Source organism: Cajanus cajan, chromosome 3 (assembly GCF_000230855.2).
Source record: "Cajanus cajan strain Asha chromosome 3, NIPB_CcT2T_4, whole genome shotgun sequence".
In the NCBI taxonomy this organism is placed as follows: Eukaryota; Viridiplantae; Streptophyta; class Magnoliopsida; order Fabales; family Fabaceae; genus Cajanus; species Cajanus cajan.
In genome coordinates, this window is record NC_138519.1 from 77,530,262 (window position 1) to 77,674,440 (window position 144,179).

Sequence of the window (144,179 nt, forward strand, 5' to 3'; positions counted from 1 at the left end):
CGATGCCAAATCTCCATCAACTTAGCCTGATCCGTTGCGCTGAGCGAGCTGAGATATGGACTCAGCGCGGGTCTACTGAAAATGCCAGCTAGCTTCACTGGAGTTCAATCGAGCTTCTTCTCTTTGACATGACTTCTTCCCACATGATTACCTATCCAAAAAATCACAAAAAATGAGGATTAAATATGTATAACCCTGTATGTGTAACCAAAGTGTCTTTACTTACAAAAGAGAAGTTAAATTGAGGATTACATAAGTCAAAAGTTAGAAAAGAGTTGAATGTGTTAACAAATTTGGTACTAGAATGTAAGTAAAAATTAACATTATCAAACATGCAACTCCATTACAATTCAATTCTCAACAACCTACAATTTTAAGAAACTTAATTGTTAAAATACATCATCCTAGATCAATATTTAATGAACTAGAATCATACAACAACGTACAACATGTGAGTAACTCTACCTACCATTTACTTGTTTGACACTTGGCCAAATAAATAATCAACCATTTTTCATTTAGTAACTCACACCTGATGTCATTCTTCCAACACCTGACATCATTGAGGTAGAGAGTCTCTTGCTGTCCACATCCAACGCTAATCCACCCATGCCTAATGTGAATGAGGTAGAGCCACTGTGTTAATCATACCTAGCTTGGCTAAACCCTTATCGACCTCATTCAAGTAGAGAGTCTTTGCTTAACTCATACTTAATGTCACAATAATAGCTCCCAACATCGTCTAGCGAGAGAGCTACTTCCTTATTATAATTTCTTTTATTTTGCAAAATTGATGGTATCTAATAGTAAAATAGTTAATGGTCAGATCTCCATCTCTTGAAACACTTAAAGTAGATATGGTTTTTTCGGTGCCTATCTTAGCATGGGTTGGTGAGATGATTAATCCCTAAGATCTCATTGTTGAAGGAGCACTAAAATAAAATAAAAAAATTTATTTAGTTTATTATATATATATATATATATATACTTAATTAAATTATATTGAAAATAAATTAAGTATGAACAATTAATCAATAATTGATTTTTTTCACTAGTCAACAAAAATCTATCCCATAATCTTAAGAAGATAAACCAATAATATTAAATATAAAGAGAAAAATATAATATATTATTAATTTATTTCCTTTTTTTTCCTCTTAGAGTTTGTGGGTAAACTTTTATAAGTATTAATGTAAAATAATAAATAAGGGTTTAACCTTCTCATTTTTCTTTATTTCTAATTTCTTTAATTTTCTTTCTATTTTTTTAAATCGTAACTTATCTTACTCTATTGACATCTCAAGATCAAATTATGAATCTCTACTTCTGACCTTTATGATGTGTCATTACTATTGATTTATTTTTTCCATTATATAGTGATATCTAAGAATAATTGATAGTCTCGTATGAATGCATGTTTAATATTATTTTTAATAATTACATGTTTATTTGTTTATGCGTTTACACCTTTAACACTTTTTAATTTAAAAATTAAGATTATAAATAATATTTAAATAATTATGAGCCATTATTATTATTTTTTTATTTCACCCACGGTATAAAAAACTCAAGGGCAACCTATGGTTCTATGATATTTTCCCTCAGAAAAATTGTTTTTGCAAAGGGACAAGTATACACCAAATTTAGTGAAATTCCATGTATGTAGATTCTTTTTCTTTCAAAATCAGCCAAACTCTTTAGTTGAAAATGTTAAAAAGAAAAAAAAAAGCTTAAGTTAATGTTCTCAGAAATATTTTTTTAAAAATAAAATTAATCCATAGGAATAGAGCTTGGTACCTATTAACAATATAGAAGCAAAATTGATGAAAGGAGAAGAGATAATACTTTGTTATATTTCAATGAATTAAAATGCATCTCATATATATAGATATGAGAAATAAGAGGCTATAGAAAAACAGAAAAGAATGTACAGCTCAGCAAAATGAAGACTTAGTATAATCTAATACCCCCCTCAAGTTGGAAAATATATATTGATAGATGCCAACTTGTTGTTGAACTTTTTGAATAAAGGTAAAGGAAGAGGTTTGGTAAATAAATCTGCTAACTGGTCTTCAGCTTTCAGATGTATCAATTTGATGCGGCCATCTTCAACTAACTCCCTAATGTAATGATGATCTACATCAATGTGTTTAGACCTGTCATGTAGACCAAGATTAGTAGCTAAAGCCACATCAGATTTATTAGCACAAAGTAACATGGCTGTAGGTATATGAATTTCAAAATGTTGTAAGAGTCTTTGCAGCCAGACTAATTCACTAGAAGCAGCTGAGATGGAATGATATTCAGCTTCTGTTGATGATTTTGAAACTGTGTTTTGTCTTTTAGATCTCCATGATAATAAAGATTTTCCTAAAAAAATGACAAAACCAGTGGTTGATCTACGGGTACTTAAGCATCCTGCCCAATCTGCATCACAATAAACAGTTAATTGTAATGTAGAGTTAGCTGGAAATAGAATTCCTTGACCTGGTGTGCCTTTTAGATATTGCAGCAAATGATGAACAACTTTGAGATGAATGTGTGTTGGACTTTGCATGAATTGACTTAGCTTATGAACAGCATATGTAATATCAGGTCTGGAAATAGTTAGGTATAAAATCCTTCCAACAAGCCTTCTGTATAAAGAAGGATCAGGCAATAAGTCACCAATTTCAGCATTAAGATTGTTGTTTGGATCCATGGGAAGACTAGTGGGCTTGGAGGCTAAAAATCCAGTATCACGAAGTAATTGAAGAACATATTTTCGCTGACATAAATTGATCCCTTTACTACTTCTAGCAATCTCTAATCCGAGGAAATATTTGAGATCTCCGAGAACCTTGAGCTTGAAAATTTTCTGCAAAGTGGTTTGAACTTGATGGATTCTAGTAGCATTTGGTCCAGCAACAATGATGTCATCTACATAAACAAGCAAGGTAACAAGATTAGTATCATTACCACAAGTAAACAAGGAGTAATCATTCCTGGATTGAGTGAACCCGTGGGCTTTAAGAGTGGAAGAAAACTTATTGAACCATTGCATGCTTGCCTGTCGCAAGCCATATAAAGACTTGTTCAGTTTACAAACAAGGTTTTAATCCTTTGAAGGATGTCCTGGTGGTAAGGACATGTAAAGATCCTCATAGAGGTCTCCATTTAAGAATGCATTACTGATATCAAGCTGTTGGAGATGCCATCCCTTAACAGCAGCAACAGCAAGAAGAGTTCTCACTGTGGTTAACTTTGCCACAGGAGAGAAAGTATCTGTAAAATCAATTCCAGGTTGTTGAGTATATCCTTTTGCATCTAATCTGGCCTTGAGCCTATCTACTGTTCCATCAGGTAAGTATTTAACTCTATAAACCCATTTACACCCTATGCATCTTTTTCCTTTAGGTAACTTTGCAAGGGTCCATGTGTCATTTGCCTCAAGAGCTTGAAGTTCTTCACTCATAGCTTGCCTCCATTCCAGGTAATTTACAGCCTGATGATAAAAGATAGGTTCATAAGTATTGGATACTTGGCCAATGAAGTGTTTAAACTCTGCGGATAAATTGTTATAGGTGATGTAATCGTGTATAGGATAAAGGATTGCATTACTACAATCATAAGCATCCAAGTATCCTGGTTTATGAGTTTGTCTGCTGGATTTTCGTGTTCCAGGCAAGTAAGGAACATGTGAACTTTGTGGGTCAAAGTGTTGTGGTGAAACTTCTGACGATGTTGTGGAAGAGGGATATAAATTTTCTTGTGTTTCAGAAGTATGAATAGTGTCAGAATTTGTAGTAGATTGGGCTGGTGGTGAGGGATTATTATGAAGATCAGAAATACCAGCAGTGGTGGATTGTAAAACATCAGAGGGAGAAATAGGCAAGGGTATAACAACATCATGAAACAAATCAGGTGGTTGATGATTAATGATAGAATGAAATGGAAAAGTGGATTCATGAAACATAACATCTCTGGAAAGGAAGATCTTTTTAGTTTGTAGATCATAGAGTTTATAACCCTTTACACCAAGAGGATAGCCAATAAAAACACAAGTTGTACTTCGAGGTGAGAATTTGACTCGTTGTGAAGACAGAGTGGCTGCAAAACATAAACAACCAAAACTCTTTAGTAAACTAAAATCAGGTTCCTTGCCATATAAAAGATAATAAGGAGAATTGTTATTAGTATTTGGTGAAGGCATCTTGTTTATTAAGAAAGCAGCTATAGTAACACAATCACCCCAAAAGATAAGAGGAATTTTAGATTGATAATAAAGAGCTCTAGCAACACTCAAAAGATGTTGATGCTTTCTTTCAACAACGGCATTCTGTTGAGGCCTTTCAACACAAGAGAATTGGTGAATCGTGCCTTTATCCTTGAGAAAATCAACTAAAGCTAGCTCTTTAGCATTATCACTCCTTAATTGTTTAATAGTAACTCCAAATTGAGTATGAATCAGATTAAAAAAAGATTTTATAGCAGAAGTAGCTTCAGCTTTAGTCCGTAGTAAATGAATCCATGTAAATCTGGAATGATCATCTACCAAAGTCAAAAAATATCTCATAGAGTTATAGGTGGAAAGCCTATATGGGCCCCAAACATCACAATGAACCAAGTCAAAAGGGGTACTGCAAAAGTTATTATGGCTGACAAAAGGTAGTTTTCGAAATTTAGAAATAGGACAAATATGACAAGAAGATGAAGAATAAGATGTCGGCATGGAAAAAGGAATTTTATTACTAAGAATCTTTAATACAGTATCATTTACATGTCCAAACCTACTATGCCATATGGCAGCATCTTTAGTACATGTAGAATTCACAGATGCAGAATTACTATTGACATTTAGACTATTATCAGAAAAACAAACACTATTATTATTGACACTAGCAAGAGATGCTGGATTGACAAGCTGGTTCAAGAGATATACGCCTTGAACAGCTTCACCCGTGCCAATCATCTTGTTGTGGAGAATGTCCTGCAAAATAAACTTGTTAGAGATAAATAACAATGAGAGGGAATTGTGTTTAAGAAGACAATTGATGGAAAGCAGATTATACTGAAATTGTGGCACATAAATAACATCTTTGAGAACAATGTCTTGATCAAGATATACAGTGCCAATGCCACAAACAGGTATATGACTTTGATTAGGCAAAGTCACATGGCGATTTTTGATAATTTTATAAGTTTTAAAAAGAGATAAAGAGCAAGCTACATGAGTAGAAGCTCCTGAGTCCAAAATCCATTTAGTACTAGGAATTGAATTAAAAGAAGGTCTAATTGAAAGGAGCAAACCATTGACAATTGGATTGGATTCAATACAATTGCTTGAAGGCTGGTTCTGTAATAAAGAGAGAATTTGGTGATATTGATCAGTAGTAAACTGGAATGCCTTAGCTGATTTGTCTGAAACCTGATTGACATTAGTATTTGAATTTCCTTGCTTCAAATGAGTAGGATAGCCATGGAGTTTGAAACATTTGTCCTTGATGTGACCAAGCTTCCCACAGTGCTCACATTTCGGTCTTTCTTTAGTGGGATTATTAGTTCTTGATTTTGCATCATTTCCAGATTTGTAAGCAAAAGCAGTTGGTGTGTCATTGGAATTTGTAGGAATTCCAAGTTCTTGCTGCTTTTCTTCCTGTAAAACCAATGAAAAACCCTTTTCTATTGGTGGGATGGGATCCATCAGCAAAATTTGTCCACGAATATGAGAGTATCCCTCATTTAAACCCATCAAAAACAGCATTGCATACTCAGATTGATGATGATCAATCCAAGGTTTGATGCCACCACAAGTGCATGCGTGTGAAGGTTGATATTCTGCCAATTCTTCCCATAAGGCTTTGATCTTGGTAAAATAATGAGTGATATTAAGTGAACCTTGCTTTAGAGTCACCAAATCTCTTCGTAATTGAAACACACGAGGCCCATTGTGTTGCTGAAATCGAATTCGAAGATCGTTCCAGATGGCAGTGGCTGAAGAAGAATATATGACACTTGCCTGAAGATCTTTCGAGATGAAATTTAACAGCCAAGAAGCAACAATATTATTGTTTCTTTGCCAAGAATGATACGATTTGTCTGTCGGCAACGGTTTAGGGATTGTGCCATCAACGAAACCAATTTTATTCTTTTCGCCAAGCGCCATCAAGATTGCTCTACTCCAAGAATTATAGTTGTCGCCATTCAGGGGTTGGGAAACAATAAAAGCTCCTGGATTGTCCGATGGATGAAGAAAGTAAGGATTTGCATAATCATCAGTAGGTAGGGATGAAGAATTGTTTGTAGAAGCCATCACGAATGGAAGTGGAGGAGGAAAGGAACATGAAAAGAATCGTAGTCGGAAGCGAAAGCAAAAGGGGAAGGAAAAGCCCTATTCTCCTGATACCATATTAACAATATAGAAGCAAAATTGATGAAAGGAGAAGAGATAATACTTTGTTATATTTCAATGAATTAAAATACATCTCATATATATAGATATGAGAAATAAGAGGCTATAGAAAAACAGAAAAGAATGTACAGCTCAACAAAATGAAGACTTAGTATAATCTAATCGTACCAAATAATTTATAATAATTAATGTATATAGTTCAAGCAATTGAATTAAACCATTTTAAAATTAAATTTAAGTAAAATCTTGAAAGCATTAGTTTTTTGTAATTAAATTAGTCTCTTAAATATTTAAAACAATTAATAAGCATGAATTTGTGTGTTATTAATTTAATTTTCCATAAAATTTAAATGTGAAGATATTTTATTTATTTTTAACGCTTTTTTACAAAACTGATGGTATCCAATATTTTTTTTTTTTGAAGGGATGGTATCCAATATTAATCGGTAAGATATCCTCCCCTAAAAACACGTGATTTTTTTTCCTTAAAAAAATGTTTTCATAGAAGGACAAATATACACTAAATTTACTCACATACTGACGTTCCATATATCCATGACTTATATTTTTTTTCTTCTAAAATTAGCCAATTTCTTAATCTGTAAATTAAAAAAAAAAGGAATTTTAAATTAATGTTCTCAATATCATTTTTATTTTATTTTTAATTCATAAGAGTCAAATTTAGTATCCTCAGTATCTTCGATATCAGAAAGTTTACAACAAATCATATTCTATTCAATTAAAATTCATATACACTACTCAATTAAAATTGAGTTGCATCCGCTTGAACATTAACCTTTAATTTGAACTTTTAAAATATTTCTTTGTCATTAAATTTGCCTCTTAAGTATATAAAATAGATACTAATCATGACTTTTTTTTATTATTAATTTGCTCTTCTATAAAAATTAAATGCGAAGATGTTTTAGTTTTTTTTTATAACTATTATAGATTTTTTTTAAAAGGAAATACGATAATATTTTAAAATTTTCAAGAACTATATCTATAATAATCTGTCATGATCCTTACACTTAATGAATTACAACTAGTAATAAAAAATAACTAATAACTTAAAGTTATATGTCTACGAGTATCGGAATATATACTATATATCATTCATATGAAAGTAAAACAATTGTATAACCATAAATGATATAAATACAATAATTCAATAAAAGTAAAATATATAACTTAAGTTGTCAGTCAAATAATTTATATTATCAATTAGCTACTCCAAAGTAGCTCAAAATATCAGCATTACTAATCTCAATGTGGCCTCCAAAGCAACTCCCACATAAGTTTTACCCCTCTTTACTCTTATACCAAGTATGATAATCGTAGTTCATTAACATGAAAACATGCAAGGGTAAGCTAAAGTTTAAAGAGACAATATACATACAACACAAAGTATCCATAACATTAAAATATCATCACATCTTCCCTGCATCTTTAACACTATCAACATACAACATTACAACACAACTAACATATATCAGCATGAACAACTCAATCTACTACAACACAATATCAACTTGAACATCATTACATCAACAACTCATATTATTCATCACAACAACACAATATATACAACATAATAATTACATTCATCGTCACACATTTTAACTAGGATATCTCGTATAATACAGAGTGAACAATTTAAGTGGTTTGACCCTATTGAACCAACAACATAGGGTGATCTTTTTGGCTTGTTGGATTAACAATAAATTGGATATCAATCCACAACACAACAACTTGGTTTCTCGAATGTCGGAGTCTAGTACCATTATCAGGATAGGACAACTAGGCATGAGTCTATCATGACATTAGCTAGCTTAACCAAGCCTCCTATTGGATTAGCCTATCGACTACCCTTCAAATACTACACCTTTTTGATATTCAATAAGGAACTAAGTTTTGAACTTCGTACTTTACTCAATTGATCACTTTATACACACATGCCTCAACCTTACTCACGCACAGTACCAACTATGGTCCTAGAGGAAACTCAATTATCCTCTTCAAGGTCAACTTCTCAAGAAGTTTTTCAACAAATTGGACCTTTGGAGCTCCACAACATAATATCCACACAATGAGATATATAACTTTTAAATAATTTCTCCTTTAGTTTTAGATTGATCAATACAACTCAACAACAACATGCCTAAATGCTTAAAGCATTCTCAGTATTCATCATCTCAACAACACAACAACATCTTGCATATGACATATTCAACACTACTACACAACCCCACGACCTGCAACTCAACTCAATTTTCAACTAGCAACTTATGACATAATCATCAACATACAACATATCAACTTTCAACATATAGATTTCATTATCATACAACATCATCCATACAACGTATTCATCATCACTTAGTCGTAAAACAACTCAAACAACCAGTATTCTTCATACAACTCATTCACCATGTAAGCAACCAACTCAATTAGAAAAGAAAACTATTTTACTAAGTTCCCATGTTAAACGTGAAATCTCATGCTTAACCTTAGCCTTCCAAAGGCACAACCAAGTCCCCATGCTAAGCATGAAACTCAGGCTTTGCCTTAGCCTTCTAGAGGCACACCCAAGTTCTCATGCTAAGCGTGAAACTCATACTTAGCCTCACAAACCCAAAAACTCCTGCATAGTTGAAGAACAAACCAACATCTATGAACACCACCCATTCTCCAAAATCCTCTCAACTTATGCAAGAATACATGCATGCAACCTCATAATGTTTCAATTATAACATTGAACTCAGAAATTGAAGAAAAAAAGACATGCAACAACAACACACCAACAGATTGTCAAATTCTTAATCTTTCATCAAGAACACCAAAAACCCCAACTCCCATTTGTAATCCACTCCGATCTGATCAACACAATCATGAATCTCCAAGGAATTCATACAACATATAACTCATACATCACTACACAACTCAACTACTTAGTCGAAATAAAAAATTTAGTTTTTCTTACCTTGAAACTAAAGAGAATCGAGAAAGAGAAGAGAAATTATGAATGAACCACGAAATGATTTTTGGACCACCCTTACACTCTTGATTTTCATCTTTTCCAACTTGAATCAACACCAATACAACACATATGAGCTAAAAGGAAGAATTGGAGAAAATTTTGAGGGAAATAAGCTTACAAACCAGAGTCCTTCTCTCTAGAATTCCTCTCTCTAAGTTTCTAAAAATTTAAACTTATGAAACTCATTTATGAAGAAAGACCTTAAATGTCTTTCTCCCACATGTTTAAGTTGACCTCTACTCAGATATACTCCTAAACAACCAAAAAAATTCATAAAAAAATCTCATAATTCTAGAGTTCCTTAGTACCTGTTTCGGTATGCCTAAAAGTCTCACATCGCTTAGAAGTCGAGGCTAAGGGTAATTTATAAATATCCTCCCTCCTTAACCTACTGAGATGCCTTTTAAAGGACAAAATTGTGATGGCCCATCGAGTGCCAAAGCGAACAATATCTCGGATGTAGTGACCCTAACGATGACAACGAACTTGCGATAGGAACAATACCCAACAATAACTCAATACAATACATAATAAATATAACAACTACAACATTTTACGACTTACTGTGTCATAAAATCAACAATAAAAATTATTAAAAGAATATATAACACAATTATAATTTTCATCAAATTAATGAGTCAAAATCTATAAAATAATTTTATTTCTGCATTTAATTTTAATGCATCACAAATCACAACCCTAACTTATTAAAATCTAAAATATAAAGTTTCTTGCATTTATTTTTTTACAATTAGAAATTTAAACACAAATTGAAATTTAAGTAAAGACCATAAATGAGTGAAACGATCCAACACGAAGATCAGACGAAAGCATAGGGTCGGTAGAGTCAAGTGGTGGATCCCACAAGACTGGACACGGACACACTAAACAATTGTGGACCCAACTCGACTCACGCGTTCTATTTGTGTCAACTCGGCACGTCGACACAGCACCGAATAAAAATATCTTTTTATCATCTTTTTATATATTATTATAATAAAATGTTAAAACACTCAAGTCAAAGATATATAAATTATATATGGATCAACTACTTTCCTATAGGTTTGGATCGAAGCTGTCAAAATGTTTTCAACTTCATATGTTTTTGACGGGCCTAATTCACCCATTTAATATTAACGGGTTATGTTTAATCAACATGACCCGTTAATTATATTAAGAGCTATTTATAATAACCCGTTAATTGTATTAAGACTTATTTATAATTCACCTAAATAAATTAAATTCACTTGCCCTCTAACACATATAATTTAATCAACATAACCCGTTAATTGTATTAAGAATTATTTATGATAACCCATTAATTGTATGAAGAGTTATTTATGATTATATTATATACTTGTTTTATTGTTATTGATTATTTTACTTGTGATTGTATATTAAATTTATTTTAATATTATTAATAACTTCATTTTATTATTATTGATACATTTATTAAGTATATATCCCCAATTTAGTATTTGAATTATTTGACTCCTTATTAGTTTTGTACTATTTTCTTTCTCATTTATAACATCCAATTTGCAATAACTGTTTACTCTTTGGTAGTAACATATAATCCATACTATTTTATGTATTAATTATTTTTAATTAAAATATATTCTTTTAATTTAGTGGAATATATTAATTATAAATTATTTAAAAAATGTAGTTAAGAAAAAGAAGAATATTAATTAAGAAAAAAAATATAAAGATAATTTAAAAAATTATAAAAATAAGATAAATTTATTATTATGAAATTATATTAACTTTTATTAAATTTTTTTTTACATATATTGGCTATTTTTCTTAATTAGATAAAATAGGTATTTGGGTTGGATTGATTTAAAAAAAATGGCGATTAATGTGAAACTGTAATTATTAGGATTGGTTCCGAGAACTGTTACTATGAATCAAACAGACAAAAATGATGCAGAGTTGAACAAAATTTTTCAGCTTTAGATCTTCTGACCTCAAAGTCAAAATAACAGCAATGTATTTATTATATAATAATTATTTTATTTTGAGATAAGACCGAAACTATACGGCAGAGTGTGATGTGATGATTTTGAATAAGCTTGGTGGGGGAAACATAAGAAATTGGTTCTTAATATTTACCCTTTCTCATTTTGGGTCTAAAAAAGGACAAAAGGATGTGTGATTGGCTGGTTCTTGTTAGTTATTAATGTATAAAAGGAGGGTGGTGGTGTTTATTTCTGCAATCACGTTCACGTCGGCTAAGGCTTGTTTGGAAGGAGCAGCATCGTAACCTGACGCTGCTCTAAAGCAAAGAAAATAAAAACAAGAAAAACAAAAGCTTCCGATAATGGGGATTGGAGACATGGAACTTGAATCAAACAAGGACCATGACGACGTTGGCGCCCCAGATACCGCTCATCAGATTAGCAGCGGTTTGTTATCTTATTGCTTTTCACTTTTCTCATACATTAATTTTTCCTAAATTCCTATGTTTATGGAACCAGGTTCAGAAGCTCAATCTAGCTACAACTAGACAAACACAATCATTTTTTTTGGTATAGACTAGGAGGAAGAGGAAAGAGATTAAACTAACACATGTTTTTTTTAACCAAAAACAGGGCACGGGGAAATCGTTGAATTTTCAAACTACCCTTTTATTTTTCCCCATGAGTCAACGTTTCGACTTGTGTGTTACATTTACGTCTGAATTTTGATTTTCCTCAACCGCCTCTTACCTACCTACATACAGTTTGTCTTATTTTCTCGTTTTTCTCTTGAATGTGATAGAATTGTGCTTATGCTACAATAGCACAGTTATATTTTTTTTTTATTGAATAGCACAGTTGTATTATGAAACATACGATTTGCAATAGAATATCATTTTTTTAATTTTTTGTTTTTTTTGTGTGTACAGATTCATGGTTGCAAGTGGCTTTTGTCCTCACGACCGGAATCAACAGTGCCTATGTGCTTGGATATTCCGGGACCGTCATGGTTCCCTTGGGTTGGATTGGGGGTGTGGTTGGTCTAGTGGTTGCTACCATGATATCACTTTATGCAAATGCTCTAATTGCTTATCTCCATGAATATGGAGGGCAAAGGCATATTAGGTATAGAGATCTTGCTGGATTTATATACGGTAAGCGGAAAAGTGGAAAACAAATGGCTAAATTCATCTCTTTTCTCTGCCACGTTATTTCCCTTGTGTTCATTTCATTCTCATTATTGCAGGGAAAAAAGTCTACTCTCTCACATGGGCTCTGCAGTATATCAATCTTTTCATGATAAATACTGGCTTCATCATCTTGGCCGGTTCAGCCTTGAAAGTAAGAGAGATTTAGCGGAAAAATATATATTTTCTACCATTAACATTAGATTCTTCTCCTTATTGGCTTGTTCAAATAAATGTCTGTTCAACTTTTTTCTTTCTAAACCAATTTTCTGTTCATTGTGATGCAGGCTGCGTATGTTCTATTTAGGGATGATGGTATGTTGAAACTTCCATATTGTATCATCATAGCTGGAATTATGTGTGCAATTTTTGCCATATCCATTCCTCATCTCTCAGCTCTTGGAATTTGGCTAGCAATTTCGACAGTCTTCAGCCTAGTATATATTATTGTTGCATTTGCACTATCGGTTAAAGACGGTAATAACTCGTCCTATGGAGAAAATATAACATGGTCTAGGATTACTTCGTGTTCATAGTCACGAGTCTCTCGATTAATATAACCCGATTTTATTAACTTTGTCTTATAAATTGAAATTTTCAATTATGTGTAACTAACCAAGAGAACGTTATCAGGATTACAACTACCACCTCGAGATTACAACATTCCAGGAGAGGGTATGGGCAAAGTATTTACAACAATTGGGGCATCTGCGAACCTCGTGTTTGCATATAATACTGGCATGCTTCCTGAGATACAGGTAAGACAGAAGCTTGTAAATCTTCACATATTATGTTTTTGGTTGACGCTCGATTCTCTTTGGTTTGAATTGGTTGTATAACTTGTAGGCAACGATTAGGCAGCCAGTTGTGAAGAACATGATGAAGGCCCTGTACTTTCAGTTTACTGTTGGAGTTCTACCAATGTACCTTGTTACCTTTACAGGATACTGGGCTTATGGATCTTCCACAGAAGTGTATTTGTTGAATAGTGTGCATGGTCCAGTATGGGTGAAGGCCTTGGCCAATATCTCAGCTTTTCTTCAATCGGTCATTTCATTGCATGTACAAATTTTTAAACTAGAATTCTTGCTACTCTTGAATGTATTAGTTGACTTGTTTCCCTAGCTTAATACTGATAAATCATTTTCTGATTCTACTAGATTTTCGCAAGTCCAATGTACGAGTATTTGGATACTAGATTTGGGGTCAAAGGAAGCGCATTGAATGTTAAAAACTTGTCATCTAGAATCGGGCTAAGAGGTGGCTACCTGACCATCAACACATTTGTGGCGGCTTTCCTGCCATTCCTTGGAGATTTCATGAGCCTCACGGGAGCGATTAGCACATTTCCCCTAACATTTATTCTTGCAAACCATATGTACCTTGTGGCAAAGAAAGAGAAACTATCAGGCTCACAAAAGTGTTGGCACTGGCTCAACATTTGTTTCTTTTCCCTTCTGTCTCTTGCAGCAACAATTTCAGCCATACGACTCATTGCAGTGGACTCCAAAGAATACCATCTTTTTGCTGATTTATGACAAAATTCGTTGTATTTTTTCAGCAATTGTAGTGCCAGAGATTTTAGTGTTTCAGATGCCATCATTTTTATAATAAAAAATTAGCTATGATTTCCTTGCACAAGATTCCGAATATATTTTATTGGGAAGACCTTGTACTTTGCACATTATTGATGACTCACATTAGTATACATGCATATTTGGCACTATTATGAAATTGATCATATCCCTGTTGGGAGTAACACTATCAGCGTCAATTCGGTCAAACAAAGAAAGCTAGAATCAATTAAAAATAAAAAGAGAAATGATAATGAATACTTAATAAATTGAATACAGCACTGAATTTAAAACCACAATGTTCTTTCTTTCAGTATAAGTATGTTACTATTGTAAAGAACACTATTTTGTGGTAATAAAAAATATCACAAAAAACAGGAGAAATACTTCAATTGATATTTCTACAATAGAATTTGGCAAACCTGCTATCTAAAAGATCTTCGTGAAATCATCTGACAGAAACTCGAGAACGTTCAATTTTTAAGAACTAGACATCTGTATCAATAAATAAATAAATAATAAATAAACATATAATTCAAGAAACAAATGTAATGTAAATGGCCATGCTATTGTCAATTCCTCTCCCTAAATAATCATATAAGTTACGTGCTCCCCAAAGTCCAAATTTCGTAAGAGAAACGTAAAGAAGAGAAATAGGTAAGTGCTAAGGATTTCTGACTATTCAATGAATTACATCCTTAGTTTCATATTATCAAGGCGGGCTGATACAAATTCAGAACTTTAGATATCATGATCCAAAACCAAACCAAATTCAGCTCTTATTTCATATTGTTGTACAACTATCAGAATGGACGAGAGCTTTAAACTGCCAATCACTAAAATCATGAACTAACTTCAGCTCGTGTACAAATTCGTATAAAATCATTAAATAGCATGTGATGGTGCAGTTCAATACCAGATAAATTTCACCAAACGGCCAAGACATCACTCTCAAGGTAAATGCAGATTTTATCTTAAAAAAAAAAAACAGCGAAGTCTATTTTCATGTATTTTCCTTCCCTATTGAAACATACGAAGAGCTCAAGGTTCTCCAATAACAACATATGTTTGATTGATTTATTTTTTGAAAAAATAAAAGATGTAATGAAAAACCACTTATAAAATAAATAAAATGCTTAAAATAGACATCTAACCTTGTGAGGCATCATCCAGACACCAACTTCACAATAATGCAGATGGAATTGAGAAGTATGAGAGGAACTCTGAGGTACTGAGTTGCATAAATGAGACCTATAAGCTGGCCTTTGAATGACTTAGTCCTTCCACCTGAGAAATCTGAGAAACCCCATCCTCTAGGTGCAAGAAAGCGGTCCTCATTTAATATTGCAAGCGCATTTGCAAGCAGCAGAAACCCCTCAAGTAAAGTCCACAGACCCATCTCCCTGCATTGCAAAGAAAACTATCACCACATAACTGATCCAGTAGAAAACTATCATCATAGACATTGACAGTAACTAGGAAGAAGAGTAAGCTTCCATTTTCAGGGAGCTCAAAAGAGACTTATTACCAAAGGGGTTCATCATTTCACTGAACTGGAAGTTGGTGGTAGAAAACAAAATCTCACTCACAAGTGACAATTTTACAATCAGTTGGAGGCTTGGAGCACCTCAAATTAATTCATATACCGTAATTAAATTACTGTTTTCAACTAAACTTCAAGAAATATGATTGCGTTGCATTTACTAAAAATCCATAAACCAAATTAAAATTAAAATAAATCTTAGTTAATAGAATCTACGAATAATTTCACACGTTGGGGAAACAATTTAACAGAGACAGGCGCAAAAATTTTAAGTGCATGTTTGATTTCACATTGAATTTTCCAGAATCAAGTTAAATGTTAGTTCACGTAATTTTAGGTAAATAATTAATTCTAAGTTGGAACAATTTAGGTAACTTTTTCCTTAGATAAAAACATTTGTATTGAATTTTATTACTACTAACACGCTGCTTTTATAATAAAAACATTCAAACATAAATCAATTCACTTCAAAATCAATTTTAACCAAAATAATTTTATAGAATCAATTTCATTCAAAAATCAATTTTATTAACGCTAATCCAAAAACACATCAAATCATGACGGGACAACAAAAAAATTGAATCACGTCTAAATAACAAAATAAAATAAAAAATCCAGTTAAATGAAAATAACGAGAAAAGAGAATTGATGTTTTTTTTTCCTTTTTCAATAAAGGGGAACAAAGTTAAGATACGAATCAGTTGGTTTGAAAAGAAGAATTGAGAAAACCTGATAACGGAACGGTGGAGATGAAATTCAATCAGATCATGCTGACGCTGAATCTCTGAACAATGTGTGACGAAGGAGAACCCAACCTATTGAAACGCACCGTTTTTCTGTTTCTTCAAGGAACCTTAGTCACATGGGCCTAGGAGTATAAGGATTGTATATTTTTGTTGGATCCCTAAGCCCAATAATGAAGAAACAAAACCCAAAACAAGGAGACCGTGTTGGGATTTCGGTTTTTCATCCAACTGATTTTTTTTCTTTCTTTTCCATTTTTTGTGTTTTGGTTTTGGAGTAGAAATTGTACATATGATATTTAATTGTTTTAATTTAATTAAAATATATAAGAAAGTTATGAATCAAACGTTCTTGATTTGGGAATTTTCTTTTCTCATTGTTTATAGAAACCATAATCAACGACGCTTACATCCACAATGACAAGCCCCTTCCCAACATAATCCGCAAAATAAAAGTTTGCATTAAAGGAATATGAAAATTATTGAGATAAATTTTAAATTTTGATTAAAAAAACAACACATAATTTGTCCTTTTTTTTATTTATAAGGATTGAATCGGATATTATGTAATCTGATGATAACTTACTTACACTGTTCAACTGCTCCTCCAAGCTCCAGCGTATTCTGTCCTTTTGTTTTTAAAGCTCAAATTTTTAACATATCATTAACTTTTAGAAAAAAAAAAAGAAAAAAAAAGTGACGAAAGGGGTAAACGGTAAATGAACATAGACACAAAAGAGCAGTGGTACTAAATAAAATACTAATGCTTTACTAGATTCGAATATCCATTTGCGAATATGGCCCACTTGACTTGACTTGAGGGACGTAAATAATGTCACCTATACTCTTTTTTCTTTCCAATAATTTCACACTTCAATCTTCATTCACCACTACTCTCCTGCCACGTGGACTCCGGGGAGAAAAAATATCCTCAAAATTGTACACATAACCAATTGACCCCACACACTCGAATACATCTATTACCTAATTTTATATTTGTTTTTTTAATAATTAATGTGAAATTAACAATGTAATGTAGTTATTCACTATGTCTAATAGCGGAAGAAGAATACATATTTTTTAGATTTAAGATTATTAAAGTAATTATTTTTCTTCTATAAAGCCTTTTTGGCAAGTATGGTAGAAAATAAAATACTTTTCAGTTGTAATTGATCCATATGTTTTTTGAGCGAGGAAAACATCGTTGTCAGAGACGAATGGGTAGCCAATAAGAGCTCGGATTCATTTTTCTATCTATGTTCCAACTCCAACTTAATTACCCTGTCCATGTTCTCTCCCTCTTTACCAGCTTGCTAGATTCGTGGACTTGGAAATTCCTTCTTCAATGGCTCAAATTGCGCTAATTGCTCCAGCCAGCGTTATAGCTATTGCTGGCATGTACTTTCTACTTCACCAAATTCACCAAGCACCACTCCTTTTCCTGTGTTTTCATTTGAAAGTGTAATTTGATTTCAGGAAGGGGGAAACAATTAGTTTCATACAGAAGAAAGAAAGTGGGTTTGGCATCGGTGGTTGGGTGCTGTAGGATGGGCGGAGACAGAAAGACGAGGGTGGTGGTTAAGGCATCGGAAGGAGGAGCCATATCTCTCCCACGTGCTTGGTCACCACACAAGGTTAGTTCACTCACCACTTACCACACTTTACTTTTCTCTCCTAAATCAAATGTGCAAATCTTTTTTATAACACTCGTTAACTAAATTACTATCATCCAACAAATTAATTATTTTAGTTTATCATAATAAATTCCTTCTAATTTAAACATATTTTAAATTATTCATGACTCCTACTTTTCTTTTTTAGTGATTTTTTATTTTGTAATTTTTTTGTCATTAACATTTTTATTACTTAATTTCCATTGTGCACGTGAGGAAATAAGGTTTTTAAAATATTTTTCACGCAAGACAAAGTAAGACTCTTAAAAACATAAAGCATTAATGCATTTCGCTTATTATTTATTCGGCTTAAAAAATGACTCGTAATTAAAAATATTTTTTTTTTTTGTGAAAGGCGTTCTAGATTGATTTTTATAGAAACAATTAAGCAAAGTTTATAATTTAGTTCTTATAAAAAAGATGGGAGAAAATATTTTAATATTATTAATCATTCATAACAAGTAATTTTAGAGCAAATAATGTATGTATTTGCAATGTAACTTTTACATAACTATCTAATTAGAAATTATTACGTGTTATAAGTTTGTTTATTTTTATAAAATTTATCTTCAATGTCATACTTATTATTGATTGATTAATAATGCAAATCTTTTACACAAATGATACATATATATAAATTAAACTCATTTTTATTTTCATCAATGTATGTTTTAATAAATAAGTCATTGCACTGTCAAAAAACTTATTGTAACTAATAAAAAAAATTAAATTATTGATATAGTACCTAAAAGAATTTCTCAATAGCAACTTTCTTATTTAAAAAATAGAATATCTAATAAATTCCTTAAATGATATTAAAATAATCATTATTAAATATTATAAAAATTGTGAATTATTTTATTTTTTAAGCATTTAAGTGATTTATTATTACAAATATTTAAGAGAATAAACAAATCCTACTTATCTTTTCTAAGGATAAATGAGTAAATATTTATCGTTTACATCATTTTTATTTAGTGTAAAATAATGGTGATTAGAATCCAACTTAAACTCTCACGTATTTATTACAACTTCTTGATTAAGTCCAATAATTTTGTTTACATTAATTTTATTTAATTATTTTATATTATGATTTATATAAAATAAATATTTACTCATGTAAATTTTTATGTACAAAATAATAGATTTTAAATAAACTATGATTATTTTTAAATTTCATTTTTGTTAATAAATATGAAGAAATTCTATTAGCAAATTCTTATTAACAATTATGTTCTGAAATTCATAAATTTTAATTTTAACTTAATTAAGTATAGTATAAGAGTAGAGGTAACAAACTTTTGACTAAGGCTTTGATTGGATTTGAGGATGGAAAAGGGAGAGTGGAAAAGGAGGAATTTGAAGAGAAAGTGAGTGGAAAGTGAGGTTGATTGGATTAAGGGAAAGTGAGTGAAAAGTGTAGAGAAAGTTTGTGAATGAATTGATTGATGTGATAGATAAAAATAGATTTTTTAATTAATAGTTGTGAAAGATTACTATTTTGCCCTTAGGTTAAATTTTTTTTTATAATTATTATAATTAAAAGATAAATATATAAATTTTAACTAAAAAAATTATAAAAAATTAATTTAAAAATAAATTAATTTAAATATTTGCTTTAAATTTAATGATAGATAAAAAATAAAAATTTAAGAGATGAATATATAATTTACACTTTTACCCTTGGATTAAAAATGAGTATAATATTATTTATTGTAATTAATAATAATTACAATAAAATTATATTAATAGGGTTTATTTACTAAAAAATAATAAATAATGATAAGAATAATAATAAATATTAGAAAAATAATAAGAATCATAATAAATAATAATGATACTAATTATAATAAATAATAATATTAATATTAATAAAAATAAAAAAAATAATATTTATAATAATAAATAATAATAACAAAATATATTATGATAATTATATTTTGTAACATTATTTTATTAATGTTTATGAAAGTGTTATTATTATAATTTTATAAACATGTTTTACTTTTTTTTTTTATATTTCAACTTTTTGATGTTAATATTTAATATATAATACCTTAAATTAAATATAATTATTTAATATTAATATTTAATATATATATATATATATAAATTAAATATTAATATTAAATAATTATATTTAATTTAAGGTATTATATATTAAATATTAATATTATATATATATATACACGTATTAAAAACAAATTAATGTGCCCAGAACGTCCCGTTCCGAAAGTGGAATGACCGTTCTGGGGTTATAAAGTACTACGCAAAGGCCAAAAGTGGAACGGTCCATTCCAAAAGTGGAACGGTCCGTTCCAAAATTAGAACGGCCCGTTCTGCTTTCTTATTTTTCTCATAACATGCATTTTTGGAACGGGTCGTTCCGGGGCCGTTCCAATTTCCACTGGCAGCGAAAATACCCTGCATAATCGATTATGGTTGCCACATAATCGATTATGACCTTGCATAATCGATTATGCCTCACCCATAATCGATTATGCAAGGCCATAATCGATTATGTGGCCAATCGATTATGCTCCTTCGTTGAACGTGAATCCTCTGCTGCATGGCACATGCATGGGAGGGGCATTTTTGGATTTTCACAAATCCTACGTGTCTTTCACCTCTTTTCTTCCCTCTCGTGCGAGGAGAGCAACAGTACTTCTCCTCGCTTTTCTTCGCCTTTCCATCGTCGCAAATCGGTAGAAACAAACACCAACTTTCCTCGTCTTTCGTTGCTCGTAAACAGTAAATCACCCAAAACAAGCACTACGTAAATGTTATTTTAGATGGGATTGACTTGACTTATATTATTTTTGGACTGTCATTTTTTTTGTTCTAATCTTATCAATGTCAAGCCGTCAAATCAAATTGATTTAATTAAAAAATATAATTAATTAATATTATATATTATCATAAAATACTTAATTATTTTTGTGCACTCATGATATTCTTTGTCACGGCAAGTTAATTACAAAAGCTATTATAGTAGTATTTTGCATATAAATTATGCAAATTTTGTTTTTGTCATTTTTTTTCTTCTTGATGTTGAAAGACCAACCTAGTTATTTTTTAAAAATCATATCGCATTGTTCACAATTTAATGCTCAAATAAGGATATAATAAATAATAATAAAAGGTTGCAGAGTAAATGTAAAACTATCACACAAATAATAAATTTCATACTTTCACACATTAAAAATAATAAATCATCAAAGATACAATAAGAGTGACAAAACCCTCCTAGCAACTAATCTTGATTTTAAATTTGTAATCACAATTGTGTAAGTAAACATAAAAGAGTAAAAATTGTTACTATTATTATATTTTATTATATCATTTTATAATAAATTATAAATTTATAGATTCACAATAATTTAAATTATTTCATTTTAATGAATCGTTCTATAAGTTTACAGCTACTCCAACCTGGACCTATTTAACTTATCAAATATAGTGGGTCAAGCAAAAATAAATTGATTCTATTCTTTTAGGTTCATGATATATACACCTCTTTTTTTTTTTTTTTTTCTATAAGTACACCTCCTTTCAAAAAAAATAATTAAAATTTTAAAATATTCTTAATTTTTTGTTTTAAATTTTTTAATTTTACATCCACAACATTTAATTTAGTACTTTTTTTCACACCTCTTTTTTCCTTTTTTCAATTTTTACATGCACCCCCTTATTTTTCCTTCACTTTACCTATTTTGGTAACATGTAAAAATTAAAAGAGAAAAAAAAGTGTGTGAATAAGAAGAAGAAAGTAACAAATTGAAAGTTGAAAGTAAAATTAAATTCTTTTAAAAAAATTATAATATTTTATAATTTTTTTAAAAAAAAAGAGATGTACTTATAAATAAAAAAAAAAAGATATATATATCATGAGCCATTCTTTTAAGGTGTGACCTAACCTTATTTGCAGCAGTAAGCCGGACTCACATTGACAACTCAATTCCTGAGTTGTTACAAGTCCCCGGTTACATTACCACAGTCCACAAATCCAAAAAATAATAATAATAATAATAATAATCTCACCACATAGAAGAGAAAAAGTTAAAAGAAAAGGGAATAATTGGGCCCAAGGCCCGCATCAAAGTATAATCCACGAAGACTATCTTGCGAACCCAAAGGTAAAAAGGGCTCAATCGTCTATTTTTCTGACTTCTGCTATTTACACTACCTCATTTTTCTTCTTTTCATTTATTAGTTCCACCGTACGCCCTCATATATGGTTTCACACTTTCAGAGTTTCATCACACTCTCTCCTTGTTTCTCTTCTCATGTAATGAAAATTCCCCGACTCTCCTCTCCTATTTTTCTACCGCAACATAAAAAATAGTTAGTCAAATAAGATTATTTACTTGCCAAAAAAAAAATGATTTTACATAAAAGAAGTGTGTTTAACAAATGCAGAGAGTGTAAATAGTAAAAGCCCATTTTGTGTCCATAAAAGAATGAGATGCAGTAGAAGAGTCAAAATTTATGTTGCATTCCAGTCTTGACATTTTTGATCCATTTATTTACGCAATGGGTCCCCACTCTGCACCTCATCAATCCTAGACGCGGTCTCTGGTCAGGTCACATTCAAATCTAGCAAGGACACGGTTCATCTCTTTTTTACCTCCACAAAGACATTTTCAGCAATCATACCCTACACGTGCCATTTTGTTTAAAATTGGAAAAATGATTTTCAAACAAGTAGACACTATCAAGTATCAAGACTCTACAAAAGCACTATTAGTATTTGTTGCTTCACCAAATCACGGTGAACTCAACTCACGTGTTACCAAGTCTTGTAATGTAGCTTCTCCCACAGCATAATTGGTCATACCCCAAACATTGTCTTTTTTCTTTCCTACATGACCCTAATTTTGTGCAGGGAAATATTCACAAATCACATGCTACACCCTTTGAGAAATGTTGCTTGTTTTCGGAAAAGAGTGTAGAGAACGTAGAAAACAAACAAGGCGGCGTTTGGACGGCCTTTCCTGGCACCTCCATATGCCTAACCCTTTTATTTTGGTCAACTTCCTGTGCCTAACACGAACCACGTAGCATCGTAAAAGCGCGTTGCGTTCAGCTATAATAATTATATACTAGTCCAATTTTTGCGCCTAAGTTGGACTCATTCTTTATCTATTGCTATTAAACATTTTTTTCATTCCACTCGTAACGCACCAGTTGTACAAAATCGTGGCTGCATCATGGATCTCAACCTCCCAAACACGATTCCCTTACTGATTTGTTTCCTACGAAATTATTCTCCTCTTTTTCCAGAATATATTTTTGTCTGATTCCAGCATCTTTTTATTCCGTAACACATACCCTATTATTGCACTCTCTACACTTTTTTATTATTTCATATATATACAAACAATATAGAGAACCTTTCAAAAAAATTCATCCAGCCGTTGACTGCACAACAAGTGCCAATTATTATTTCCCCATTTTATAACAAGAAGCGATAAGAAGGAAATAAAACCCCAAATAAAATAGATTCATTTATTTTTTCCACCACCGCACGAAGCAAATTAAAAAAAAAGAAAAAGTTACATTACTATCAACATTAATCAAACCTATTCCTAAGTTTTAACTCTTTCTTTATACTTTTCTTGCAACGTACACCATACCATAATTACAAACGAAACGAGTAAATGGTGCAAATCAGCCTAAACTAAATTCCCATTTACGTTTTTACGATAATAATAACAATAATCATTCCTATAACTGAAATTATAATTTTTTTAATATATATTTTTACCTGCATTTATTCGGTCAAAAACTATCCTAAATATACAATTATGAGTTTGTAAAATATTACAAAATTTATTGATAATTAATTATGGTCAAAAAACTTACTAATTATTTTCTTAAAGTAAAATCTTCCGTTTCGATCAAATTTTTCATTTATAAGATTCTAATTATGATATTGATTACTAAGTTTATTGATAATTTATTTTTGTCAAAAAAAACTTGCTATTTTTTTTTCCAGTAAAATCTGTCGTTTTAATCATGTTGTTTATTTGCCTTTTAATTTACAAGATTCGGAAGTTATTTTTAAAAGCACCAAATCTAGTTTCACTTTTACTAAAAATAATTTTTTGAAGGTATTTGTAAAAATTTGTAATAAAAGTCAGCGTAGAAAAACTCTTTATACTGTTAATACTATTTCCTAATAATAATAAATGTTAGTTCTGTACATGCTGTGCTGTGCAGCTTTAAATGCAGAGTTTCTTTCTATCTTTCCTCTTTACTTGTCTCCGTAGTTTGGGTCTGTTAGCGTTTGGGAGGTTGAAACACACAAGGCGCACACACACATTTTCATCTTCTTCTGCTTCGTCATCCTCAAAAAACACGACCTTTCTCCTCAATCCGACGCAGACCCACCACCACTGTCCTCAATTTCTCCGACCCCAAGCCATGGATTCCGACCAGATCCATGGCTTGTCCTCGTAAAGTCAAACACTCAAAGTTGACGCCTTTTCTAGTGCCCAGATCCCATTAACCCGTGTCCGTAACCGCAGGGTTCCGAAGATCAAACCGGAGGCACCAAAATGAAGGGTTCGAACCGGTTGTTCACGGTGGGGTTGGTGGCCGCGTGGTACTCCTCCAACATTGGCGTGCTTCTGTTGAACAAGTACTTGCTCAGCAACTACGGCTTCAAGTACCCAATTTTCCTCACCATGTGCCACATGACCGCGTGTTCCTTGCTCAGTTACGTGGCCATAGCGTGGATGAAGGTGGTGCCGTTGCAGACAATTCGATCCAGGGTGCAGTTCTTCAAGATCTCTGCTTTGAGCCTCGTTTTCTGCGTCTCCGTTGTGTTTGGGAACATTTCTCTTCGCTACCTTCCTGTTTCGTTCAACCAGGCTATTGGCGCCACCACGCCCTTCTTCACCGCCGTTTTTGCTTACCTTATGACGTTCAAGAGGGAGGCTTGGCTCACGTATCTCACCCTCGTTCCTGTCGTCACTGGGGTCATCATTGCCAGCGGGGTATGTATCAAACTTTCCATAACATGTTTCCTTCTAATGCTTTTCATATTTTCTTTGTTTTTTAGGTTTGTTGTTTCAGATGTGGTTTCTGATTGGTTAGACATGGAAATAATAAAGGACAAAACTTGCATATATTACTATTAATGTTGTTTTCCGATAAGAATTGGAGTTTTTTTTTATTGGTAATTTGCTTAATAAAGGATTTCATTTCATTTCATTGAATGTTATCGCGTATTACTGGGGAAATTCTGATTCTGATTGGAGAACAGTACCAGCAGAAGAAGCTGTTGTCCAAGTTTTATCCAAATATTTATTCTGGCTTCTGATATGTGTGTCTTATCTTGTTCCTATGTTTGGCCTTAGGGTGAACCGAGTTTCCATCTATTTGGATTTATCATATGTGTGGCGGCTACGGGTGCAAGGGCTCTAAAATCAGTGCTACAAGGGATTTTGCTTTCTTCTGAAGGGTAAGTCAGGATTAAGAAACTCCAGATTAATTAGCATAAGGACTAAAACTTAATGAAGATAACTATGGTTGTTTTTCTCTGTATTTTCCTTTGGTTTTCAAGTTATATGTTCAAATGGGTACTGACGGACTTTTTGTGTGTCAGAGAGAAGCTGAATTCTATGAACCTTCTCCTTTACATGGCACCAATGGCTGTGGTTTTCCTTCTTCCTGCAACGCTTATAATGGAAGAGAATGTGGTTGGGATCACGTTGGCTCTTGCCAGAGATGATTCCAAGATCATTTGGTATCTGCTGTTTAATTCGTCTCTTGCATATTTTGTCAACCTGACCAACTTTTTGGTCACGAAACATACCAGTGCTTTGACCCTTCAGGTAAGTTCCGATTATTCAAATTGGCTCCCAGTCCTCTTTGTTTTTCTAAATGTACTTTTCACTCCAACAAACTGTCTGTTGCCTCATCTGTGGGTGGTTGGGACATCAGATTTTGGTGGTTGTCAAATGTGTTTGTTATCAAATCACTAGATATGTATCACATTATCAGCATCCTCTTGGTCACTTTTGTCTTTTGTTAGTTTTTTTGCAAGGTTATCGGTGGTTGTAAATTATGTTGTTCTGTCATTTTGTCCCCTTTTTTTCTATCTGAGAATGAAGTTCTTGGAAAACAAATTACCTCAAGTCATGTAAATTTTTACATTGGCTAGCATTTTGCATTTGCATTCTAGTTTCTAAAAATTCTTACTTAGACATGTCTCCCAGTTTGTACTAAAGGGGAGAATTTGAATTATGTGATTATTAGATATTTTGTAAGTAGTTCATGCGAACTTAATTCAGGGGATTCCGCCAAAAACTTTCTGCAAGATCTCTAAAGCTAGTGCTAGGCCAGTATTTTCAAATATTGCTGTCGATAGTTCACAAGCATCTAAGCCTATGTGGTTGAATAGTTTAGTGAAATTCTGTCCAAGGTTCAATTATTCAAGTTTTGTGCTTCCAGTGTTCAAGTTAGTTGATAGCCGTATTTGTTACCAATTGTTCAAGATGACTTGTAATCAGAACTTGCTGATGAGTACATTCTTTCCTACTTGGGGTGGGATGACTTATAAGTTATAACTGTGTTAACCTAATTTGCTGGTTTCCCATTTACCTATGATCCTATTTGATACCTTCTGCCATATAAATCCCTGATCAAGTTAGCAATGAATTTGGGATAATTAATTGATGTGTAAATTTGCAAAAAAATTATACAATTTAGTGTATAGGTTATTTTTCATGGACACATGCATTCAAAAATGAGATCTATACCTGTTTCAAATTTCTCTTTTATTTTGTTTTTTGTATATCACTTGATGCTTTTGGATTAATGAAAGCTGTGTGATTCAAATGAGGATATAAATAAACAAATTGGTGGCAAAATGTACATTTTATGAGTCTGATTTTGATCTTTTCTCAAGTTATTGTTTTTCTGTTTAATTTCTGGTCATTATTCTTAGATGATTTCAATTTCATAATCTAAGAGTTGGCTGATACAGGTACTTGGAAATGCTAAAGGTGCTGTAGCAGTAGTGGTTTCAATTCTAATATTCAGGAACCCTGTGTCAGTCACTGGAATGATGGGTTACTCACTCACAGTCTTTGGAGTTATACTCTACAGTGAAGCCAAAAAGCGAAGCAAGTGATACTAATGCATCATTCTTATCAACTCAGCATTGAACTTACAATATAGTTTCTGTTACTGCACACACAAGCTCACGATTCCAGGAGGCAAATTTGTTTAGCATGCTAGTGATCAGAATCCAGAGTTTTCTTACACTCTAATATACAATTTTTTTCCCCACACATTCGGCCTCATTGAACGTGTTCCTCATTGTAATAGCGACGGTGCAGAAGTAGCCCACAGTACAGAAGTTGCAATAAGTGACTTTGATGTTTCTCTAGTTTACCTGTGTCGGGATAATTGAGTACTTTTTGTCATTTATTCTTGGAGGAAAAAGAGTTGTAAAATTGGATATCGATACATCTATTGTTCAAACACTATTTACATTCGTTTATTAATGATAGAATTCATATTTTTGCCCATCCTCGAGTTTCTTTTGTATCATTTCTGAGATATTTTAAACTAGAGTATAGAGAATAGTAACAAATGAATTCGAAGAACATTAAACAAACTCAAGCTTTACATATTTCTAATTCACGCTCCAAGATTTTTAATTTTTAATTACATGTACTTGCATGAACTTAACTTTGGTACACTGAAATTGACTACGTAATACGTATTAATGTTTTGATATTTTAGTAAAGATGATAATGACACAAGTGAATTGAAATCAAGTGCTAACACAAGTTAATCATAGAGGGATACCCTCACCCTGTTTCTCGAGCACTTCAATGCCACATTTGTTAGAAGTAAAATTTCACTGTAATTTTTAACTTGCAACATATGGTGAGTTCCTTATCCACGTCAGTCTCAAAATTATAAGTACATTTTACAACCTACATAATAAAAACATATCAAAGAGTTAAACTGGATTTGCTCTTTTTTTTTCCTTTTCTTTTTACCAATTACTAAAAGGAAGGAAAAAAAATAGAACATATATTCATCTATGTCAAAAACCATATAAACAGAACGGAAAGCCAATGTCGAAACCTCTTCCAAGTTAAAACCATATATTAATGTCAACTGCGTGAGCGTGACAACGTGAAAAAGGATAAACCAAATGGAATCTACGAGGGAGAACGAGGGTGTAGTTGGTGGCTAAGTATTTTATGCAAATGGAAAAAGTATACGAAAGCTGCAAGTGCTATTCCCACTCCCAGAATGGGGTGTGGTTTGGCAGATGAGCTCAAACTGAATGGTTTTAGGATATCTTGGATCATAGGCAGGTCGATTGTGAGGTACCTGTGGTGATTCTGATTTTGATTTATTTAATATTGATGATGGTGACTTCAAACTGACCTTCTTTACTGCACAGACAACCTCCCGATTCCAGGAGGCAATTTTGTTTAGCGTGCTTGGGATCAGAATCCGGAGTTTTCAGACTAAATCTTTTCCCCATACGTCAGACCTAAATGAATGGGCTCCTCATTGTATTAGCAACAATGCAGAAATTGCCCATGCTCACAGTACAAAAGTTGCAATAAGTGACTTTACTTATGTTAGGATAATTGAGCACTTTTTGTCATTTATTCTTAGAGGAAAGAGTTGTAAAACTGGATATCAACACTAATTACATTCATTTATTAATGATGAAATTCATACTTTTGCCCATCGTCAAATTTCTTTAATACCATTTGAGAATTTTGAAGTAGAGAATAGCTACAAATGAATTCAAATATAAAACAAAATCAAACTTTGCATAATTGTTATTCACGCTACAAGATTTCTAGTTTTTAATTACATGTACCCATATGAACTCAACCTGTGGTACACTGAAATAATCAGAAATGCTATCAACTTATCATTGAACCGGTACTGAACCCTGCTGACGACAATCCTCTGAAGGCATGGTATCGAGGTTGGTATTAGTTCTTCTACTTAATGACAAATCAAGAGTGGTCAAATCTGGATCAGATCGATGCTTGTCCCAAGCCGCTTTAAAATGTAGGCCTTTGCTTCTGGGTACAAAGAAGAGACATCGACTAAATGAGGGAATGAATATATCACTTGAAGGAATTAATCCAAAAAGTAAAACCTTACTCTTGAAGTAGGATCAGTATATGACGTATATTTGCTCTAATCTCTTCCCGAGCTGTTCTTAATGCTGCCTCCTTATGCATAAGAGCAAGTTCATCTACCAATCTGAAGTCAAATCATGTGGTCCGAATGAATTATATCAACAAGACAACGATAGGATAAGAAATTAATATGTTTATATCCACAAAGGCAGGATTCCATCACTTAAGTGGAAACAAAGATTAATTTCTGTAACTTCAGAATTCTCCAAAAAACAAATTTTGAAGAAAAGGAATGCAGAAAGAGTTGAACTAGATGTAGTCTAGGTCTCTAGTATGTCAATGGAATTAACCTCCTATGCATCACTTCTCTAGAGTTGGATACCAAGAGGATTACTGTTGAAAAATATGAGAACAAATAGCATTCCTTGATGAAATAAATATCAAACAGGAACATCAGTAACTCATGGTCCCATCTTATGCCCATTCTCTTTCTTGACCCTCTGTTTTTGTAAACATATTAAAAATGAAAAGAAACTTCATATCATAGCATAGGGAGAAAAAAAAATAATCATGAGATCAAGTCAACACAATATTTACATCAGATGATTACATAGTAATCATTAATAATAAGAATAATAATGGGGCGAATGACGACCATACAAACAAGTAAAGGAAATGCTTAAGTGCCACCAAAAGTTAATCAAAGAGGGATACCCTATTTCTCAAGAACATCAATGCCACATATATTTGAAATAAGAATTCCATAGGGCAATTTTTTAGCTCACCTTGCAACAAATGGTGAGTTCCTAATCCATGTCAGTCTCAAAATTCTATGAGTACATTTTAGAACCTGCAGAATAAAAACATATCAAAGAGTTAATCAGAATTTACTTTTTTTCTTTTTACTAAATACTAAAAGAACAAAGTGGCATATATGTTTATCAATGTCATGACCATATAAAGAGAAAAGAAAGCCAATGTTGAAACATCATCCAAGTTAAAACAATAGCAACTATTTTGAAATTACATCTATTTCAATAGTTGCAGGTTACAGCCAATAATTTTGGTTCAGTAAGATAAACTTTACAAAGTGTTGTCCAAAGCTTCAATACATATAAAGGTACTCACCAAAATAATAGTCTCATCGTCATCAGCATGCATCCACTGAAAAAATAATGGAAAAATGCGCCTGAAGTGAGCTAAAAGCATAAGACCAACTCCCTTAAATAGTGAATCGACAGATTTCAGCCATGCAATGCGACGCTCTTTGTTTCTGGGCTGGCGCTCCAAGTGACTTAACATCTCATTTAGCATCCTTTCAAACCTACTCAAGATAATGATAGAGTCAACTCAAGATGGAAGATATGTGCAAAGGGCGAAGGGTTTAATACACAAGGATAGCCTATTATTCCAGAAACTGAGATATCCGAGGAACATTTTCTCACTTACATGAGTATGGCTTATGGGGAAGTTATATAACTTTTTTCCAAACTAAATAACACCCTCTCAAGTGGTAAATAAATTTTTTTTGCTTGTGACATGTAACAGTCAAAATCTCCCCCCATAGCATCATATCTATTCACTCTCAACTTGATGAATTCAAATCACTTAATCAAACATAGCTTGTAAAAATAACTTTAAAAAAGTTTATGCTCCCTTGATCCTTTACAAGTCAAATTTCCTTTGCTATAAAAACAGAGCTGTGTAATTTATTACTCCTTTATAATTAAATGAAAAGAATCAAGACTAACGAACTATAATCAATTGGATACTACAATATGCCATATTTCTGAAAAGTGAAAACTACTTGTAAGTTTCAGTCGTTACAACAGTCAGGAACCAAATGCATTTTCTGACTGCATAAACACACAAATTCATGGTTAAATGATATTCAAGTTCCTGCTCATTCAGTTAGCTAATCATTCCAGTGCAGAATTCCATACCGTATTCAACACGTGAAACTCTTTAAAAAAATCTGGTGAAGCTATAGCATCTAAGATTGAAGGAAAATAGAATGGAAATGGATGAATATACCATGGACTGCGAGGATTACTACTCTGAGTAAGAGTCACAAGGACTACAGATGCCTCAACCACATGGTGCCATATCTCATCATCAGAAGCCGTGTTCTGGCAGCAGGCATCCAGGATCACATCCGCATACCCACCAACCTCAGCAGCATCCACGTTTCTTCCGACATGTGTAAGGCTAATCATGCCCTGTCCCTAAAATCACACGAGAAAAAAGCTCAACATGATTCCACTCCCTTCTATTCCATACAGTTGTAATGATTTCCAAGTTTCAAATACAATCACAAATCAAACAAACAATAGATTCCTTTCAATATTCAAATTTTAGATGCAATTATGGCAAATACCTTCACTGCCGGGGACCAATGATCAACAGCAGTCAGTGCACAAGGCATCACCAATCCACACAACTTGCCCAAATGAGGATAATCAACCTAAGACAAATACAATTATTATCTCAATATCTCAGCATTGACAAATAACTGAACCAAACATTTTGTTATGATACAAATAGTGTATCTGCTGTCATCTAATCACAAATCTTCATGTAAAGTAAATTAAATTTGTTGACATTTACAATAATTACTTTAAAATTCATACTATCAAGTGTAAATTAAACATTAAATTATTATTTCATTTTAATTTTCCTAAAAAACAATGAAAGTACCCAAAACCCTAGCAGACGAGTATCTAACATAACCTGCGTAACAAACCACCTAAACTGAAAAGCAGCGAGAATGGCGAAACCAACGGGAGCTCTCGCTGATGCTGCAGAGAACACGTCGCTCTCATCAGAGTTATCAATGGAACTCTCCTTAATCCTCTCCTTCAGCAACGGCAAAACCTCTGGCATCAACTCTAGCACCAACCTCTTCTCCGGAGGAACAGCGAGGTCGCGGTTTTGGTCGCCGAACTCGACGAGGTAAGCGTGGGAGAGCTCGGAGAAGGACGAGGTTGCGAGAGCGGAGAGGTGGCCGGGAATCCACGAGAGGATGCCGGAGGAATCGAAGGTGGAAGAGGAAATGAGAGCGCACGCGAGAGCAAAGTCTTTGACGGTGGTGCTGGTTCCGAGGAGGGGTTCCAGAAAGGCTTTGACGGAGACGTTGGAGCTTCGGTGCGGAGTGTAGGGGACGGTGGCCAGAGACTCCGCGATTCCGGTCGATAAACGGGGCAGAAGGTCTCGGAGCGGTGAAGGTGACGGTGCTGCTTCCGACATTTGGTACTGACTAGGGCTCCCCTCCGCCGTTAACGGCAGTCCCGACTGTACTTTAAAAACGACGCCGTAATGAGCTTGACGACATTGCGCTGAACCAATTAAAAAATTATCCAAAAACTATTGCTTTTTCGATTTAGAAAGTAACACAAACATTATAAATAAAATAAGAGAGTATACTTGTTTTGTTACGTTGATTTTTATATCAATAAAAATAAGGTTAAAATTTTAATTTAGTCTTTTATAATATTAAAAAAAATTAATTTAGTCTTATTTTAATTTTAAATTTTAATTTAATCTCAATTTATTTAAAATACTTTAATATAGAGCTTCCGTCCAAATTTTACAAACACTGTTAAAGATTTGTGAGAATCACGCATGTAATTTCAAATCACAACTATGATTTTCACGCGTGGTGTTAAATCTCGTTCTTCATTTTCTGATCACCACCAACGTCGAAAACTGCCAGCACGTTCAAACCTTGTCGTACACCTCCCTCCGCCTAGTTATCATCGACCTTCATCGGTGAAACCGCCGCCTCTTCCTCTCCCCACCGCATCTTCAATCTGCACCGACGTACATGAGAATCTTGGCAGAAAACCCTAAACACCGGGACGTACTGCGAGGTGGAGAGGCGTCTCCCTTCCTGGAATGTCGCGACGGTCGATGAGTGCGGATACCTGATCGATTTTGAGCTTCGTCGCGAGCGATTCAGCCTCGGTGTTGACCTCGTCGGCCCTGGCGAGGCGAGGGATGGTGGAAACGAGGTGGCGCAATGCGGCGTGGTCGTGCTTGGCCACTATGACGTGTGATTTAACACTAGGCGTGAGAATCACGGTCGTGACTTGGAATCACGGGCATGATTCTCACAGACCTTTAACACCGTTTGTGAAATTTGGACGAAAGTCCCACATTGAGGTATTTTAAATAAAATTGGGACCAAATTGAAACCTAAAATTAAAGTGAGATCAAATTAAAACTTTTTAATATTATAAGGGACCAAATTAGGTTTTTAGCCTAAAAATAAAAATATAAGTTGTTATCAGTTATATTCAAATAACTTCTATTTATTTTAATTTAGTCTTTTACCTAATTATTTTTTTTTGTACTATCATAATATATGGTCGATCTCTTTGCATCTTATGGTACAAGGCTTAGGAGTTGCTAATCATTATAATAAGTAATCTTCAAGTCATAGAGCTTAAGATTGAAAGATAATGTAATATTATGATAAATGATGAACCAATTTCTTTATTCTAAGTCTTTTCGCACTTAAGTCAGAATATTCTAAGTTTTAGATGTTTTAATTTAATTATATTAAATATTGTGTTATTATGGATGTTGGTTTAAAAACTCTGGATTTAAGAGTTAGGATGTTTCCAAGAAAAGTTTTAGGGATAATCAAGTAGGTTTAGAACAAGAAAAATATATAAGTTTTTTTCAAGATATAAATCTCATAAATCTGTTTTAAAGAATTATAGAGAAAAGTTAGAGAGAAGTTCTCTAAGCCTAAACTCTCTTCCCCATCTTCTAAAACTGAAAATCCTCCTTTTTCTAGCTTCCTATGGTCGAATCTATTGTATTAAGCTAGGAGATGCAAGCTTGAGGAGTTGAAGATCTCGAATTGGAACTGTTTGAAGAGTTTATTTTCTTTCTTTTCTTTCCTCTTTGAAGTAGTTAGAGGTAAGGGAAGCTTGATGATTTGTGTTATTAGTGATGATTTTCTAGTTGTTGGTTGGCTTGAATTCATTCTTGTATGATGAAATAAATGGAAATGATGAATTGAATCTGTTGTGAAGGAATAATCTTGAATGGTGTTCTTGGGTTGCTTGGTTGAGTTTAGATGTTGGGATGGTTGCATGTGTTGTTTAAGGATGTTTTGGTGTTGTCTATGTGGTGTGTATCATATATTTTAGATTGCATGTTGGGTTCTTGCTGCATTTCAAGTAGATTGGACAAAATTAGTTTCTACATAAGTGCAAAAATCGATATCATGTCAAGCTTGCCTTCATGGCATCGAGCGTGGTTCAAAGTCAACGGTTCTCATTTTCCTTACATTGAGTGCATGATTGTTGGGGTCAAGTGTGAGGAGAGAGAGAATCGTCTCTGACTTGGTCATACCAAAAGTGAGTTTGAATGACGTCAGACGTTAGAAGAGAAAATCATCTCGAGTTAAACTCCCTCCAGGCACCAAAAGAAGTGGTGTCAAGCATGGATCAAGTTGAAGTTGTTTGCCTAATTAAGGTCAGATGTAGATTTTGCCACGCTAGGAATGAAAAGTAGGAGACTCTTTGCCTTAACCATGTTGAATGCAAGTAGTTTGGCGTTGGGTGTAGGCAAGACAAAAAGTCCTCTACCTCAATGATGTTAGGCATCCAGGGGATGGCATTAGGAGCAAGTTGTATGATTTAGATGTGTTATTTAAGTTATTTTATGACTAAAAGATGATGATTGAGTTGTATGATGAAGATGATATGATGATAGCTCTTATGCTTCAAGTTGACATATTATATGATGATGTTTGTGTTGTTATAAATTGATAGATGTTTAAGTTGTGGAGTTATATAATGCTATAGTTGATTAAGATGTAAAGTTGTTAAACATGTAGTGTTGATACATGTCTTTGTTAAGATACATAAAAATTAGAGGAGAATAAAATATCTTTTAGAAATTAAAATATTTCATTGTGTGGATATAAGTTGTAGTGTTCTAAGAGCCCAGTTGAAAACTCTTCAATAAGTAAGATAGCTTATGAATGGGTAGTTGTTTTAAGTTGTCTTCTTTAGGTTTTATGTGGTATCCGTATGTGGATAAGGTTGAGACACACGTGTATAAAATGACCAACCGAATAAGATACAATGTCAAAAACTTAGTTTCTTAACTGAGTACTAGAAGGACATAATATTTGGAGGGTAGCCGGTGAGCTATTTTTATAGGAAGCTTAGTTTTGCAAGTTAATATCGTAATAAACTCATACACGAGCTATTTTATCATGCTAGTAATAGACTTCAAAATTTAAGTGACGAAACTTGAAAAATCAAATAAGTTGTAAACATGTAATCTCTGGCTAATGCTAAGTCAATCAACTAACTGTGTCTAATTTATTGGTTGCTGCTTGAAGTTATAGAGGAAAGATGAGAACAAAGATAATAATGCTTAGATTTATATGATTGCCCTCCTAAAATTCAAAATGTCAAAATACTTAGATACAAATATATATAGTTTTTTTTTTTTTTTTTAAAGATGAGTAGGTAACATTTCTAATGTTATGAACTTGGACAAATGGTTGAATTATCTAGAAATAGTCTTTCTTATCGAAATATTTTTTAATTTAAAATTTTAACTATTTTAATTGAAAATCTGATTATTGTTTTAAAAATGTTTTCATCCTTTAGAAGTTTAATTTCCTTTTCCTTTCTCCACCATGCAAACACTCTTGTTCTTGCATGCATAGTTTTTTCTTAAAATTCAAATGTTTGATTATACTCTATATTATTCAAATTCAAATATTGCTTTTCTTATTGAACTATACACCTAATTATTACCAAATTACAATTATTTTAATTTTACTGCAACATCTATTTTTGGTTTATATTAACGAGGGCCAAAGGCCCCAAGCAATGCAGAAAAGAGCGGGTACATACAACCTCATTATTGTCAATAGGATTTAACTTCTAAATAATTAAGTGCTATAAAATCATGTACCTGTTTGGCTTTATGCCTTTTCTACATTATTAAAAAGAACTACTTGATAGTACTATATTTGTAACCTATAATGATGATAAAAGTGATATGTAAATTTGGTTTACACATTTTTTACGATTTTTTTTTTAACCTTTCTTAACTCAAACTCATCAACCATTCCATTACTCTCATGAATATCAGATACTTTGGTTGTGTTTGGATTTACCGTAAATGGTGGAATGGAATATAAATGAAATAATATACATATTGGATGAGATCAATTGACACCGAGTCTTTTACACGTATGCCACTTAATAACTTCTTGTAAACTATGAAATTAAACGATCAAACTATTAAATCGTTTGATATCATCTTTTATTACCACATATATCAAAACTCATACAATTCAAACATTCATTTATATATTATCTAATAATAACGAATACTTATTTATATTTTAAATTATTTGTCAAAGTAAAATAGAACACTGAAATATCAACAAAAAAAATGTAGGACATTCTATAAAATTAATGTACTATATAAGAAAATTTAATTTAACAGTTGAATTTGTCAATTTCATATTTTATATAAAAAAATTATTAAGTAGTATAAATGTTAAAAACATTGATATGACAGATTTATTTTTTCTTAACAGATTATTTTCTTTAAACTGTTTAAAGTAAGATCCTCGGGCACTATGTTACCTATTCTAATTGTTTTCCTCTTTACTTCAAATTTAATGTCTAAATAATCCAAGTCTCGATCATAAAATCAAGATACCCAACCCAATGACTCCAATAATATTTCTTCTAAAGTTGCATATAAACATAAATACTTATAAGATAGCATTCGGCAGAAAATGCAATGTCATAAACTTGGATAGATATATCTTGCAAATCACGCTCTCATTAGTCATTACTGAATGTCCACTGTATAAATAAAGCACAACACAAGATTTGCACGCCACGCATGTGTAAGTAAAAATCAGAATCAGAAGTGATCAAATTCAAGAGAGAACAATCAAAACAAAAAGGGCCACACATACAAACACTTGCTTGATAGAACAAAATGTATTAGAAAAAGAAAAGGCAACAACAGAAGGAACCCCAACATTCAAGATTCTGGAACAGATGCTGCTGCTGCCCGTTTGATTGATGCAGACTTGATAAGATGGTTATAGCTCCCTTTCTCCTTAAAAAGCTGGGAGAAATGGTGCTTGCAATACAAAATTCCCTCAAGGGCTGCATAATTTGATGGGGTTATGGGACAACCACCATGTGAACACTTGAAACATGATTTGTGATAGGCCTGCCCTTCCACTGTTACCTACACTCAAAGAAGAGATATACATTTCTATAAATAGTATCAAGAAAACCAAGATACTCTGATTCAGATTTTTGGTAAATTAGATTTACATTTATTCATTCATGAAATTGTTGAGAAATAAATTTACTTGAAAAAGTGGTAATAAATGGTCAACGAGCCTTATTTCTATCCACAGAAATCGAATTAGATACCAAAGAATTTATTATAACTCACGTTCTGCTCAACTATGTTAGACTCCTTGATCAATGAGACACCTGTTTTCTCTGTTTCTTTAGAGAGCTACCCCAGTTCGAATTTGAATGGGAGATAAAGGGTAAGTTTCATTCCTTTCTTGGTTTTAAAAAGTGTTTTCTAAAATAATTTTACACTACTCAACAATCAATTTCCCATCCAAAATCTATAAAGTTCTGAAAATTGTTTCCAAAACAATTGTCAGTATCATCTCCCGTCTTATTGACAAAACATTAGAAGAAATTGATACAAGAACTTGATATTATCACAAACACAAGTTGCCAGGTATATGTCACTATAAGCATGGATTTCATTTTGTGGAATTTTCATTATAATTATCTGTGGATGGAGGAAGAAGTTCCAGAATTATTATAAGCAAATGCAATTTTGCTTTCTTGGCTTGTGAGAATTTAAAACTAAATAAAAAACCGAAGTTCAAACTCCTATTATTTTGCATATTTTAGGAGGCAGCAACTCATATTGCTTAATTTCACAGAACCATGAGTACCAACCAAAGGCAAAAGGTCATACTAATGCATATGCTTTCATGCTGTTAATTTAACCCATAAAGAATCAGAATTCCCTGAAGAGGACATAAAGAAGCACTTCATGACACCCTTATTTATGCTCCACTTATCCCCTTTCAACTTCAGAATCAGAAAGGCATATTTGGTTACTCACATATACACAGCTAGAGAAGGATACTCTAGTAATCTACTAGATCTAGAAAAGCATAATAAATTAATAATGAAGTTTCTTCTTGAGGTCTAAACATCCGTATACTCAATTTGTAACAGACAATTTGTAACCTTATAACGAATATCATCAACTAATTTGTTTCAAAGATTTTGGAATCCTACCTTCTCCAATGGATAAGCAGTTTTGCCACATGTAGCACACTTATCTTGTGTACCAGAAAACATGCTTGCAGCTTTACTAGGGGACCTTGTCTGAAATAAACAGAAGATACCAACAATTATTCAATAATACTTAATGCCATAAGCCTATTAATCGCAAGAATGTTTGAAAATTGCAAAATTAAACAAATTTACCAGCTCAGGGGTTGTCTTATCTGCTAACTTTGCAGCTGTTCAAAATGAAAATATGGCCAATTAAAGAGGCATCTGATTCAAAAACCACACAAACACAGCTTCATCCTCAAAGAAGAAAAAGAAGAACACATACGTGACTGGAAATTCTTGCTGAAAGTGCCAGTCTCCTTGAAGAGCTGCTCATAGTGTGGCTTGCAGTAAAGAACACCCTCCATTGAGGAATAGTTGCTTAGCTGAAACATATGCAAAAATCATCAACAATAATCCATGTAAAGTTTACATTCAGATACACAAATACTAGCCCAATTAGTGTCCAACATTATTAAAACGAGCCGATCTGTGTCATTAATTACAATAATCAATTGAAAAATTCCCACTCTAAAAACTCTCAGTATTATCACACATTCACACTCTAAAGAAAAATGGGGTAGTCCCCATTTTTTTTCTTGATCAAATCATGAACTGATACCATTTTCCTATCAACTAACTAAAATTCTCATGGATGCAAGGCAGCGTGAAACTAAAGCAAGGATCTTTAGCAGAATTTTTTTTTAAAAAGAACAACATTAATATACAATTAAATAAATAATGCAGCTAAGAAAACATGTAAATAGATTAAAAAGAATCACCTTCAATGTTCCTTTGCAGTGAGAGCATCTGAAACAAGCTTTGTGATAAGCAGTGCCATCAGCAGAAAGCTGATCAACGGGGTAGACCGTTTTCTCACAAGCCTTGCACTTTTGCTGGGTACCGATAAAAGACATTGTTGTGGCTTTTAGATCTAAATTCACCAGCAATTCCAAATTCACAAGGCACTGGATCGGCTTCAGAGACTGCATACATGAACCAAAAACACGAACAACAACAACAACAAAAAAAAGGGTTAATTTTGAAAGCTTAAAAAACATCCTCGTATGAATCTGCTTGGTTTGGTTCAGAGAAATACTGAAAAGTTGACATGGTCAAAGTGGGTGTTTGAGCATACCTTGTGAAGAGAAAGTGGTGAATGGTGGATCGGTTGTGTTGTGTCGTGATCTAAAGCTTTGAACTGAAAAGGTGAAGATAGAGAGAGAATGAGAAATTGTGAGGGTGAGAGAGAATAAGTTTGAGCAAGTTGAGACACAATGACTCAGGTTGGGACTCTTGAGACTATGAATGTCATTGAATATATATGGAGAACAGATCATGTCTTGGTCACCTTAATGAAAATCCAATAAATAGAGAAAATGAAGAGATTTTTATTACAAATGTGGGAAATAAAATAAGACGCAAATATCCTTGCTGTCTCCGTTAACACTTTTTTATTCGTTTGGTAGAAACCACTAACGCTATTTTATTTTTTATTTTTTTTAATCTATCATTGGCAACAACTCCCTCAATCACGAACACGAAAATTAGCGGGCATTATTATTATTATTAACAATTAATTTTTTTGCTTAAACGATACTGTTATTAATTATAACAAGATCAATTTTCCGTGTGAAAACTTATTAATATAACATGAATAATATTAATATATTTTAATCTTTTTATAAAGAGCAATGCAACATACTCATTTCCCACTATTTTGTTTGATATTTTATTAATTTTTATTTATTTTAATTTAATTATTGTTTTACAATATTAATAAAGTATTAAATATATTTTTTCTATTATGTTTTTAACTATTATTATTGTATTATTGTTTAATTATTTAATTATTAGTGAGAATTTAAAAAATTTAAAGATATCTTATTGAGAAATTACATGATTTATTTTATCAAATTAAATATATCCATTATATTTCTTAAGTTCTATCCAAAACCTTAAAAATCAAATAATATGGATTGAGGAAGTGATATCAAAATATATTTGCACAAAACAAATAAATTTTAAAGTAATCAATAAAAAGTGGGTATTAATATTTGGTGAAAGAGAAAATAAATGTTTAATTGTTGATTTCTTTAATTTATATTATTTTAAAATATACATATATATATATATATATATATATCATTTTAATCATTATAATTTTATAAATTTTAGTTTTTAGTTCTTATAATTAAAGTTTTATCTTAGTCCTTCCTTCCCCTTCACACATCAAAATGAAATTAAGAGACTAAAAAGATAATTAAACAAAAAATATATAAGAAAAAAGACTATCTTAGTTTTCATTCAATCACAAATCACTATGTAATTGTATGATAAATTTGTTGAGTTCTATTATAATTACTTTAAAAGTTATATTAGTAATGATTTCTAATTAGTTAACATTTTAAAATTTTTTACAATAATAGTGCATAACTATTAAAGTCAATAAATATTGTCATTTAATAAAATAATGACATAAAATGTAAAGACCAATTAGGTTATCACACTTTATAGTTTAACTATTTGCAGCAAAAAAACATAAATATAACTACATAGGGTTAACATACAAACAATTTATGGATATACATGCAATAATATATGTACAAGAATATAAATCAACATCCAATTTAGATAAAAATCCACAATAACATGGTTTATTGAATTTATTCACTTAAACTAGGAAAATCTAATATCCTTGTCAAGATATATATAACAACTTGGGTGTGGGTCTACCATGATGTTAACATACATAACTAGCCTCTAATAAGATTAGCCCATTGACTATCCTTCAATTACTATGTCCCTTCCAATACTTAATTAGGGATTTTAACCTCCAACCTTGTACCTTACTCAATTTAGTCACTTGTACACATATGACTCGACCTAACCCCTATACAAATCAACATTTGGCCACTTTTAATCAGTATAACTTGACATAACCCCTATACTATGGTCACTTTATAGACAATATGACTAAACCTTACCCCCATATCGCATTAACTAAGGTTTTGGAGGAGACTAAATTATCCACTTTAAGAGTCAACTTCTCAATAATGATTTTTCAACAATTGGGCTTGTAGAACACCAAAATAATATCCTCCAATGGGACATCCAACTTTTAAAACAATTTATCATCTAACCCTAAGTCAATCAATACAACACAACTCAATGCCTTAAGCATTTTTAACACCATCGCCTCAACGTTAAATCATCAATATACATTATCCTATATCAATTATATAGAACTATCAACATATACCAACATATAACTCTCAATAGTTAAATCATCAATATACATTATTTCAAATCAATGTATGAAAAACTAGCACCATATGTCATCATACAACATGTAATAAATTCAACTAACTTATACATGTTCAACACTTAAACAATAAAAATAAACACATTCTCGTCAAACAATCCATGTTTGATGCCATTTTCCCCAAGCCCGACATGAAACAAGTCATAGAGCCTTTGACTTGTCTATGGCCGACACCAATCTACTCATGCCTAACGTGGACTAGACAAAGAGCCTGTGTTGCACTCATGTCTAATGAGGTCAAAATTTACACCCAACCACATTTCAGGCAGAAAATCTTTGTCTGACTCACGTTTGATGTTGTCTAGACAAAGAGCTTCTATTATAATCATGCTAGGCATTTCTCAATTTAGGATTTGACATCACCAAGTGAAAGAGCTCTCCTCTTACTCATGTCCAATGCTATTGATTTCGCGCTTGGGGTCAATGAGACAAAGAGCCTCTAACTCGTGGCATGCCCAACACCTTGTATCTATGCCAAACTTAGTGATGAATTATGAACTTGGAAGATTCACAAATTTTCCCAAACCATTTGAAGCTCAAAAGAATCCAAGCATGAAATACAACAAAACACATTTACACTTCACAAGCAGCTCAATTCCAACCAAAAGAACAACATGCAACTGACAAAATACTTTGATTCATCAATTTCTATTAACATGACAAGAAAACACCAAAAACCACCAATACATATAATTCACCTTCCAATTCATCAATCCAACCACCAATTTAGCGAAATCAACCACAAACAACTCCACAAAATTCATTAAGATACAAAATTCTAATCTCCCTTACCTTGAGTCAATCAACTGAGAAGAAATGATGAAAAAAATGTGATTCCACACATTTTCGACTAAAAATTCCTAACTCTAGGAGCTTGAATCTCTAAATAAGTTACCTCATATCAAGTGTAGGTAAGGAGTAGAAAAAGGATTTAATAAGGAAAGATGAAGAAGAAATCTTTGGTTTCTAGAGACCTTTTCTTTAGCTTCTTTATAGTTTTTTTTTAAAACATAAACTTATGATGTTTATGTCTTAAGAAAAATCTTATATACCCTTTCTTAAGTTAAATCAACCTAACTCAATTTGAGACTATCTTAGAGATAATTTAATTCTCTCGTGAGCCCCTTGACCCCTAGAATCCTGAAACAACAATGATAACAGCAAATCAACGATTTAACATATAATTAAATAAAATACCTAAAACATTAGTAACTTCTTATTTAGTTCAAATTTTCATTTATTATATCTATTTATGAATTAAATTTTATTATTTTAAAATAAAATATAAATAATAAAAAATAATATTATAAATAAAATTTATTATAAATTTTAATTTATACCTATTATAAAGAAGATATATTTTGGTAACCACTGTTTTGGTCTCCACTTTTTAGTAAACTATTATACCCCTTAAATTTTTATACGTAACTATTAGAGACACGAACCTTTCTAATTACATATAATACATATTTAACTTGTAAAATGTACAAATTAAAATATTAGTAATTATTAGCGCAATATGGATCACTACCAAACAAATAAAGAAACAATTTTAGATATCACAAATAATTATTTTAAATTTTTTTACTAATATTTAGAAATGTTACGTGAATATAAAATATATAGATAATTGTAAATATTATTTGAAATAATTATATAATTTTTTTTTCGTGAAGGTCATGTACTCTATTAATAAATATATTAATAATTAAAAAAATGTCACATGCTAGTAAAAAATTAAAAACTAAAATAATAATTTAAAGTTATAAAGATGAAAAAACAAAGAATTGTTTTTTCTAAAATAAAATCAAAACATGCACATATTTAAGTCAACAATATATTTTAATTAATTAATTTTTTATTGTTAAGGAGTTTTCAATGCAAAAATACTCTAAAAAATTTTAAATCTTGAATACATAGCCTAACAAAAATGAAAGGGTACCCAAATCTCCGCTAACCTAAGAAACAGAAGCAGGAAGAGGATGATCGGCGTCGGAAAGATTAAGCAGTACGGTAACGTCCTCGACAAGCCCCTCACCAAGGGCAAGCAAGAGGTCCTTTATATTCCCAAACACTTACTCGATCATATCGATTTTTCTTCTCTGATTCTCTTTCAACCACTCGATCAATAACGCAGATCTCGCCTTATTCACAACTTTGATTACGCGTTTCAAATTCTACGGCTAATTTGATGTGTTTCTGCAGGTTAGTTTGAGTGCATTCGCGTTCTTGTTCTCGGAGCTTGTTCAGTACAACCAAACGCAGGTCGACAACATTGGCGAGCTCGAACGAAGGTCGTTGTTTTCCTCTTTCATCGGTTGCAAGAGAAACTCTAATTTGGTTTTGTTTCAGTTTCCCCATAAGTTTTATTGAGGATGATTTGTTTCCCTGGATCCGTGACAGTAAACACTTGATCTAACCTTTTAATTATAACTCAATGGTGCCTTCTTACTTTGTTTGAAACTTACGAAGCTTGAAGAGATGAAAACACTAGGCAATGTGAAGTAAAGACTGGTTTGGCTTGAAAACGCCATTTTCTGATGCTTTGTTATTGTAATGTATGTATTCAAATTGACGGCAATTGGATTAGTATTTAACAATGTAAATCTACCAGACTGGAGGATGCTGGATACGCAGTTGGGGCGCGGGTTCTTGAGCTGCTTTGCCACAGAGATAAGGTATGGTTGCTATCACAAGTTTTTGTAAACGTTTTCTTTGTTTTTCATAACAGAATTTAAATATCAAGAAAATCAAATTTAGTAATTCTGGACCCTGATAAGAGGAGATACTGGACTATAGTTTAGTTTACTGGACTAAAGCGCGAGGTTGGAGCCTTGATGGGGAAGAAAACACGTGGGTTTATATCATCCCTCATGATATCCGAGCCTGGGGCAATTTCCTAACTATTTATACACTTTATATGCTATTTGATTATGATTATTTGGTATTGAAAATTTGTTACTAACAAAAAGTCTTATCAGTGTTTGTGCAACCCAGCCATCCATTATTATAATCAACAATTCTTAATTTACCGACTAATAGAGGTCATTTTTACATTATTTCTGTCTTAAACAGACTCATCCACTCTTCTGGCATGCTAACATTCTATCTCTGAAGTGAGAGAATCCATGCAAATCATATGTTCTGTCAATAGTGTTTTGTCCATTTAATATCATGGTTCAAAGATGAGCTTGTAAATTCATTGGGCCAGCAAGTTAATTGTTTGCGTATATTGAAAAATGAAAATTGACACTTGCTGATTTGAGTTTGGCCATGTGGGTGGAATATCTTGTGTTTTTGCATGAGGTTAGTGTGATTGATATAGATTTGTTCTGAAACTACAGGGAAACAGAAGGGAGACACGGCTGTTGGGTATTCTTTCTTTTGTACACAGTACAGTGTGGAAAGTATTATTTGGAAAGGTGAGCTCCTTTATCAAAATTTGCTTATGTTCCCTCATTACCCCAATTTTATCAATTTGAAAAGGTGAATTAAATTTAAATGTCGTGTTACAAAATGACAAGAAACATCCTTGCTTACAGACATGAGATTTTTTAGTTTTTGATCATTTGTCATTCTGTTATGGTGTGGCATTTCTAGACTGGCAAAAAGGTTTTGCGAAGTTCTGTGAGAAGAAATACTCACATTACTATCTTGAAAATGAGATTATCTTTGTGAGGCATGCATAAAAGGACAAGATAGATTATTTTATAAAAAAAAAAAAAAAAAACTGTTGTGATTGTTCATTCTTGGAAGTTATGATGGTTGGATTCAGCAAGCTCGTGGGGTTTTTTTTTGCAGTAATTTAACCAGTGATCCTTAAGGTTTACCTTGATATGGTCCTTGGGATTTGAAGTACTATATATCACTTCCAAGACAAAGGCCCATTAAATGTTGAACATATAAGTATATAGTGGTTTTATTTTACATTCTATTGGTCAGAGTGTTATATTCCGCTACTCATGGATTGAACAGACCACGGCTTTGGTGCTGGAGGGCATATTGGGTTGGATTGATCATCATCATGTTTGCTTATTTAATATTTATACAACGAATTATTAATACATTTGATACAATCTTGGTTCTTGATCAACCAGTATATTATATTACAATCTTGGTTCTTGATCAATCATATATTTTGGCATGTGCGTTATATATCATGATATCCCTGTGTCTTTTAAAAGTTTATATGTATGGTTCACTATGCAGATCTAGTGTCAGAGAGCTGAAACACGTAAATAATGTATTAGCTGTGAAAATTATTCAATACCTGGGCATATGTTTTGTAGTTATAAACTTATAATCATAATCATAATCAATGGTGCAAGAGATGTGACTTGTGCCAAATGGAGCATTATTACCAATTTTTTTGTAACAATCAAGTACTATTTCTTCTGTTGTGGCTGCTTCATATACTTGTTTTCCTTGGAATGTAAAGTTCGCAACTATATTAATTTTTTAGCAGCTCCCTGAGTTTCAATGTGTTGTTTTTTATTTGTCTTATATCAGGTAGCCGATTCACTGGAGAAAGGAACTGAACATGAAGATGAATACATGATTAGTGAAAAGGAGCTCCTAGTAAACAAGTAATTTCAGTCTCAATATTTTATTTGACTGTTACACATACTGGATTTTTGTTCATCAATTAGTAATAAGCATTTTGATCTCTGATTTATAGATTCATTTCTATCCCAAAGGACATGGGAACGTTTAACTGTGGAGCATTTGTTGCTGGAATAGTACGGGTAAGTGCTTCTTTGCTTTGTTCAGTTACTGTCAACTAGTTATCTGATTCTTGTAGAAAGGTTCAATCAGTGGTTTTCTTTTGTTTCATTCATCAATGAAGGGCGTTTTGGATGGTGCTGGGTTTCCTGCTGTTGTAACAGCTCATTTTGTGCCCATGGAAGGTCAACAACGACCACGGACAACAATTTTGATAAAATTTGCTGAAGAGGTACATTGTCATTGATTTTTTTTTTCTTTTTATTTTTTTAAAGTGTACAATATTGGCAATAAGGTTTGAACCTAGGTCTTGTGCTTGCTACTCAAACTCCCTTAAATTTTGTCTTTTGTTAATCTCATGTCATTGGTTTTGCTTGTCATGTGTACGCATACATTCACAACTGATGGTTTCCTTTTTGGGTTTCTATCTTCCAGGTGTTACGAAGAGAAGCAAGATTAGGCTGATGTTTATACCAAGAATTTTCAATTAAGATATTTGTAATGCTGTACACCAATATAGAAAGATGTGGAACTTACACCTCTGCATGTGAAAAAGTAACTTAGGATTTTCACCAGCCTACCCTATTGATTTGTCCTTTGAACTCGGGCTTTTAATTCTAATGTATGTTATGCTTTGGAGTCGGGGAATTATCCTTACTGAATTACGTTGTACAAAAAATCTCGTGTTGTTGCTATTAATTTCAATTTCTCCACATCCTTAATATAATTGATGGAATAAAAATCTCCTATGGAATCTACGGTATCTCCAAAGTTCAAATTTTGGTATGTTTTTGAAAAATAAAATTGAACACAAAATGAAATTAAAAAGGTCAATTTAAAAGTTAAAAAGTTATTGAAAAATGAAAGTTTATTAGTTGATTAAATTAGAAGTATTTGGTAGATTTAATTTTACATCTATATAAGAAACAAATTGATTTTTGTCCTAATTAAAAAAAAATAAAAACTCACTTTTAGATGTATTAATTATTATAATAATTAAAGGAAACAAAATGTTCATCAATGTGTCCTTTTTGTTTTTTGGTAGAACATCAATGTGTCCTTTAATTATGTGTTATATTACTATTCAAACCATTTAATTATAAAAGTATTTTAGATTAAAATTAAAATTTATTATATATTTAAATGAAACTAACTATCTTAACTAATATTTTTAGCGGTTTCGGTAAATTAATTTTTTTTCCTTATATAAAGAATTGGAAGGAATACAAATTATACATAATTCATTTACAGGTTCATCTTGTTAAATTAGCCATTTTTATCGATAGTGATCAGACTATTCTCTTCACCTAGTGTGACTTAGATTAGATTATCAAATTTTGTCATGATAAATAATACGTAAATTTAACCATAAATCCTAATTGAGGCGTGTGAAGCAGGATATCTTCCCCTAATCCAAACTTTGTTTTTTGGTAGAAATAATAAAAAAATAAATTAGCGGGTTCTTGGGATTAGTCCAGTCAATTTTCCGAATCACGGATGTTAGAATACGAGTATCAAATGACAAAATCTAAATTCAAAATTAAAAATTTAATAAACAAGAGGTAGGAGGAGCAATGAGAATTGGGGTGGAGTAAAACCCAAAATCATGGCGCATCTCTTTCGCGCATTGCAATTTAGAAGATGCTGCACTTCTTTTCCCTCTTCCCACCGAAAGAAATGCAGGAATCCTTGACCATTCATGTGAACATCCCTATCACGTGATATATACTACCCTTCTTCTCATTGGCTTTGTGCCATTACAAAATTCATTAAAAATGTTCTCATGCAAACCTTCCTTCACCTTTGCTATGACTTGCTACTCTCTCGTGCCCTTCAACTTGGCTCCTCATGTGACTCTAGTTTTGAGCCCGTGACTTCGTTGCTACAGACAAATTACACTTTCTTATTCTTTTCCACGCCTCAAATTTTGGCACCCCATATACCTAACTTAACAAATTTAAGAATTTCCTGCCGTAAGTTATGCCAATAGTAACCCACAGTAACATCTATATTCTAACAAAACGTGCATTTAGAGTATCTATTGCCGAAAACCATAAGCTAATCCCTACAAAAATCTATTGAAGTGACTAACTTCTTCCAACGGATATTCTTTTGTACACAAGAACCCAGAGTCGTGAAGACATGTTTAAAGAACATAGTTATTTGCCTACATGTTGATTATGGACAAAATTTAGATACAGTATTATAAACTTTACTTCCTTAATGCGTCTAAATGTTTAATATAATCCTTTATTATGCATATTACTAAAGTGAAAATTTTCAGTTATGGTAAGAGAATAATATCAAAATCACCTATAATCTTGTATGTAAGTTTCATCCTAAGTCTTTTTGTTGATCTATATTCTTGTGAAAATGGCCTTTTTAGCTCAAGGATCCAATAATATGGATAAAGCAGTCACATATTTGGACTTTCTGCTAGCCCGATTTGTCGCAGTTGATCATGTGACTGTGACCAGTGAGCATTAACGTCAAGTTAACAAATTAACCTCCCAATTTTCTACTTCTCCTGCTTTATAAATACTATCATCCATTTCCACGTTCTAAACAAACCATCACTCCATTCTGTAATAATTCTGCCACTTAATATGCCAAAAGGGATGGCTTCAGTCACCACCACATTTTCACTAATGTTGCAGTTTCTGTTCCTAACATTATGTTGGTTTGGTCAGCCAAGCTTAGCTTTCACACGGCAAGAGTATCACGAGGCTCTTGAGAAATCCATTCTCTTCTTTGAGGGACAAAGATCAGGAAAATTGCCTTCCAACCAGCGACTAACATGGAGGGGAGATTCTGCATTGTCTGATGGCTCTTCTTATCATGTATATATATGTAAAATTTAGTTTAAATTAAATTAAAACTGGCTATTTTTGCTCATACAGTTTAACCACGATTAATCTTGTTCAGGTGGACCTAGTAGGAGGCTATTATGATGCTGGAGATAACGTCAAGTTTGGGTTGCCAATGGCCTTTACCACTACATTGTTAGCATGGAGTGTGATTGAATTTGGAAGCTCAATGCAGGAGCAGATTGAAAACGCTAGAGCTGCTATCAGGTGGAGCACGGATTACCTACTGAAGGCAGCCACCACCACCCCTGACACATTATATGTCCAAGTGAGCAAACTTTAATTGCTAACAAACTTGTATGATTAAAATGAAGTATATAAGTGGAGAATAATATTTATCTTAGAGATCAATTTTGTAAGATTGAGTTAGGCTCAAACTTATCTTTTTAAAATAGTATTATGCTTAATTTGAACTTAATTAAATCTTGCAAGACCAACATGTAAATAAGTCCATAAAATTTTCAGCTGTTTTATCTAAATCTTTAAAGTTGGTTACTTATTGTCATTTTAGTCTCTAAATATATGTTAATTACTTTATTCATGTTGCATGTAATTATCTATAAATTGTACTTTTATGGATTTTTTTCTTAATTTTTATTTTCAAGGGTTAATACGAGACTAAAATAGTCTTTTACCTGAAAAACTTGTACGAAAATATAAAACTAGTGCATTAGAGAAAGCCAAACATGTAGAATCTCAAAAGATATTGTCCGTTGTCCACAACAACTGCCAACTTGAACGGATAATGCTTACAGGTAGGAGACCCTAACATGGATCACAAATGTTGGGAAAGGCCTGAAGATATGGACACACCCCGCAACGTGTACAAGGTATCAGCTCAAAACCCAGGATCAGATGTAGCAGCAGAGACAGCAGCTGCATTGGCAGCTTCTTCAATAGTATTCAAAGATTCAGATCCCACCTATTCCTCCAAGTTGCTTCAAGCAGCCATCAAAGTATATATATATATAATAAATAATCTGTTCCCCCATTTTCATTTCGTGCTAAGTGTACAATTTACTAATTATTTTGTCAATGTTACTTTGCAGGTATTCAATTTTGCAGATCGTTACAGGGGTTCTTATAGTGACTCTCTTAGTTCGGTTGTGTGTCCATTTTATTGCTCTTACTCTGGATACCATGTAAGTTGTAACACAATTCTACTTAATTGCGTTTTATTTAAATTTGAAATATATCAATCACATGTATGTATGGCTTATGTTTTGAACATGTGGTTGCAATTAGGATGAGCTTCTGTGGGGTGCATCATGGATTTATAAAGCCTCGGGAATTAGCTCATACATACAATATATACGATCCAATGGCCACATATTAGGTGCAGATGATGATGATTACTCCTTCAGTTGGGATGACAAGCGACCTGGGACCAAAGTCCTGCTATCCAAGGTACCCTTTTTGCTTGGCTCTCATTACTTTTATTAACTTCATTTTCTTAGGCCCTAAATGACATCACACACATGAATATGACTTAAAAGGTTTGTTTTGCACGGACACGGTGACAGGAATTCCTGGAGAAAAATTCTGAAGAGTTCCAATTATATAAGGCACATGCAGACAATTACATATGTTCTCTAATGTCGGGTACACCAGGTTTCCAAGCTCAGTACACAAGAGGTAGCAATCCGGATTATTTAATATTTATCCTCATGGTTCAGTTAGTAAAAAACTATATACTTTTAAAAAAAAAAATCTCATCTTTAGTAATTTTGTGAATTTTATAAAATAACTTTTAAAATTACAAGTTTTATCATCTAATTTTTAAAATTTTAAACATTTTATTTTATTATTTCGTTAATTGACTAACATGACATATTATATTATATTACATTAGTAATCCATGTCAACAATTAACATATTACACAGACAAACAATATTTTACATTAATAATCAATGTGTTACATGAGTGTCAACTATTAACATCATATACTCAATTAACAAAATAATTAAATGTGCAAAATTTCATTAGAATGTTACAGTGGACATGATGAAAGTTAGAGTGTGATACTTTCCAATAATTATTTTTTCCATGTTTGATTTCTTGATTAGTGCCAGCCACCAATTCATTATTTAGAACTTTCTTACCTGAGTGAAAACAGATTTGCTTTTGGTACAAGATAAATCTGAAAAAAAAGGACTTCAAACAAATTTTGTTACAATTGAAGAAAGAAAAAAAAAATTGCATGTGAGCATGAATGTTTTTTTTTTATTTGCAGGGGGGCTTCTATACAAAGGGAGTGAGAGCAATTTGCAATACGTGACATCGACGAGCTTCCTTGTCCTGACATACGCCAAGTACCTGAACTCAAACGGTGGTGGTGTCTCATGTGGGAGTTCAAGAGTGACGGGGCAAAACCTCGTAACACTGGCTAAGACACAAGTGGATTACATTCTAGGCAACAATCCCAGGAAGATGTCTTATATGGTGGGTTTTGGGAGTAGGTATCCAATGCATATCCACCACAGGGGTTCCTCTCTGCCTTCCCTGCACGCCCACTCCCAGCATGTTTCCTGCAACGATGGCTTTCAATACCTCTATTCTAGTTCGCCCAATCCTAATGTCCTGGTTGGAGCCATAGTTGGTGGTCCCGATAGCAGTGACAATTTCTCTGATGATAGAAATAACTATCAACAGTCAGAGCCAGCAACCTACATCAATGCACCCTTTGTAGGTGCTCTTGCCTATTTCTCTTTCCAAACCCCAAGCAATTAGGTTTAGAATCATTAAAAAAAAAACAAAAAACACTACTGTAGGTTATCCAACTACTTCCTACACAGTTGATAGACACATGAATCTTTGTTAAGTGAGTTGCTTTGATCTCATGAATGGAAAACACTTTGTTAATGATCATATGTATCAAAGGAGACTTTATTCAAAAACTAGCTTATTTTACTAATTTTTGTATTTTGAAAAGTAGTAGTGTGGATTAAATATACTAATAATAAAAAAGTTGTCTCAAAATAATTGATGCTTATATTTATTTGACTTTATTACTCTTTTTTATTTATGTTTTATAGTTTTATCTATTTTTTTACTTTATTTTGAAACCATATTTTCTACCACCTGACATTTTTAATTTTACATGTTTTTTTTATTATGTTGATCGGTTGTTTTATATCATTAATTTGACCGTAAATATAACACATTAATTAACACAAATATATTTATATGATAAATATAAATTGTTATTTATGTTGGGTGGGAGTGTTGTTAGGAGTTTTTATTTGACAAGCAGATTTAAAATAATATTTTTATTAAAATATAAATTATTTATCACAAATCTAAAATATAATTTATATGTTTAAAATATATTTATACAAGTTTTAAATATTTTATATATTCAAAATTAACATTTATATATATAATTTATTATAAATTTTAATTATATATTATAAATATGTATATACATTGCATAAATTATATATATATATATATATATATATATATTAATTAAACGTAAACTTTTATTTTACGCTATAGTATTTTAATTTTTTTTTAACTTTTTATATAATTTAATTTTTATTTCTCATATTTATTTAGAAATTAAATTTTAATATTTTAAAAATAAATTTGACTAGAGAAATATTTTAAATAATATAATTTGTTTTTTCTGTCTATCATGTTTATATATTAACAAATTTTAATAATTTTTAAATAAATTATCAATAATTAAAAATAATTTTTTTGTCATTTCATAATTTATTTATTATAAATTTAAAATATAATTTATACGTTTGAAAATATTTATTTATATAAATTTAAAATAATTTATATATTTAAATATAATATTTATTATAAACATAATTTATTATAATTTTTAATTAGATATAATAAAATTTAACAATTTTATATTATTAGGCATCTTTATATTTCGTCATGTAAAATCTAAGGTTACTAAAGTCTTTTTAATAACATAAGTTCTTTTGTATTTTTTTTTAAATTTTAAAAATAAATTTTGTTTGAAATCCTAACTGAAATTATAATAAAAAAGAATATTTTATTTTATAACTAAATTCTAAATTCTAAACCTTCATCATCATTCTCTAATCTTTATAGATATTTCATTTTTCTTTCTCCACATTTTCACATAAAGGATTTCTTTAATTAATTTCTTCTCGATACAATTTATTTTTATTTTTTAATTTTCTTTTTTACTTATTCTCTTAATTTTCATTATTATAAAAGTTTCTATTCATTTAATTTATTTTCGTGTGCTACTTCATATTTATCTTATATGCTTTTTTTTTCATGTACTTTTTCTTCTATGCAACACAAAATCACACAAATAGGTTTGCATAATTTTTTTATCGATACAATCCTTTTTTCCTTCTTACTTATTCTCTCGTTTTTTTTATTTTCAAATTTTCTATCAATTTTATTTTTTGATTTTGTGACATCCTTTATTCTGCATACTATAATATATAAATAATAAGCTAGCTAGCATAGGCAAATTCTCCTATCTCTCTCTTTATCTTAGGCCACCAAAACATTTTTTTAAGGTCTTAGTACATCCAGGTCTTAGTACATCCTAGTGGCTCTTGGATGGATACCAAGGCTACTCTTATGAAATTCCTCAAGCATCATCTTTTTAAGCTCAGGTACACAAGGAATACATAACATATCCTTAAGCCTCAACACTCCATCTACACCAACTCTAAACTCACTCTTTTTCTCTTGGTTCAACTTCTCTACCTGACTTAGCAAGAAAGGATCAATGTTCTAACCCTTTCTAATCTCATGTATTAGGCTATTGGTCATTCTCAAGATTTCCAATCTAATACTTCTAGGTGTGAACTCAAAAGCCAAACTAAAGTCTTTAAACTCTTCTAACAAACTAAGCTCTCTAACCATTAAAGTAAACACCTAAAAGGATTTCCTATTCAAAGCATCAACCACTACATTGACCTTACCAAGGTGATAACTAAGCTCAAAGTCATAGTCCTTAAGAAAATATGACTATCTTCTTTGTCTTATGTTAAGATTTTTTTAGTCAAATAGATACTAAAAGCTATTATGGTCACTAAATATCTCAAATCTAGATCCAAACAAGTAATGTCTCTACAACTTTAATACAAAAAACTATGACAACTAACTTTAGGTCACTAGTAGGATAATTTTGTTCATGGATTTTTAACTGCCTAAATGTATAAGCTATTACCTTCCCCTTCTGCATAAGCACACCCCTTAAACTCATCTTAGATACATCATAACATATTACAAAGGTCTCACTAGGGTTAGATAAAACTAAAACAGGTGCACTGGTGTTAATCTCCTCTTAAGCTCTTGAAAGTTTTCCTCACACTTAAAGTCCACACAAAAGGTTGGTTCTTCTTAGTCAAGTTGGTCAAAAGCAAGGCTAACTTAGAAAAACCCTCTATAAAACCTCATATAATATCCAACTAATCCTAGAAAACTCCTAATCTCAAAAATTGATTTAGGTGTCTTTCACTCAAGTACAACTTCTACCTCAGAAGAATCTATGACTATTCTTCCCTAAAAAATTACATGAACTAAGAAGCTAACACTACTTAGCCAAAACTCACACTTAAACAACTTAACATATAGTTGTTTATCCTTAAGGGTTTGTAACACTATCATAAGATGGTTGGTATGTTCTTCCCTAGACTTGGAGTATATAAGGATGTCATCTATGAAAACCACTACAAACCTATCAAGGTATGGGGTGAAAGATTCTGCTCATGTAGTCCATGAATACTCTAGGTGCATTAGTCACATCAAAATGCATAACTAAATACTTATATTACCTATAATGGATCTTAAAAGTAGTCTTTGGAATATCCTTATACTTCATTCAAATTTGGTGGTAACTTGATCTCAAATCTATCTTACTCAACACACAAGCCCCAACTAATTGGCCCACAAGGTCATCTATCCTAGACAAATGATATATCTTCTTAATTGTAACTTTGTTAAATTGACAATAGTTTACACACAACCTCATACTCCCATCCTTTTTCTTCACTAACAACACAAATGCTCCCTAAGGTGATACATTTGGCTTAGTGAAATTCTTTTCCTGAAGCTCTTCTATTTGTTTCTTAAGTTCAGTTAACTCCTTAGGGGACATCCTATAGGGTGTTGTAGATATGGTGCGATACTAGGTATCAAGTATATGGAAAACTCAGTCTGTCTCTAAGGTGATAAGCTAGACATGTCCTTAGGAAAAACCTCAAGAAACTCACCCATTAAAGGGATCTTACTAAGCTCGTTATCCTTCACAAATTTTAAACAAGCAAGGATCATGTATACACTATTATTTTCTTTTAAACAAGTTTTTATCTTATTAGTACTATTAAAAATTCCTTACTTTTACTCTCACCAAAAGATATGAATTTTTCAAAGTAGTTGAATAGGACGTGATTGGAAGATAATCATTTCATTTTGAGAATGATATTTAGTTGACTAAGAGACAAACAGATAAGGTTAACTAGAATTTCAAGAAGAACTTACAAAGGACATTATAAAAGGCAATAAGAATATAAACAAGACTACAAGTTGAAGTTGTATGAAGATGATAGCTTAGGAAAATGTAACTTACATAACGTGTTCCATATATCATAATTGAGGAAGTATATCCATGACTCGAGTCATGTGGTGGAGCACAATGTTGTTCAGGTGAATGATAATTTGACTTATGAAAAAAACCAGTAGTAGTTGTGGATCGTAAGGAGAAACAGTTGAGGGGCAAAACCATTCATCTTGTCAAAGTTGTTTAGGATGTGGCCACAAGTGAGACTATATGGGGGTTGAAAGACAAGATAAAGATTCAATATCCATTTCTCTTCCCAAGTAAATTGATTTTTGGGGACAAAAATTTTTGTTGGGGAAAATTTTAATATTATCATCTCATAACCCCGTTGTTTGATTTGACAGTTGTTGTTGAAAGTTATAGGACTAGGAGACCTTGAGGATACATTGATCTTTGGAGGGTTGCCGTAGAGATAAATGGAGCCGACTCAAGAAAGGTATAAAAAGAAATTTTTTAAAAAGGAAGCTCATAACTTACGTTTTTCAAGAACTCTATAGAGAAGCTAAAAAGAAGTTTTCTCCTTCTTCCCTTTTTCTTCTTCCTTCTTACTAGCCTTTCCTACCATTTTCTCAGCTAATCCTAGTAGTTATGGGCTAGAATCCAAGCTTATGGAAGCAGAATATTCAATTCATAGTTGCATGAGGTTCCTTCTCTTCTCCTCTTGTGGATTTAAGTCTCCAAAAGGTAAGGAAAGCTGTGATTTTGAATTCAGGTGTGCATTCTATGGTTGTGATAAATGGAATTAATTAATTAAAGGTGTTAAGTGATTGAATGATGAAATTGAGAGGGTTTTGTGGGTTTTTTTTTTTGTTTAAAGGGTGTTCATGGAGGTTCATGCTTGATTCTTGATTGAATTATAGTTGCATGTTGATATGATGATGAAATCTTATTGTATAGGCTATATAAATGTTGTTTATTGTGTTACATGTTATTGGAATTTGTTGATTTTTAGGAGATTAAGCGAAATCAAATTCTATTCAAATGCAAAATCTGATATTGTGTCGAGCGTGCCTTCAAGGCATTAGGCAAGACTTTAAAGAAAAATCTTTGTCTCAATCACGTTGGGCACAAGATCGATAATGTTAGACATGAGGAGAGAGACTCATCTCAGGTTGGAATCTCATTGGACTTGGGTTGAATGATGTTGAGTATGAGGAGAGAGACTTGTCTTTGCTTGGGTTCATGTTAGATGCTAGTGTGTGGTGCCGAACGTGAGTCAGGCGGATAGCCCTTTGCCTGATCGGGGCTAGGTATGGGTGTTTCCACACCAAGCACAAAAGTCTGGGGTACTCTTTGTCTCAATCATGCTAGGCGCAAGTGGTGTGATGTCGGGCATGGGTGAGATAGGGTGCTCCTTGTCTTAATGGTGTCGGGCACCTGACGAGTGGTGTTAAGTGCAAATTGTATTATGAAAAGTTGGTTGTTAAAGATGTTTTACAATTGATGAATGATGAATAAGTTGTATAAGTGACATTGTAAGATGTTATATGTGTTGATATGTAGTAAGTTGAACATGTTGCAAAGTTGTAAGTTATTTTAGTTGCTTAAGCTGATTTATGATGTTGTTCAATCAAAGTTGTGAATGTTGCAAGGATCTATGATATTGTTTAAGTTAATATGTTGTAATTTTCAAAGTGTTGTGTGTTGTTAAAGTTGATAGATTGAATCTTGAAAAATGATAAAGCTATTATGTTGATAAGCTATAAATAAGTGGATTAGATATATGTCTTAGCTACAATATATAGAAACTAGAGATGAGTTAAAGATGTTTTTGAACTTAATATCTCATTGTGTGAATATACATTGCAGTGCTTTGAGGGCTCGATTGAAACTCTTTAGTGCATAAGTTGGCCTCTGAACGGGTAAGTTATTTTTTAGTTGTCTCTTCTAGGTTCTATGTGGTATTTGTGTGTGGGTAAGATCAAAACAAACATGTATAAAGCAACGAATCGAGTAAAGTACTAGGTCAAGGACTTTGTCTCTAACCTAGTAGTAAAAGGTTATGGTATTTGGAAGGTAATCAGTGTGTTAATCCCATAAGTGGCTTAGTGTTGCAAACTAATGTCGTGGTAGGCTCATACCAAAACTATTCTATCTTGACATAATATCATACTTCCTTATTTCAGTGGAAAAACTTGATAAATCAATCTAGCTTATTCTAGTCGTTGTTTTAACCTTGTGTTAGCCGTTGTTTCTAGCCTCAGTGTTAACCGTTATTTGTGATATTATACTAACTGTTGTGATTCAATAGTGTCACACCACATAAACTACTCACCATAAGATGTAGGAAATCTTTGTTGTTGACATGCATGATAACGCATTAAATGTGATGTATACGTTGAAATGTTGAATACACTAATGTTAATTAAGTTGTTATGCTGAAATTGCTATTATGATGTGATTTATTGCATGTTGATACAAGGGTGATGTTGATTTCATGTTGATTATGTGATAGTAGTTAAAATATGTTTAATGTTGATTATATGTTGAATATGCTATGAGAATGTTGTTTATAAGTTGTTATGTTAAATTCTTTTCATAAGCTTATCCTATGTTTTCCTTGTAATTGAAACTACGATGATTCTACTTGGTATGAGAACATGAAAGGATTAGCAGGAAGACTTATAAAGTTTGGAGGATAGGCACATTGGAGGTGTCTAGTTTTGTTGATAGATACTTTTGTGTAGTTAGATTTTATATAGATGTTGACCAACACCTAAGTTTATTTTGCACCTAGTACTATATTTTGTATTGGCATATATATATAATTGATACTAGTCACTAGTTGTATTATAACGGTTAGTGTTGATATATGTTATTTAGTCTTCCGTGTAATGTTTGTTTAGTAGTAGTATACTAACATATTGAATCGTTATAACTAATAATCATAAATTAGTATTATTATTTTTCATTTCAATTTTTTTTATTATATATTTATACATCTCCTGTCATACCTATTAACAATTAAACTTCTATACAAACTTTTATCCAACTAATATGTTTTTTAGTTTCAGAATAGAACTAAACAAACTTTTATTGGAGGCATTTTTCCTAAATAAATTGACCAAAGATTAAATGAATGTGTCATTTGTATATAAAACATATTTGAGTTCAATAATAAAAATGTGTTATTCAATAGCAAATTTTTAATATTTATATCTTTTAACAATTTTTTATTTTAATTATTTTAGTTTATTTTTCCCTTTAACATGTAGATATAAGAAAAACGAAATTCACGCTTCTATTAATGTGTTCTTTGATAATAAAAAATCAATATATGTTCTAATGATATCTACAATTTTTTTTTAATAATTTATAACAAAAATTAGTATATATTTATCTTTTAATATTGTTTTTAACTTATTTTTAATATTATTAAACTTTATATATATATATATATATTATCGTTAATTTTTAATTATAACTAATTAAATATAAAATCACTCATCTTATAAAATAAACTGTAAATAACACGAGAATTGAATATAGTATATATAACATTTATGGTTCTCATAGAAAATATATATTTTTTGTCAGTTGAAAATTAGAAAAGACCTTGGGCTCTCTCAACTTGGGTCGTGAACAAAACTAACTTCAGGTCCATTACTAAATAGGCTTCATTTGCAATCGAATGATCATAATAATAATAATAAGAAAACAATGCGTGGGAGAAAGTTTTAGAAGCTAATCGCAGGGGAAAAAGAACAAAACAAACGTATCTCGAGTTTCCGAAGCGCTTACGACCATCAAATTCACGTCCGAATGCAGCATTGTCCTTGAAGTTCAGGTGTAACACTTCGCCTTTTTCCTCTCACTCCCTCTAATCCATTTTTCCCCAAATATTTTTTTGACTCGTATACCTAGTCGCGCATGCATACATAGTACCAATTCAACGTTTTTAATTAATCTTTTCTCTCCCTCTCTCTCTCTCTCTCTCTCTCTCTCTTTTTTTTTTTTTTCCTCTTTCAATTTTAGTCCCATTATCACTGAATTCCTTTTCCCCCCCATACTTTGATCCCTATTATCATCAGAGCAAGCACGTGCATGTAAGTGAATCATATCCATTTGAGGTTGCAAATATCTGTTTTTTTTTTTTTTTAATTACTATTCTTTTTGTGTCAAATTTACATTCTTATTCATCTTAGGAAAAAGGGTTTCTACCCACTCAAGAGTTATTCTAGTTTTAATAGTTATTGCTGCATATACTAATTATGCAATATGTTCTTATTCTTTGGGGGTGTGATTGGTAGAGATACAAATGAGAGAATTGAAAATAAGGATTGGAGCTTGTTGTATTTTGTCAAATTGGAGTTGGTTGGTTTGATTGTTAGTTTCTTACTAGTAAATTGCATGCGAAAATAGGAGAACGTTTTCATGATACAAGGATGTCCAGTCCAGCTTCAAAAGCCAGTTGGACACCTGGATTCCATAGAATATTTGTTGATTTATGCCTTGGAGAAATGCTGAAGAATGAGCCCGGGTCGACGCGAATTACCAAGGCGGGTTGGAGGAACATTGTTGGATCCTTTTATGCAAAGACTGGTGTGAGATATGACAAAAAGCAATTTAAGAATCACTATGATTCTACCAGAAAGCTATGGAAAGTCTGGGTCAAGTTGACTGATGATAGTAGCATGAAGTGGGATCCAGAAACACGAACGTTCGGTGCGTCCGAGGAAGACTGGCAAAATTATGTAAAGGTATGGATAGTGATTATTTATGTTCAGCCAAGATTGTAAGATATCTTCATGATTTCAGATTAATAGTATTGAAACCATCTTGTAGCAGGTGATACCAGAAGCGGCACAGTTTCAGTCTAAGGAAATCCAGTTTAAGGACAAACTGGATATCATCTTTGATGGAGAAAATCATATCGAGGAAATGAAAAGGCTTGCAAGTCTCAAGCGGCAACATGATGCTTCAGCTACATCTACTTTGCGCGGAAAAGAGCGGGAGAAGAAACGCAAGAATGTTAGTAGGGATTATGAATCTGATAGTACCATTATGGTTGACTATGTGCCAACACCAAAAGCGTCTTGGACACCTACATACCATAAAATATTTGTTGACTTGTGCATTGAAGAAACATTGAAAGGGAACAAGTCTGGAACACATTTTACCAAGGAGAGCTGGAGGAATATTGTTGGATCCTTTACTACAAAGACTGGGATGAGATATGACAAAAAACAAATTAAGAATCACTATGATTCAACCAGAAAACTATGGAAAATCTGGGATAAGTTGATTGGTGATGATAACATGAAATGGGACCCACAAACCAATAAGTTTGGTGCTTCTGAGGAAAACTGGCACAATTTTATAAAGGTATTCAGGGTATTAAGTAATATTCATTTAATATAGTAAGAGAACTTCATTGTTTTGTACTAATAGTAATGAAGTCATTTTGTCACAGGCATTCCCAGAAGCTGCACAATTTCGGTTTAAGGAACTTCAGTTTTCTGACAAATTAAACATCATCTTTGATGGAGCTATGCCAACTGAGGAAATGATAACGAGGCTTAAAAGGCAGAATGATGCTTCAGCTACATCACGTGGAAAAGAGCGAGAGAAGAAGCGTAGGAATGTTTTTCGGGATTGTGAATTAAAGAGTGCCATTATGGTTAATGCTATCCCAATCAGTACAGTTCCAAGTGAGCAGAGCATGTCTAGTTCATCACATCCCAAGGTCAAAGCTGCATGGACACCGTCAGTGCATAAGATCTTTGTTGATCTATGTCTCCAAGAGACATTAAAGGGGAATAAGCCTGGGACACATTTCACGAAGGAAGGTTGGAAGAACATTATGGATTCATTTTATGCAATAACTGGTTTGAATTATGGTAGATTACAACTTAAGAATCACTGGGATTCTACCAAGGAACAATGGAAAATTTGGTGTAAGCTTATTGGCACCAGTTACATGAAATGGGATCCATCTAACAAGAAATTTGAGGCTAGTGAAGAAGGCTGGATTAACTATTTACAGGTATGTTAAATTACTAACTGCATGTAGTTTGTATGCCTTGCGAGTTTCCAAATCTTACGGAAGTTCATGATTTCCACTTTATTAATTTCACATTTGTGATTTTGGTATAGGAAAACCCAGAAGCTGCGCAATTCCGCTTTAAGGAACTACAATTCACTGACATATTGGAAACCATCTTTAATGGAACTACTGTTACTGGGGAGACTGAACCTGCTGCTTTGCAACAAAGGAAAAGTGATGATAGCGTTATTACTTTCCCCTTGCACTCAAAAGAACTCGACACAGCCAACTTAGACGTGAAAATTGAATGTCGTTGTGATGCTGTTGCATCAAGAAATGGTGTCAGTATTCAAAAGAATGCTAGCGCAGTTTCATCCACTGAAAGCAAACGTAATTATAGTATCGGTGAATGCATTGAATGCCTTGATAAAATGGAAGAAATAGAGCAAGGAAGTGATCTTTACATGTTTGCTTTAGATGTATTTCTTAAGCAGGAATATAGGGAAATTTTTCTGCAATTGAAGAAGTCTAATTTGAGGATATCGTGGTTGCAGCGGCTTCAGTCTGGTGGTCCACCTTCTCTCTAGGTTTTTGTCATACTTTAATATTTTCTTGTTACAGTACTTTGTAGAAGGTGGACTTTAGGCAGTGGTCTGTTCCTAGCAATACGGTGATGGTAGAAATTTTCAGGGGTACTACAAATGTGAGTTACTTGGAAGCTTAAAAGTGTATATCGATAACTCATTGATGTAATAATACAATAGCTCATAAATGATAGTGGAGTTTCTTTTCCGCCCGTTTTCAAACCTCTAGATATTATTTGGTGCTTGTTTGTTCGGTATCAAGTTGATTTGGATCTGGGTCAACTTGAAGCAACACAGGCCTGCTACTGCTTTATTTGTTTTCTTTTGACGTGAATTTGCAGGCTTAACGCGATATACAAACATATCAAACGCGCACTTAGTGCATGTTTGCTTGCATGTCTTTGATGTACGCTCAAAATTAAATTCAAAGCTTTGATGAAAAAGTTATCTAAAGTAGCCTCATTTTGGACGTGGAAAACCACGTCAAGAATGCATGACCAAACATGCGCGATCATTAAGCATTCCAAAGGAACGTGGAACAAGCATTTCAATAATTTATTGAATACAATAACTGTTATGGATATTTTGCACGTTGCATTCGGTATATCTCACTTTGGATGCGTAAAACACCTCGCATGCCCATGCTTGGAATACTAGAAATAGAATCATAATAGTTAAATATTATGAAATCTGAAATATTTCAATATGTGATATTTTATGTATAATTTTAGGATTTTTTTAATATTTTTTATCAAGCATTAAGATTTCTATATAAGAAAAGTTACAGCTTAAAAAAAATGATAATATTGTATCTAACACATCGGTGTGCAAGGATCTACGACTAAATAACAAACACGTCTCTAGGTTGGAGAGCCGTTCTATGCCTCGAGTTAATATTAGATTATGTAGTATTGATGTTTAATGTGTACCAAGAACAAGCCTGAATTCAGAGAATAAGAACCTTTTTAACTGAAAGCAACTCTGTTCCTGAAGGATGAATAATGAAACTAACGTTCAGTATCTATGCACTATCTACTTCTCAAACTTGTCACATAGAGTGTTTGGAAGCAAAAAATTTCGCACTCCGGTCTCTGGAATGGTAATGGCATCCATATGGCTGCTTATGATACATTTTATTCGGAAGCCCTTCTTCCTTATCACATTCCTTTGCATAGAAAAGTACTCATACCCTTTGGTAGGATCTGAATCTTCTGCTCTGCAAAAATGCAAATCATTGGCAGTATAAGATTCAGTTCTTATATTACTTTTGGTAAAGCAAACTAAGTTTGCAAATATGCATCTCTAAAATGCTTTTGAAAAAGGTAACTTAAGTTGTAGCCTGGTAGATAATCATATCTAATATTAATGTTACATTCTGAAATGTTACAGCATCTCTACAATATGAAATTTTAAGCATAACCGATTGAGAACCCATAAGGCAACAAGGCTAGATATTGGATATACAAAATGAACATTTTATCATTATACCTCATCATCAAGGCAGACCAACTTCTTAATCCCGCAGAGTCAAGATGATTAATGGTTACATTTCGGCGTGTTCCAGGCTCTCTTGATAACAGAATTATAGACCATCCACCGGTTTGAAGGTACATGTATAATCTAGAAACAAACATGAGTTTTACATTTTTTGCCTCTTCAATACAGTTGCTAGTGCTGCCATTGTAAAACCTAAACCAAAAGAAACTTCTTGTCAAGTTACATGCGATGCAATAACAGATAATGAATGTCAGCATCCAGTTGGAAGAACTACATAAAGAGTCTAAATTAATAATCAACAGAGCTTTGAATAGCAAGAGATATAAATTGGTAAGTCGATACAAGTTGGTCTAACAACCCACAAATAAAAAAATTAGACAACACGATGCCAATTGTATCTGATGTCATCTTTTTCTCTTTTTCCCTATATTTTATGTCATCCTATGTTAGGAAACATTAATTGCAAGAAATCACCTGAGAAACGAATTGGAAGAATAAGAATTCCGAGGAAAAATGTCATCTATGTCCATCAAAACTACATCCAAACCATCCTCTGAAGGTCTTACACTCTTGAAGTAATCATCAACCACAGACATAGTCAAATCCAACTCTCTAGCATATTGACCTCCTTTGATATAGTGTACATCCAGGTCTCTGCAGATTTTAGGAAGATTATATCCTTCTAAGTTATTGATCTCAGCATGCAGAGAATACACTCTGCAATAACTGTAATAGTCATTTATATTCAGAAGCTCGATAACTCCGGTGGTTTTACTTTGACAGGATTGCAGCATAATCACCAAGGAAATCACCAAAGTAATCAGTAGAACTCCAAGGGTGACAAGTGAAGCAACAAAGATTGTTGCGGTAAAAGATTTCATGTAGAATCCTGATTCTAGCTCATAATGGCTTCCCGTATCTGTGAAAACACAAAAGAAAAATATACAATTAGATGATGGTAAAAAGGATAAGATAGCCTAGAACAAGCTCTGTATTATTATCAAGTCATGACATTCCTTAGGTAAACTAGTTCAACTTGAATCAAATCAATTGATGAGTCCAATCTCTGCCCCACTCCCTCCTTTTTTATTTTTATTTTTTTTAATCTTGGTGGGGAGGACAAAGTTGGGCCAAGCTCGGACAAAGGAGGAGGGTTGTGTTAGGTCCTCAACAGTAAACATAAAACTCGTTAATATACATAACATGGATCACTTAGCTTTAACCAAGTCGATCAACATATGTGATTCAAGTAGTCATCCTCACCCTGTGGAATAACGATTTGTTTGGATAAATTTCTTTAGAAGTATTTTTAGAAAAAAAAATAAAAATAAAAATAAACTTCTTTTTAAAATTAGTTTATGTTTAAATTTAAAGTAAGATTTAAAAAATAAGACAGCTTCTACAAATTAACTAATAAGACAGCTTCTACAAATTAACTATCTTATATATTCGATAATTTTAGTTACTCTTCTCATTTTTCTCTCCTAGAGTGTTTCTCCGATAAGTTTACCTAAACATGACTATTACTTCTGTTGTTGGTTGGGGAGGACAAAGTTGTGATCCCAAAAAAACACTACTTTTTACAAGTTAATCCTTTGATGACTACGATAATTGCATATAGTAAGTACACGGAATAATTACAGAACACCAAGCATTAATCTATTTAGGGGCAGGTTCCACAATATATGATGGCGTTTCTTCGGTCATTTATATCTAAAGAATGACAAAATTGGCATTACATACCAGAATCATCCGAGAGACCGTGTGCAGAGTACTGCTGTTCCATTTGATGAGCATAAGCAGACATAGCTTCAATATTCTGCAAGCTAATAGATAATTGGAACCTATAATCCAATTCAAGTAACACCTCCACTTTCTTTCCAGGTGCCAAAGGTATAACCTATTATTATTTAACAAGGAGTCATTTGGTCATCACTCATAACCTCAAATTCAAAAGCATCAACACAAGGGTCGGAGCTAAGCAATTTTCATTGAGGAGGGGCAAAAAAATAACAAAACTTTATTCTAATTTTCAAACTTTCATAGGGAGATGAAATTATAATGTGAAATGAGAAAAGCACCTGAGAAAGACATCACTCTGTGCCAAAACAAAAATCTTACGAAAGAACGAGGATAAATAACTTGATTAAGAATGTCAAAACAAATGCGTTGCCATGCCATGGATATTTCGCGGCTTCTCCGTTGAATGAATCACTGTACTTACTGTGATTAGAGATTCTGTGTTCACAATCCAACGGTTAAGATTTTTAAGTTTATATTTTATTAACTTTTAATATATCAAAAGTGAAATTAACGGTGAGATTTTGTGCAGTAGCATTAGCGATCGCAGACAATGCAGACGCGCAAGGAAGCTTCCTTTATTTTTAGGCGTCTTTCCTTTGTTTTGTTTTGCCTCTATTGAGTTTATTTTATAAAATATGTTAAATTATAATGTTTAAATTCAGAGAAAAACATATTATTACAAGAATATAAATATAGAATAAAATATAATTGAAACAAGAAAATTATTAAGGTTAAGTGTATGTATAAATAATTATATCTATAATTTATAATTAATTGAAAATTATAATTATTGACTATCTTGAAACAAATATTTTATATCATGTTTTAACATGAAAATTTATTATATGGTATTTAATCTTTGGCGTGAGACATTTGCCTTAAATTATATAAGTTTTAACGCTCATAAAAATATGACACAACTCAAGTAAATTCGTCTTTTATAAATAAATATACATGTGTTATAAAAGAAATGAAATAATAAAAAAATAATATGAAAAAATCTTACTGGTACCGTAAGAGAATTAATTTTTTTATAAGTACATATGAATTAAATAATTATACAAAAAATAAAATAATATATAATGAAGATATAAATGATAATAATGTCCAATATTTAAAATATGTCTCGTTAAAATTTTAATAGAAAAAATTATGTGGGATAAAAATCTAGTGAAAAAAAAGTATATCATTTTTAAATATTTATTTATCTTATTGTGATACTTCATTTTTCATAAAATATAATATAAGTATTTCATTAATAATTTTGGTATTTATTTTTTATTAATAAGAGTTGATTAATATTTATTTTATTATTAATTATTATATTTTGTGACAATTAAATGTGTTAACTTTAATGATTATTTATAACTATTTTATATAAAAATATTGTGAGATTTTATAATTAAAGATTTTTTTATTTTATTATTTATTATTAATTAATAGGGAAAAGTATTTGTAAACAAAGGTTAAGTGTTTTAACTGAAGAATTAGTGGGAAATTATGTTTTTTTTTATAAAAGGAGGAATTCTAATCAATTTTTCATTTTTACCCTCCTACGTTTTTCTACGCTTACACGGTTTAGGGTTCAAAGAACCAGAAGGAGAAAGAAATCACCCCAAACTTGCGCATCTGTCTTTTTCTATTCAACATGGCAAGGGGGAGGGAGTGAGAAATCTTGCTTTAGGTATGAGATATTGTATGTAAGTTAGTGAGATTGACCCTCCAATACTGTGTATGTTATATACCTATGAATGCGGGAATTTTTTTCCAAATGCGTCTAGTTTGTCTCTTGTTCTCCTTACATGTTCCTAATGACAAGAGTTTTTTGAATGTATGATCGATTGTATGTTTTAGATTGTAATTGCATAATATGAAATTCCTGTGGTTCCTATGGGAAACTCAAACAAAACTTATTGTGATATTTTGTGAAAATATTGATTGATACGTGTAAATTGAGTGACTTAAAATGTTAATTACATGTTATAGAGTGAATTTATTGATTATATATAGATTTATGCATGAAATTGAATATGGTAACTTGTAATTGTTGAGGAGACGTGATTTCTAATTAAGGAGGAAGATTGTGTTCTCGCTAGTGAGATGTGTTAGGTCGCTTAGTAAGAAGCCCTAGGGGGCTTAGCTCGCTCAGCTAGATGTTGGTGGCTCAACTAGATGTTGTTGGGCAGTGACTATTAATTGTTTATTTTACCTTTGTAATTTTGATACTACCTTTTTACTAATGATTAGCTAATGTAATTGAGAATATACATGAAATATACAAGGTGATATAAGAAATATGTGATATGTGAAGTGAAAGCATGTGTATGTTATTGCATTGAGTCTGTTTAACATGCATCATATGCACGCGAATTGGAAAATCGCAAATCGATAAATCATTTAATCATGTACTGCGCATATCTTGAGATTGGTACCACATGCATGCAAATCAAAAGTCTATATCCTTTACATTCCATACTTGCATGTAAATAAATTAATTATGATTGGTGTTTCATGGATGAATAATTGTGTAAATGATGATAAATGAATTATTGTATTGATTGTGATAATCGAGGACTATGTGATATATGAAGTGAGAGCATGTGTATGTTATTGCATTGAGTTTGTTTGACATGCATCATATGCATGCAAATAGACAAATTGATAGATCGTTTGATATGCATTGTGCATATCTTCAGATTGATACCACATGGATACAAATCAAGAGTCTATGTCATTTGCATCGTATACTTGCATGTAAATGAGTTAATTATGACTGGTATGGATGAGTAATTATGTCAATCATGATAAATGAGTCATTTTATTAATCGTGATAATTATTTATTAATATCATGCTATTGTATAAATGGAGTGTGTATGACTATTTGGTATTTATTTCATGTAATGAGCTAGAGTGTAAGTGTGTATAGCTAGGTATTGTTGTACGTCTTGTTTGTGTTTGATTATTCGGTTTATATTTTTATACTGTGAGCCAATTTGAGATGCTTCTCACTCCCTTTGTTTTGCATTATTTTCCTTGATTGTTATGCAAATAATCATCAACATGAGGTTGAAGATGTTGGTAATGAGGTCTAGACTTTAGTGTTGAATTTTGCTTTAATAAGACATGTGACATTAGGACTTAACTAGAAATAGATTAGGATATTGTTCTGTTGAATTATTTTAGAAAATATTAGTTTTATTTCCTTATAATTTCAGTTGATTATGTTATTTTATTAAGTTAAGAGTGTGATGCTTTTTACTTGAATACATTTAATTTTATTTAGAGTTATGTTATTCAATTTTCATTATTTATATATTATGGTATGTAGGATAGAGGGTGTCACATCCTTCATGCATATATATAATTATAAGGAAGTCGAATCTTGTGTATCAATTTTTTTTAAAAAGTTTTTATTCATGAAAAAAAAATACAAATATGAAAAATTATATTTTTTTATGGAAAAAATGTGTTTATTTATGAAAAGATACACGAATAAAATGTTGTATCCTTTCTTCAAAGTGTTTGTTATTTAACGAAAGGAAATGTAAGGGTTATATATATCTTCACAGAAATTCTAAATGTGCCACATATATATATATATATATATATATATATATATATATATATATATATATATATATATATATATACTTCTTCAGCAAAAGGCATAAGAGAGTATATAAATAAAACTTAGCAAGATAACAAACACAGAAAAAAAAAATACAAAATTCAATTTATTCTTTGCACTCAAATCTTGGTTTTTTATCTTGTTAATTTGCAAGAGTTAAGAAAATGGTTAATTAGTGTGTAAACAAACCAAACCAAAAGTTTGTTGAGAATTAATGTACATACCAAATCACACGTTTCATTTCAAAGAATTTAAATTTTTTAAATAAATAAATTATTTTATTTAAATTTCTCACCTAAATATACTATAAACAAAAATTATTGATACATATATTGCATTTAATTTTTATATAAAAAATAGTACGTTCGTGCAAATTAAACGTTAAGCTTATCATTTACACAAATCTTTATTAGACATACGCTTTCTGTTTGTTGTTTCTTCTTTGATATAGAACATTCACAGCCAATATATTTTTTTTTATTGGTATTTCTTTTTTGTTGCAGAAGCATCACCACTATTTATTTTTTGGGGCATTCTGAATAGTTAGGTATATAAATGGATCAGGTAATATATTTTAGTTTTATAAAGTCCAACTCTAATTTGATTTCAAAATACAAAGTTTAACTTAACTTATTTATATGTAATAAGCTTTTTCTTCATATATGTTTTACTTATTCAAAAATTTAAACTTAAAATCTATTTAAGATTTTGTTTTGAATTAAGCTTATAAATAGATCAATACGCATACTCATGTAAGTTGGTTAACAAGTTTTGAACATAAATAAGCTTGTGTGTTTTATAATAAACAAATTTTGATTCAAAACTTTAGACCAACTCTTTTGATGAACAAACTAGAAGGTTAACCTATTTTCATTTCTAACTAAATTAGGGTAGATTTAGACTCTATAGGATTTTTTGGTTTAGCTTTATTTTTTCAATATAAACATTTTATTTTAAATTAGATTTACTTCACAATTCCCTTTAACCAAAATCTCAATAAATTCATTCTCATTAGTGTGTCCTATTTTAATCTCTAAACCTAACTAATGTTGGGTTCCAAATTGAGATTTAATTCAAATTTTTACATGCTTCACAAACATTTGTCTCTTAACTAATCTTGATTAAATAAAGAAATACAAAAGAGTTGATTCAATTCTTGTATAGATTTTTCCTGGTTAAGTTTCAATTTTTAATATATAAACACTTTTTTTGGAGTTTAGATTTACCTTACAATTCCCTTTGCCCCAAACCTCAATAAATTCATGCTCTTTAGTTTGTTTATGGAAATAAAGAGAAAAGTATTTTAAAAAATATTTAAAAAAACTGAATAGAGATGTCAAATTGAACTGATTCATTCCAACATGACCTGTTTCTCTTTCAATTTATATATATATATATATATATATATATATATATATATATATATATAGAGAGAGAGAGAGAGAGAGAGAGAGAGAGAGAGAGAGAGAGGAGAGAGAGAGAGAGAGAGAGAGAGAGAGAGAGAGAGAGAGAGAGAGAGAGAGAGAGAGAGAGAGAGAGAGAGAGAGAGAGAGAGAGTTGGATTGATTTATTAAAATTAATAAAAAAAAATGAAAGTTAGATGATTCATAAGTTGATCTTTCAAATAAATAAATAAAAATATAAATCATCTAGACATAAACATAATGCCTCAATTACAAGAATATTGTCCTATTAAATTGTCTCAACACAAATCCTATTTAGAAACTACCATGACGGGTCAAATAAAAGTTTAATAGAATAGTAACTCCTTAAAACTTTTGAGAATTTTCTCTAACGAAATTCTTTTTACGAATTTTTAATTAGGTTATTAAACTAAAAAAATAATAAGGCTTCATCTTCTTCTGATTTTATAATTGAGTTCCCAGAAGTTAGGAAACCTGTAACAAATTGTTTTTTTCTTCTTCTCAGTTTTAAGTTACCATAAACTATTTGGGTGTGAGATTCCAACTTAGTTGCGACAATGCTTTTGACAATGTTGATTGGTTTTACTTAGCCTTTTTTGAATTGCTAGTTTGGTTGTTCCACCTTTTAGTACAAGGTCTTTTATTGTATGATGTTTGCAAATTGATTTTAGGAGGTATGTAGTTATTGTGTTATTTTCATTAAACACCTTTTGATGTTAGAGGTGCACTACTTACTTTGATTATGTTTTGTATATGGGTTGGAGTACCCCTTGTATTCCTCTTATTTAATTCAATTTTGCTTAGAAAAAAAAAACTAATTCTAAGGATCAAATCACAAAATTATAAGAAATCAAGGATCTAATTACATTTTTAATTAAGAATTCAATTAAAATTTCTAAACAGTTTAAAAAATATACTAATATATGAAATCTTAAATAAATATAATACAAAATAACAAAGTGACATGACATTCATTATAATTTAAATAAAAAATAATATTTAACCAAATAATGTACAGAAAAATCTCAACGTGATGAATCAACCAAACCTAACATAACATTCGACTCATTAGACAGACTGATTATGATATGGGTAAAGTTGAAGAATTGAATTATATAACCCACCCAGTATGTTCTAACAAGTTAAATAAATTAACCCATTAAGTTTTGACATTCCTAAAGCATAACAACTAAATTAATTTTCATAACAATGAACCCTAACAAATTTTCAAAAACTAATCATGTTTGAAAATTCATTTGCAATGAAACAAATAGAATATATTTCAAATATTTCCGAGCACCAAATAAAAAAAATAACTTATTTTATTTTATTATATTTTTTTATATATATTTAATTGATCTTTTTCACGTTGAATGTTATCCAAATTCACTCCATGTCGTATTATATAATTATTTAATCACAAGTTTCATTTTACATAAAGTTAGATGTAATGGAAAAACAACAACACAATAACAACATAGAGTAAATTAAAATAGTTAACGTAGCAAAAATAAATTATCTTAACTTGTAAGAATTTATGAGGAGCAACAACCAATGAACAATAATAATAATTACAAAAATCACACACAAAGACACCAAGATTTTAACGTGAAAAATCTCTCAAAGTAAGGATAAAAATTATGAGTCGTTCAGATTAAAGAAATAATTCTACTATGATTAACAAATAGTACAAAGAAGTTTCAATCAATTGCACAAAAAACAGTGCTAACACGAGGCCAAACAACAAAATAATAAAGCTTGCAAATAGAAAATAAGGAAGATGAAAAACCTCAAATATACAACTATAGTGCGAACTAAAAATCTCCCAACTCAGACCTCATATCAACGATCCAACCGTTCAGAATGAAGAACCAAATGTCCCGGACCTGCTGTCAAATTTTCAGTCCAATCCAACGGTGAACAAATCTACAGTATTGATTTTACTGTCACAACTTTGTATAAAACTTTCTCTCAAAGTGTTAGTGTTCTAAGTGACTTCTGACTTTGCTCATTTCTCACCTCTTGAACTTTAAACCCCCTCTTAACTTAGTTAAGTGAGACATCAAGTAGAGTTATCAATTTTGGATTTTTTCTCCACATAGGAAGAGAGTCCAATACTTAACGAGATGTAAGTTAAGTCTAATCAAAATTCTTATCTTAATTTTATTTTAAAATCAAAAAGCATAATTTGTCAAAAATTTTGTACAACTATCTCATGGGATTTGAGATTTAAAAAATGAATGGTTTGAGAAAAGTATCCATAGTTTGAGAAAGTTTGATGAGGATTTTAGCATAAAGTGCATTTGATAATTAACTTCCCTTATGGCGCTAACAAGTGAAATATGAAGGACCACAAGACGTATGCAAGACAGAGTTAAGCACAAAGTCGCATATAGTCACAAACTAACAAACAGTGGGGCTAGCATCTCCCCACCATATCTCTTTTACATAGAACCATCGCACAACCACATAAATACTTGCGATGCTAAATATTCATACCCAAATGCAGTTTCATTAGCCTATCTACTCAGCACCTGCCACGTGGCACTACACACATAGTTAGCCACATATCTAAAATTTCTATCCCCTTCTCTCCCTTCTTAGTCTCACTGTCAATCAATGCAAATAACATAACATCCATCCTTAACCTTTGAACATTGTTTTGCAGCCATGGAAACTGGCATAGCATGCTACACCCGCGGGCCTTTCTTGCCTACTGTTTCTTCCAAGCACTCTCCACCTTCCATCTCTCCATCTTTTGGCTTCAGGGTATGAGGAATCAATGATTCAATATTTTCACTTAAACTTCTAAAGTGCTTGCTACCATGCAGTTTATTCTTTCATGTTATTTTTCTACACACTATTAGAAAATAAAATGGATGTTTAAAGTGAACTTGTTTGCAATGGCAGAGTCTGAAATCAAGCTCTTTATTTGGAGAATCGCTAAGAGTGACATCCAAATCCACACTAAAGGTTTCAAAGACAAAGGATACTTCACTTATAACTAGATGCGAAATTGGTGACAGTCTGGTGAGTTACTTAATTACGGTAAAATGTTTATAATAATACTATAGCATGTTTTGTAACAAAAAAGAAAGTACTAAAACATGTTTGGATACAGATTTTGAGAATATTTCTATTGAAAAAAATTCTTAAAAACGTCTTTTAAGCCTATATCCAAATAGGTTCCTAATATATAAAGCTAAGAACTTGATGTGTCGAACTCGCAAACATTTTGGTATTTTGGTTTACATGCACTTGAAATAAACTGATGTAGATGTTTGTGTGTTGTAGGAAGAATTCCTCACAAAAGCAACACCCGATAAGGGGCTGATCAGGTTGTTGGTGTCCATGGGAGAAGCATTAAGAACAATTTCCTTCAAAGTGAAGACTGCTTCTTGTGGTGGAACACAATGTGTTAATTCTTTTGGGGACGAGCAGCTTGCAGTGGATATGCTGGCTAACCAGCTTCTTTTTGAGGTTAGATCATGAATATACTTGTCAATAAGTTTCTTCCCAATTAAGCTATGAAAATCTTGATTCTTTCGCATCATGTATAGTTTAACCCAATTCATGTAATATTAATTAATTGGTTCAACACAGGGGGGCGCATAAATGTGTGGCTCCTTGTGCATGATTTTGATATGAAAAATTAATCATTTCCCTTTGAATACGGTTAGTAGTATTTTCAGTAAGATAAGTACTTTAGTTGTCTGTAGTTATTTGTCATGTTGGAATCTGATTGTAAGAACCTTTTCCATCTAAAGTTTTATTTCTCCGAAGTTCATTTATGAAAACGGATACAAATGGTTTGTTAAGGACACCCGTTTATGATATGACCAGGACTGATATGAACTTCTTTGATCGTTATATTGAACTGAACTCTTATTTCCCCCCCTCAATAGTAGTAATAAATAGAGTTTAATAGTCAGCTTAGTATTTTCTTTTTCATTGAAAACCAGCCAATAAGTAGTTATTATTAGCATGACTTTTAAGATAATTACAATAAAAGTAAACAAATTTATAATTAAACGATATCATAAAGAATCTTTACACGGTAGTGCAAGTATTATTAATTCACAAATACATGCCATCTTATTTTCAATGTGCAATGAAACTGACTTCTCCAATGTTGTGTGCATAGGCCTTAAATTACTCCCATTTTTGCAAGTATGCTTGCTCTGAAGAAATTCCTGAGCTCCAAGACATGGGAGGTCCAATTGAAGGTATGACATAATAATTATATTAAGCTGACAATTAAACCTAGTCTTGTCTCTAATACAAAAATTTCACTTTTGTGGTGATGCATTTATGTGAATTTGCAACAAACAGGTGGGTTTAGTGTTGCATTTGATCCCCTTGATGGGTCTAGCATTGTGGACACAAACTTCACAGTAGGCACCATCTTTGGCGTGTGGCCTGGAGATAAGTTGACCGGGGTCACAGGAAGAGATCAAGTTGCTGCAGCCATGGGGGTTATGGGTCCTAGAACTACGTATGTGCTTGCTCTTAAGGACTTCCCTGGCACCCATGAATTTCTTTTGCTTGATGAAGGTCAGCTTCATGCCATAAAAAATCTTGTTTTAAGTAGTCACACAATTCCATATATTTATTTAAAATTGAACTTGTCAGACCATTCAATGTGAAAATTGCTTATGTTCTTCCTTTATTTTTCATTACTGTAAAACTTTGTTTATCAAAAATAAGGATTCTACAAGGTGACTTTGTCTCTGAATTGGAAGAGGATGTGTCAACCATTTAATTTTAGTGGGTTATGTTATACATGATACACATAATTTTTCATAAACTCCCTTTAAAGGAGTCTTATCCAAATTTTATCACATGACAAAAATGGCTAATATATATTCATATTTTAGGAAAATGGCAGCATGTCAAAGAAACCACAGAAATTGGAGAAGGAAAATTGTTCTCCCCAGGAAATTTGAGAGCCACATCTGACAACCCCGATTATGCTAAGGTTTGCCTATATTCTTCTATCAGTGTTGCTATGACTTGTTTGAATGAATACTTACATCTTTCTCTATCATTCAATAGTTGATTGATTACTATGTCAATGAAAAGTACACACTAAGATACACAGGAGGAATGGTGCCAGATGTCAACCAGGTTTTTTTTCTTAACACAATAATACATGACATTTTAATACGGTTTAATCTTTTAAATTATTTTAGAAATATGCATGTTCCATGAAGCTGACCATCAACTAGTAAAGTAATATATATGCTTTAAAAATGTTCCACAGATTATTGTAAAAGAAAAAGGGATCTTCACAAACGTGGCATCAGCATCGGCCAAAGCCAAGTTGAGATTGTTGTTTGAGGTAGCTCCTTTGGGATTATTAATTGAAAAAGCTGGAGGTTATAGCAGTGATGGTCATCAGTCTGTGTTGGACAAAGTCATCAATAACATTGATGAGAGAACTCAAGTTGCTTATGGATCCAAGAATGAGATCATTCGGTTTGAAGAAACCTTGTACGGTAAATCCAGACTCAAGGGTGGTGTAGCTGTTGGAGCAGTTGCTTAAACTGTTAAACTTATAATTCATTGTCAGGTTGACTTGATTTTAAGAAAGATATATGTTATCTTAAACAAGTATATGCAATTTAGTCATTGATTTTCTGTTTATCACTATGACATGAAGTTAATTTTATGTTGGTATGACTTCTGTTGTAAAAAAAAAAAAAAAAAAAACTAAATGAAAAATTGCTTAAATAGAAAACAACACGGTGATAATATTTAAGGATTTATAAATAAAGATAATAACTCTATAATACATAACAAGATAATCTTCCTAGATCATTCTAATTACAATTGAAATAAAAATCAATCTGATTTGCAAAATTTAAAGAAAGTAAATCTTCGGAATAAAATTGGCAAAGCAATATTCATATGATCAAATGGTTTATTAATTGTTACATAGTTATAACAATGTGTAATTGACAAATCACTTTGTATATATACAAGGTAAGATACTAATAAGCTCTCATAATCGTTTTAAATGTAGACAAAAAAATTAATTATTCTATTGATTGGAAGATGACTTTCCATATAAATTACAATCTAACAAAGGTTGTAAACCCCTTTAACATCAAGATCCTCGGTCATGTGGGTATCTAAATTAAACCTGACTAGTTCTTCGTCTTTACTTCGAAAAAAGATATTCCCCTTCTTCCCAGCTCCAATAGAATGTTCAATGTAAGGCAAAGGCTCAACAATAAAGAGTTTAGTCCATGATTCCTTTACACCAACTTCACCCAAAATTGATATATATGTAAAATATGGACGAATACATATAATGTAAGATCAAAGCAATAAAGATATTTAATAATACTAAAGTAACATCATAATCATAGCGCATCCTGTCTAATGGTATTTCTAAGGGTATAGGTGTTGTAGAGAATGTCTTATTGCTTAAGTCAAACGACACCAAGTAATCATCACCTTGCCAATGACACATTCCATCCAAATACAAATAGTTAACCCTATCGCTAAGAGGTATATCGGCATCGACATCAAGATTCTTCCAGGAGTTACTTCTCAAGCTATATATCTCCCATAAGGGGTCATGATATTCATTTTCAAGAATCTAGTTATCATAATCATCAAATTGAAGAAATTGTACATGACTAATCATTTTATAGTCATCTGTATCACGGTCATAGCCAAATCCATGATTCCATCACACAAGAATCAACAGAATAAACTATATTAGATGGTACAAACTTATTTGGGCTAGGAGGAATGATCTTCAATTCTTCAGTAGTTAGGTTCCATAGTCCAATTATGGAATACAGGTTATCAAGGAAAAAAATTCCATTAATACTAGCATGACCTAAAATATGTATACCAAAATTCACTAGATTTTGCCCTTGAAATAGACTTGGCAAATCTAATTTGACTCTATTCTGAAGTCTCTTACCAGAAAGCAAAAACAAGTTCTCATGATGAGTTTGAGTGACGTTAGTGTTCAAAGATTGACGTATGAGTAAAACTGTATCATTATAGTAAGAATGATGATTAGATAAGACATTATTGAGAAAGATTGTCATGAAATAAGGGTTTTCAAGTAAGATGACCCATGATTTGCGAACACAACCAAATCTCGAGAGGTTTTAAAGGCAATTTCCCCAAAATAGAGAATATTAGATCGTTAGGTATGTGGTTCCTAAACTTTTCACTTGCGGCATCCACAAATTTTTGCTTGTTCATGAATTCCCATAGGTGAGAAACCTCCTTGATCTTTTTCTTCCTCTTAGGATCCTCATCAACATGTTAAGCATCATTATTAATTTCCCTCTCCATTGTCTTCTCAGCCCAAAGGTAAATGAGATAACGGGTTAATTTAGAGTGTTTCTTGATAAGATCCTTAATCCTTGTCTCTTCCAAGTACTCCAACTGTTGACAAAAATGAAGGAATTAGTTAACTGCATTAAAAGAAATGGGGGTCTATGAATAATTTGTGTACCTTACTTGATCCTCCTTGAGAAAGAGGGTGATTTTGGTTCCTCTCATGAGTTGTTAGCCACTAGAGTCCTTGGTAACAGTGAAGGAGGCATCGCCTTGAGATTCCCAAGTGTATTGGTCATGGTGTGGTTGTGCTTAGTGATGACCATAACCTTGTCAGCAACCAAGAAAGCGGAGTAAAAACCAACACCTAATTGACGATACCTTCCTAAATTGTTGATCAAATCTACAATAATACACACACCATACTTATAAGCATATGGAATGCACACACACAAATGAAATGAAAATGCGACTCAATAACTGCTTTAGTCATGCCAATACCAATGTCAATAATGGGAAGTGTTTTATTAACCTTATGAAAGACCAATCTAATGAATTTAGCTCCTAACTCAGTTTGACTCTCATATTAAATTTTGTCCAAAGCCTATTATACAGAAAAGAAACACAAATGAAATTGAAATTTGTAATCTTTATAGAACTGAACTTGAAAGACTACTTACCTCGAAAGCATTGTTGATAGGCTCACGAAAGAAGATTTCTTTGTTTGAATGGAAACTGTTGTTTATGAGGCTCCGTATCTCAACCTTGAATTCAAACGTCTCATTTTCACCATTATCCGTTACAATTGCAAATAAAACAAACAAACTAGACTTTTATACTATATTCTTCAAGGGGAAATAGGGTTGTTTTTCTCACAATTCTTGTATCCTCACCAATTTATCTTCACGCAAATAGGTGAGCTTTTAAATGTAATATATTAAATACATAAAAATATCAGATACACCAATGGATGAGCTTTTAAATTGAATACATTAAATCCTAGATATTGATATTAACTATTTTCTTAATTAATTATTTAAATCAAATCATCTTAAGTTTTAAGGGTATGCAAAATATTCTTTCAGGATATTTAAAAGAATTTTTTTCATCATTATTTTCACATATTTAGACTATTTTTTTCTAAAATTCAAAAAAGGACACCCATCCATACTCGCACAAACAATCGATCAAACAGAGAGTGCAAATTTCAGATAGGTTAATAACCATTCAAACTATGTTCAAATTGCATGGACCATGTTCATGGATAAAAAAAAAAACTATGGTTGAATTATGTTGTACTTTCCCCAACCTTTCATCAAATGAATGACGTATATTCACATGACACTAAATCATTATGATACAAGATCTCATTACAATATACTCAAAAGTATAGTGAGTTTCTCACTCATTTTAGTTTCAAGTAAGTCACAATAGAAAGTATACAGATATGGGAAGTGGTTGATTATTGTAATTGTAAATAGAGCAAACAAAGCTTTTATGCCTCTTCGAGGGGAAATGGGGTAATTATTTTTCTTAATTAGTAGTTTAAATCAAATCATCCTATTTTTTTAGAAATGTGCAAAATATGTAGATTATAAAATCTGATACATATTTCTATCAATTCTCTCTGATGTCTGTAGTCTACTAATGCCTCATATTGATCCCAAGAGAGATGAGGATACTTTGGAACGTGGGATTTGACAGAACCATGAAAATATAAGTGGGTAAATTAATAATAAAAAATAAAAAATATAATTTAAAGTAAGGATTGTGCAAAGTATTCGGATTATAAAATCCAATTTTATCCATTCCCTTTATTATCTACGGTCTACTAATGCATCATGTTGATCCCAAGAGAGACGAGAATACTCTAGAAGGTTAGAATTGACATAACCATGAAAATCTTTCTCAAAGAAGCGGGTAAATAAATAAATAGAAAATAGAAATATAATTTAGTGTAAAGATAATTATATAATAGCAAATTTCAGTTAGGAGAATCTAATATAAATTATTCTTATGTCTATAATTTATTTTAAATTTTAATTATAACTATCTATGAATTTAGTTACAAAATAAAATATTTTATTTTTATTATAATTTCAATTAATATTTTAAACAAACTTTATTTTTTAAATTAAAAAGGGTAAAAAAAATAAAAGAGAAAATGTTATTAAAAAGACTTTAGTAACCCTAAATTTTAAATGTGACGTAATATAGGAAAATCTAATTATGTAATTTTTTTCAAAATTATAGTAGAAATTATTTAGGTCTGTAAGCGAGTTGAGTTAGGTCAGGTTTGGATGAATCTGTTACTCGACTTGATCAAAATTTAATGGGTTGGATTGAGTTAGATTTGTATTTCTATTTTTAAATCCAACCCAACCCGATCATGAACGGGTTGATTTGGTTGAGTTAATTAGGTAAACATAATTTTATTTATTTATTTATTTTGTAAAAATTCAAACATTTCATAATAGATGTAAATCATTTCATATTTTGTTACAAATATAATGTTATCAACTCATAAAGTAACTAATTGTACAAACTAAATTCCAAAATACATTTGTTGATTTTCTATATTAACACCAAATAAAATTTAAAATAAATATGTTGTATTGTTATAATGTAATCAATTTAAAAACACAAAATTCATTATTAAACAAGAGTGACAAAAAATATTGTTCTGAGCGAGTAATCATAAATAATACTAATTTATTATTATTGTTATTGTCGATATTATTAATATTATTATTTTATTTTTTGCTATATATCACTGGGTCGAATTAAATCACATATCAAAAAATATAAAACCCATTTCTTAACTAGTACAATTTTGATCGAGTTTTTGACCCATACTCTTTCATGGTGCCAAAATTCTCCACCGATACAATTTGTAAGCATGAGGGTCCAATTTCTAGTTAATGAATTGCGTTCATTTAAGATCAGAAACCCGCTCGAGAACCTGTTTGAGCCTAGTTTCAAACTCATTGCGTTCTTAATATTCATGCAATTCGCACTTAAATCCATTCAAGGTGAGATTTCAATCATCCAATTGCAACAAATTTATTCTGTATTCATCGATTCCATACTCACGATACGTCATTCTCTTATGAAAATCAAAAACTAAGTCACGAAACTCGCATGCGAGAACCTGTTTGAGCAATACTTTGATGTATTCTTAATATTCAACTCGACATTTGTTCGAAAATTCATTCAAAGTGGGTTTTCAATCGACTCATTAAAATTGACGTTTATTTCGTTCCCTTGCTGAATAGTAACTTTGTAAATACGCAAAGAAATGTGAACCCCTGTCTTTGGGTTTACACTTTTCTAGTATTTTAGTTGGTTTACAATTTGCACTTTTGTTTCTACAAGTAAATTGGACTTTTGGAAGGATTACAATTATTTGTTTGTGTTTATCTTTTACATTATCTTTTTCTTTTGGACAATTTCCATTTTAGATAGAAATTAATTAGTTCATCTTATACATTCAAGCCCTACACTTGAACCAATGATTACGAAAGATTTGATTTAAAAAAAATAAGTTGACAACTTTCTGAGGTTTCGTTAATTTCTGATGTATTATATTGAATTGAATTTTCAGAAGATACTTTCTAGTTAGAGCATCCTAACATTGTTGAAATAAAAATCTTATCCATTTTGTGTGTTTTAAATAAAGTTGATGTTAACCCATCATTTTATTTAAAAGGACAAGAATGAACAAAATGTTTCCCAACTTTTGCCCAATTTGACTCCCGTGAACGAGTCTTATGTTCCACCAAAGAGGCCAAAGCTGCAAAGAAAATCCAGCATCTTTGAACTGAAGTGGTCTATTACAAGCTCGAGCTGCAATTAAAAAAGCAACAAAAATCAAACACAAGATATAGACTATGTTCCAGTTGGACCAATGTATAACAATGCCAATGCATTTCACAGGTACACAAGCACTCGTTGTTAGTATGTTTATATCTTTCCATTTCATAGGTATGTTAAAGCTTGAATTAAGAATTTCATTTAATAATATCAAAGTGATATTCAAAGTTTTGAGACAGAGCTTTCAGAGCTAGAGATCACCTCCAAGGAAGGTGGTCCTGAAACATTTTGTGGAATTTTTATTCGCACACCTGCAATTCTTGAAGCAGGGCCAGAAGTTCAAGTGCTGGCTGATTATCTTATACTTCTAACAGATTGTTGAATTCTGATTCCTACGGTTAGTTATTAATATGTCTGTCTATAGAGAGCTTTTAGTTTGCATTGTTGAGTATAATAAGATCAAGAGTGTTACGTGTGTAATTTTCTAACTTATGTTTTGACTAATTTGTAAATGTGTCATGTCACTGACTTAATTTACAAATTAGCAAAATAGCAATAGACAGTTAGCAACATCCATAAGATAGACACCACAAAATTGGTTTGTGAGACTAGCTGCTGTTCTAAGACTATGGTTTCAAGTAATTCCATTCAAATTTCTCATTTACTTATCACACTAATAGTATTTAATCAGTCCTTACGTGTATATATATGTACACCAACCATGAGTGCTTAACAATTAAAACTAACAACCAAGTTCTGTTATTTCGTTTTAACAATTAACTAGCGAGCTACTTGTGGTTCTCTGCAATGCTTTATTTTACCAGAGATACTCAGTAATGGATGTCCATGGTCATAGGAAATGAATTGGTCCCCGCATAGAGGGTCGAGCATATATAGGTTGTATGTGTGCAATGCGCCAAAATATGAGAAACGTCGTGCAGTGTCGATTAATGGTAAGTTGTTGGTTAGCATCATTTGAGAATTAATAATTGGATAAACATATGGGGAGTTGCTGGTGGTGCAGGGAGCAAAATAGTTTGCACAAAAGGACTAAAACTATTGGTGGTGGATTAGAAGGACAAGTAGCAAAAGAGCTTTATATAATGTGATTAGCTAGCTATAAAGATTTGCATTAAAAAAATAATAAGAAAGCTTTATGGCATAGGAGGAGCCAGCTCTTGATATAACCATATTGAGCAAGCACCTCACAAATGCTAAAGATAATGCTTATATGGGCTGGCAATGGCATTTTACCTTGCTGAGAACCTGCAACTTTTAACGACATAACACGTATATATGTACACCAACCATGAGTGCTTAACTATAACGACATAACAATGGCAATGGCATGAACTGAAGTCACTACAAATTGTTGTTCCCAAGGTTTTTTTGGCTTTATGTGTCAAAGCCCATAGGCAGAAACTTAAAAACCTTGGTTAGTGAATTTCTTTTCTATTGATTTTTTCTTTATGTAATATAAGAGACTTACAAAAATGTTTTAGAATTAATTAAGATAAAAAATTTAATTAAGATATTTATTTGTAAAAATAACAAATTTTAAAATAGTTTATAATAAAATTAAGGTTTACGATTTCGTTAACATGAAAAAATTTAAACATCAATTAAAATAAATTTAAAATTTGTTATATTTATTTAAGAAAAAGGATAAGATTTAAAATTTAGAGGGGCTAAGTACTTTGTTTCATAATTTTTTCTTCATTCAGTTAAAACCTATCAATCTTACCCACTTTTCTTGTTAGTAATACTTTGCCGGGAACAACACATACTCAACTATTCCAAACACTTAATGCATATAGCAATGTTGAATATTCGTCCAACACTCCTTCATATCGAGAACATAATGAATGTTTAAATACAGTTCAAAATTACGTTTAATAAAAAAAAAACATACATTTTAATAAAAAAAATAAAAAAAATTATAAGTATAATTCTTTTTTCAACCCTAATTAAATTTAACTCAATTTTCAAATACACTCATAACCATACCCAAAATAACGGATGAGTTGGATCTTAATCTGCTCCCCTTCCTTTCTCCGGTGAGAATATTTCCAAATGCAGATGCAAAGTCCCATTTGAATTGCAGCAAATTATCAATCTTATTTCATTTGCACAGATATAACAAGATTCTTCCCTCTCAACCCCTCCCCCACGCGTCATATACAATAAATATGATCACATTTCATATATGCAACATACTTATTTTAAAAAAGAAAATTCATACACGTATACTACAATCTCAATATAGAATTATTTTTTATTATAAAAGGACTCATTTTGTAATCTATTTCATGTGAAATTTTTATTTTCTTTTCTTACATTCTAAACTTCACTTCATTTCTCTTTTCTATAATTCTAAGTTATCATGAAGTTGATCTGTCTTTTACTCCTTTTTTTCTTCCCCATTCTCCTTCATGGAAGTTTTGAATTTTGGAAATTAGCAGAAACATGGCCACCAGCCTTCTGCACGATCAACCCGTGTGCTGTTCATATTTCTGATAGATTTACCCTCCATGGCCTATGGCCTAGTAACAAGTCTGGCCTACAACCACAATTTTGCCCTTCGGTTAAATTTGATGCAAATCAGGTAAAATTTTATTTTTTTAATCAATATTTTTATATAATATTAAAAACTTAATGAATTTTATTTATGTTACTAGATTGACCCAATATTGAAGAGTGAACTTGAAACAAATTGGCCAGCATTAAGTGATGGGAGAAACATTTCCTTTTGGACGTATGAATGGAACAAACATGGCTCATGCTCTCAGTTGTGGCAAAATGATTTCTTAAAATTGGCTTTAAGTCTCTTTTTTGAAAGAGATCTTAAAGCTATTCTACAAAACCACAACATAATGCCGGGTAAAAGTTATACAAAGGGGAGAATTACCACAGTCATATACAATGGTATAAAAGCTATGCCAGAAATTATATGTAGTAGTAATCAATTAATTGAGATATGATTGTGCTTGAACACAAACACAATAGAGTTCATCGATTGTACTGCTCAAGCAGTGGGACAAGGATCTATATGTAATTTTATAAAATAATTTATATTAATAAATAAAGAAAGATCGAATAATTGTGTTAGTCTTGAAGTTTCTGCATACTCATTGGATGGATAGGTCTGAAAAAAGTCAATGACTTCAAAATAAAAAATAACAAGATTTAGAAAATGCATATCCTATATCATGTAATTAACCCATTCACAAAATACATCTTTAAATAAATAAACAAGTTGAATTTTCAGCACAAAATTAATAAGGAAGCAACAGACATGTTGAATGGCCTCTCTATTCCAAACACTTAATGCACATAGCAATGTTGAATATTCGTCCAACACTCCTTCATATCGAGGACATAATAAATGTTTAAATACAGTTTAAAATTACGTTTAATAAAAAAAAATACATTTTAATAAAAAAATAAAAAATTATAAGTATAATTCTTTTTTCAACCCCAATTAAATTTAACTCAATTTTCAAATACACTCATAACCATACCCAAAATAACGGATGAGTTGGATCTTAATCTGCTCCCCTTCCTTTCTCCGGTGAGAATATTTCCAAATGCAGATGCAAAGTCCCATTTGAATTGCAGCAAATTATCAATCTTATTTCATTTGCACAGATATAACAAGATTCTTCCCTCTCAACCCCTCCCCCACGCGTCATATACAATAAATATGATCACATTTCATATATGCAACATACTTATTTTAAAAAAGAAAATTCATACACGTATACTACAATCTCAATGTAGAATTATTTTTTATTATAAAAGGACTCATTTTGTAATCTATTTCATGTGAAATTTTTATTTTCTTTTCTTACATTCTAAACTTCACTTCATTTCTCTTTTCTATAATTCTAAGTTATCATGAAGTTGATCTGTCTTTTACTCCTTTTTTTCTTCCCCATTCTCCTTCATGGAAGTTTTGAATTTTGGAAATTAGCAGAAACATGGCCACCAGCCTTCTGCCCGATCAACCCGTGTGCTGTTCATATTTCTGATAGATTTACCCTCCATGGCCTATGGCCTAGTAACAAGTCTGGCCTACAACCACAATTTTGCCCTTCGGTTAAATTTGATGCAAATCAGGTAAAATTTTATTTTTTTAATCAATATTTTTATATAATATTAAAAACTTAATGAATTTTATTTATGTTACTAGATTGACCCAATATTGAAGAGTGAACTTGAAACAAATTGGCCAGCATTAAGTGATGGGAGAAACATTTCCTTTTGGACGTATGAATGGAACAAACATGGCTCATGCTCTCAGTTGTGGCAAAATGATTTCTTAAAATTGGCTTTAAGTCTCTTTTATGAAAGAGATCTTAAAGCTATTCTACAAAACCACAACATAATGCCGGGTAAAAGTTATACAAAGGGGAGAATTACCACAGTCATATACAATGGTATAAAAGCTATGCCAGAAATTATATGTAGTAGTAATCAATTAATTGAGATATGATTGTGCTTGAACACAAACACAATAGAGTTCATCGATTGTACTGCTCAAGCAGTGGGACAAGGATCTATATGTAATTTTATAAAATAATTTATATTAATAAATAAAGAAAGATCGAATAATTGTGTTAGTCTTGAAGTTTCTGCATACTCATTGGATGGATAGGTCTGAAAAAAGTCAATGACTTCAAAATAAAAAATAACAAGATTTAGAAAATGCATATCCTATATCATGTAATTAACCCATTCACAAAATACATCTTTAAATAAATAAACAAGTTGAATTTTCAGCACAAAATTAATAAGGAAGCAACAGACATGTTGAATGGCCTCTCTATTCCAAACATTTAATGCACATAGCAATGTTGAATATTCGTCCAACACTCCTTCATATCGAGGACATAATAAATGTTTAAATACAGTTTAAAATTACGTTTAATAAAAAAAATACATTTTAATAAAAAAAATAAAAAATTATAAGTATAATTCTTTTTTCAACCCCAATTAAATTTAACTCAATTTTCAAATACACTCATAACCATACCCAAAATAACGGATGAGTTGGATCTTAATCTGCTCCCCTTCCTTTCTCCGGTGAGAATATTTCCAAATGCAGATGCAAAGTCCCATTTGAATTGCAGCAAATTATCAATCTTATTTCATTTGCACAGATATAACAAGATTCTTCCCTCTCAACCCCTCCCCCACGCGTCATATACAATAAATATGATCACATTTCATATATGCAACATACTTATTTTAAAAAAGAAAATTCATACACGTATACTACAATCTCAATGTAGAATTATTTTTTATTATAAAAGGACTCATTTTGTAATCTATTTCATGTGAAATTTTTATTTTCTTTTCTTACATTCTAAACTTCACTTCATTTCTCTTTTCTATAATTCTAAGTTATCATGAAGTTGATCTGTCTTTTACTCCTTTTTTTCTTCCCCATTCTCCTTCATGGAAGTTTTGAATTTTGGAAATTAGCAGAAACATGGCCACCAGCCTTCTGCACCATGAACCCGTGTGCTGTTCATATTTCTGATAGATTTACCCTCCATGGCCTATGGCCTAGTAACAAGTCCGGCCTACAACCACAATTTTGCCCTTCGGTTAAATTTGATGCAAATCAGGTAAAATTTTATTTTTTTAATCAATATTTTTATATAATATTAAAAACTTAATGAATTTTATTTATGTTACTAGATTGACCCAATATTGAAGAGTGAACTTGAAACAAATTGGCCAGCATTAAGTGATGGGAGAAACATTTCCTTTTGGACGTATGAATGGAACAAACATGGCTCATGCTCTCAGTTGTGGCAAAATGATTTCTTAAAATTGGCTTTAAGTCTCTTTTTTGAAAGAGATCTTAAAGCTATTCTACAAAACCACAACATAATGCCGGGTAAAAGTTATACAAAGGGGAGAATTACCACAGTCATATACAATGGTATAAAAGCTATGCCAGAAATTATATGTAGTAGTAATCAATTAATTGAGATATGATTGTGCTTGAACACAAACACAATAGAGTTCATCGATTGTACTGCTCAAGCAGTGGGACAAGGATCTATATGTAATTTTATAAAATAATTTATATTAATAAATAAAGAAAGATTGAATAATTGTGTTAGTCTTGAAGTTTCTGCATACTCATTGGATGGATAGGTCTGAAAAAAGTCAATGACTTCAAAATAAAAAATAACAAGATTTAGAAAATGCATATCCTATATCATGTAATTAACCCATTCACAAAATACATCTTTAAATAAATAAACAAGTTGAATTTTCAGCACAAAATTAATAAGGAAGCAACAGACATGTTGAACGGCCTCTCTATTCCAAACACTTAATGCACATAGCAATGTTGAATATTCGTCCAACACTCCTTCATATCGAGGACATAATAAATGTTTAAATACAGTTTAAAATTACGTTTAATAAAAAAAAATACATTTTAATAAAAAAAATAAAAAATTATAAGTATAATTCTTTTTTCAACCCCAATTAAATTTAACTCAATTTTCAAATACACTCATAACCATACCCAAAATAACGGATGAGTTGGATCTTAATCTGCTCCCCTTCCTTTCTCCGGTGAGAATATTTCCAAATGCAGATGCAAAGTCCCATTTGAATTGCAGCAAATTATCAATCTTATTTCATTTGCATAGCAGCAAGTCAAGAGATGCATTATGCAACATTTAAAACCATTTATTATTTTAATTTTTTATGGAAAATATTTTAATTATTTTTTACCCACTCAACTACCTGCTATATCAGGTGATTTTAGTGGTATACCTACTACATCCTATACCATCTAATTAACTCATTCATAAAACACATCTATGAATAAATAAATTACAAAATTTAAAATAAGTTCAATTTTCAGCATAAGAATCATTGGCAACAAGGCTAATAACTTGATACTGGAAAAAAAATACCAATCTTAATTAAAAGGGCTCATCTAAAATAAAATTACAACTATAACTAGAAAATTTCTTTTGTTAGGATAAGAAAATAGTCTATAATATTTTCAGAGAAGAAAAATATAATTTCTTTTAGGGGAGAAGAAAAATATAATTAAATTTTACAAAATAAATGTTAATAACAAAAATATCTAAAATACCTATTTTTCTATAAATTACAATTGTCTCATGAATAGGATCACAATTTCTCTTTTATCTTTCTATTTGAGATTTTTATAAGATATGTATTTATATTTTTGTGTGACCTATTTTATTAAAAGGCGCTAAAACTTAAAAGGATTAAAAAAAAAAGTAATACTAATTTGTTTTTTTTTTCTTTTATCTTCTATAGCTTTCTACAATCATTTTTAAAAAAAATTGTTTTTATTAAGATAATACCTTATTGTTGTGCAATTTTTTTAATTAAAAATATTTGTTAAAAATAAAACTTTGTGAGGGCAATTGCTCTCACATTTTTTAACGCTAATCTACACTTTCCTTTGGCTTGTCTGGTCAGTCAATGACCATCCATTTTATTTAAGTACCTTTTTTTTTTTTTTGTAAGTTTCTATTTTTATTTAACACTAAACAAGAGTACAACGTCATTAAAAATAACTTTATGAGTGTTATTAATAAAATATAACAATTTGCTTCAAAAAAAAAAAAAAAAATATAACAATATTTTAGCATTAATGAAATTTTTTCATCCTCTTAAGTATATGCTTATTTTTTACTTTTAAAACCTTCGCTTTTGTAGCATTTTGTAAATATCTACACATGTAATTCTAACTCTTTTGGAATGAAAGTTGGTTATATTTGGGATGCAAGTTTAGTTGTTAAAAAAAAAAAACTATAACAAAAAGTGAGAGTTTTAAGTATAAGAAAAAAAACAAAAACACAACCTAATTTTATGATATAAAAAATACCATTAACTAAACATTTTAATATTAAAAAAATAACTGATAAAAAATAGTTAATGTTTAAATAATATTTTTTATATTTAAAATTACTTATAAAAATAATATTAGTAATTAAATATATTACTATTATATTATAATTTTAAATATTTGTATTCTAATATTTTTTTCTATGAGATGATTATGTTTAAGGTTTATAGAACTTTGGCCTATGCATTGAAAGTTAATGTTTTTTGGCAAAGACTTTAATTTGTCATGTCATGTAAATACTTATCACGTTTGTTGAATAAAATTAACTTTTCATTAATATGGACAATACTATGGTGTTGTGCTTGCTTCATATAAATTCTAATGGATTTCTATTTTTTTTATAAGCATATTTCTAATATGAAATGATAGAGCATAATTTTTAAATTCAAAATTTTCTAATAATAGGAAAATAAATTGGCCTAGGACTTTATCAGAAAAAGTTTTTTCACGTGGAGAATCATTTAATATATAAGATAGAGGTAAGTATATAGGATAATTGCAAAACTCGAAGCATTAATTATTTAGGGATAGATTCTACAATGTATGACGCTGTTTCTTCAATCATTTATATCTAAAGAGTGACAAAATAAGCATTACATACCAGAATTATCTAAGAGATCGTGTGCAAAGTACTGCTATTCCATTTGATGAGTATAATTCTTTTTTCAACCCCAATTAAATTTAACTCAATTTTCAAATACACTCATAACCATACCTAAAATAACGGATGAGTTGGATCTTAATCTGCTCCCCTTCCTTTCTCCGGTGAGAATATTTCCAAATGTAGATGTAAAGTCCCATTTGAATTGCAGCAAATTATCAATCTTATTTCATTTGCACAACCATGCGTCATATACAATAAATATGATCACATTTCATATATGCAACATACTTATTTTAAAAAAGAAAATTCATACACGTATACTACAATTTCAATATGGAATTATTTTTTATTATAAAAGGACTCATTTTGTAATCTATTTCATGTGAAATTTGTATTTTCTTTTCTTTCATTCTAAACTTCACTTTATTTCTCTTTTCTATAATTCTAAGTTATCATGAAGTTGCTCTGTCTTTTACTCTTTTTTTTCTTCCCCATGAAGTTTTGAATTTTGGAAATTAGCAGAAACATGGCCACCAGCCTTCTGCATGAAGAACCCGTGTGTTGTTCATATTTCTTCAAGATTTACCGTCCATGGCCTATGGCCTAGTAACAAGTCCAACCCACAACCACAATTTTGCCCTTCGGTTAAATTTGATGCAAATCAGGTAAAATTTTATTTTTTTAATCAATATTTTTATATAATATTAAAAACTTAATGAATGTTATTTATGTTACTAGATTGACACAATATTGAAGAGTCAACTTCAAACAAATTGGCCAGCATTAAATGATGGGAGAAACATTTCCTTTTGGACGTATCAATGGAACAAACATGGCTCATGCTCTCAGTTGCAGCAAAATGATTTCTTAAAATTAGTTTTAAAATTCTTTTTTAAAAGAGATCTTAAAGCTATTCTAGAAAACAATGGCATACAACCGGGTAACAGTTATCCAAAGGCGACCATTACCACAGCCATATCCAATACTATAAAAGCTATGCCAGAAGTTGTATGTAGTAGTAATCAATTAACTGAGATAAGATTGTGCTTGAACACAAGCACAACACAGTTCATCAATTGTACTACTCAAGCAGTGGGACCAGGACCTAATTGTATGTATATTTTATAAAATAATTTATATTAATAAATAAAGAAAGATCGAATAATTTTGTTAGTCTTAGAGTTTTTGCATACTCATTGGATGGATAGGTCTGAAAAAAGTCAATGACTTCAAAATAAAAAATAACAGGATTTAGGAAATGCATATCCTATACCATGTAATTAACCCATTCACAAAATACATCTTTAAAAAAATAAACAAGTTGAATTTTCAGTACAAAATTAATAAGGATGCAACAGACATATTGAACAGCCTCTCTATTTGGGTTAATATCAATGAGACACGTGGCTAGATAAAATTTGTATTGGTACCGTCCTTACCCATTGATGAAGTGCCGACGGGGTAGAGAGGTTCACCATGAGAAGGATGCCAATGAGAGATATTTTGATCCAACCATCAAAATATCTAACAACTCAGATTCGCCACAGATTAAAACAAAATAAAAAAAAACAACAATTTCTCTTCGATTATCAACACAACTACACAAGCACCAGCAACACAACTCGAAAACAAGATCCAATTAGAAAAAAAAATGTAACAAAAAACTGCATAACAATAATTAAAAATGAAAACCAGCACCAAAATATCTAATAGCAACTCAGATTCAAAACAGTCAAACAATTCAAATCAAATAAAATAAAAAAAAAATCCACTTCAACAATCAACACAATTACACAAGCACCAGCAACAAAACTCGAAAATAACATGCAATCAGAAAAAAAAAATGCAGCAGAAAATTGCATAACAATAATGAAAAAAAAGTGTGTATAACTGTATAAGTACCTGACGAGTTGTGTATACGAGGAAACCGATGAAGAATAGTACTCTGGTTTAGAAGGTGAAACTGCGAGAATGAGATATTGACATTATGCAGAAAACAAAACTGAACAATTGCAATCAAGTTCACAAAAGACACAAAATAAAAGTAAAAAAAAACAAATTCTGGGGTGATGAAAATGTGGATGGATATATCATCTAGATAAAGTAAAATTGAATTCATCTTTTCTTTATGTTTTCCATTAAATATGGTACACAAAAGTTAAAGCTATTCATTATTTGTGATTGATTGTAATTTGTATTTCAACTTTGATATCAAATATCAATGTATAGACACACATTTTAAACCATACCTGAGCTGTGAAAGTGATCTATTAATATTGCCAGCTTCCTTCAAACGGTCTCCTGCTGCACATGTTAATTTTTGCCGTTCTAACCCAGCTAGATCAACAAGACTTATTTTACTTGTTCTAAATCTGCTTACACCATCTACAGGGCTCTGTAAAGTGAAAATATGAACTCACTTCAATACCTCTTCTATTTACAAATTCTATTGTGAGGCAGAGCAGAATGAAAGCTTAAATAAATATAAGTATAAAAACTGAGGAATGAAAAGTAGTTCAAGTTAGATATGGAGATCGAGTTCCAGAAGTTTGATCTCGGAGAGATGAAGTACTTTTCTTTGGAATCATAATCAATCCAATAGCACGGGAATATAAATTCATCTTCCCAATAAAATATTCTAATATGTAACTTTAGAATATGTCTTTGAAACTAGAATTTCCTATTAATTTGTAAGATTAGAATTTCCTATAGGATAAGTAATTAGTGTGCTATAAAAATGTTGAAGAAGTTACGTACGGAAAAGAGCAAACCAATAGGTACACTAATACGAAAGGACTTCTCAAATTTAAGATGACTCCAAGGTTATGGTTTTGTCTGTAGAAATTTGATTGGAAACTTATTATACCTACCAGGTCAGATTTGATATTTAGTGGAAATCTACTTAAAAATTTTAATTAATTCAAATTCTTTATACAGCAAACAAGATATGATGTATCTATCATGTATATGTAGAATAACGGTGATATTGACATGCGAAACTTCAAGGCTTTACAGTTGCAGATAGTGATTGAACATGTAGTCCAATGATTCCAAGAGAACTTTATTTTATTTGGCAGTAATTTTTTTCATGCTAATCAAAGAAGAGGTTATAGCTCAAACAACAGCTAAAGTTGAATTTGTTTCACCAAAGAAGACAACAAGCTATAAGCAATTTGGCTAGAACAATGACGGAAAATTTGGGGGGAAACTAGTTAATTGGATATACTATAATTTAGATTGATAACAAATCAGCCATGTATTGAAAGACACAGTTAGATGGATGTAATGACAGATTCCAGTCACCATCAAGAGTATACAAGAAAGCGCACTATGTTTTATTAATGTAATGGTTCCAAGAACCAATGTTGAAGACCGTACAAACACATTTTGAAGAGACAAGCAGAAGGTATAGTGGTCCCTCCGAAAACAAGCAACAAAAACATACTCTAATAATGAAATAATTTTTACAAATGCTGAACGAAGCTTATTTTTACAGAGCAGAATGAAACAGAGCAGAGAAGCCATAAAATACCTAATAGAAGGAGGTGTGGTGGCCGGCGAGGGACTGTTGGAACGATTTAACACAGCTGGATGTGTGGTGGACGGCGAGGGACTATTGGAACGGTTTAACCGAGAAGGAGCTGCGGTGGGCGAGGGAGTGTTGGAGCCGTTTAACGGAGAAGGAGCTGTGGTGGCCGGCGAGGGAGTGTTGGAGCCGTTTAACAGAAAAGAGAAGGAGGGAGTGTTGGAGCCGTTTAACAGAGAAGAGAAGGAGATCTGTTGGGGCAAAGGAAGGTTCAAAACAAATTTCGTGTATCACAAAACTAAATTATAAAAATAAAAATAAATTAATTCTTTATCAGCATTATTTTTAATTGGTTTAAATATGTTTTTAGTCCTTCAAATTTAGGGTAATTCTGTTTTTGGTCCCTCAAATTTTAAATTATTATTTTTAGCCCTTGTAATTTCAAAAAATCTTATTTTAGTCCTTATATTCAAATTTTGATAAGAAATTTATCAAATATTATTGCATAAAATTTACCTATTAGTATCATTATCAGTGAAAATATCACAATAAATCTGGTTGATGTTGCATAACTGTATTAATTAGTCACTTTCAAATATGTTATTGGTGACCTAAGGAACTAAAATAAGATTTTGAAAATTACAGGGACTAAAAACAACAATTTTAAATTTAAGGGACCAAAAACTAATTTATCTTAAATTTAAGGGACTAAAAACATATTTAAGCCTTTTTAATTTTTGTTTCTGCTCAATTTATTTAAAATAAATAAATAAATAAAAATTTATTTTTAAAATTTAATTTGAATCAAACATGTTATTATTGATATTAAATAATAATAAATTTTCTAATATTAAATTTAATATATATTAAAATTAATTAAATATTTGTATTTAAGAAATTAGTACAGATTTTAGACATATATTTTAAAGTTTTATTTTATTAAATTAATTGAAAATTAATTATATTTTATCATTTTTTAATAAAGTGAGTGAATGATAATGAATTAATTAAAATTTTAAAATATATTTTTATTAAAAATAATTTTTTGGTCAATATGGTGACTAAAAAGTATTATAATAAATAATAAAATTAAATAAATTAAATCTTATAATGGTTATTTTTTTCATAACGCTAAATTAAATATTCTAATTATTTTATAATAAATAAAAATAAAAAATATAATAAAATATGTTAATTGATATTTCAAATAAAATACATTAAAATATTATAACCAAAAGAAATTGAATATTAAATCAAAATATTATGTAAATCATAAATAAAATTATAATAAATATTCTGATATTAAATTTATTATATATTAAAATTAATTACATATTTGTATCAAAGAAATTGCTACAGATTTTATTAAAATACTAATTTTTTTTTATCTTCTATAACTTTCTACAATCATTTTTATAAAATTTTTTTTTATTAAGATAATACCTTATTGTTGTGCAATTTTTTTAAATTAAAAATATTTAAGTTAAAAATAAAACTTTGTGAGGGCAATTGCTCTCACATATTTTAACGCTAATCTACACTTTCCTTTGGCTTGTTTGGTCTGTCAATGACCATCCATTTTATTTAAGTACTTTTTTTTTTATAAGTTTCTATTTTTATTTAACACTAAACAAGAGTACAATGTCATTAAAAATAAATTTATGAGTGTTATTAATAAAATAGAACAATATTTTAGCATTAATGAAATTTTTTCATCCTCTTAAAAATAATAATGATAATGATAATAATAATAATAATAATAATAATAATAATAATAATAATAATAATAATAATAATAATAATAATGATAATAATAATGATAATGATAATAATAATAATAATAATAATCATAATAATAATGATAATAATAATGATAATAATAATAATAATAATAATAATAATAATAATAATAATAATAATAATAATCATAATAATAATGATAATAATAATAATAATAATAATAATAATAATAATAATAATGATAATAATAATGATAATGATAATAATGATAATAATAATAATCATAATAATAATGATAATAATAATGATAATGATAATAATAATAATAATAATAATAATAATAATAATAATAATAATAATAATAATAATAATAATAATAATAATAATAATGATAATAATAATAATAATAATAATAATAATAATAATAATAATCATGATAATAATAATAATAATCATAATAATAATGATAATAATAATGATAATGATAATAATGATAATAATAATAATCATAATAATAATGATAATAATAATGATAATGATAATAATAATAATAATAATAATAATAATAATAATAATAATCATAATAATAATGATAATAATAATCATAATAATAATAATAATAATAATAATAATAATAATAATAATCATAATAATAATAATAATAATAATAATAATAATAATAATAATAATAATAATAATCATAATAATAATAATAATAATAATAATAATCATAATAATAATGATAATAATAATAATCATAATAATAATGATAATAATAATAATAATAATAATAATAATCATAATAATAATAATAATAATAATAATAATAATAATAATAATAATAATCATAATAATAATGATAATAATAATAATAATAATGATAATAATAATAATAATAATAATCATGATAATAATAATAATAATAATGATAATAATAATAATCATAATAATAATAATAATAATAATAATAATAATAATAATAATAATAATAATAATAATAATAATAATAATAATAATAATAATAATAATAATAATAATAATCATAATAATAATAATAATAATAATAATAATAATAATAATAATCATAATAATAATAATAATAATAATAATAATAATAATAATAATAATAATAATAATAATAATAATAATAATAATAATAATAATAATAATAATAATAATAATAATAATAATAATAATAATAATAATAATAATAATAATAATAATAATAATAATAATAATAATAATCATAATAATAATAATAATAATAATAATAATAATAATAATAATAATAATAATAATAATAATAATAATAATAATAATAATAATAATAATAATAATAATAATAATAATAATAATAATAATAATAATAATAATAATAATAATAATAATAATAATAATAATAATAATAATAATAATAATAATAATAATAATAATAATAATAATAATAATAATAATAATAATAATAATAATAATAATAATAATAATAATAATAATAATAATAATAATAATAATAATAATAATAATAATAATAATAATAATAATAATAATAATAATAATAATAATAATAATAATAATAATAATAATAATAATAATAATAATAATAATAATAATAATAATAATGATAATGATAATAATAATAATAATAATAATAATAATAATAATCATAATAATAATAATCATAATAATAATAATAATAATAATAATAATAATAATAATAATAATAATAATAATAATAATAATAATAATAATAATAATAATAATAATAATAATAATAATAATAATAATAATCATAATAATAATAATCATAATAATAATAATAATAATAATAATAATAATAATAATAATAATAATAATAATAATAATAATAATAATAATAATAATAATAATAATAATAATAATAATAATAATAATAATAATAATAATAATAATAATAATAATAATAATAATAATAATAATAATAATAATAATAATAATAATAATAATAATAATAATAATAATAATAATAATAATAATAATAATAATAATAATAATAATAATAATAATAATAATAATAATAATAATAATAATAATAATAATAATAATAATAATCATAATAATAATAATAATCATAATAATAATAATAATAATAATAATAATAATAATAATAATAATAATAATAATAATAATAATAATAATAATAATAATAATAATAATAATAATAATAATAATAATAATAATAATAATAATAATAATAATAATAATAATAATAATAATAATAATAATAATAATAATAATAATAATAATAATAATAATAATAATAATAATAATAATAATAATAATAATAATAATAATAAATTATGTGTCTTTATGAAAAGTAATTTTATTTAAATTGGATAAAATTCATTAATAACAAAGCTCTGATTCTCTAAAACTTAATACAAATTATACAATTGTACAAATGAGCATGTTTTAGCTAAAATTGGCAGATTTTTTTTGGCAATTTTATTAGTATGTATTATTTCTTAAATTTAATTCTTATAACTATGGGAATTCTAACATATTAAATAATTATTATTTTAATTTAGATAATAAAATAATGTCAAAATAAATTATAATGTATCGAATCATTTTAAAAATATTTTTCTTATATGTAGGGATGACTGAAAAAATAATTCACATTTACAAATACATTTAAATGTGCAATTAATAGAAAATGAATAGTTTGATGGGTGCTTAGTTAATAATAGAGTGGAAACAAGTAGTATAAAATACTCGTATTTGCAGATATTTACTTAATATATATATATATATATATAAGGATGGATCCGTTTATTTCAAGAGTAAGTCAATCTAAACTAACTCTATTTAATAACTCATGTTATACATCAAATTTCAATGATCTAACCATTGAGTTTAAAATTCTTAATTCATAGATCAAATCTGTAAATTTTTAAAAAATTTGAAAATCATTTGATACTTTGTTTCATTAATTCAAATCAATGTATAAAATTAAAAAAAAATTATGATTATCTGTCAATTTGAATTAATGAAATGAAGTATCAAATGATTTTCAAATTTTTTAAAAATTTGCAGATTTGATTTATGAATTAAGAATTTTAAACTCAAAGGTTGGATCATTGAAATTTGATGTAGAATATGAGTTATTGAATAGAGTAAGTCTATGTAAACTTACACTTGGAGTAAATGGATCTTCCTATATATATTATATATATACAAAGAGAGAGAGAGGAATTACTTATCATAAGAGTAACTTTTGGTAGAGTTATTCTACTCAAATAGAATTCATACTCTACATTGAATTTCAATCATCCAACAAATGAATTAAGAGTCATTAATGAATAGATTAAGTCTACAAAATTTTGTAAAATTTGAAAATTATATGATATTTCGTTATATTAAATCAAATGGAAATATATTTTCAAAAGTATATTATATAACAATATGATGAAACATCAAATGGTCTTCAAATTTTGTAAAAAATTGTAGACTTAATCTATTCATTGAAAATTTTTAATATAATGGTTGAATTATTTAAATTTAATATAGAATATAAGTCATTGAGAGAAATAACTCTTCTAAGACTTATTTTTGGAGTAAGTAGATCTCTCTCTACACACCCACATATATGAAGAGTGATTAACTTACTCTAAGAGTAAATCTTACTAGACTTACACTACTCAATAACTCATGATCTATATCAAATTTGAATGATCAAACTGTTAAACTAAATTTTTTTAATGCATAAACAAAATTCACAAATTTTTAAAAAATTAAAATTATTTGATACTCCATTTTATTAATTCAAATTGACATATAAACTCAAAAACATTTAATACGTTAATTTGAATCTATATAATTAAGTATCATATGATTTTCAAATTTTTAAAAAAATTTGTGAATTTGATCTATTTATCAAAAAAATTTAATTTAATGCTTAGATTGTTGAAATTTAATGTAAAATATGAATTATCGAGTAAAATAAATCTACCTAGACTAAATTTTAAAGTAAGTGGACCTCTCCTGTATATATAATTGACCATGGGGTCATCCAAAGGTGCAATTGCTCTAAATCTATGACTCACAAGGGTCCAAATTTTTTAATTTTTTTTAATTGTGAGATAATTTTTTTTATATTACTTTTATAAATAAAATTATCATTTATGTATTATTTTTTTAATTATAAATTTATGTCATTTTTATCACTAGTTTTTTAATGTATTATAATTTAACGTTTTTATTTTATTAAATTAATTGAAAATTAACTATATTTTATTACTTTTTAATAAAGTGAGTGAATGATAATGAATTAATTAAAATTTTAAAATATATTTTTTTAAAAAATAACTTTTTGGTTAATACGGTGACTAAAATGTATTATAATAAATAATAAAATTAAATAAATTAAATCTTATAATGGTTATTTTTTTCATACTGCTAAATTAAATATTTTAATTATTTTATAATAAATTAAAATAAAAATATAATAAAATATGTTAACTGATATTTCAAAAAAATACATTAAAATATTATAATCAAAATAAATTTAATATTAAATCAAAAGATTATATAAATCATAACTAAAATTATAATAAATATTCTGATATTAAATTTATTATATATTAAAATTAAATACATATTTGTATCAAAGAAATTGCTACTGATTTTAGATTTTATTTATTATGTTTATAGTAAATAAAATCCAATATTAAATCAAAAGATTGTAAAAATTATACTTCAAATCCAGGTAAATATTTTGATATTAAATTTATTATATATTAAAATTAATTAAACATTTTTATCAAACAAACTCATACAGATTTTAGATTTTATTTACTATCTTTCACAATCAAAAGAAATCCAATATTAAATCAAAAGATAATAAAAATTATAACTAAAATATTTATAAATTTTCTAATATTAAATTTAGTATATATTAAAATTAATTAATTAAATATTTGTATTTAAGAAATTGCTACAGATTTTAGATATATATTTTAAAGTTTTTATTTTATTAAATTAATTAAAAATAAATTATATTTATCACTTTTTAATAAAGTGAGTGAATGATAATGAATTAACTAAAATTTTAAAATATATTTAAATTAAAAATATTTTTTTGGTTAATACGGTAACTAAAAAGTATTATAATAAATAATTAAATTAAAAAAGAATAAATTTTATAATGATTATTTTTTTATGATGTTAAATTAAATATTCTAATTATTTTATAATAAATAAAAATAAAAGGATAATAAAAATATGTTTTACATACGGAATTTATCTACAGAAATATCCGTAGATAAGTTATCTACGGAAATTTTTGTAGATAACTTATCTACGGAAATTTCCGTAGATAATTGGACATTATCTACGGAAAACATTCCGTAGATAATATTCCTTAGAAAATTAAATTCTATCTACGAAAAAAATTTCGTAGATAATATTCTGTAGATAGTTAAACGTTATCTACGGAAACAAACTTAATAGAATATGCAATAAAACTGACTTCTCCAATGTTGTGTGCATATGCCTTAAATTACTCCCGTTTGTGCAAGTGTGTCTGCTCTAAAGAAATTCATGAGCTCTAGGACATAGGAGGTCCAGTAGAAGGTTTGACATAATAATTATATTAAATTGACAATTAAACTTAATTTTGTCTCTAATACAAAAATTTCACTTTTGATATGATGCATTTATGTAAATATGCAACAAGCAGGTGGCTTTAGTGTCGCATTTGATCCCTTTGATGGGTCCAACATTGTGGACACAAACTTCACAGTAGGCACCATCTTTGACATGTGTGACACCCTCTACCCCGCATACCATAACACATAAATAATAAAATTTGAATAATACAATCTTTCATTTTTAAAATATTAAACGTATTCAGCTAGAGAGCACCACATCCATGACTTAAACAAATAACATAATCAGTGGAAATTACAAAAGAAATAAGGCTAAGGTTTTCAAAATAGTTTAATAGAAACAACATCCTAATCTAATCCTATCCACACCCCGATGTCACATGTCCTATCAGAGCAAAGCCCAACATTGAAGTCTAAGCTTCATCGCTAACATCCTCATCCTCATGCTGATGATCACCTATATAACAATCAAAGGAAAATAACACAAAAGAAAAGGGAGTGAGAAAACAGAGATGAAATAGATACAATTGAGAAAAACTCCTCATATATGAGCATACAACAAACATAGGATTGGGGGTCAAGCCCACTACCCAATATACTTTCCCACACCTAGAGCGAGGTTTCTCATTCCCCCTTTACCTCGATAAGCAGGAGATGAAACTAAAACAGGATCTTGCTGGTCTCCTCCTTTGGGTTCTCCTTGTTCTTTAGAGAGTGTAGAAGAAAAATAAGTCAGAAGTGAAAAATATGTTTTTGGGAGTGCCAGAGCGTGTTATTTATAGACGTCAGGAGTGACCAGAATAATCCGTTTCGAATCTAGAACGGCCCGTTTTGATTCATCATGTGTTAAATTCACATCTGGAACGGCCCGTTCTTAAATCAGAATGGTCCGTTCCCAACTAGGGTTATAGGTCATTTTAGTTGTTTAGAACGACTCATTAATTCTGGGTTACTAAATATCAAAAAAAATTCTAAAATACTTTCATATAATTTGTGAAAAACAGGGTGTTACAACGTGTGGCTTGGAGATAAGTTGACTAGGATCACAAGAAAAGATCAAGTTGTTGTAGCCAAGGGATTTTGGGTCCTAGAACCATGTGTGTGGTTGCTCTTAAGGACTTCCTTGACACCCATGAATTTCTTCTACTTGGTGAAAGGTCAGGTTCATGCCATAAAAAATCTTATTTTAAGTAATCACACATTACCATATATTTATTTAAAATTGAACTTGTCAGACCTTTCAATATGAAAATTGCTTATGTTATTCCTTTGTTTTTCATTAGTGTAAAAGTTTGTTTTTTGTTTTTCAAAAATAAAGATTATACAAGTGAGTCTGTCTCTAAATTGGAAGAGGATGTCTGCACCATTAAATTTTAGCGGGTTATGTTATACATGATACACATATTTTTTCTCAAACTCCCTTTAAAGGAGTCTTATCCAAATTTTATCACATGACAAAAATGTCTAATATATATTCATATTTCAAGAAAATGGCAGATGTTAGAGAAACCATAGAAAATTGGAGAAGGAAAATTGCTCTTCCCAGAAAAATTTGAGAACCACATCTAACAACCCTGATTATGCTAAGGTTTACCTATATTTTTCTATAAGTGTTACTATGACTTGTTTGAATGAATACTTACATCTTTCTCTAGCATTCAATAGTTGATCAATTACTACGTCAATGAAAATTACACACTGAGATACACAGAGGAATGGTGCCAAATGTCAACCAGGTTTTTTTCTTACACAATAATACATGACATTTTAATATAGTTTAATCTTTTATATTATTTCAGAAATATGCATGTTCCATGAAGCTGACTATCAACCTAGTAAAGTAATATATATGATTTCAAAATGTTATATAGATTATTGTAAAAGAAAAAAGGATCTTTACAAACGTGGCATCAGTATCGACCAAAGCAAACTGAGATTGTTGTTTGTGGTAGCTTCTTTGGGATCATTGATTGAAAAAGCTGGAGGTTACAACAATGATGGTCATCAATCTGTGTTGGACAAAGTCATCAATAACATTGATGAGAGAATTCAAGTTGTCTATGAATCCAAGAATGAGCTCATTGAGTTTAAAGAAACCTTGTACGGTAAATCTACTCAACGATCTGTTGGAGTGACTACTTAAACTATTAAACTTACAATTCATGGTCAGGTTGCGTTCATTTTAAGAAAGATGTATGTTATCTTAAACAAGTATCTACAATTTAGTCATTGATTTTCTATATATTTATCATCGTGACATGAAGTTAATTTTATGTTGGTATGACTTATTAGATGTGAAAAAAAAACTAAATGAAAAATTACTTAAATAGAAAACAACACAGTCATAATATTTAAGGATTTATAAATAAAGATTATAATTCTATAATACATAACAAAATAAATCTTTCCATATCATTCTTGTAACACCCTAAATTTCATATCTTATAATAAATAGTATTTTAGAAATGAGTTTCACTTTTAAGGTATTTATTTTAGAGTTTTGAATATTATTTAATTAGTGATATGAGCTCTATTTTAATTATGTGACACTATTTGTAACTATATTTTGTTTAATTAGTGGAGTAGGAGTTATTTTGATTAAATGTATTTTATTATTAATAATTATATTTAAGTTATCTTATAAAAGGGAGAAGATATGTTTAGTAATAACAATATTATTATTATTATTATTATTATTATTATTATTATTATTATTATTATTATTATTATTATTATTTTATGGAAAGGAAGGAAGGACGTAGTAGTCTTTTGCAAATTATTATTATTATTATTTTATTAATTTGAGGAAAGGGAGGTTATTAGAAGTTATTTGAGTCATTCCACGCAATCACTTCTTCCCGACTCATTTTGTTTCTACGCTTCTGAAGACCAAGGAGAACTTGAAGGAGAGAACCAACTCGATTCTGCTTGTGCTTCCTCTTCTGTTCATCAAGGTAAGGGGAGAGTGAGAAACCTCGCTCAGGGGTGTGGGAATAATTGTTGAGTAGCAAGATTGGTCCCCAATCCCTTGTCTGATGCATGTTTCTAGGAACAGGCAAAATATGAATGATTCCTGTTTTGATGTATGAGTTTTCTGTTGTGTTCCTTGTTGGATGTGATGCGTGAATATGTGTTTAATTTTGAAATTAGATAAGTTTTGATATAAATTAGAGTGCTTTGTGGTTCCCATGGGAAACCCTATGAGAAACAATTAGGAGTATGATCTTTTGACAAGATTTAAGGTATTTTATATAAAATTGTATATATGGATTTATGTTCTAGTTGTTATTTGGAGGATTTTTACCAATTGATTTATATGATTACATGTTTGTTGTGAAAAATTGTTTGATTTCAAAGTGTAGGTTCGCACTAATTAAGTGCATCGAGCGCAGTTCTTTGCACTAGATGCAAATTCATAGTTTCCCAGGAAAGGTTGAGCCGGGCTCAGGAAAGTTGCGCAAGGCTCAAGAAAATTGCGTCAGGCTCAAGAAAGTTGCGTCAGGCACAGGAAAGCCACACCAAGCAGGATTCTTCGCTTTAGGCGCGACATTAAATTTGTCGGGCATGCTCAAGGCACGCCGGGTGTGATCCCTATGATGTTTTATATGTTTTATGTCATGTTTGAAGGTGCAAATTGTGTGGGAATTACCTTATTACTGCGTTAACGTAAGTGATGTGTTTTAAGAGCATGATAATGACAATAATCTCCAACTGATGATCTTATGAGTATGATTATGAGAAATGTGAAATGTGAACAAGTGACATGAGACATGATGTGAATTACGTGTTATTGTGAACACTATGACTATGAGAACGTGAAACGTGATGAAATGAGATAAGACATGAAGTTCCATGACAAGTAAATGAGTCCATGAAGTGTGAATGTGTGTGACATGTATCATGTGCATCTATGTGACGAGTACAATATGGAGTACACCGTTAGAGAAGGCCCTCCTTGTGTAACAACTTGAGGGAGTCCTAGGGGATAGTGCGGTTTGGATGTCTCGATTCTATCTGTTTGTGAGCATAAGACGTAACTTGCGTAGCTTTGCTATCCTAACCAAACCCTAGCAGTACATCCTTTCTAGTTGAGAGTGTATGGGTAGCTCCCTACATGTACTCCTCAACTACCTTAGGTGTGTTGTTTAGGCAGCACACTAGTGATATGTGATATGTGGCGCCACATGCTTGCATTTATGAGTCAAGTCCATGACATTATTGCATGATAAATGAGTGTGCATGTGATACTGATTGTGTATGTGTATTGTTTGCTTGTGATTTGTGCTTATGAGTTGTATTATGATTTTGTTGTGTGTGTGTGTGTTGTCTAACCGTTATTTCTGCACCTGAACATGAGTGAGATGTTTCTCACTCCCTTGTTACTCTATGTGTATTTTATTGTGTTACAGGTGATCATCAACATGAGGATGTTGGTGATGAGGCTTAGGCTTTAGTTGGGCGTGCTCTGATAGGATATGTGACATTAGGGTGTAGCTAGGCTTACTTTAGTATTTCATTATTGTTATTTTATTTTGGAAAAACTCATGTTTCATTTTCTTATAAATTTCACATTTGACCATGATTTAAGTTTACGAATGTAAATTCTCTACTCTTATGTTAGTGAAACCATTCTTTTACTTCTAAAAATTTTATTTAACCCAATAAAATGTTTTTATAATTATAATATATGTATATTGGGATAGAGGGTGTCACAATTCTAATTACAATTGAATTAGAAATCAATCAGGTACGTAAAATTTAAAGAAAGTAAATCTTCATAATAAAATTGACAAAGAAATATTTATATGATCAAATGGTTTATTAATTTTTCATATACTTATAACAATGCATAATTGACAAACCACGTTGTATATATACAAGTTAAGATACTAATAACTTGTCATAATCGTCTTAGGTGTAGATAAAAAAATTATTTATTTATTTTGTCGATTGGAAGATGACTTTCCGTATAAATTACAATCTGTGAAAGACTATCGACGTCTTTAACATCAAGCTCCTCAATCATATGGGTATTTAAATCATACCTGACTAGTTCATCATCTTTACTTCGGAAAAAAATATCCCCCTTCTTCCCAGCTCCAATAGAATGTAGAATGTAAGGCAAGGGCTCAACAATGAAAAGTTTAGTCCATGATTCCTTCACACCGACTTCACCCAAAATTGATATGTTAAAAGTGGAGCAATACATAAAATGCGAGATCAAAGCAACAGATACATTTAACAACACCAAAGTAACATCATATTCATAACGTATCCTATCTGATGGTATTTCTAACGGTATAGGTGTTGTAAAGAATACCTCGTTGCTTAAGTCAAACGACACCAAGTAATCACCACCTTGCCAATGACACATTCCATCCAAATACAAATAGTCAACCCTATCACTGAGGGGTACATCGACATCGATCTCAAGATTCTTCCAAGAGTTACTTCTCAGGCTATATATCTCCCATAAGGGGTTACGATGTTCATTTTCACGATTCCAATTATCATTGTCATCAAATAGAAGAAATTGTACATGACTAATCACCTTATAGTCATCTGTATCACGGTCATAGCCAAATCCACATGGATCAGCTGAATAAACTAAATTAGATGGTACAAACTTATTTGGGCTAGGAGGAATGATCTTCAATTCTTCAGTAGTTGGGTTCCACAGTCCAATTGTGGAATATCGGTTGTTAACGCAAAGAATTCCATTAATACTAGCATGACCCAAAATATCTATATGTGAATTCGCTAGATTTTGCTCTTGAAATAGATTTGGCCAGTCTAATTTGACCCTATTCTGAAATTTCTCACCAGAAAGCAAAAATAAGTTCTCATGATGAGTTTCAGTGATATTAGTGTTCAAAGATTGACATAGGAGGAGAACTGTATCATCATAGTAAGAACGATGATTAGATAAGAAATTATTGCGAAAGATTGTCATGAAATTAGGGTTTTCAAGTAAGGAGACCCATGATTTACAAACACAGCCAAATCTCTTAATAGATTTTAAAGGCAATTTCCCCATAATAGAGAATGTCAGATCATCAGGTATGCGGTTCCTAAACTGTTCACTTACGATATCCACAAATTTTTCTTTCTCAGTCCAAAGGTAAATGGGATAACTAGTGAATTGAAAGTGTTTCTTGACAAGGTCCTTAATCCTGGTCTCTTCCAAGTACTCCAACTATTGACAAAAATGAAGGAATTAGTGAATTGCATCAAAAGAAATGGGGTTTATGAATAATTTGTGTACCTTACCTGGTCCTCCTTAAGAAAGAGGGTGATTTTGGTTCCCTTCCTGAGTTGTTGGCCACTAGAGTCCTTGGTAACAATGAATGAGGCACCACCTTGAGATTCCCAAGTGTATTGGTCATGGTGGTTATGATTGGTGGTGACCATGACCTTGTTAGCAACCAAGAAAGCGGAGTAGAAACCAACGCCTAATTGACTAGACCTTCCCAAATTGTGAACCAAATCTAAAATAATACACACACCACACCTATAAGCATGAAATGCACACACACATATAAAATGAAAATGCAACACATTACCTGTTTTGGTCATGCCAATGCCATTATCAATAATGGAAAGTGTTTTGTTAACCTTATGAGGGACCAATCTAATGAATTGAGCTTCTAACTCAGTTTGCCTCTCATATCGAATTTTGTCCAAAGCCTAGAAAAGAAACACAAATGAAATTGAAAATTTTAATCTTTACAAAACTATAATTGAAGGACTACTTACCTTGAAAGCATTGTTGATAAGTTCATGAAAGAAAGTTTCTTTGTTTAAATGGAAATTGTTGTTTATAACGCTCAGTGACTCAACCTTGAATTCGAATGTCTCGCTTTCACCATCACCCATTGCAATTACAAATAGAACAAAAAAAATCAAAATTTTATGTTATATTCTCTAGGGAAAACAGGATTATTTTTCTTATAATTCTTGTATCCTCACCAACTTATATTCACGCAAATGGATGAATTTTTAAATGAAATACATTAAATACATTAAATAACATATCGCAAATGGACGAACTTTTAAATGAAATACATTAAATAGTAGATATGGTATTAATTATTTTCTTAATTAATTATTTAAATCAAATCATCTTATTTCCTAGGGGTGTGTAAAATATCCTTTTGGATAATAAAATTAAATATATGTGTTTAAATTTTCACATATTTAGGGGGTGTATTGGAGTAGGATTTCATAGGACTTTTTTAGTTGAAAAAAGTCCTGCGAATTTTAAAAGACTTTGCAAGATTTTCATAACATTTAAGACTTTGTAGAATTTTGCAATACTTTGAATCAAGATTTTAATAGATTTTGAAAAACTTTTAAATAGAGATTTTAATCGACTCTGCAGGACTTTGTGGAGTTTGCAAAATTTCATAAATTTTTAACATACGATAAGAGTTCAAGATTTTTTTTTCACATTTATATTTAAAAAGAGTCAAAGACATATATATATATATATATATATGTTATATTCTCTGGGGAAAACAAGATTATTTTTCTCATAATTCTTGTATCCTCACCAACTTATATTCATGCAAATGGATGAATTTTTAAATGGAATACATTAAATACATTAAATACCAGATCACAAACGAACGAACTTTTAAATGAAATACATTAAATACTATATATGGTATTAATTATTTTCTTAATTAATTATTTAAATCAAATCATCTTATTTCCTAGGGGTGTGTAAAATATCCTTTTGGATTATAAAATTAAATATATGTGTTTAAATTTTCACATATTTAGGGAGTGTATTGGAGTAGGATTTTGTAGGACTTTTTTAGTTGAAAAAAATCCTGCAAATTTTAAAAGACTTTGCAAAATTTTCATAAGTTTTAAGACTTTGTAGAATTCTACAATACTTTAATTCAAGATTTTAATAGATTTTGAAAAACTTTTAAATTGAGATTTTAATCGATTCTGCAGGACTTTGTAGACTTTGCAAAATTTCATAAATTTTTAACATACGATAAGAGTTTAAGATTTTTTTTCACACATTCAAATTTAAAAAGAGTCAAAGACATATATATATATATAATAATTTTTTATATAATTAAAATTTAACAAATATTTTTAATATTTAAATTATACTATAATTAAAATTCATAATAAATAGAAATATTTAAACATATGAACTAAAATTGAATTTATAATCAATAATTATTGATATAAAATCATTTTAAATATTAATAATTTTTCAAAAATAAATTATCAAAATAAAATTAAAAAAATATAATTAAAATATAATAGATTGAAAGGTTAGATAATTAAAAGTTTATATATTAACATAAAAATGAAATGAATATAATGGCTAAATCCCTAATTTGGACCCTTATAATATTAAAAAATTTAATTTGGTCCTATTTTAATTTTTTTGTTTTAATTTAGTCTCAATTTATTTCAAATACTTCAATGTGAGACTTCCGTCCAAATTTCACAAACGATGTTTAAAGTCTGGGAGAATCACGCCCCTGATATCAAATCACGACCATGATTCTCACACGTGATGTTAAATCTCGTTCTTCGTTCTCTGATCACCACCATCGTCGAAAATTGCCACACGTTCACCTCCACCTTTTCGTACACCTCCCTCTGCCCAGTTATCATCGACCTTCATCGGTGAAACTACCACCTCTTCCTTTCCTTGCTCCCCTCCGAAGACGTCGACGTGACAAATGACATACGTTGCCGTGGAGCACCACAGTAACACCTTCGTGACGAAGAGAGTTGGAAGGGAATGACAAAACTTTCAAAATGGAAGGATATCTCCATGTAGAAGTCGCGGATGCGTGCGATGGAAGCGACGATGCGGGGGAGCCTTCAGCACAACTTGACCCAAGGGAGAGGTTGGTAGTAGCGCGCGATGATGACGACGATGGCTTCCTTTTTTGTGCACACGACTTCTTGGAGCGTGCTCCACCCATTGTGGTTCTAGAGGCTCCAATCTGCGTTGGCGCAATTGAGAATCTCGGTAGAAAACCCTAAACCCTAAGATGCACTGATGTCATAGACTCAACTCATAAATATATGCATGTGGCGCCATACGGAAGTTCACATATCATCATTGGTGACCCTAAGGCACACCTAGTTAGCATATCGTGGGTGACCCAAAGGAACACCTGGTTACATCATTGGTGACCCAAAGGCACACCTTGTTAGCATATCATGGGTGACCCAAAGGTACACCTTGTTAGTCGTGGGTATGCGGCCTCAGCGGCACACCTGGAGTATATATGCATATGATGCATGTCATACAATCATAAACTTAACATTTAACATGTTACAGAATTTCCTATAATATACCATATCATAAGCATAATTCATACTTATATTATATTTTATTAATCCAATAGTCCAAAGGTCCAATAATTCAATAGTCCCATAGTCCAAAGGTTCAGTAGTCCAATAGTCCATTGTCCAACAGTCCAACAGTTCAATAGTCCAAGGTCATTAAGTCAAGGGTCCAATAGTTCAAAGGTCTTTAGGGATCATATAATTTATATTTCCTGGTATAATTATATCCTTAAGTAAAATAGGAAGCTTAATGAAAATAAGGAGGCTCGGCCTTCCATTTAGATAATAAGTCTTAATTTATAAGTTAATAGGAGGCTTAGTCTTCCATTCAATGAATATTTTAGAATAGTAAAAGTGAAGTTATCCATTAATTATAATTATTAATTACCGCAACAAGAAAATCAAGTAGTACAAACAAAACACAGTAATAATATATATTCAAATAATCAAACAACAGACAAGGGATCGGGAGCCAATCCAACAAACAGACTATTTAACAATTATTTCTACACCCCCAAGCAAGGTTTCCCACTCCCCCCTTACCTGGATAAATAGGAATTTGGGCAGAATCTCCTCTCTTTCTCCTTAAACCGGAACCGGAACTAGAGCAGAACCTTCTCTATTCTCCTCCTCTTTTCACAACCTAGGCAGAACCTTCTCTCTTATTTTCTCTTTCTATCTCTCTAGAATTCCTTCTCTCTAAACTTTTCTTCTCTCTAGTTATGAATTTTCAAAATCCTTAGGTCCCTATTTATAGAAATTTTGAAGTTACTATGCACTATGCACTATTCATTAAAATAATAATATAATTACTATTCATGAATAGTAAAATACTATTCATCCAAATAATTTGAGTTTTTACGTAAGTGCTTACGTTTTTTTTCAAAATTACTATTCATATGAATAGTAAAATACTATTCATAAATACGTATACATAAATAGTAAAATACGTATATGTAAATAGTAAAATACATATACATGAATAGTAAAATACGGGAATAAAATACTTATTCACATAATAAATAACTCTTTTCATTTGAATAAAATTTTGGGATATTACATTTCTCCCCTCCTTTAAGAAATTTCGTCCCCGAAATTTTCCTGAAATAGAAAAGGATAATCTTCACGCATCTTGCTTTCTAACTCCCAAGTAGCACTTTCTTCAAAATGTCCTCCCCAAACGACCTTAACCAAAGGAATTTCCTTTCCTCTTAGTTGTTTCACCCTCGTATCATCAATTCTTAAAGGAACTGTTTCATAGGTGAGATTATCTTTCAATTGAACATTGTCAGACTCGATGATATGGGAAGGATCATGGACATATTTTCTGAGTTGGGAAACATGAAAGACATTATGAAGATTTGAAAGAGATGGGGGTAAGGCAATTTGATAGGCTACTTCACCAATTCTTTTAAGGATTTGATAAGGACCAATGAAACGTGGAGTAAGCTTACGCGATTTTAGTGCTCTGCCTACTCCTGTCCAAGGAGTAACTTTAAGGAATACATGATCACCTTCATTAAACTCAAGGTCCTTTCTCCTCTTATCACTGTAACTCTTCTGCCTACTCTGAGCTGCTCTCATTCTCTCCTGGATCATCTTAACTTGTTCAGTAGTTTGTTGAACTATCTCAGGTCCTAAGATAGCATTCTCTCCAGGTTCTACCCAACACAATGGTGTTCTACATCTCCTACCATATAGAGCTTCATAGGGTGCCATCCCAATACTGGAATGGTAGCTATTGTTGTAGGTAAATTCTATCAAAGGTAGGAAACTATCCCAACTACCCCCATGTTCTAAGATGCAAGCTCTCAACAAGTCTTCCAAAGATTGAATAGTTCTTTCGGTTTGACCATCTGTTTGGGGATGGTAGGCTGAACTCAATCTAAGCTTAGTGCCTAGAGCCTCATGTAAACTGTCCCAAAATCTAGAAGTAAACCTAGGATCTCTGTCAGAAACTATACTAGTAGGAACCCCATGTAATCTCACAATCTCACTTATGTACAACTTGGTTAGTCTCTCCAAAGAGTATCTAATGTTAATGGGAATAAAATGGGCAGACTTAGTCAATCTATCTACAATCACCCATATAGCATCTAAGTTTTTCGTAGTTTTAGGTAATCCAACTATGAAATCCATAGAGATGCTATCCCATTTCCATACAGGCACATCCAAAGGTTGCATCAAACCTGAAGGTTTTTGGTGTTCTACCTTAGCTTTTTGACATACTAGGCAGGCATACACAAATTCCTCCACTTCCTTCTTCATCTTAGGCCACCAAAACATCTTTTTAAGGTCTTGGTACATCTTAGTGGCTCCAGGATGAATACTAAGGCTACTCCTATGTCCTTCTTCAAGAATTGCTCTCTTAAGTTCAGGCACACTAGGAATACACAACCTATCTCTAAACCTCAATACTCCATCTATTCCAATTCTAAATTCACTTTTCACACCTTGATTCAACTTCTCAGCTTGACTCAATAAGAAAGGATCTACCTTCTGACCTTTTCTAATTTCATCTATCAAGTTATTAGTCACCTTCAAGGTTCCCAACCTAATACTCTTAGAGGTTAGTTCACACCCTAAACTCATATCCCTAAATTCCTCAATCATGTGCAATTCCCTCATCATTAAAGAAGAAATTCTCAAGGATTTCCTACTCAAAGCGTCAGCTACCACATTAGCTTTGCCTGGGTGATAGTTCAACTGAAAGTCATAATCCTTAAGAAACTCTAACCATCTTCTCTGTCTCATATTTAATTCCTTTTGGTCAAACAAGTACTTAAGGCTTTTATGATCACTAAACACCTCAAATCTAGATCCAAACAAGTAGTGTCTCCACAACTTAAGCACAAATACTATTGCAGCTAACTCAAGATCATGGGTAGGATAGTTTTGCTCATGGGTTTTAAGTTGTCTAGACGCATAGGCTACTACCCTTCTCTCCTGCATAAGTACTCCACCTAAACCTGATTTGGAAGCATCACAAAATACCTCAAAAGTCTTGCTAGGGTCAGGTAATATTAACACAGGGGCACTAGTTAGTCTTCTCTTAAGTTCTTGAAAACTCTCTTCACACTTAGAGTCCCACACAAAAGGTTGGTTTTTCCTAGTCAATTTGGTCAAAGGTAAAGCTAATTTAGAAAAACCCTCTATAAATCTCCTATAATACCCAGCTAGTCCTAGAAAACTCCTAATCTCAAAAACTGACTTAGGTGTTTTCCATTCAAGAACCGCCTCTACCTTAGAAGGATCTACAGCTATTCCATCCTTGGATATCACATGCCCTAGAAAATTTACACTCTCCAACCAAAATTCACATTTTGCCAATTTAGCATACAACTGTTTCTCCTTAAGGGTTTGAAGAACGATCCTAAGGTGCTCAGCATGCTCCTCCCTATTCTTAGAATACACTAGGATATCATCTATGAAGACCACTACAAATCTATCCAAGTAAGGGTGAAAGATCCTATTCATGTAGTCCATGAAAACACTAGGTGCATTAGTCACACCAAAAGGCATCACTAAATACTCATAGTGCCCATAGCGGGTCCTAAAAGCAGTCTTTGGGATATCCTCGGATTTCACTCGGATTTGGTGATAACCTGATCTCAAATCTATCTTACTAAACACACAAGCCCCAACTAGCTGGTCCATAAGGTCATCTATTCTAGGCAATGGATACTTATTCTTAATGGTTACCTTATTCAATTGTCTATAATCTATGCACAATCTCATGCTCCCATCTTTCTTCTTGACCAATAGAACAGGCGCTCCCCAAGGTGAAACACTAGGCCTAATGAATTGTTTCTCTTGTAGTTCCTCTATCTGTTTCTTAAGCTCAACTAACTCTTTAGGAGACATCCTATAGGGTGCTATAGATATGGGTGCGGTACCTGGCACTAAGTCTATACTGAACTCAATCTCTCTCTCAGGTGGTAAACTAGACACATCCTTAGGAAATACTTCTGGAAATTCTCTCACTAAGGGAATCTCATCTAGCTTATTCTCAGTCTCAACTGTTAATGAAGATAAGATCATGTATACCCTTTCATTTTCCTTTAAACAAGTTTTAATGTCAGAAGCACTAAGAAATTCCGTACTCTTACATTCACCAAATGAAATGGATTTATCAAAGCAATTTAAAAGAACATGGTGAGAAGATAGCCAATCCATACCAAGGATTACATCTAATTGACTAAGAGGCAGACAGATTAAGTCAACTAGAAACTGTTTATCAGAAATTGTCAAAGGGCATTTTAAACACACTAGGGATGTAGTTACAGAACCATTAGTAGGGGTTTCAACAACTAAATCAAAATTTAACAAAGATACAGGAAATTTCAGTTTTTGGACACAAGAGATGGAAATAAAGGAATGAGTTGCACCAGAATCAAATAGTACAACAAAAGGAGTCTCAGCTATGAAACAAGTACCTTGTATCAAATTTTCTGACTGAGCAGCTTCAACACCACTAAGAGCAAATACTCTTCCTACAGTCTTTGGTCGTTCGGTTTGCGATCCTGATCCAACGACACGTGTTCTTGGTGGTTCAGGACATTGAGTGCTAATATGTCCTTTACCACTACAGTTGAAACAGGTAATCTCCTTGTCACGACATTCTGACTTGTTATGACCAACACGTCCACACTTCCCACATCTCCCTGAAAAAGTAGATCCTCCAACACTTCCAGTAGTATTTACAGTGGTTCCTCTAGTAAAGGAATTACTTCTATTATTAATAGTCATATTCCCTTGAAATCTTGTAGGGTTGGAATAAGGCTTACTTCTACTAGAAGTATTAGAATTCACTGTACGAGCAGGGCCTCCAGCTCCTTTATAGAAAGCAGCACGAGCACGGTTGTCACGATCATAAATACTGCACTTATTGACCAGAGTGGGAAAATGATATATCTCCTGATAATTGATTGCTGTTTTCACTTCAGGACGCAGACCATTTACAAACTTTATGCATTTGGCCCTTTCCCCACCTTCACCATGATAGTGTGTACAGTAGCGGACCAAAGCATCAAACTTTGCAGCATATACCTCTACCGTATCGTTTCCTTGTTTTAGTTCAAGAAATTCCATTTCCTTCCTACTCCTTACATCATCTGGAAAATATTTTTCAAGAAAGACCCTCTTGAAGTTCTCCCAATTCAAATGTACGCCTCCATCAATTATCCTCCGAAGTGCTCCTTCCCACCAAAAGTAAGCATCAGCTGTCAGCATGAAGGTGGCTAGCTTCACTCTCTCTGTAAGGGGACAATCCATAACATTAAAGATTTTCTCGATCTCTGATAACCAATTCATGGCGGCATCTGGGTCATAACCTCCTTTGAAAGTGGGTGGATTATTCCTCTGAAATTGCTCCAACCAGTTAGGAGCAACTCCATTCATATTATTGTTGTTCATAGCTTGGGCTAATGCTTGGAGAGCATCAGCAATCGCACGATCATTTCTACCAGCCATATTCTAAAGAAATAATACAATTAATAGACATAGGCAAGCATCATATCAACATAATAGATCTCACAATCAATTCATTTATCAATAAATATAGTAGACACATAACTCACGGCCGATAAAACCGACCTGCTCTGATACCACTAAATGTGACACCCTCTACCCCAAAATCATTAATAAACATAAACTATATTTATAAAAGATTTTCATAGAATGATATAAAACAATAAGTATCATAAGGTAGAAGATGCACATTCATAAATTCATACACATAAATATCAAACTTAAGAAGTTATTATAAAACAAAGATTATAAATTAATCCCAATAAAGGTGGCAGTGCCTCCTAGTTAGGAATCAACTTATAATTTATTAAATTACACAAGAAAAGAAAATGTTTTTAGAACAAGAAAGACATCAGAGAAATCCTAGCTAAACCCGATGTCACATCCTATCAGAGCATGCCCCAAGAAGCCTTTAGGCCTCATCACCAACATCCTCATGATGATGATTACCTGCAACATAAATTTAAACATATACAAAAAAAATAACAAGGGAGTGAGAAACATCTCACTCAGTTGTAGATGGAGAAATAAAAGTTAAATAGCACACACACATATAATCATTATCATATATAATTATTTATCATGCAATGATGTCATAGACTCAACTCATAAATATATGCATGTGGCGCCATACGGAAGTTCACATATCATCATTGGTGACCCTAAGGCACACCTAGTTAGCATATCGTGGGTGACCCAAAGGAACACCTGGTTACATCATTGGTGACCCAAAGGCACACCTTGTTAGCATATCATGGGTGACCCAAAGGTACACCTTGTTAGTCGTGGGTATGCGGCCTCAGCGGCACACCTGGAGTATATATGCATATGATGCATGTCATACAATCATAAACTTAACATTTAACATGTTACAGAATTTCCTATAATATACCATATCATAAGCATAATTCATACTTATATTATATTTTATTAATCCAATAGTCCAAAGGTCCAATAATTCAATAGTCCCATAGTCCAAAGGTTCAGTAGTCCAATAGTCCATTGTCCAACAGTCCAACAGTTCAATAGTCCAAGGTCATTAAGTCAAGGGTCCAATAGTTCAAAGGTCTTTAGGGATCATATAATTTATATTTCCTGGTATAATTATATCCTTAAGTAAAATAGGAAGCTTAATGAAAATAAGGAGGCTCGGCCTTCCATTTAGATAATAAGTCTTAATTTATAAGTTAATAGGAGGCTTAGTCTTCCATTCAATGAATATTTTAGAATAGTAAAAGTGAAGTTATCCATTAATTATAATTATTAATTACCGCAACAAGAAAATCAAGTAGTACAAACAAAACACAGTAATAATATATATTCAAATAATCAAACAACAGACAAGGGATCGGGAGCCAATCCAACAAACAGACTATTTAACAATTATTTCTACACCCCCAAGCAAGGTTTCCCACTCCCCCCTTACCTGGATAAATAGGAATTTGGGCAGAATCTCCTCTCTTTCTCCTTAAACCGGAACCGGAACTAGAGCAGAACCTTCTCTATTCTCCTCCTCTTTTCACAACCTAGGCAGAACCTTCTCTCTTATTTTCTCTTTCTATCTCTCTAGAATTCCTTCTCTCTAAACTTTTCTTCTCTCTAGTTATGAATTTTCAAAATCCTTAGGTCCCTATTTATAGAAATTTTGAAGTTACTATGCACTATGCACTATTCATTAAAATAATAATATAATTACTATTCATGAATAGTAAAATACTATTCATCCAAATAATTTGAGTTTTTACGTAAGTGCTTACGTTTTTTTTCAAAATTACTATTCATATGAATAGTAAAATACTATTCATAAATACGTATACATAAATAGTAAAATACGTATATGTAAATAGTAAAATACATATACATGAATAGTAAAATACGGGAATAAAATACTTATTCACATAATAAATAACTCTTTTCATTTGAATAAAATTTTGGGATATTACAAAGTATACTAAAGTGGGTTGGATTTATGAAAGAAGAAAAAAAAATTCTTTATTACTTTAACTTCGTCTTGATTTCTCATTATTAAAAGTGAATTTATTTTTATGACCAAATTTTCAAAATTTAAATTCAATTTGACTTAAATGATCTTCACCATGATTCTCCTTCCATCATAAAGCTAGGCTTACATTGGATGTATGGTCAAACTAATTAATGTTTTTAAAGTATAGTATCCAAATTCTAATTATATGAAGATATATAAGATGAAAAATATTAGATTTTATTTGAATTTCAAGATAAAGATAATAACTATGAATTTGATCAGATTTCATATATGCAATATACTATTTTACAAAAGAAAAGTAGGACATTTATACTCCAATCTGGCATTATTTTTAATTACAAAAGACTCACCTTATAATTTATTTCATGTTAAGTTTTTATTTTTGTTTCTCTCATTCCTAGTTTCACTTCATTTCTCTTTTCTATAGTTCTAAGCTAAGTTACACAAGTACAAAATGTGTATTCTACGTTTGTTATTTTAGGTTTTTTACGTCGTAAAAAACTCCGACGTCAAAGGGAGAGACGTAAATTTACGTCGGTTGTGATGGCCGACGTAAATTTACATCAGACATTCCCAAGAACCAACGTAAAATTATGATGGCACACATCTGGAACAGCCCATTCTGCTTGCAATCGTTGTGAGTAACTTGTCCATCTGGAATGGCCCATTCCAGATCGACAATTTACACACAAAGACTGCAAGCGGAATGGGTCATTCTAATTACAGAACAGGCCGTTTCAGATGCGAAGTATTCACGAAAAACTGGGTATTGAGTCTCATAGCTTGGCCATAGAGAGTGTGCAATAAAGCATGCTCAGTTCGATCAGCAGCACATGCACAGTGGTAAGCTTGACCACCTGTATCATAGCAATAAAACGATGCCAAAATTAAATTTCATCTCAAAAGAAAAGGCCAACAACCCAAACAAATAGAACAACCAAAAGATCGAATAGAACATCTGAAAATGCCTTTCATACCTGTGCTGCAACAGTGTGCGAACGAGTAGAGAAGAGCTTGGTGATACAAGCAGTATTGAAGCCCAATAGCAACCCACAATCCGGCGCCACCAGCACCTACGACAACAGCGAGAAAAAGCAATTTAGCAACAAAGGAGAGGGAGAGAGTTTATAGAGATTAGAGATTGGAGATCCGAGTGAGTGCGTGCGTGAGTGTGCCTCCCACTCTTCTTGGATTGGCTTTTGTGTCTTTTTTTTACGTCAAACCCTACCAAGTCTGACGTAAAAGAGTTCACAAAAATTACAAAAATACCATCACATCTTTTTTACGTCAGGTTTTGGTATGTCCGATGATAAAGAGGTGACGTAAAAGCCTCATTTTTCACTAGTGTTATCATGAAGTTCACCTGTCTTTTGCTTTTTTTTGTCTTCCCCACTCTCATAGGTGGAAGTTTTGAATTTTGGAAGTTGGCAGAAACTTGGCCACCAACCTTCTGCGGGAACACGAAGAACCCGTGTGCTGTTCAAATTTCATCCAAGTTTACAATACATGGCCTATGGCCTAGTAACAACTCCAACCCACAACCACAATTTTGCCCTTCGGCTAAATTTGATGAAAATAAGGTAAATTTTATTTTTTTAATCAATATTTTAGTATAATATTAAAAAATTAATGTATGTTATTTATGTTACTAGATTAGGAAAAATTTGAAGACTCAACTTGAAACAAATTGGCCAGCATTAAAGGATGGGAATAACATTTCCTTCTGGACGTATGAGTGGAACAAACATGGCACATGCTCTCAGTTGCATCAAAATGATTTCTTGGAACTGGCTTTACGTATCTTTTTTGAACATGATCTTAAAGCTACTCTACAAAAAAAAAACATGGTGTCGGGTCATAATTATGCTAGAGTGGACATTTACACAGCCATATACAATGATATAGGAGCTATGTGAGAAGTCACATGTAGTATTACTAGTCACTTAACTGAGATAAGATTGTGCTTGGACACAAGCACAAAACCCAAATTCATTAATTGTACTACCCATGCGACAAGATGTAAAACAAATGTATATTATACTTAATAAAATAATTTATATTAATAAATAAATAAAGATTGAATAATTTTGTTAGTCTTAGAGTTTTTGCATACTCATTGGATGGTAGGTCTGAAAAAAGTCGGTGACTTTAAAATAAAAAATAACAAGTTTTGGGAAATGCACATCCAATACCATATAATTAACTCGTTGTAAAATACATCTCTAAATAAATAAACAAGTTTGAATTTTTAGCACAAGATTAATAAGCGGACATGAGGCATGTTGAACACCCTCTCCATTTGGGTAAATATCAATGAGAAATGAGGCTAGATAAAATTTGTATTGACAATTAAATGGAATACTCTTTCAAAATAATATTTGAATTATAATATATATATATATATATATATATATATACAAAAAAAAAATCAATTTAGTCACCGAAATTAGCGACCGATTTTTTTTCCGTCGCTAATAGCGACATAATTAGCGACCGAATCTGATTTGGTTGCAAATTTTATTTAGCGACCAATTTAGCGATCGAATTTTTAGTGGCAAATAATCGGTCGCTAAATCGGTTCCTAAAATAATAATTGTTGATCAAAATAGCGACGGTACTATTCCGGTCGTTAAAAAAATAAAAAAAATAATATTTATAATAATTTTAGCGACCAAATTAAAATCGGTCGCTAAAAATTAAATTTTTTAATATTTTTAATAATTTTAGCGACCGAATTAAAATCGGTCGCTAAAAAATAAAAAAATTAATATTTTTAATAATTTTAGCGACCAAATTAAAATCAGTCGCTAAAAAAATAAATAAATAATTTAATATTTTTAATAATTTAGCGACCGATTTTAATTCGGTCGCTAAAAAAAATTAATATTTTATATAATTTAGCGACCGAATTAAAATCGGTCGCTAAAAAAAATAAAAAAATTTATTATTTATAATAATTTTAGCGACCAAATTAAAATCGGTCGCTAAAAATAAAAAAAATAATTTTTTAATAATTTTAGCGTCCGAATTAAAATCGGTCGCTAAAAAAATAAAAAAAATTATTATTTATAATAATTTTAGCGACCAAATTAAAATCGGTCACTAAAAAATAAAATATTATTATTTATAATAATTTTAGCGACCAAATTAAAATCGGTCACTAAAAAAATAAAAAATAATATTATTTATAATAATTTTAGCGACCAATCGGTCGTCAAATGTACATTTTTTAAAAAATTTAGAAATATTTTTTTAAATGAAAGCAAATATAAAAATATATAATATTATTTTTATAATGATAAAAATATTAATGATAAGAAATAAAAATCAATACCCTCCCATTAAAATTAATTTGTTTTTTAAAATAATACAAATTATATAATTTAAAATAGATAATTAATATATCATGATGTATTAAAAAAATGAGAAACATAATGCTATAAATTAATTAATTGAATCTTTTTTAAAAAAAATAGACTAATTTAAATAATAATTTATCTAGAAAATTTATTTATTTTTCTCTTGAGAAATTTATTTCTCTTTTACCATGCTTAATATTTTATTACACTATTAGATAATATGAAAATACATAATTTATTGTGCTTTCCAATTTTGTTAAGATAAATAAACTTCTTTTCATAAATCTTATTTTATTTTCATTAATATTTTCAAATTTAACTTAAACATCTAGTTCAACTGATATAAACACGTTAGTTCCATTAAATTAAAAATAATTGGCTTATATAAGGATTAATAAAAATTTATCAAACAAATCTAAAATTGATAAAATATAATTAATATTCCATTAATTTAATAAATAAAAATTATAAAATAAATTATATATATAAATATATACACCAATAACACATGAGATCAATTACTTAAAATACGTTATACCATCTATCTTTGATTATGCTCGTACTACTTTGGGTAACATGATTTTATTATTATATATGAATATGATTCTACCATGGGAAACTGATTCAACAACAACCATATTTTGAAATATTTTTATTTTGTTTAATGTTAAATTAATTTTTAATATAAAAATATTTATTTAAAATATATCTAATTATACATATATATTTTAAAATTATATTAATTAAATATGTATATAATAGTTTATCTTAAAAATCAATTCATTTAGATATTATAAAATATTTTATTTTAAACATCAATTAAATAATACGTTGGTACTTATAATTATTTAAATATTTATAAATGAATATTACATTAACTCCATTGATTATTTTAATCCTTGTCTTTAATTTTATTATATATAAAAATTATTTACCTAATATATTTTGAAATTATTTTCATGAATCTTATTTTATTTCAATTGTTATTTTAAAAGTTAGGCTTAATCATTCAATTCAATTGATATAATCGTGCTAGTTTCATTGTTTAAAAGCAATTGACTTATAGAAAAATTAGTAAGAATTTGTGAAACAATTATAAAATGAAATATTTTTTAGTAATTTAAAAAAATTATTATCCTTTGATACTTCATTCTTGTAAAATAAAATTGACGTATGGCGCCATGGCTATGAAAACTGGCGCTGGAGCGGTGAGCTTTTAAACACAAAAATGGCATACAGTAAGTTGGCGCTAAGGCTGTGAGGCCAGCGCTGGAGCGGTGAGAGTTTGAATTTTAACATTCTAAACCATTTCACATTACACGAACTTGGAAACCCAACCAATGATCAAATTCTCATGGCCACACAACACTCAAAGCTACCCAAGCAACTCTAAATCATCCAAAAATGGCACCTCACAGACTAATACTTTACGAACAAAGTATGCAGCCAACATAACCATGAAACTCAAAATTTTGCAAAATTTATAACCATTAAAACACATCAAAACAAGTTTGTACTTCCTAAGAGACATGGCTTAAAATAGCAACTTGAAACACACTTGAAACTTTAAACCTTTCTACTATTTCACACCACTACACTACACACGCACAAATGTATTAAAAACAGAAGTTTATACAGTGCAGTAACAAATCAACCATGACAAACAAGATCAGCAATTGTAAAACGTACTAATAATAACATCATATCAACATGAATTCAAACATGGAATCAAACACACCTATTGACATTCATTTCTTACTACATACTACTCACCACCTAATTGTATCCAAAATCACTACTCCTAGTAAACACCAAACAGCAGCACCCCTTGCAGTCAAATATGAAGTTCAAAATTTAACACAAAAACTCCACTACCAAAACAATGCATCAAAATAATCACAAACCCAAAACTCAGAATGCTACACATCCACTCTAAAACATCAAATTAACTTCATATATCCTAACACACAAAACACAAACATAACCTCAACAAGATCATCAATCTTAACATATCCCAAAACATGCCAATCATCAAGCACATCCATTCTGAATTCAAACAACCCTATGCACAAAAACTCTTAACTACTCACTTCAAACTAAAACTCAGAATCTAAAACAGAAATTAAAACAAGAACATGCTAATTTAATGTCTTTAGCTTGACAATTCCAGATTGCTCATGGCTACTTCAAATGTGTACTGGCAGTGAATCTCTCAATTTCACCACCCAAATAATGCTTGAGCCTCTGACCATTAACCAACCACGTCCTTCCAGAGGCAGGATCTCCAAGTTCAATTGCTCCATATGATTTGACAGATTTAATTGAGAAAGGACCTGACCACTTAGATTTGAGTTTCCCAGGGAAAAGTTTTAACCTGGAATCGAACAATAATACTTGTTGGCCAGGTTGGAAGTTCCTGTTGAGAATCTTCTTGTCATGATATATCTTGGCTTTGTGCTTGTAGGACTTAGAAGACTCATAAGCTTTCAATCTCCTTTCTTCCCATTCATGCAATTGAAGCTTCCTTTTCTCCCCTGCTGCCTTCAAATCATAATTTAAGGCCTTCAAAGCCCAAAATGCTTTATGTTCAAATCCCACTGGCAGATGACAAGCTTTACCAATGACCTTTTCCAATTCTTCGTTAGAGATAGGCAAAGCCTTCTCTAGTGGCGATGAGCTCTTGAAATCATTTTGAGTTTCCAAGTACACATCATCTAATACATCAATTCTGAAGCAATCTTTGTAACCTTTTGGAAACTTCGTTGTTTCAAATACATTGAAACTCACTTCCTCATCTTGGACCCTTACCTTCAGCTTTCCTTCATCCATGTCAATGATAACTCGAGCTGTCTTCATAAAGGGTCTGCCCAGAATCAATGGAACCTCTACATCTTCTTCCATGTCCATCACTACAAAATCAACTGGAAACATGAACTTATCAACCTTCACGATCATATCTTCCACTATACCATATGGAAGCTTGATGGATCTATCTGCCAATTGCAAGGTCATCCTTGTAGGTCGTACCTCTACATCTCCAATCTTCTTCAGCATAGATAATGGCATTAAATTGATACTAGCTCCAAGATCTAATAGTGCCTTACCTACTGAAAGATTTCCAATAGACACGGGGAGAGTAAAACTACCCGGATCTCTGGATTTTTGAGGCAAAGATTTTTGTATGATGGCACTACACCCAGCCTCAAGCTCCACAGTTTCTTCTTCAAGAATTCTTCTCTTCTTAGTCAAGAGATCCTTCATGAACCGAGCATAAGTAGGCATTTGTTCCATGGCTTCAGTGAAGGGAATATTTATCTGGAGCTTCTTGATGATGTCCAGAAACCTTGCAAATTTTCTTTCCTTCTCTTCTTAGATGGGGCATGAGGGTAAGGTAAGTCTTTAATAGGAACAGTAGAAATGACTTCCTTGCCTTTCTTTTTATTTTTCTCCTTCTTTACTCCATTCTTCTCTTTTATTTTCTCACTATCTACACCCTCATTTTTATTGCTTCCTTCCTCATTCTTCTCAATCTCTTCCTCAACCTCCCTCAATTCAACATTTTCTTTCTTTTCATTTTTCTCAGTTACCCCAACATCACTACCTACCACCTTCCCACTTCTTATTGTTATGGCTTGGCAATACTCCTTGGGGTTGGTCTCGGTGTTGGCTGAAAATGGGCCTTTAGACATGTCAGCTAATTGCTTAGCTAGCTGACCCACCTGCACCTCCAAATTCTTGATGGATGCCTCTGTGTTCTTCTGATTGTTCATAGAAACCTGCATGAACTGGTTCAGAGTATCCTCCAATTTGCTGGTTCTTTCATGCATAGAAGGATAAGCAGGTTGGTGTTGCTGTTGTTGTTGTGGTGGTGGCCTATTGGGTGGTCCAGCTTCATTCCTCCATCCATAACCTTGGTTGTTGTTATTTCTCCAACCTTGATTTCCCTGCATATAATTGTTAGTATTATAATTACGGGAATTAAAATTACTTCCTTTCTGTTGGTTCCCCACATAGTTGACCTCTTCCTCATTTGGAATTTCTGAACAGTGACCATTGGGATGATCTCCTCCACAAAAATCACATTTTAAAGAAGGATTTGACTGATTTGAAGAAGAAGCAATAGCATGAAGCTGTTATGGAATCTTGGCCATCTGCTTAGTCAATGCTTCAATCTGTTGAGATAGCAGCTTGTTCTGAGCAAGGATTGCATCATTAGTACTAAGATCAAAGACTCCTCTTTTATGAGATTGATGTCTTCCATGCTCTGCTTGGTGATCAGAAGATGCCAAAGATTCTATGATTTGAGTGGCTTCTTCTAGACTCACAGTCATCATGGTGCCACCAGCTGCTGCATCCAATAACATCTTCACCTCAGGCTTGATTCTATTCACAAAGAAATTGAGTTGAGCTATGTAGACCCCTAAAATTGTCCGGGTCGGAAATAAAGCTTGAAGACTCTCGAAGACTGAAGGATAATCAGCCAGAAGGACTCCTCGAAGGCCCTAGGAGGGTTCTCTGTAGGTCTAGAGGTCTTAGAATAGCTAAAAAATAAGGAAGTGGAGGGAAAAAGCCCAATACGGCCGTACTGAACTCAATACGGCCGTATTGAAGCTTCAATACGGCCATACTGAAGTCAGTACGACCGTATTGACACTTCAATACGACCGCGGCGAACTCAATACGGGCGTATTGAAATTTCTGAACTTCAATACGACCGTATTGAACTCCAATACGACCGTATTGAAGTTCAAAAATTTCAATACGGCCGTATTGGCCCTGTAGGCCGTACTGCGCCTATTCCCTATAAATATGACGTCAATTGGACGTCATTCCACACTTTTTCACTCAGTTTTGACTCCCTCCTTGAGTATTCTGGGGTTTTTGAGCAGTGTTCTGCCCTAGAAATCTCTCTGGGAGTCGATCCGACTAAGTTCTGGAATTCTGAGCACTTAGCTTGGAGATTCGAACCTAGTCGAAGGGAAATCCTCCGGATTTCCATAGTCAAAAGTTTTTAGGAAGGAGCGAGCGAGCTTGTAGAGCGAGGGAACGCCAAAAAGCTTCCCAGTTTTACTCAATATATAAAAGCACGCTTCAAGAGGTTTCTTCTTAAATCCTTCCTTTTACTGCTTTCTGTGTGCATATTTAAACTGTCATCATGTAGATAGTTAATATATAATCGCTTATAATAAATAGGGGTAATTTAGTAATTTTACACTGTTATTTTAGAAAATAATCTGTCATAGGGAACCCGAAAGGGGCGCTGTGGGGTGCTAACACCTTCCCCACGCGTAACCGACTCCCTTACCCAACTCTGGTTGTAATGGCCAAAGTTGATTTATAAAATCAATTGCCTTATCCCTTTTTCCAATGTTTTGAGTAAAACATTGGTGGCGACTCCACGAACCCTCCTTTTGCGAAAACCACTAATCCATGGAGGGTCCCGCTTGGGATTAATATGGATTGGTGAGCCTTTTAATAAAATTGCTCGTTTGACGAGGTCTCAGTTTGAGAATAAGTCATTCTAGCAATCCACATTTTTCAAACAAATAAACGAGTCCAACCATCCTTCGCGAATGCCGAAAGCCCGTTTCGGGCCGGTGGCGACAAGCTATATCATCAAACCCGTCGTTAGGACATTTCCTAAGCAATGACTTAAATCTTTCCCAGGCTTCACAAAAGGGTTCATCTGCACCTTGCCTGAAAGTAGTAATTTCTGACTTGGCCTTAATGTACTTGGATGAAGGATAGAATCTGTTCACAAACTTGTTTTCCACATCACCCCAGCTTGTCAAACTCTGATTTGGATGAGATTGTAACCAAACTTTAGCTTTTCATGTTAAAGAGAAGAGAAACAACCTCAAATATACAGCTTCTCATCACCTTCAGGTATTCCCATTGTTCCACATAACTCATAGAAATTTGAAAGGTGTGAGTATGGGTCTTCATGATCAAGGCCAGCAAATTGTTGTGAGCTAACCAAGGTAAGGAAGGCAGGCTTCATCTCCATTGCTCTAGAAGTATTTGGAGCTGCAATGCTAGAGAAATGCCTTGGACCATGTTGTTGTGCATAATCACCTAGGGTCCTTCTTGGCTGCCTACCTGGTCCACCTGTTCCCTCTTCAGCCATTTCTGTTTCGAAGTGTGGTTGATTTGATGAAGTAGAAGAACTCAGAAGATCTTGTTGTTGTTTTTGGATTCTCTCTAACTGTCTCAGCCTTCTTGTTCTACTGTTGTTCCTCCTTGCCGTTCTTTCAATTTCGGGATCAAAATGCAATTCTTCGGCTGGAGTTTTTCCTCGCATACACTTTTAAAGAAGTCTGCACAGCAAGGTAAGTCCACAAAACACAACAAGACAAATATCTATATATTATAAATATTCACAAAATGAATTATCTACACAATTACAAAATCACAAGATTAAGAATTACTAAATAGCACCAAATCCCCGGCAACGGCGCCAGAAACTTGATGAGGATTTTCGCAACCCTATCACTTGGCAAGTGAACCAAGTTTCGAAGTAGTATTTAAAGATCGTCCTCAGGGATTTGCGTGTTTAGTAATTCTCACTCAAATGATTTAAAAGAGAATGAGTTTAAAAATTCAATTGAGTGAAAACAGATTCAAACAACACAATAAAGCAAACGTAGTAAAGACAATGATTAAGAAACAAGGATTGGCTCAAAGCACTTGCTAACTCATAGATATTCTTAAAATAAATGCAATTCTAATTTCATTATTTCCACGTTCATTAAATAATTCAACAAGATTCCTCAAGGTTGAATCCTAAAGTCATTAAGCTCAAAACATGATTCCTCAATGTTTTGAGTCTAACACTTCGCATTAAGAACTATAACTTGAACAATGTGACTAACCAAATCAAGTCTATTCCTAGAACAAGAAGTGATTAGGTGCAAGATTCAGTTCGGGTTTTCGAAAGCGTTTTCCAACTGGATTCAAAAGCCAAAATTCATACAACGGTTGATCAAGCCGAAATAAGCGTTAAGCGAAGAATCAATACACAAATAATGAGATCAAAATGCATATATTTAAGAAGAAGAGGAGTTAGTAGTTACATCTAACCAATCCTTAAGAGGTTTAGCCACACATGGCCATTACAAGATCTAAGAAGTAAAATAAGAGATTACAAAGTTGGAGATGAAAACAAGGGGTTGGGCTTCGTTCCCAAATGACCCAGCTACCCAAGTAGTAGTTCCTCCTCTGGTTCTCTCTTCAAATCCTCTTTACTCTGTTCTTTCTCCTCTGTTCGTGTTCTGTCTTGCGTTATCCCCTGTTTTTCCCTTTTATATTGGCTTCAAAACAAGACCAAAAAGTAACTTTTATTTCCACGGCTGCAGCTGCAAATCCACGGCTATAGCTGTAGAGAGTCCTTCAGGGTGAAGAAACCTCCAAGGCTGCAGCTGTGGGTTCACAGCTATAGCTGTGACAACTCCTTCAATCTTAAGGAACTTCCAACGCTCAAGCGGTGCAGCCACAGCTATGGCTGTGAGTCTCTGGAGTTGGTATTGGGTCCTGGGTGCTTCCATGGCTTTAGCTGGAAATCCACAGCTTTAGCTTCAACTCTCTGGAGCTCTATATCCTTCCCAGACTTCCACAGCTCGAGCTCCAGATCCACAGCCATAGCTTCAAGTCTCTAGAACCAAAAATGAGCATTCCAGATTTCCACAGCTATAGCTGCAGAACCACAGCTATAGCTGCAAGTTTCTGACCTTCACAATTTCTCCCCAGATTTCCACAGCTCGAGCTCCAGATCCACAACTATGGCTGTGGATCTCTGCCTTCCTAAAAAACCTGCAAAAAATGAGAAAATTCCTTAAGATTTTGCTACTACTCCTCTACTCTTTTAGTATAACTTGATTCTTTAAATAAAGGGAGGTAAAATAACATATATAATATCTACAATTACCAAAAAGAGTACCAAAAGTTGAGTGTAAATCATACATAAAAGACACTCAACAATACTCAAGGGATTGATATTCACTATATGCACCTAGGCTCTTGCTCTAAGGGATTAGGTTTGAGTAAATTTATGGGTTGACTAGGCAATGAATGTAATAAGAGAACAATGATTCATCAGAGTAAAGTTCGGTGATATCTGACCCCACAATCTTACAAATTCACAATACCATTCTCTATCCCTTCCACACACACAAAAATAGTTTATAGTTTTAAAATTCCAACAAGTCATACCTTTACTTCAATTGCATGACAATCTATGAAAAATTAGAATTATTCTTTAGTCACAAATACTCATTAAATGTTTGTTTTACCTAACTAGTCCTTGTGGATATGATTTAAATTTAGTACTTGTACGGCCGGTATACTTGTGTTTGAGTCCATTGTTAGCATTCAAATGATTTATAACAAGAACAAAAGTTAATTTCAACATAATTCTTAACAGTCAACCTGGCTCGACCCACTTTTAATTTTCTCAAAATTTTTATGGCCCGGCCCAGCCTATCATGGGTTGGTGGGTTATACAGGCCAGTCCATCAACCCACCAAAAAATTTAAAAAAAAAATCATCAACAAAATTCAAATTTTCAAATTAACTATATATTAACATAATAATCATAAAATTAGCATCATTAATAGTCATAAGTTATAACTCATCATACAAAATTAAATACAAATTAAGACAAAAGTCCAAAATAAAAAATTTTAAAGTCCCATTATACACAATTAATTATGAATCATAATCAAATTTTAATTTTTTAAAAAAAATTGGCTGGTAGGCTGCCTGGCCCACCACGGGTTCAACCCAGGTGGGCCAGGTGAAAGTGAGCTGGGTTGAAATATACCCACTTACTACAAAATTTTTATTTATTTTGGCTCTGCTCGGTCTGTTTTCAAGGTGAAACGGGTTGGCCCACAGACCACGACCCATTTTGACAACCCTAATAAAAAGTAATTGGTGAAAATTCATAATCTTTAATTAATTGATGTGACTTAGGATCAAGAACTTATAAGTTCACATAAGTTTTCTTTTAAAACTATTTATATAATTTTTTGGGAAAAGAGTAATCAACCATCGTAAATATTACTATTTACATATAGGTATCACAAAATTTTATTTTATTCTAATCTGTAACACCTCGATTTTCACAGATTATACGAAAGCTCAAAGCCCAATAAGGGTGATTTAGTAGCCCTGAACTGGCCATTCCCAAACTGGAACAGGTCGTTCCAAACTACTAAAAAGGCCTATAACCCTAGTTGGGAACGGGTCGTTCTGGTTTAAGAACGGGCCATTTCAAACTTGGTCGTTATGTGTTAAAACGCAACCCCAGAACGGGTCGTTTTGGTTTAAGAACGGATCGTTCTAGATGTGAATTTTACATATGATGAAGGGATCCAAAACAAGTCGTTCCGGATCTAAAACGAGCCATTCTGGTCACTTTTGACATTTATAAATAGCAAACTCTAGCACTACTTCTGGACACACTCTCGGAAGACCAAGGAGAACCAAGAGAAAAAGATCAACCAGATTTTACTCTAGCTTCGTCTTCTGCTTATCTAGGTAAGAGGGTGTGAGAAACCTCGCTCGGGGGTGTGAGAATAATTGTTGGGTAGTAAGATTGATCCCCGATCCCTTGCCTGATGCATGCTTCTAGGAACAGACAAAATATGAATATTTTATGTTTTGCCTTCTGATTGTTTTGTTGTGTTCCTTGTTGGATGTGATGTGTGAATATGTGATTAATTTTGAATATAAATATATTTTGATATGAATTAGAGTGTTGTATGGGTTCCTACGGAAAACTCTATGAGAAACAAACAAATTTTAGATGTTTTCTATTTTGACTTCTGAGTATTCTATTGTGTTTCTTGCTAAATGTTGAGCATGAATGTATATTTAATTTTGAATTTGAACATGTTTTGATATGAATTAGTGTGTTTTGTGGGTTCCTGTGCGAAACCCTATGAGGAACAATTATGAATATGATTATGAGGCAATGTGAAAAGTGAATATGACATGATGATGATAAGAATCTCCAAATGATAAACTTATGAGTATGACTGTGTGAAATATGAACAAATGACATGAGACATGATGTGATGGCGTGCTATTATGAGTATTATGACTATGAGAATGTGAAACATGATGAAATGAGATAAGACATGAAATGCCATGACAACTAAAGTGATGAGTCCATGAGTTTGTGAATGTGTGACATGCATCATATGCATCTATGTGAAGGGTACGATATGGAGTACATCGTTAGGGAAGACCCTCCGAGTGTGAAACATCTTAGAGGAGTCCTAGTGCGGTTTCGAAGGCCCGGTTCTACCCGTTTGTGTGCATGGGACGTACTTTGCGCGGTTTCACTATCCCGACGAGACCCTATCAGTACATCCTTCTAGTTGATAGTGCACGGTTGATCTGGCATGTACTCCTAGACTGCTCTATGTGTATTGCTAGCAGCAACGCACAATGTGATATGTGACTGGCGCCACATGCATGCATTTGTGAGTCGAGTCCATGGCATCATTGCATAATGAGTGACTATGTATGTGCTACTAATGTATGTATGACTTGAGTTGTGCTTGATTAACGTGTATTTTGTGTTGTGCTTTGTTATGATTTTTGTGTGTGTTGCCTGACCGTTATTTTTACACCTGAACCTGAGTGAGATGTTTCTCACTCCCTTGTTGTTCTTTGTATGTGTTTAAATTGTGTTGCAGGTGATCATCAGCATGAGGATGTTGGTGATGAGGCTTAGGCTTCAGTTGGGAATGCTCTGATAGAATATATGACATTGGAGCATAGCTAAGCTTAGTTTAGGATGCTATTTCCATTAAACTATTTGAAAACTCAATTTTATTTCTTTATAATTTCACTGACATGTTATTTGGATTAAGTTTATGAATGTGAACTCTTTACCCTTATGTGGGTGGAGATTTATTTTTTTAAAGATGAAGAATTTTATTTTTATAATTACTGTATATATATGTTGGGGTAGAGGGTGTCACATAATCAATCCTTAAATTTTATCTCTTTTACAAATAAGCACCATTAACCTTAACTTCATTCTAAATAATATTGATATTGAAAATTTAATATTTTTACAAATAATATTTTTTATTAACAACTTCAAGTAAAACTATTTATCTTAAATGTCAATTATTCACTAATTTTTTTCTTTATTTTTTCAAATATAATAAATATGCATTTAGAAAAAAAAATGATAAAAACAATAAAAAAAAAACTTTATTTGATTTTTTTCTTCTTCTATATTATATGATATTTCAGTAAATATGAAAATAAAATTAAAATATATGTACCAAAAAATTAATAAAAGAAATGTTTAGAATTAATTGAGACAAAAATTTTAAAATAAGATATTTATTTGTAAAAATAATAAAGTTTGAAATTAATTTATAACAAATTAAATTTTATAATTTTTATTCATTAACATGACAGAGTTTAAGAAAATAAATTTCAATATTCACTAATTTTTTTTCTTTATTTTTCAAATATAATAAAATATGCGTTTAGAAAAAAGAAGAAAAAATGATAAAAACAATATAAAAAAAAAGACTTTTCATTATTCACTAAGATCAAGAAAATAAGTGTCAATTATTCACTAATTTTTTCTTTATTTTTCAAATTTAATAAAATATGCCTTTAGAAAAAAGAAAGAAAAAAAAAAGAAAATAAAAAAAAAAGATAAAGATAAAAAGTTATTTCATGCGAGAATCATTTAATATTTAGGATAGAGTTAAGAACACAGAACTCGTAGCATTAATCTATTTAGGGATAGATTGTACCATATATGATGATGTTTCTTCAATCCTTTATATCTAAAGAGTGACAAAATTGTCATTCCATACCAGAATCATCTTAGAGACCGTGTGCAGAGTATTTCTGTTCCATTTGATTAGCATAAGTAGACATAGCTTCAATATTCTACAAGCTATAATCCAATTCAAGTAACACCTCCACTTAATTTCTTTAAGGTGCCAAAGGTATAACTTATTATAATTTAATAAGGATTCATTTTGGCTATCATTCATAACCTCAAATTCAAAAGCATCAACACATGGGTCGGAGCTAAGCAATTTTCATTGAGGGGGCTAAAATATGATAAAACTTTATTCTGATTTTCAAACTTTCATAATGAGATGAAATTATAATGTGAAGTGAGAAAAGCACCTGAGAAAGAATTGATGATAATGACATTTAGTTACTTACTACTGCTGAATGCTTAGTAACATTTCTTTCTCTAGGTTATCATCTAAAAAAAATTATCATATTTTTCTTGAAAATATTATAGACTATTTTCTTATCCTAATTAAAGAAATTTTCAACATCTAGATCAGTTACTAGTTTCATATGATTTTTTTATTCTTTACTATTAATTACCCCTCTTTTTCCCACAATTGTTTCCTCCTTAAATGATTTTCCGATTATTGTCATTCTTAAAAAAAAAACCACTTCGATATTTTTTTACAAATTTTCCATGCATTTGCCATAATTTCACCGGTTGTTTATCATACGTCTATCCTTCTGCCAGATATAACAAGATTCTTCCCTCTCAACCCCTCCCCCACGCGTCATATACAATAAATATGATCACATTTCATATATACAACATACTTATTTTAAAAAAGAAAATTCATACACGTATACTACAATCTCAATATGGAATTATTAATTATTTATTATAAAAGGACTCATTTTGTAATCTATTTCATGTGAAATTTTTATTTTCATTTCTTTCATTCTAAACTTCACTTCATTTCTCTTTTCTATAATTCTAAGATATCATGAAGTTGAGCTGTCTTTTACTCCTTTTTTTCTTCCCCATTCTCATTCATGGAAGTTTTGAATTTTGGAAATTAGCAAAAACTTGGCCACCAGCCTTCTGCACGAACACAAAGAACCCGTGTGCTGTTAATATTTCATCTAGATTTACCGTCCATGGCCTATGGCCTAGTAACAAGTCCAACCCACAACCACAATTTTGCCCTTCAGTTAAATTTGATGCAAATAAGGTAAAATTTTATTTTTTTAATCAATATTTTTATATAATATTAAAAACTTAATGAATGTTATTTATGTTACTAGATTGACCCACAATTTAAGAGCCAACTTGAAACAAATTGGCCAGCATTAAATGATGGGAGAAACATTTCCTTTTAGCGTATCAATGCAACAAACATGGCTCATGCTCTCAGTTGCAGCAAAATGATTTCTTAAAATTGGTTTTAAGTTTCTTTTTTAAAAGAGATCTTAAAGCTATTCTACAAAACAACGGCATACAACCGGGTAACAGTTATCCAACGGCGAGCATTACCACAGCCATATCCAATGCTATAAAAGCTATGCCAGAAGTTGTATGTACTAGTAATCAATTAACTGAGATAAGATTGTGCTTGAACACAAGCACAACACAGTTCATCAATTGTACTACTCAAGCAGTGGGACAAGGATCTAAATGTAAAACAAATGTATATTTTATAAAATAATTTATATTAATAAATAAACAAGTTGAATTTTCAGCACAAAATTAATAAGGAGGCAACAAACATGTTGAACAGCCTCTCTATTTGGGTAAATATCAATGAGACATGTGGCTAGAAAAAATTTGTATTGGTACCGTCCTTACCCATCGATGAAGTGCCGACGGGGTAGAGAGGTTCACCATGAGAAGGATGCCAATATGACTTGTCTTATACGGAGCCTTTGGAGTATGACGCATGGGGGAGGGGTTGAGAGGGAAGAATCTTGTATATTTATGTTGGAAATGCACAAAACATTTTGCTTCATTGGGTCTTCTTGAGTTCAACCATTGAAAAAATATCCGCCATTAAAATTTTTTTATCCACGTGTCATTTTCCAGGTGCAGGAACTGGATATCTCCATTTCTCTCTTTCATCATGTGAAATATTTATGCAAGATGCGTGAAGAATTTTTAAAGCCATATACAAAAGTGATACTTTTTATACAAGTATAATTCTCTAATAAAAAGTCCTTAATGTTATATCTGACAGAAGGATGGACGTATGTAAACAAGAGGTCAAATTATGGCAAATGCATGGAAATAAAATTTGTAAAAAAATATCAAAGTGGTTTTTTTTAAGAAAGACAACAATCGGAAAATCATTTAAGGAGGAAACAATTGTGGGAAAATGAGGGGTAATTAATAGTAGAGAATAAAAAAATCATATGAAACTAGTAACTGATCTAGATGTTGAAAATTTCTTTAATTAGGATAAGAAAATAGTCTATAATAATTTTAAAAAAAATATGAATTTTTTTACATGATAACCTAGAGAAAGAAATGTCACTAAGCATTCAGCAGTAGTAAGTAACTATATGTCATTATCATCATCGATTCATCAAGCTACTGCCACAACCCACCAGTGCTCTCTCCTTCATTAAGGTAAGATGATGCTTATCTTTTTGGCAGGTTCAGAAGAACATTTTTTGGTTTAGGGTTCACAAGAACATTTGAAAAAACATATCAAGGTAAGATATATAATTTGACTCCACTAGAAATTGCAACTAAATGAACACGTCCACCCACAAACAGAATGAAAAAAAAAAATCATGTTATTTTTTTACATAAAATAAAGGTTTTTTTTAATGCTAGTATTAGTAATAAATGTTAAAATGAACACGTTCACCCACAAACAGAAAAAGACTAATAAATACCTTTTTTTTCTACATAAAATACATGATCTTTTGTAATGTATATATTTAATATCTGTTGTTGAACATAATTATTAAGACTAAATCAATTATTACAATCACATTGTTTTAAATCAATTATATATATCACACTATATTTAAATTAATTATTACAATAATATTGTTTTTAAATATTTACATTACATGAAGCTATTACATTATAATAATTTAAAATTATAATAAATAATGTTTTTAATAGAAATAATATTATAAATTAACAATTTAACATTGGTCCTCAAATATCATATATGTTATTTATTATAAAATCAATAAATATATTAAACTCGTTATTATATACATTAATTTATAAATTTTCTATAATACTTTTTTTATTATAAAAAAATTAAAACTATAAAAAAATAAAATTAAACACATTAAACTAATAAACACATGATTGTTTTTATTATACTTATTAATTATTATCATACAAATCGTGTTTTAAATCAAATATCTCATGCATCCCACGAGTACCTATATATACTAGTTTTATTAGAATCATAAAAAAAATATTAATTTTTCTTTATGTTATTCTTGTAATGATCCATCCTGATCAACACATTTAATAGAATCACTATTACAAAAACAAGCCTACTAGAATATGCAATAAAAATGACTTCTCCAATGTTGCGTGCATATGTCTTAAATTACTCCCATTTGTGCAAGTATGTCTACTCTAAAGAAATTCATGAGCTCTAAGACATGGGATGCCTAGTAGAAGGTCTGACATAATAATTATATTAAATTGACAATTAAACTTAATTTTGTTTCTAATACAAAAATTTCACTTTTGATGTGATGCATTTATGTAAATATGCAACAAATAGGTGGCTTTAGTGTCGCATTTGATCCCCCTGATGGGTCCAACATTGTGGATACAAACTTCACAGTAGGTACCATCTTTGAGATGTATGACACCCTCTATCCTGCATACCATAACACATAAATAATAAAATTTGAATAATACAATCTTTCATTTTTAAAATATCAAACGTGTTCAGATAGAGAGCACCACATCCATGATTTAAACAAATAACATAATCAGTGGAAATTACAAAAGAAATAAGGCTAAGGTTTTCAAAATAATTTAATAGAAACAATATCCTAATCTAATCCTATCCACACGCCGATATCACATGTCCTATCAGAGCAAAACCCAACATTGAAGTCTAAGCTTCGTCGCCAACATCCTTAGCCTCATGCTGTTGATGATCATCTATATAACAATCAAAGGAAAACAACACAAAAGAAAAGGGAGTGAGAAACATCTCACTATAGCTCATGGTGTAGGAATATACACCGGATAGTCAAACACAAACAAAACATGTATATGTACATAACATAGATAGTTAACAACAATATCACATTCCACTCACCAAAGACATAAAAATCAAGTTAACATATAACATTAAAAATGCACATGTAATGGACACAAACTACATATTATCATGCATGTGGCACTAGTAACACATCACATGGTGTATTGCCGCTAGCAACACACGAGAGTAGTCTAGGAGTACGTGTCAGGTCACATCCTCTACGCACTCTCACTAGAAGGACATACTAACAAGGTCTAGTCGGGATAACTAAGTCGCGCAAGATACATCCCATGCACACAATGGGTGAGACTGAGACTTTTAAATTGAGCTATTCCCAAGGACTAATCCCCAAGCTTTTACACAAGGGGGCCTTCCCTGACGGTGTATTCCATATCGTATCCTTAAAACATTTATGCAAATGATGCATGTAATTCAAGACTCTATGCATTCTCATATCACATTATCATGTCTCATTATCATATAACATTATTATGTCTCATCATATAACATTATCATCATATCTCAGGTCTCATATTCACTTTTCACATTATCTCATCATATTCACATAGTCTCCACAGAGCACTTTAATTCATATCAAAATTTGTCTATTTTCAAAATTAAACGCATATTTGTACATCTCATTTAACAAGAAACACAACAGATTAATAAATAAAAAAAACCCTTCCTTTTTTCTACAACTTATTTTATTTTCTTTTATCTTCTATAACTTTCTACAATCATTTTTTAAAAAAATTGTTTTATTTAGATAATACCTTATTGTTGTGCAAATTTTTTTAATTAAAAATATTTAAGTTAAAAATAAAACTTTGTGAGGGCAATTGCTCTCACATCTTTTAACGCCAATCTACACTTTCCTTTGGCTTGTCTGGTCTGTCAATGACCATCCATTTTATTTAAGTACCTTTTTTTGTTGTTGTAAATTTCTATTTTTATTTAACACTAAACAAGAGTACAATGTCAATAAAAATAACTTTATGAGTGTTATTAATAAAATAGAACAATATTTTAGCATTAATGAAGTTTTTTCATCCTCTTAATTATATATGTTTATTTTTTTACTTTAATTTTAAAACCTTTGCTTTTGTTGCATTTTGTAGATATCTACACGTGTAATTTTGACTCTTTTGGAATGAAAGTTGGTCATATTTGGGATGCAAGTTTAGTTGTTTAGAAAAAAAAAAAAAACTATAACAAAAAGTGAGAGTTTTAAGTGTAAGAAACAAAAACAAAAACACAACCTAATTTTATGATATAAAAAATACCATTAACTTAACATTTTAATATTAAAAAAATAACTGATAAAAAATAGTTAATATTTAAATAATATTTTTTTTTATATTTTAAATTACTTATAAAAATAATATTAGTAATTAAATATATTACTTATATTATAATTTTAAATATTTGTATTCTAATATTTTTTTTTTCTATGAGATGATTATGTTTAAGGTTTATAGAACTTTGGCCTATTGAAAGTTAATGTTTTTTGGCAAAGACTTTAATTTGTCATGTCATGTATATACTTATTACGGTTGTTGAATAAAATTAACTTTTCATTAATATGGACAATACTATGATGTTGTGCTTGCTTCATATAAATTCTAATGGATTTCTATTTTTTTTTATAAGCATATTTCTAATATGAAATGATAGAGCATAATTTTTAAATTCAAAATTTTCTAATAATAGGAAAATAAATTGGCCTAGGACTTTATCAGAAAAAGTTTTTTCACGTGGAGAATCATTTAATATATAAGATAGAGGTAAGTATATAGAATAATTACAAAACTCGAAGCATTAATTATTTAGGGATAGGTTCTACAATGTATGACGTTGTTTCTTCAATCATTTATATCTAAAGAGTGACAAAATAAGCATTACATACCAGAATTATCTAAGAGATCGTTTGCAAAGTACTGCTATTCCATTTGATGAGCATAAGTAGACATAGCTTCAATATTCTGCAAGCTAATAAATTATTGCAACCCATAATCCAATTCAAGTAATGCCTCCACTTTCTTTAAGGTGCCAAAGGTATAACCTATTATAATTTAACAAGGATTCATTTGGTCATCATTCATAACCTCAAATTCAAAAGCATCAACACAAGGGTCGGAGCTAAGCATTCAACAGTAGTAAGTAACTATATGTCATTATCATCATCGATTATCAAGCTACTGCCACAACCCACCAGTGGTCTCCTTCATTAATGTCAGTACACTACCAAAATTCTGCAAATGTTCTTTAAATGGAAAAGTCAAAAAAATGATATAAACTCGAGAGAAGAGTCGGAGTAAGATGATGCTTCTCTTTTGTGCAGGTTCAGAAGAAGACTAAATGAAAACGTCCACTTAGAAACAGAAAGAGTAAAAAACAGAGTCATGTTATTTTTTTTTTTACATAAAATACACGCGTTTTTAATGCTAGTATTAATAATAAATGTTAAAATGAGCACGCTAACCCACAAACAAAAGAAGACTAATAAACACGCTTTTTTATTTTTTATTTTTTATTTTTACCTAAAATACATGTTCTTTTGTCATGTATATATTTATATATGTTGTTGAACATAGTCATTAAGACTAAGAACTCTTCATTGTCAAATTAATATAGTATGTGTATTTATATGGATATTTTCATAATTTGTTTTGGAGTATTAAACTTTAAAAATTACTTTTTAGATAAATGTTTTAATTATAATGGAATTTTTTTTATAAAAAAAGTGTCTATATTAATGGGATGAAAAAACAAAAGAATAGACTATATAATTTAATTGACAATCAAATGAAATAATCATTCAAAATAATGTTTGAATTATAATATTTTTTATAAAAATGATTGTATTTATTAAATGAAAAATTAGATAAATAGAAGAGTAAAAATGAAATTTCAATCAATTATATATATCACACTATATTTAAATCAATTATTACAATAACATTATTTTAAATATTTACCTTGCATGAAATTATTACATTATAATAATTTAAAATTATAATAAATAATTTTTTTAATAGAGAATATTATAAATTAAAAATTTAACATCGGTCAATAATTGCCTCAAATATCATATATGTTATGAAGTTAGATGAAAATACACATAGAAGGGGGGATTGAATGTGTGTGTGTAAACAAAGGTATTTTGAAAACGTTTTCGCAATGGACTCATTCTTCGTCTAGTGAAAATATTATTTTGAATGCTTAACATTTACTGTGTAGATTTGCGTCTGAAAGTTTATCATTTGCACAGGAAAAATGATTCTTAAAAGAAAATCGTTCTTTAAAATAGGAAGTTAAACAAGTGTGATTTTCATCTGAAGATAGTTATAATGGACGATAAGCATTAGACGAAGTTTTCAGTATATTAAATCAACTGAGTGAAAATGCATCTGAACATTAAAACATAGTGCAAGTATTTTTATACTGGTTCGCTCAAACTGAGTTACGTCCAGTCTCCTTCAAATGAAGGGTTCCACTAGATGTTCAATGAAATACAAGTATTATGACCACTTCCAGTTTTCCAAGTATTATCGACCACTTCTAGCCCGTTAACTTCACTCATCGATGCTAGTATTCTTTAATCAACCTCTTTAGGCTCGCATTGAGTATTCTCGACCACTCCTGGTCTTGAATATTCTCAACCACTCCTGGTTGGCTAATCGCACTAGTATTCTTTGTTTAGCCTCTTCAGCCTCTTAGTGTGTATTCTTGATCACTCCTAGTCCCAAGTATTATCAACCACTCTTGATTGGCTAACTTCACTTATTAGCTTAGTATTCTTTGTTCAACCTCTTCAGGCTCTCAATAAGTATTCTCAACCACTCTTGGTCCCGAGTATTATCAACCACTCCTGGTTGGCTATTAGTACTAGTATTCTTTATTCAGCCACTTCTGGCTCTCAGTGAGTATTATCGACCAACTCTTAGCCTGCTAAATTTACTCATTAGCGCTAGTATTCTTTAATCAGTCACTTCTGGCCTGCAGTGAGTATTTTTTAACAAGCCTCTCCAGGCTTTACAAGTATTCTTTTCCTAGCCTCTTCAAGCTTTACAAATGATAAATAAATAATTGAGGTTGAGTGTTTGGTTTACTCTTATAGAGAGAATACATATATTTTATAACACTCACTAAGGTATATGATCCTAAGTTACACTTAGAACTCCTTAGTCTAAAGTGATAATTACATCAATGTACATTTGACTCTAGAAGCTCTATCTCTGGTTTCCTTACTTCATGGGCTTGATATCACTCTTCATCTATCTTTTCTAAAAGCCAACCTTTTCAGGTTCAAAGTTGTGACATATATATATAGTTTTGTAAAATTTTCCCGTTGCAAGTGTCCGTTGAAGCGAATATAGTCGTTCATAACTAGTTTGATCTTTCATTTAATGTTCAGGATCTTGCATTAAATGTTGCTTCCTGTTCATGGACATTGCATGAAGTCTTCTTCGTTTTGCATGCGAGAGTGTCTGAATTTAGCAGAGACCTAGGAACCTTTTTGTCCTTTTCTGATCGCGTAGTTGTAGAGCGTTGTCCTTATCTGAAAAAGTAATATATTTTTTCTAACACATGCATGATTTTACTTCTGCGCTTGATTTTCTTTTTCTCCTCTTCTTCTATTGCTCGCGCAATCATTTTGAGCTTTTATGATGCTTTGACTTTCTTTATGGTCTGGTCAACATTGTGGATGGACAAACTTTGTTTCCGTCTGAAATACCTTTCAGTCTGTGTCGTCCTTAGTCTGATACATAGTTGACTTTCTTTTGACCAATGCTTCGTCTAATTTGTGCTCTATTTTGTTTTTGACACACTTTTGTTTGATAATAGACTCATGATCGTCTGGCACACACATCATACTTTGGCTATTCATTTGACTTGTTTACTCTTCGTATGATTCTTATGTTGTGCTTTGCTTCATCTTTTTCAGTGTAGGAAGTTGTACATATTTTGTTATTCATTTTGCCTGTACTTATATTTTTCTGAAATACTAACACACTTCTTAGAAATAACATGTATTATATTTATCTCATTCAAAACTTTGCTGGGAATTAATTCGTCTGTCTTAACATGTTAGTTATTATAAGGTCAATAAATATATTAAACTCATTATTATATACATTAATTTATAAATTTTCTATAATACTCTTTTTATTATAAAAAAATTAAGACTATAAAAAAATAAAGTTAAACACATTAAACTAGTAAACACATGATTATTTTAATTATATTTATTAATTACTATCATACAAATCATGTCTTAAATTAAATATCTCATGCATCACACGAGTACCCATACTAGTTTTATTAGAATGATAAAAAAAATTTATTAATTTTTCTTTTTGTTATCTTTTAATGATCCATCCTGATCGGCACACTTAATGGGATCACTATTACGAAAACAAACTTACTAGAATATGCAATAAAACTGACTTCTCCAATGTTGTGTGCATATGCCTTAAATTACTCCTGTTTGTGCAAGTGTGCCTACTATAAAGAAATTCATGAGCTCTAGGACATGGGAGGTCCAGTAGAAGGTCTGACATAATAATTATATTAAATTGACAATTAAACTCAATTTTGTCTCTAATATAAAAATTTCACTTTTGATGTGATGCATTTATGTGAATATGCAACAAATAGGTAGGTTTAGTGTCGCATTTGATCCCCTTGATGGGTCCAACATTGTGGACACAAACTTCACAGTAGGCACCATCTTTGGCGTGTGGCTTGGAGATAAGTTGACTAGGATCACAGGAAGAAATCAAGTTGTTGCAGCCAAGGGATTTTGGGTCCTAGAACCATGTATGTGCTTGCTCTTAAGGACTTCCCGGACACCCATGAATTTCTTCTACTTGATGAAGGTCAGGTTTATGCCGTAAAAAATCTTATTTTAAGTAATCACACATTACCATATATTTTATTTAAAATTGAACTTGCTAGACCACTTAATATGAAAATTGCTTATGTTATTCCTTTGTTTTTCATTAGTGTAAAAGTTTGTTTTTTGTTTTTCAAAAATAAAGATTCTACAAGTGATTTTGTCTCTAAATTGGAAGAGGATGTCCTGACCATTAAATTTTAGTGGGTTATGTTATACATGATACACATAATTTTTCACAAACTCCCTTTAAAGGAGTCTTATCCAAATTTTACCACATGACTAAAATGTTTAATATATATTCATATTTCAGGAAAATGGTAGCATGGATAGAAAATTGCAGAAGGAAAACTACTCTCCCCAAAAAAATTTAAAAGCCACATTTGACAACCCGATTATGCTAAGGTTTACCTATATTTTTCTTTAAGTG

The 144,179-nt window shown here is 31.0% G+C and overlaps 13 protein-coding genes, 1 long non-coding RNA gene and 1 pseudogene across 21 annotated transcripts; 8 read left to right on the forward strand and 7 right to left on the reverse strand.

The window, feature by feature from the left end:
• Positions 1-3,082: 3,082 nt before the first annotated feature.
• Positions 3,083-6,893, reverse strand: LOC109804079 (retrovirus-related Pol polyprotein from transposon TNT 1-94). The gene is made up of 2 exons (XM_020365849.3): positions 5,290-6,893; positions 3,083-4,969 (listed from the first exon to the last, which is right to left on the reverse strand). The coding sequence occupies exons 1-2, from the start codon at positions 5,416-5,418 to the stop codon at positions 3,095-3,097; spliced, it is 2,004 nt and encodes a 667-aa protein (XP_020221438.2). The 5' UTR covers positions 5,419-6,893; the 3' UTR covers positions 3,083-3,094.
• Positions 6,894-11,520: 4,627 nt separating this feature from the next.
• On the forward strand, positions 11,521-14,220 carry LOC109814397 (proline transporter 2). 2 transcript variants are annotated; one of them, XM_020378914.3, is made up of 7 exons: positions 11,521-11,839; positions 12,322-12,546; positions 12,639-12,733; positions 12,867-12,894; positions 13,213-13,337; positions 13,426-13,641; positions 13,740-14,220. In XM_020378914.3, the coding sequence occupies exons 1-7, from the start codon at positions 11,755-11,757 to the stop codon at positions 14,115-14,117; spliced, it is 1,152 nt and encodes a 383-aa protein (XP_020234503.1). In that variant the 5' UTR covers positions 11,521-11,754; the 3' UTR covers positions 14,118-14,220. The 2 variants fall into 2 exon arrangements, with proteins under 2 accessions (XP_020234503.1, XP_020234424.1); XM_020378835.3 differs by having other exon boundaries at positions 11,526-11,839; positions 12,867-13,056.
• A 162-nt stretch (positions 14,221-14,382) lies between these two features.
• Positions 14,383-16,583, reverse strand: LOC109814668 (uncharacterized). Its single transcript, XM_020379187.3, has 3 exons — positions 16,426-16,583; positions 15,308-15,556; positions 14,383-14,648 (listed from the first exon to the last, which is right to left on the reverse strand). Exon 2 carries the CDS (start codon positions 15,550-15,552, stop codon positions 15,319-15,321), a length of 234 nt encoding a protein of 77 aa, XP_020234776.1. The 5' UTR covers positions 15,553-15,556; positions 16,426-16,583; the 3' UTR covers positions 14,383-14,648; positions 15,308-15,318.
• Positions 16,584-17,632: 1,049 nt separating this feature from the next.
• On the forward strand, positions 17,633-27,654 carry LOC109814527 (putative sugar phosphate/phosphate translocator At3g11320). The gene is made up of 6 exons (XM_083071383.1): positions 17,633-17,837; positions 17,920-18,073; positions 24,643-25,113; positions 25,477-25,580; positions 25,725-25,953; positions 27,108-27,654. The coding sequence occupies exons 1-6, from the start codon at positions 17,785-17,787 to the stop codon at positions 27,252-27,254; spliced, it is 1,158 nt and encodes a 385-aa protein (XP_082927509.1). The 5' UTR covers positions 17,633-17,784; the 3' UTR covers positions 27,255-27,654.
• Positions 27,655-28,902: 1,248 nt separating this feature from the next.
• On the reverse strand, positions 28,903-32,636 carry LOC109796821 (ARM repeat superfamily protein). 2 transcript variants are annotated; one of them, XM_083071382.1, is made up of 7 exons: positions 31,948-32,636; positions 31,628-31,714; positions 31,285-31,475; positions 30,379-30,574; positions 30,036-30,100; positions 29,273-29,374; positions 28,903-29,190 (listed from the first exon to the last, which is right to left on the reverse strand). In XM_083071382.1, exons 1-7 carry the CDS (start codon positions 32,494-32,496, stop codon positions 29,034-29,036), a joined length of 1,347 nt encoding a protein of 448 aa, XP_082927508.1. In that variant the 5' UTR covers positions 32,497-32,636; the 3' UTR covers positions 28,903-29,033. The 2 variants fall into 2 exon arrangements, with proteins under 2 accessions (XP_082927508.1, XP_020212228.1); XM_020356639.3 differs by having other exon boundaries at positions 31,981-32,635.
• A 4,427-nt stretch (positions 32,637-37,063) lies between these two features.
• Positions 37,064-39,975, reverse strand: LOC109795169 (LIM domain-containing protein WLIM2b). Its single transcript, XM_020354600.3, has 6 exons — positions 39,772-39,975; positions 39,416-39,619; positions 38,920-39,019; positions 38,787-38,821; positions 38,595-38,684; positions 37,064-37,503 (listed from the first exon to the last, which is right to left on the reverse strand). The coding sequence occupies exons 2-6, from the start codon at positions 39,548-39,550 to the stop codon at positions 37,291-37,293; spliced, it is 573 nt and encodes a 190-aa protein (XP_020210189.1). The 5' UTR covers positions 39,551-39,619; positions 39,772-39,975; the 3' UTR covers positions 37,064-37,290.
• A 3,878-nt stretch (positions 39,976-43,853) lies between these two features.
• LOC109799383 (Transport protein particle (TRAPP) component) lies at positions 43,854-47,434 on the forward strand. The gene is made up of 8 exons (XM_020359928.3): positions 43,854-44,012; positions 44,164-44,252; positions 44,573-44,636; positions 45,303-45,380; positions 46,468-46,544; positions 46,637-46,703; positions 46,805-46,912; positions 47,116-47,434. Exons 1-8 carry the CDS (start codon positions 43,941-43,943, stop codon positions 47,143-47,145), a joined length of 585 nt encoding a protein of 194 aa, XP_020215517.1. The 5' UTR covers positions 43,854-43,940; the 3' UTR covers positions 47,146-47,434.
• A 1,604-nt stretch (positions 47,435-49,038) lies between these two features.
• On the forward strand, positions 49,039-52,556 carry LOC109799375 (endoglucanase 1). The gene is made up of 7 exons (XM_020359916.3): positions 49,039-49,520; positions 49,606-49,815; positions 50,303-50,503; positions 50,597-50,689; positions 50,793-50,954; positions 51,071-51,182; positions 51,782-52,556. The coding sequence occupies exons 1-7, from the start codon at positions 49,287-49,289 to the stop codon at positions 52,276-52,278; spliced, it is 1,509 nt and encodes a 502-aa protein (XP_020215505.1). The 5' UTR covers positions 49,039-49,286; the 3' UTR covers positions 52,279-52,556.
• Positions 52,557-59,749: 7,193 nt separating this feature from the next.
• On the forward strand, positions 59,750-62,894 carry LOC109803186 (Myb/SANT-like DNA-binding domain protein). Of its 4 annotated transcripts, none has more exons than XM_020364644.3 (5): positions 59,750-59,903; positions 60,479-60,816; positions 60,902-61,441; positions 61,530-62,102; positions 62,213-62,894. In XM_020364644.3, the coding sequence occupies exons 2-5, from the start codon at positions 60,502-60,504 to the stop codon at positions 62,687-62,689; spliced, it is 1,905 nt and encodes a 634-aa protein (XP_020220233.2). In that variant the 5' UTR covers positions 59,750-59,903; positions 60,479-60,501; the 3' UTR covers positions 62,690-62,894. The 4 variants fall into 4 exon arrangements, with proteins under 4 accessions (XP_020220233.2, XP_020220250.2, XP_020220240.2 ...); XM_020364661.3 differs by having other exon boundaries at positions 60,905-61,441; XM_020364651.3 differs by lacking the exon at positions 59,750-59,903 and adding an exon at positions 59,910-60,162.
• Positions 62,895-63,631: 737 nt separating this feature from the next.
• LOC109798623 (uncharacterized protein At2g39920) lies at positions 63,632-66,401 on the reverse strand. The gene is made up of 5 exons (XM_020358965.3): positions 66,265-66,401; positions 65,927-66,083; positions 64,658-65,102; positions 64,175-64,375; positions 63,632-63,902 (listed from the first exon to the last, which is right to left on the reverse strand). Exons 2-5 carry the CDS (start codon positions 65,988-65,990, stop codon positions 63,719-63,721), a joined length of 894 nt encoding a protein of 297 aa, XP_020214554.1. The 5' UTR covers positions 65,991-66,083; positions 66,265-66,401; the 3' UTR covers positions 63,632-63,718.
• Positions 66,402-73,636: 7,235 nt separating this feature from the next.
• Positions 73,637-76,685, forward strand: SBPASE (sedoheptulose-bisphosphatase). Its single transcript, XM_020355695.3, has 8 exons — positions 73,637-73,808; positions 73,950-74,069; positions 74,334-74,519; positions 75,184-75,265; positions 75,372-75,593; positions 75,917-76,017; positions 76,095-76,166; positions 76,303-76,685. Exons 1-8 carry the CDS (start codon positions 73,710-73,712, stop codon positions 76,582-76,584), a joined length of 1,164 nt encoding a protein of 387 aa, XP_020211284.1. The 5' UTR covers positions 73,637-73,709; the 3' UTR covers positions 76,585-76,685.
• A 4,255-nt stretch (positions 76,686-80,940) lies between these two features.
• Positions 80,941-82,569, forward strand: LOC114914922 (uncharacterized). Its single transcript, XR_003802777.2, has 2 exons — positions 80,941-81,379; positions 82,057-82,569. It is a non-coding gene; the product is annotated as an uncharacterized LOC114914922 (long non-coding RNA).
• Positions 82,570-101,222: 18,653 nt separating this feature from the next.
• Positions 101,223-104,096, forward strand: LOC145955915 (sedoheptulose-1,7-bisphosphatase, chloroplastic-like; annotated as a pseudogene).
• LOC109800130 (uncharacterized) lies at positions 101,511-109,092 on the reverse strand. 3 transcript variants are annotated; one of them, XM_083071387.1, is made up of 4 exons: positions 108,350-109,092; positions 107,864-108,280; positions 106,639-107,789; positions 101,511-102,050 (listed from the first exon to the last, which is right to left on the reverse strand). In XM_083071387.1, the coding sequence occupies exons 1-4, from the start codon at positions 108,467-108,469 to the stop codon at positions 102,047-102,049; spliced, it is 1,692 nt and encodes a 563-aa protein (XP_082927513.1). In that variant the 5' UTR covers positions 108,470-109,092; the 3' UTR covers positions 101,511-102,046. The 3 variants fall into 3 exon arrangements, with proteins under 3 accessions (XP_082927513.1, XP_082927512.1, XP_082927511.1); XM_083071386.1 differs by lacking the exon at positions 101,511-102,050 and having other exon boundaries at positions 106,312-107,789; positions 107,864-108,081; positions 108,157-108,280; XM_083071385.1 differs by lacking the exon at positions 101,511-102,050 and having other exon boundaries at positions 106,312-107,789.
• A 1,143-nt stretch (positions 109,093-110,235) lies between these two features.
• On the reverse strand, positions 110,236-118,376 carry LOC109789796 (uncharacterized). Its single transcript, XM_083072080.1, has 3 exons — positions 117,882-118,376; positions 115,211-116,401; positions 110,236-110,577 (listed from the first exon to the last, which is right to left on the reverse strand). Exons 2-3 carry the CDS (start codon positions 116,396-116,398, stop codon positions 110,236-110,238), a joined length of 1,530 nt encoding a protein of 509 aa, XP_082928206.1. The 5' UTR covers positions 116,399-116,401; positions 117,882-118,376.
• Between the last annotated feature and the right edge of the window lie 25,803 nt (positions 118,377-144,179).

Coding starts and splice junctions, on each gene's coding strand:
- LOC109804079 (XM_020365849.3), bottom strand. CDS start 5,418: ATGTCAATCAGGTTTCAGACAAATCAGCTAAGGCATTCCAGTTTACTA. Junction 4,970..5,289: donor ATCCAATCCAATTGTCAATG/GTTTGCTCCTTT, acceptor TTTATTTTGCAG/GACATTCTCCACAACAAGAT.
- LOC109814397 (XM_020378835.3), top strand. CDS start 11,755: ATGGGGATTGGAGACATGGAACTTGAATCAAACAAGGACCATGACGAC. Junction 12,547..12,638: donor TCTTGCTGGATTTATATACG/GTAAGCGGAAAA, acceptor TCATTATTGCAG/GGAAAAAAGTCTACTCTCTC. Junction 13,642..13,739: donor AATCGGTCATTTCATTGCAT/GTACAAATTTTT, acceptor TGATTCTACTAG/ATTTTCGCAAGTCCAATGTA.
- LOC109814668 (XM_020379187.3), bottom strand. CDS start 15,552: ATGGGTCTGTGGACTTTACTTGAGGGGTTTCTGCTGCTTGCAAATGCG.
- LOC109814527 (XM_083071383.1), top strand. CDS start 17,785: ATGGCTCAAATTGCGCTAATTGCTCCAGCCAGCGTTATAGCTATTGCT. Junction 17,838..17,919: donor GTTATAGCTATTGCTGGCAT/GTACTTTCTACT, acceptor GATTTCAGGAAG/GGGGAAACAATTAGTTTCAT. Junction 18,074..24,642: donor GTGCTTGGTCACCACACAAG/GTTAGTTCACTC, acceptor CCGTAACCGCAG/GGTTCCGAAGATCAAACCGG.
- LOC109796821 (XM_083071382.1), bottom strand. CDS start 32,496: ATGTCGGAAGCAGCACCGTCACCTTCACCGCTCCGAGACCTTCTGCCC. Junction 31,476..31,627: donor ATTGGTCCCCGGCAGTGAAG/GTATTTGCCATA, acceptor GTGTGATTTTAG/GGACAGGGCATGATTAGCCT. Junction 29,191..29,272: donor ATACTGATCCTACTTCAAGA/GTAAGGTTTTAC, acceptor CTTTGTACCCAG/AAGCAAAGGCCTACATTTTA.
- LOC109795169 (XM_020354600.3), bottom strand. CDS start 39,550: ATGTCTTTTATCGGTACCCAGCAAAAGTGCAAGGCTTGTGAGAAAACG. Junction 39,020..39,415: donor ACTGCAAAGGAACATTGAAG/GTGATTCTTTTT, acceptor CATATGTTTCAG/CTAAGCAACTATTCCTCAAT. Junction 38,685..38,786: donor ATAAGACAACCCCTGAGCTG/GTAAATTTGTTT, acceptor TGTTTATTTCAG/ACAAGGTCCCCTAGTAAAGC.
- LOC109799383 (XM_020359928.3), top strand. CDS start 43,941: ATGATCGGCGTCGGAAAGATTAAGCAGTACGGTAACGTCCTCGACAAG. Junction 44,253..44,572: donor ATTGGCGAGCTCGAACGAAG/GTCGTTGTTTTC, acceptor TAAATCTACCAG/ACTGGAGGATGCTGGATACG. Junction 46,704..46,804: donor TTGTTGCTGGAATAGTACGG/GTAAGTGCTTCT, acceptor TCATCAATGAAG/GGCGTTTTGGATGGTGCTGG.
- LOC109799375 (XM_020359916.3), top strand. CDS start 49,287: ATGCCAAAAGGGATGGCTTCAGTCACCACCACATTTTCACTAATGTTG. Junction 50,955..51,070: donor CCAAAGTCCTGCTATCCAAG/GTACCCTTTTTG, acceptor ACACGGTGACAG/GAATTCCTGGAGAAAAATTC. Junction 51,183..51,781: donor CCAAGCTCAGTACACAAGAG/GTAGCAATCCGG, acceptor TTTTATTTGCAG/GGGGGCTTCTATACAAAGGG.
- LOC109803186 (XM_020364644.3), top strand. CDS start 60,502: ATGTCCAGTCCAGCTTCAAAAGCCAGTTGGACACCTGGATTCCATAGA. Junction 60,817..60,901: donor ACTGGCAAAATTATGTAAAG/GTATGGATAGTG, acceptor ACCATCTTGTAG/CAGGTGATACCAGAAGCGGC. Junction 61,442..61,529: donor ACTGGCACAATTTTATAAAG/GTATTCAGGGTA, acceptor ATTTTGTCACAG/GCATTCCCAGAAGCTGCACA.
- LOC109798623 (XM_020358965.3), bottom strand. CDS start 65,990: ATGTCTGCTTATGCTCATCAAATGGAACAGCAGTACTCTGCACACGGT. Junction 65,103..65,926: donor CGGTCTCTCGGATGATTCTG/GTATGTAATGCC, acceptor GTGTTTTCACAG/ATACGGGAAGCCATTATGAG. Junction 64,376..64,657: donor TCTTCCAATTCGTTTCTCAG/GTGATTTCTTGC, acceptor CTTTTGGTTTAG/GTTTTACAATGGCAGCACTA.
- SBPASE (XM_020355695.3), top strand. CDS start 73,710: ATGGAAACTGGCATAGCATGCTACACCCGCGGGCCTTTCTTGCCTACT. Junction 73,809..73,949: donor CTCCATCTTTTGGCTTCAGG/GTATGAGGAATC, acceptor TTGCAATGGCAG/AGTCTGAAATCAAGCTCTTT. Junction 76,018..76,094: donor ACAACCCCGATTATGCTAAG/GTTTGCCTATAT, acceptor ATCATTCAATAG/TTGATTGATTACTATGTCAA.
- LOC109800130 (XM_083071385.1), bottom strand. CDS start 108,469: ATGGGTGATGGTGAAAGCGAGACATTCGAATTCAAGGTTGAGTCACTG. Junction 108,281..108,349: donor TTATCAACAATGCTTTCAAG/GTAAGTAGTCCT, acceptor TTTCTTTTCTAG/GCTTTGGACAAAATTCGATA. Junction 107,790..107,863: donor TCTTTCTTAAGGAGGACCAG/GTAAGGTACACA, acceptor TTTTGTCAATAG/TTGGAGTACTTGGAAGAGAC.
- LOC109789796 (XM_083072080.1), bottom strand. CDS start 116,398: ATGGCTGGTAGAAATGATCGTGCGATTGCTGATGCTCTCCAAGCATTA. Junction 110,578..115,210: donor AAACCCCTACTAATGGTTCT/GTAACTACATCC, acceptor GCGCCAACGCAG/ATTGGAGCCTCTAGAACCAC.